Source organism: Bubalus bubalis, chromosome X (genome assembly GCF_019923935.1).
Source record: "Bubalus bubalis isolate 160015118507 breed Murrah chromosome X, NDDB_SH_1, whole genome shotgun sequence".
In the NCBI taxonomy this organism is placed as follows: Eukaryota; Metazoa; Chordata; class Mammalia; order Artiodactyla; family Bovidae; genus Bubalus; species Bubalus bubalis.
In genome coordinates, this window is record NC_059181.1 from 71,571,257 (window position 1) to 71,681,004 (window position 109,748).

Genomic DNA, 109,748 nt, shown 5'->3' on the forward strand with positions numbered 1-109,748 from the left:
CTCCAACTTTATATTAAAGAGTTTTTTCCTTGAATATCTTTTGTCAGATATTAATATTGCTATATTCCTTTTAATTTTTAAAATTTTTATTCCATTCTTTGCATTTTCAGAACTTGTTTTTGTATCTGTGCACACAGTGGTCTTGGTCAATGACTCACCCATATTTTCTGCATCTACATGAAGTACTTTTGCTAAAGTTCTTAAAAATGCCTTTGTGGCCCTATGTCACATAGAATGGTGATGATCAGGAAATCCATTCACTCAATTATCATTCTATACAATGCACTCCTTGGTGCAGAAGATGGAGAGAGGAATTTAAAAAAGGGACAGAAGTCTCTCACTTCTTGAACTGGACACAGGAGTTCTCAAATTAAAACCAGAAATCATAAAAAGAGGGAGCAGGTGCTTACTGGCAACATGAATACTAGACACCAGACTGGACAGTGAACTGTATTTCCTTGCAAAGTTTTCAAAACACTCAACCAAGCACTGCCTTAAGTCTAGCAAGTACGATGCTCTGGAAGATTCCACCAAAATGCAGTGGCTGGCATTTATGGATGAGGATGCAGGCTGAGCATTCCTGCCACAAACACCCCAGTCCCCTGATTCTAGCTGAAGATGATGGCCTCCAGCTGCTGCTTGGCCTCTATGGCCATGGCACACTGCATGGCACTGGGGATTACCTTCTTCCACTCATTTGACACATTGTTCTCCTGCTGCTTCAGATCAAACACCTTGGTATAAGCCTTGGTGCAGGAGCCACACATGAAGGGCTTCTTGCCATTGTGCCTTTGCTCATGGTCCTTGAGGTGGGACTTGTTCTTGAAGGCTTTGTTGTATATGTAGCAGAGGAGGCACCTCTCCTTGCTGTGAACCCTCACATACTTCTTTAAGTCTGGAGCATGGATGAACAACTTGCTGCACACCTTGCAGCTGTAGGACTTGTAGCCTGCATGGGTCTTCAGGTTCTTCTTCATGTGTGCCTGGGTGGTGAAGCCTTTGGTGCACATCTTGTAGACAAAGGGCCGGTCGGCCATGTGCAACTTTTTGTGCTTCCTCAGCCAGCCCTCATCTGAAAGCGTCTTCCCACAGGCCTGGCAGGTGATCTGTTCCTGGTGATGGTCATCCAATAGGCACTCAAACTTCATGTTGCTGGCAGCTGTGGTCCAGCCTGGAGTCTGTTCATCCTTCACTTTTCCCATCTCATCGTTAAATGTTAAGGCATTGAGGGGTCTGGGATCCCAGATCCTTGGACTTGGGGGTCTCCATGGATTTGAATTCCTGGTGGTAGCTGTTAACTTGCCCTACTCCTCGCTCCCCAGCTCTTTCAAGATTGTTTCCTGGACTCTGAACATCATCTTGGGTGACTTACTGACCTTCTGACTTGCAGGGGCAGGGGGAGAAATGCCTTCTACTGTGTCATTGGAGGGACTGTTGTCCTGCTTTCTGAGTTCCTCCATGTCTTCATCCTGAGTGTCAGCAGCATCTCCAATGGGGTAATTGATCTTGAGGTAGTACTTGCTTTTGGATTGGTCATTATTTTTGCCTGGACTGGACACATCCAACTTCTGAGAACAGTTTATCAAAAAATCGGATACCAAGAATCTGACCCGATGACATCATTAAGTTAACATTTTTTTTTTTCCCAACAGAAGCCTTTAACCATTTACATATAATTCAAGACCTCTTCAAATATATCAGAATGGAAAAAAATCTGTTCCTATTACTGAAGAGATATCAACCTCCAGCTTATTGAAAAGCTTTCTAAAATAGGTACCACAGGGGGCAATGGTATATCTGTGTGCTCTGAACTTTACATCATCAGCCACAGTTGCAATACTGAAAAATTCTCCTTCCAGGTTTTGCTCATGTAGTGTCTTCAGAGACAGAGTTTTATGATCTTCATCATATTTAATGGGTGGTTTCAAACATACTGATTGAAAATTCCATGAACGCCCAAGACGGTGGAGGAATAGAATGGGGAGACCACTTTCTTCCCCACAAATTCATCAAAAGATAATTTGAATGCTGAGCAACTTTTACAAAACAACTTCTGAATGCTGGCAGAGGACACCAGACACCCAGAAAGGCAGCCTATTCTCTTCAAAATGAGGTAGGACAAAATATAAAACATTAAAAAAAGAGAGACACAAGAATTAGGGATGGAGACCCATCCTGGGGAGGGAGTCATAAAGAAGTTTCCAAACAATAAGAAACCCTCTCACAGGCAGGTCTGGGGGTAGTTTTGGAATCTTAGAGGGCAACCTAACTGGGAGGGAAAAGTGCTACAGAATATGTGACTAACCTCAACTCCCAGAGGAGAAGAAGCCCAGATGCTCGCCTCTGCCACCAGTGAGCGGGGGCTGGACAGGGAGGCACGGACTGCATCATTGGTGCTTAGGGTAAGGACCAGGTCTGAATGCTCTGAAGACAATCTGAGGGAGCTAAAATGAAATAGCAACCCAAACTGTGGCATTGCCAGAGGTGGGGGGTTGGGGGAAAGAGAACTTTCCCTTGAAAGGTGCTAACAAGCAGCCAGGGTGCTCAAAGAAGAAAGGATTGAGTGAATACCAAAGGAGAGCTAGCTGGCTGCTAATAGGGCCCTTTCCCCTGCTGAAGGCAGAGATGCAGGTGTAGGACAGCCAGAGCCAAAAGGCGAGGGGCAATCTCGGCCCCAGAGACCGGCATCCTTCACCACATTCTGAGCAGGCTCCCAGTTGCTAACCACGTCTTCCTGGGATCCTGGACAGTTAGCATCTGCCAGCAGGGTCACAGCCTGAGATCAGCTCCCCGGAGGAGACACACAGCATACCTGAGACAGTGCTCTCATGGCACATGGGGGAAACCTAGAAGCTGGGACAGGGGAGGTGATTAAGATGCATGGCCCACCCGGGACAGTGTGGCCACCAAGCACCTGGCATACTGAGCTGCTTGGACCTGGGAAGGGCACAAAACAAGTGCCCAACTGAGTCTGTACCCTTGTGGAGTACCCAAAAACCTGAACCTGAGCAGCCTAGACCTGGGAAATGCACTAAATGCATTGGACAGTGGCCATGCAGAGTACCCTGGAGCTTGAGCAGTATAGAGCCAGAAAGCACATGCCACGAACTGGGGCAAACCCAGTGTGGTCCATACACTGAGAACACACCCCACACACACCAACAATATTTTTTGAAGTGTCCCTCCCTCCCCACAACACAACTGAACAAGTGAACCTAAATAAGTGATCACCTTTGGCCCCTTGTGTCAGGGAGGAAATTAGACACTGAAGAGACTTGCAAACAGAGGAAGTTAAAATAAACAAAGAAGAGGGAACTGCTCTGGAAGTGACAGGTGCAACAGATTAAAACCCTGTAGTTAACATTGACTAAACATCAGAGGGGGACTATAGACCCCCTCCGAAAACAAGTACAAGCCGGAAAAAGGAACTATCTGAAACTGTACTGAGGCCACACTGCCCAAAACATCTCCAGAGAAATTCCGAGATATATTTTTACTGTAATCACTTTTTAATATTTTTTTTAAAAATTAAGCTCTTTATTAGTCTCTTAATTTTCATTTTTAAACCTACTATAATCTTGCAAAAAGAGACCTTTTTTTACAGTAGACTTCATATATTTTTTTAATAATTTTTGTGATTGATTCTGTTTTCTATTTTTAATATAGTGTCTTTGAGAGTCTACTTCTACTTGAGATTTTTAATCTTTGCTTTTTGGTATTTGCTATCAATTTTTTACCTTTAAGAATCTAATCTTCAGTACCAATTTTCACTTAGGGGTGTGATTAACTGCTTGATTGCTCTCTTCACTTTTGACTCTCCCTTTTCTCCCCCAGGTTACCTCTATCTTCTCCCTCATCCTACTTTCCTCTACTTAACTCTGTGAATCTCTATGGGTGTTCCAGATTGTGGAGAGCACCTAGGGAAATGATTACTGGCTAGATTGGTCTCTCCCCTTTTGACTTCCCCTCTTCTCCTCCTGGTTACCTCTATCTCTCTCTTTCCTATTCTCTTCTCCATGTAACTCTGTGAAACTCTCTGAGTGTCCCTCGCTGTGGAGAATTGTTTCACCATTAACCTAGATGTTTTATCATCTGTGCTGTATGGATGGAGAAGTATTGAGCCTAATGTTAGAATAAAACTGAAAGCCAGAGGAAGGAGGTTTAAATCCAAAACTTGAAAACATCAGAGAACTCCTGACTCCCAAGAACATTAATCAACAACAGCTCATCTAAAAGCCTCCATACCTACACAGAAACCAAGCTCCACCCAAGAGCCAGCAAGTTCTGGAGCAAGAAATACCATGCTAATTCTCCAGCAACACAAAAACAGAGACCTGAGCATTAAAATATAGGCTTACTGAAGTCATACCAAACCCATAGCAAACAAACACTCACTACTGGCCACTACATTGCACTCCTGGGAGAAGAGATCCAGCTTCACCCACCAGAAAACAGATGCAAGCTTCCCTAGCTAGGAAACCTTGACAAGCCACTAGTTCAACCCCACTCACAGGGAGGAACCACCACAATAAAGAGGAAACACAAACTTCCAGCCTACAGAAAGGCCACCCCAAGCACAGCAATCTAAACAAAATGAAAAGTCAGAGAAATATTCAGCAGGCAAAGGGGCATGATAAATGCCCACCAAACCAAACAAAAGAGGAGATAGGGAGTCGACCTGAAAAATAATTCAGAATAATGATAGTAAAAGTGATCAAAAATCTTGAAAACAAAATGGAGTGACAGATAAATAGACTAGAGACAAGGATTGAGAAGATGCAAGAAATGTTTCACAAGGACCTAGAAGAAATAAAAATGTCAATCAATAATGAATAATGGAATAACTGAGATCAAAAGCACTCTGCAGGTAACCAAGAGAAGAATAACTGAGCAGAAGATAGGATATGTGAGGTGGAAGATAGGATGGCAGAAATAAATGAATCAGAGAGAAAAAAAAAATAAAAGAAATTAGGAAAACCTCAGAGACTTCTGGGACAATGTTAAACACACCAATATTTGAATCATAGGAGTCCCAGAAGAAGAAGAAAAAAGAAAGGGCATGGGAAAATACTTGAGGAGATAATAGTTGAAAACCTCACTAAAATGGGGAAGGAAATAGTCACCCAAGTCCAAGAAACCCAGAGAGTCCCAAACAGGATAAACCTAAGCCAAAATACCCCAATACACATATTAATCAAATCCACTAAGATAAAATACAAAGAGCAAATATTAAAAGCAGCAAGGGAAAAGCAACAAATAATACACAAGGGGATTCCCATAAGGATGACAGCTGATCTTTCAATAGAAACTCTTCAGGCCATAAGGGAATGGCAGGCCATACCTAAAGTGATGAAAGAGAAAATACATATTAAAAACGAATATTACTCAGCTGTTAAAAAAGCACATTTGAATCAGTTCTATTGAGGTGGATGAAACTGGAGCCTATTATACAGAGTGAAGTAAGTCAGAAAAAGATACACCAATAGATTATATTAACGCATATACATATCAAATTTAGAAAGATGGTAACAGTGACCCTATATGCAAGACAGCAAAAGAGACACAGATGTAAAGAACAGACTGTTGGACTCTGTGGGAGAAGGCAAGAGTGGAATGCTTTGAAAGAATAGCATTGAAACATGTATATTATCATATGTGAAATAGATTGCCAGTCTAGGTTTGATGCATGAGGCAGGGTGCTCAAGGCTGTTGCACTGGGATGACCCTGAGGGATGGGGTGGGGAGGGAGGTAGGAGAGAAGGTCAGGATAGGGAACACATGTACACCCATGGCTGATTCATGTGAATGTATGGCAAAAACAACCACAATATTGTAAAGTAATTAGCCTCCAATTAAAGTTTAAAAAAAAAAAAAAAAAAAAAACACGACCTACAGCCCAGATTACTATACCCAGGAAGGATCTCATTCCAATATGAAGGATAAATCAAAAGCTTTACAGACAAGCAAAAGCTGAAAGAATTTAGCACCACTGAACAAGCTCTTCAACAAATGCTAAAGGATCTTCTCTAGACAGGAAACAGAGAAGGTTTATAAACTCAAAAGCAAAACAACAAAATAAATGGCAACAGGATCATACTTACTAATAATTACCTTAAATGTAAATGGGTTGAATGCCCCAACCAAAAGACAAAGACTGTCTGAATGAATACAAAAACAAAACTCCTATATATGCTGTCTACAAGATACCCACCTCAAAACAAGGGACACATACAGACTGAAAGTGAAAGGTTGGAAAATGATATTTCATGCAAATGGAGACCAAAAGAAAGCAGGAGTAGCAATACTCATATCAGAGAAAATAGACTTTGAAATAAAGGCCATCAGATCAGATCAGATCAGTCGCTCAGTCGTATCGGATGCGACCCCATGAATCGCAGCACACCAGGCCTCCCTGTCCATCACCAACTCTCAGAGTTCATTCAAACTCACGTCCATCGAGTCAGTGATGCCATCCAGCCATCTCATCCTCTGCCGTCCCCTTCTCCTCTTGCCCTCAATCCCTCCCAACATCAGAGTCTTTTCCAGTGAGTCAACTCTTCGCATGAGGTGGCCAAAGTACTGGAGTTTCAGCTTCAGCATCATTCCTTCCAAAGAAATCCCAGGGCTGATCTACTTCAGAATGGACTGGTTGGATCTCCTTGCAGTCCAAGGGACTATTAAGAGTCCTCTCCAGCACCACAGTTCAAAAGCATCAATTCTTAAGCGCTCAGCCTTCTTCACAGTCCAAATCTCACATCCATACATGACCACAGGAAAAACCATAGCCTTGACTGGATGAAACTTTGTTGGCAAAGTAATGTCTCTGCTTTTGAATATGCTATCTAGGTTGGTCATAACTTTCCTTCCAAGGAGTAAACGTCTTTTAATTTCATGGCTGCAGTCACCATCTGTAGTGATTTTGGAGCCCAGAAAAATAAAGTCTGACATTGTTTCCACTGTTTCCCCATCTATTTCCCATGAAGTGATGGGGCCGGATGCCATGATCTTCGTTTTCTGAATATTGAGCTTTAAGCCAACTTGTTCACTCTCCACTTTCACTTTCATCAAGAGGATTTTGAGTTCCTCTTCACTTTCTGCCATAAGTGTGGTGTCATCTACATATCTGAGGTTATTGATATTTCTCCCTACAATCTTGATTCCAGCTTGTTTTTCTTCCATTCTAGCGTTTCTCATGACATACTCTGCATATAAGTTAAATAGGCAGGGTGACAATATACAGCCTTGACGTACTCCTCTTCCTATTTGGAACCAGTCTGTTGTTCCATGTCCAGTTCTAACTGTTGCTTCCTGACCTGCATATAGGTTTCTGAAGAGGCAGGTCAGGTGGTCTGGTATTCCCATCTCTTTCAGAATTTTCCACAGTTTATTGTGATCCACACAGTCAAAGGCTTTGGCATAGTCAATAAAGCAGAAATAGATGTTTTTCTGGAACTCTTTTGCTTTTTCAAGGATCCAGCAGATGTTGGCAATTTGATCTCTGGTTAATCTGCCTTTTCTAAAACCAGCTTGAACATCAGGAAGTTCACGGTTCACATATTGCTGAAGCCCGGCTTGGAGATTTTTGAGCATTACTTTACTAGTGTGTGAGATGAGTGCAATTGTGCGGTAGTTTGAGCATTCTTTGGCATTGCCTTTCTTTGGGATTGGAATGAAAACTGACGTTTTCCAGTCCTGTGGCCACTGCTGAGTTTTCCAAATTTGCTGGCATATTGAGTGCAGCACTTTCACAGCATCATCTTTCAGAATTTGGAATAGCTCAACTGGAATTCTGTCACTTCCACTAGCTTTGTTCATAGTGATGCTTTGTAAGGCCCACTTGACTTCACATTCCAGGATATCTGGCTCTAGGTCAGTGAACACACCATCCTGATAATCTGGTCATGAAGATCTTTTTTGTACAGTTCTTCTGTGTATTCTTGCCATCTCTTCTTAATATCTTCTGCTTTTGTTAGGTCCATACCATTTCTGTCCTTTATCGAGCAAAAAAGACAAAGAATGCTACATAATGATCAAAGGATCAATCCAAGAAGATATAACAATTATAAATACATATGCACCCAACGTAGAAACACCTCAATACATAAGACAGAGGCAAACAAGTATGAAAAGGGAAATTAACAGTATGATAATAATAGTGGGAGACTTTAATACCCCACTCACACATATGGATAGGTCAACCAAACAGAAAAGTAGCAAGGAAACACATACTTTAAATGATTCAATGGACCAGTTGGCCCTAAATGATATCTATAGGACATTTCACCCCCACATGATGGATTTCACCATTTTCTCAAGTGCACACAGAACATTTTTAAGGATAGATCACATCCTGGGCCATAAATCTACCTTGGTAAATTAAACAAAAAATGAAATTATTTCAAGCATCTTTTCTGATCACAATGTTGTAAGATAAGATGTCAACTACAGGAATAAAGCTATTAAAAATACAAACATATGGAGGCTAAACAACACGCTTCTGAATAACCAGAAAATCATGGAAAAAAATCAAAAAGGAAATAAAAATGTGATATGCATAGAAACAAATGATAATGAAAACACAGCAACCCAAAACCTATGGGATTCAATAAATGCAGTGCTAAGGGGCAGGTTCATAGCCATACAAGCTTATGTCAAGAAACAAGAGGAAAAGCAAATAAATAATCTAACTTTACACCTAAAGCAACTAGCTAAAGAAGAAATGAAGAGCCCCATGGTTAGTAGAAGGAAAGAAATAATAAAAATTATGGCAGAAATAAATGAAAAGGAAACATAGAAGACTACAGCAAAAATCAACAATGCTGAAAGCTGTTTCCTCAAGAAGATAAATAAATTAGACAAACCATTAGCTACACTCATCAAGAACAAAAGGGAGAAGAGTCATATCAACAAAATTAGAAATTAAAATGGGGAAATCACAACAGACAACAAAGAAATACAAAGGATTATAAGAGACTACTATCTGCAAGTATATGTCAATGAAATGGTCAACTTGGAAGAAATGGATGAATTCTTAGAAAAATATAACCTTCCATAACTGAGCCAGGGATAAATAGAAAAACTTAACAGACTCTCACAAGCATGGAAATAGAAACTGTAAACAAAACTCTTCCAACAAACAAAAGCCCAGGACCAGATGTCTTCACAGATGAATTCTACCAAAAATTTAGAGAAGAGTTAACACCTATCCTACTCAAACTCTTCCAGAAAATTACAGAGGAAGGAAGACTGCCAAATCTATTCTATGAGGCCACCATCACCCTAATACAAAAAACGGACAAAGATGCCACAAAGAAAGAAAACCACAGGCCCACATCACTGATGAACATAGATATAAAAATCCTCAACTAATTTCTAACAAACAGAATCCCACAACATATTAAAAAGATCATATATCCTGATCAATGGGCTTTATCCCATGGATGCAAGAATTATTAAGTATTCACAAATCAATGTGATACACCACATTAACAAATTTAAAGATAAAAACCATATGATTATTTCAATAGATGCCGAGAAAGCCTTTGACAAAATTCAACACTAATTTATGACCAAAACTCTCAGGGAAGTAGTCATATAAGGAACATACCTCAACATGATAAAAGCCATATATGACAAACCCACAGCAAACATCATTCTTAATGGTGAAAAATTGAAATCATTTTCCTTAAAGTCAGAAACAAGACAATGGTTCCCACTCTTACCACTATTATTCAAAATAATTTTGAAAGTTTTAGACAAAGCAATCAGAGAAGGAAAAGAAATAAATGTAATCCAGATTGGAAAAGAAGTAAAACTTTCACTATTTACAGATAACATGATCCTCTACATAGAAAATGCTAAAGACACCACCAGAAAATTACTAGAGCTGATCAATGAATATAGTAAAGTTGTAGGATACAAAATTAACACAGAGAAATCCCTTGAATTTCTATACAATAACAATGAGAAAACAGAAAGAGAAATTAAAGAAACAATCCCAATCACCATTGCGATGAATAGAATAAAATACTTAGAAATAAATCCATCTAAAGAAACAAAAGATCTATATATAGAAAACTGTAAAATACTGATGAAATAAATCAAGGTTGACACAAATAGATGGAGAAATATACCACGTTCACGGATCTGAATAATCAATATAGTGAAAATAAGTATACTACCCAAAGCAATCTACAGGTTCAATGCAATCCCTACCAAGCTACTAATGGTATTTTTCACAGAACTACAACAAATAATTTCACAATTTGTATGGAAATACAAAAAAACTCAAATAGCCAAAGCAATCATTAAGAAGAATGAAACTGGAAGAATCCACCTGCCTAACTTCAGAGTATACAACAAAGCTACAGTCATTAAGATAGTATTGTACTTGCACAAAGACAGAAATATAGATCAATGGAACAAAATAGAAATCCCAAAGTTAAATCCACACACCTATGGACACCTTATCTTTGTCAAAAGAGATGAGGATATACAATAGAGAAAAGAAAGTCTCTTTATCAAGTGGTGCTGGGAAAACTGGTCAACCACTTGTAAAAGAATGAAACTAGAACACTTTCTAACACCATACACAAAGATAAACTCAAAATGAATTACAGATCTAAATGTAAGACCAGAAACTATAAAACTCCTAGAGGAAAACATAGGCAAAACATTATCTGCCATAAATCACAGCAAGATCCTCTATGACCCTCCTCCCATAATACTGGAAATAAAAACATAAACAAATGGGACCTAATTAAACTTAAAAGCTTTTGCACAATGAAGGAAGCTACAAGAAAGGTGAAAATACAGCCTTTGGAATGGGAGAAAATAATAGCAAATGAAACAACTAACAAAGAGTTAATCTCAAAAATATACAAGGAGCTTATGTAGCTCAATATGGAAAAAAAAAAAAAAAAAGTAAACGACCCAATCAAAAAATGGGGCAAAGAACTAAGCAGACATTTCTCCAAAGAATATGTACTGTTGGCTAACAAACACATGAAAAGATGCTCAACATCACTCATTATCAGAGAAATGCAAATCAAAATCACAGTGAGGTACCATATCACCCTGGTCAGAGTGGTTGCTATCAAAACATCTACACACACTAGTACAATCACTATGGAGAAGAGTGTCAAGATTCTTTAAAAAACTTGATATAGATGTGCCATATGACCCAGCATTCCTACTGCTGGGTGTTCACACTGAGGAAACCAGAATTGAAAGAGACACGTGTACCCCAATGTTCATTGCAGCACTGTTTACAATAGCTAGGACATGGAAACAACCTATATGTCCATTGGCAGACAGATGGATAAGAAAGCTGTGGTACATATACACAATGGAATATTACTCAGCTGTTAAAAAGAGCACATATGAATCAGTTCTATTGAGGTGGATGAAACTGGAGCCTATTATACAGAATGAAGTAAGTCAGAAAGAGATACACCAATAGAGTATATTAATGCATATATATATATATATATATATATATATATATATATATATATATAAAATTTAGTAAGGTGCTAATGATGACCCTATATGCAAGACAACAAAAGAGACAGTATCGATGGTCTAGTCCAGTACTGATGTTGTTTGTTGTTCTTTATTCTGTTCCACTGACTTCGACTTCAATCTGACACAAACACCTTGTTCTGATGACAGTGACTTTACTCTGGGTACCTCTCCGTGGTCTCTTGCAGGCCCCAAATGCACACTCAGGTATTGTGCAGGAGGAATTTAGCAGCTCAGCCGTAAATAGCTAGTGAGCTGCTGGGGCTCAGTGTTGAGATCAGGCAGCCCCTAGTGAATAACTGAGCTGAGGTGGCAGAAGCACGAGGCCCTGGTAACTTCTACTTAGTGTGGGATGACACCAGTAGTGGAAGTTTTGATCCATCCAGAGCTCTCCACTGAGTTGGGCTGGGACTTTTCACATACACATATCTTTTCATTTTTAAATCTGTTTGCATGTATATTTTTTCTACGTAATTTTTGCAACTTTCATTTGAGTTTTATCTCTTGTTAAAATATAGCTGGATTTAGCAACCCTCATCTGAGAGCATCTGCCATTTAATAATGAATTTACCTCACTGACATTGCCTATTATGATGATTATATTTAGACCTATTTCTGTATCTTATTTGGTGTTTTTCTTTTTGCCAGTTTCTAGAGTTGTTTTTCCCATTTTTTTTTTAATTGTTGTTGACAATCCTTGTTAGATTGACTGAGGTTTCTTTTTTGCTCTATTTTTCTTCTATTGTATGCTCATTATTACTAACAAATAATGAAATCCTAAGCCTAACCCTAACCTGAGCTTTACCTGAGCTCTGTAGAACATTCATATTGTGCTTATGGTTTATATCTTGGGCATATCTCATTGTTTTTCTGGTCACTTTCAGGGATCAACAGTCTAATTTTAAGTATTACAAACAGAAATCTAGTCTATTACTGCATTTTTAATCTCTCAGTCTGCTTATAGTTGGATATGACTCATGGTTGGAAGCCTGCAGTGAGAAGTAATCATAGAGAGGAGGTTATGTGTGGATGGATTCTTTCCTATTTCTTTAATATCCTTTTTATGCCTTTAGTCCCTGTGTTGACTAAAAAAAAGATGTACAACTTGCCCCAAGTTTTATCTGGAGCAAAATGAGGACTGCAGCCCTGGAGGCAGCATCTCAGATAGCTCTGAGACTGCTCCTGTTATAGCCATGCATTCCGGGAAACAAACTCACTCAGAAGGACAATGCAGATAGTGAAGTGCAGTTTATTACTCTGGTGGGCCCAAGGCAGAGTCCCCTCTTAGCTAAAGACCCCGACCAGCATTTGTAAAAATCTTTTATACCCCATGTGTATGTGTCTGAACCCACCACCCCAATTTCCTTGATACTTACATAAAACAAAGGAAGGGTAAATACAATCACAATACCCCCATAATTCATGTGTTAGGTGTTCAATCAAAATAACCCCATTATTCATGTGTTAGGTGTTCAAACAGTTAATAATCTATAAGCCTGTGGTTACATCCCAATAGATACAGAAAGAATTTATGACCTGTCTGGAGGCAGGGGTGATTAGAGTATGTTTTCTCTTAGGCGATGAGTAACCTGGATGTGATCTTCAAGATTCCCCTGTCCAGAGGGGTCTTATCCTTCTATTGTAGTTTCCATAGGCACTAAGTACAGCGTTCAGAGTCCATTGGAGAGGTGGCCGAGCATGATCAGCATGAACTGGCCTAAGATGGAGTCCAGCTCTGTCTGTTTCCTCCTTCATTCCCCCCCTTGATGCTCTTAACTCATATTATGAGCATCATTCATAGGGATATATTGCACCCTGGCTCTCTGACCGCCAATTTGGGAGAATGGCATCAACCTTTGGGTTACAAAGTTCATAACACATTGTAAAATTCAGGGTCCACAAAGCAGAACTATCAAGGCAACTATAACAGTGGTAAATATAGTTTTCCACCAATTGCCCTTCACCCAAGATAGGACTGAGGTCCAGAAAGGAATGTTTTCATTTGACATTGCTTTTACCTGGTTTTTCATGTCATCTAAAGCAGTTGATACATTTCCAGATAAGTCAGGAATGTATACACAACATTCAACCTTAATTATAGCACTGGTCTCCCCTTGAGCAGCTGTGAGTATGTCCAAAGCCATGCTATTATGAATTACCGCTTTTCTCATTTGCATTTGCTCTTCATTTAAGGCTTGGATGGCTTTTGTTCTATCTAGGAGGGCCTGTTTTGTGAAATTAGTTAAGGCCTCTACTTTAATCATGATACCTGTTGTCCCTATAGATGGTACGAATAAGGCAGCAATATACTCATACCATTGTAACACAGATCTTGTCCACCTAGCATGTAAATAAGGTAGATTTACTGGGGCTTGTTGTAGGTTAGGCTTTTGTTACACTGGCATTTATATCAAATATAACCCCATGACTCGAATCTATTGATTGTAGGTCTTACACCAAGAAAGCAAGGAGAGGTTATGATGGACAAGAGAGAGGAAAGTCTCTGTCATCCCAGAAAAGAGCAGAGTGTTTTAAAATCTCCTTGGCAGAGTGGTGACACCCACCAAGAAAGTCCGTCCATCACTGACAGAGGCATAGCCCTACATATCCAGCAGTTGGAAGTGTTGTGGAAGTCTGCGTAGGAATGTGCCCATGAGATGAAAACGTCCTGAGTTGAAAAGGAAGTTAAATTCAAAATCATGTGATGGATTCATGTTGATGTACGGCAAAGCCAATACAATATTGTAAAGTAAAAAATAAATAAATAAATAAAAGAAAAAAAGAAAAAAGAAAATACGTGGGGGGGGGGGGGGGGGGCGGCGGGGAATCACGTTGATGAGGCCAAGCAGCAGGAGTTGATTGTGCGGCTTCATCCTGAAGGGGCTCTTCCAGGATCTTCTTTTCCTTCTTCTTAAAGACGGTCTTAGTCTCTTGAGGATCAGCAGGGTCCCTCTGTGCAGTCCACTCAGCATTTTATGGGTCTGCATGATATGTTCTCTTCACCCTCGTATGATGGATCCAAGGGACAATACCTGCAACTTTAACTGCAGTAGGGGTAGTTAGAATAACATAAGGGCCCTTTCATCAAGGGGCTAGCAAATCATGTTTCCAATCTTTGACCCATACTTGGTCACCAAGAGTAAACTCATGAATCTGTTCCCCAAGGGGGAATGACACCCTTTCTTGTACAAACTTAGTTACCCGATTTATTACCTTACCCAGTTCCATCTGCTGTGAAATCCTATCCCCCCTTACCTGAGGCAAATTTGTTGACACATATTTTATTATGAGAGGGGGCCTCCCATACACATTCATATGGAGAATAGCCTTGGGACTGTGGGGTCATCCTGAGTCTGAGCAGAGCCATCAGAAGCAAGTCCACCCAGGAACAGTCAGTCTCTATGATCCACTTGGAGAGTCTCTTTAATGTCCGGTTGGTTCATTCCACCATCTCAGAACTCTGGGCCTATATGCAGTGAGCAATTTCCATTTGATGTTTAAAGTTTTGCTTACTTGTTGTACTAAATCAGCTACAAAAGCCTGGGCATTGTCTGAACCAATGCTGGTAGGCAGTCCAAATCTGGGAACTATTTCCCTAAGCGGGCACTGGGCTACTTCTGATACTCTTTAAGTCCAGGTAGTAAAAGCTTCTACCCATCCCGAAAATGTACACACCATGACCAGCAGGTAACAGTAGTGTCGGAGAGGTTTCATTTCAGTGAAGTCCACTCCCAGATGTCAAAGGGCAGCATGTCTTTCAGCTAAATACCCAGAGGTTTTTGTCTGAATACCCGAGAGGCAGCATTAACCTGTGAGCAGGCAGCATGGCATAGGTGGGTTACTTGGTGTGTTTGGCTTACCAGATTGTGTGCCAGCTCCTCCAGTACCAATAATTTGCCACTTGGAAATTCCCACCATCCCTTTTCAGTCTTGATGGCCCCTTCCACTTTGGCTAACCTGACAGCCATTGTCCTTGTTTTATAAGGTTAGTGCCATCAGTATATAGGACCCAACTAGGGTCTGGAACCTTGTGTCCTTCTTTAAAACAAACCCCAGATAACTTACCTCCTCCTTGCAGATCTGTGTCTTCTTCTTTGACACCTGGTAACCTGCTTCCATCAGTAGCTGGAGCAGTGCTTTTGTCCCTTTCCAGCATTTTTCCTTGGTCTCGGCAGCCAGCAGCAGGTCATCCTCATATTGTAGGAGCCAACATCCATACTCTTCCAGATAGAATGAGTTCAGGTCAGAAGCCAAGGCTTCCCCAAAGATGGCTGGGGAGTTCTTAAACCCTTGTGGGGGAGTCCAGATGAGCTGTTGTTTGGTGCCCTCGACTAGATCTTCCCATTCAAAGGCAAAGATGGGTTGCGACACTGGGGCGAGCCATATGCAGAAGAAGGCATCCTTGAGGTCTAGGCGAGTATAAACTTTAGTCCTTGGCCGGAGGAGGCTAATTAAGGTATAGGGGTTTGGAAAAGTGGGGTGTAAAGTCAAGTAGCCTGGTTGACTAGCCAGAGATCCTGTACAGGCCTGTAGTCCTGTCCTCCTTCCTTTTTGACTGGCAGGATTGGCGTATTCCAAGCTGACCGTCACTCTACTAGAATGTCCTCTTGTTTCAATCTATTGATGTGGGGCAGTATGCCAGCCCAGGCCTCTATTGGTAGCAGGTACTGGTGCTTTCTAACCGGGATGGTGCCTGGTTTGAGTTCTATTATCACTGGGGCTTGCTGTTTAGCCAGCCTTGGGGGAGCGGATTTGTCTTCCACCCAGACCTCATGGAATAATTGAGTTAGCTCTCTCTCAGGCTCTTTCAGCCCACCCGGTTCTTCCTTCGGAGGCTCATGCAACCTCTACTCATCTTGGGATGGTATTGAGAGAGAGCAAATAAATCATAGTGTCCATCCGGAAAGTGGGCCTCTCCTCAGGGGAGAAAGTCACTTGTACTCCTAGTTTGGAGAGCAAGCCTCTTCTCAACAGGGGTACTGGGCACTCAGGAATGTAAAGAAATTCATGAATCACTTAGTGCACTGCCATCTGGCATTTTCTGCGCTGGCAAAACGATTTAATCATCTCTTCTTCCGATGCCCCAGTTACAGCGGTAGTCTTTTTGGACAGTGGTGCCACAGGTTTTGTTACTACCAACAGTTCTGCTCCTGTATCCACCATGAAGTCAATGTTTTGGTCCCCCACTTTTAAAGTTACCATGGGCTCTCAGGACCTGATATCTCTGAGCCCTGGCAGTGCTATTTAATTTCCAAGTCAGCAAGCCCCACAACTGCGGGAGTTTCCTCCCTTCCATGCCTTAGGGTATTCATTCTTCCAGTGGCCAAAAGGCACCAGGCACACCCGTTTGGCTGTAACGGGGCCCGGGGCCTCTACTGGGACCAGTTGAAGGACTGTTCTGTCCCTGGGGCAGATGAAGTTTTTCGGAGGGCCCAAGATAGACTTTTCCAGAGCAGCAGCTAGCATTGTAAATCTCTTGTCTGTTCTCTTTCATTCCCTCTGGCTCTCTGGCAGAGTGCAGTCTCTGCTTACTTCCAACATCTCCCTCTCCTTCTTGTCAGTACTCACCGGTAGAGGTGGGTATAGCTTGGGCGGTTCGGCTGGAGCTGGATCCTGGAAGTGTTGGCCAGAGGCTTCTGTCATTGGGATCGGAGCCTGCCAAGGTGGTGGCTCTACGACCTCAGGGAGAGCTGGAGGAGGAGCAGCGGCTGCTGCAGGACTTCACCTGGCCCTGGATTGGGTATTAAGGCGGCCTCCAGTCCTGGAGGAGCACTGGGAGGCAGGTGCATCATTATCCAGTATGGGGGAGGGGTCAGGTGGTCTCCGTCCAAATCCTGTAGAACTTCCTTTTTTATCATCAGTCAATTTTTGTGCCATTAATATTTTTCCCTTTCCCTTCTGGATACAGAACCTTGTCCAAGTAGGAGGGTCTTGAGCTAACCCTAGCCATGAGTCAATATATGGATATTGATCCAGGTGTCTTGGCTCTCCTGTGACTACTGAATAGACTGCTTCCACTATTTTTAAGTTCATGGTGTTCTCTGGTGGCCATCCTACTCCCATAAGGGGCCATTCAACCTCACAGAGTATGTGGAGCTGGTTAGGCTTCATCTTCACCCCGTACTCTCCTCCTAATCCCTTCTTAAAAATTTTAATCATGCACTCCAATACAGTTGCCTTAGATTCACTTCCTTCCATTTTGCTTACCTTCTCAGACCTTCTTCTACTTTTCCTTTTTGTTCTGTCTACAAAGTTCTCAGTACCCTATGTACTTCTGATATTTCCACTCAATGACACTTAAATTGCCATTCTGCCTCCTTCCTAATTAGGTTGAGAAGAGCCTTACCTGCCAGATCCCAGAAGGAGAAGGGGGATCGCTGGGCCTTCACCTGCCTGTCAGCACAGCTGAACCAGAACACCAGGTGGTCCAAGACTGTTTGTCCCTTAAAGTCCATTCTGCTTTGGTGGGCTTGATCAGTTGCAGATGAAAACACAGATGGGTTAAATATCTCACGTCCATCTCCAGAAAAGCCAATTCATACTCACTTATGTATCCCCCTCCTTCTAGCCTAACAAAGCCGAGAGGGGCAAGAATTTCACAGCAGATCAGACACCTCCTGGGGGAGGGCAGAATATGAGCATACAAGGACCAGTTTCCTATCCTAAAAATCCCCTGGTGATTGCTGGTAATAATTTTCCCTGAGATGGTGTGGACACACCTCCTAAATGACCTTCACAAATTTCCTTCCTAAACCCTAGCACACTCGTCGACCTGTGTACCAAGCAATCACTGCTGTCTGCCTGTTCCAGGCCCCTGCAGCTCCGTGCCCCTTCTAGTCCCTTCCAGGGGGGTAATCAGGCCCCCTCTTCCACCCTGCCGGGTGGGTTCCTCCTCACCTGAGCGCTCAGTTCCCTTGATGCAGTTCACTACCTGCAAAAGTGAAGAAACCGGGTGTTGAAAGGCTTAATTCTTCCAGTGGGGCGAGGTGCCTTCCCCCTTCTAGGAGATTCAAGCCACAAAGCCTCGGGGTGGCCTCAAATGAAACCTGTCTCCTCAAAGTGAGGAGTTTCCCAGCCCATGCGACAAATGTTATAGCCAAGAGTTCCAAGAAACAAACTCACTCAGAAGGACAATGCAGATAATGGAGTGCAGTTTATTACACCAGCGGGCCCAAGGCAGAGTCTCCTCTTAGCCAAGGACCCCAACCAGCATTTTTGAAAATCTTTTATACCCCATGTGTACATGTCCGAACCCACCACCCCAATTTCCTTGATACTTACATAAAACAAAGGAAGGGTAAATACAATCACAATACCCCCATAATTCATGTGTTAGGTGTTCGAACAGTTAATAATCAATAAGCCTGTGGTTACATCCCAATAGATACAGAAAGAATTTATGACCTGTCTGGAGGCAGGGGTGATTAGAATATGTTTTCTCTTAGGCGATGAGTAACCTGGATGTGATCTTCAAGATTCCCCTGTCCAGAGGGGTCTTATCCTTCTATTGTAGTTTCCATAGGCACTAAGCACAGTGTTCAGAGTCCATTGGAGAGGTGGCCAAGCATGATCAGCATGAACAGGACTAAGATGAAGTCTGGCTCTGTCTATTTCCTCCTTCACTCCAAAGCAGCCTTGGGGGAAAGTCAATATGTAAGGTTTTGGTGAAGGGGAAGTTCAATACTATGAGCACTCATTTTACAAAATGGTTTTTGTTAGTCATGAGGATCTGATGTCACCATAAAGGGATTTATTGCTTCTCTAGATAAAAGGAAATGCAAGGATTGAGATCATAAAATCTGTTCCTAAAAACATCCAACTATCTAAAGACCTGTCCCATCAGATTCCCTGGAGCACAGAGTGCCTCACTCCACCCTGAACTCCCTCAAGGATAGTTGAAAGTCAACAGCTATAGCAGCATGGGGTTCAATCTCCGTAGAGGCAGATGGCAAATTCCTTTGTTGTTCAGTCATTGACAATGCTCTTAAAGTGAAGTCGCTCAGTCATGTCCGACTCTTTTCGACCCCACGGACTGTAGCTTACCAGGCTCCTCCATCCATGGGGTTTTCCAGGCAACAGTACTGGAGTGGGCTGCCATTTCCTTCTCCAGAGTATCTTTCTGACCCAGGGATAGAACCCAGATCTCCCACACTGTAGGCAGATGCTTTACCATCTAAGCCACCAGGGCACTGCTCTTGGTAAGTGCCAATTTGTAGTTGACATCAGCTGGCTTGGCTGCCTCTAGCTCATACAAGATGATTGGTGTTTAAAGGGGAGGAGAGAAGAAGAAAATATATCTTACCAGGCTGATCCATTGTATTAGTAATTGAGCACTGAATGCTCTCATGATGTGTCAAGTGCCCAAATTCACATATACTCTCCATGGTTATTCCTCTTTGTGAATTCTTGAGAAAGCCTATTGCTTTAGGAATATTCCAGTGCCTGTCCATTCCCATGTCTGGGATATGCCCTTATAGCTGACTGCTTATCAATTTCCTCTCCTTTTCTATTTCTGGAAGTAATGAATTGTTCCATCCTATTTTCTTAGGAAAGAGTAATTTATCCATGCAGGACTATCTCTTGGTATAACAAAAGGATTCTGAAAAGTACAGGCAGGGGTTTTCTGATACTGATCACTTTGATAAGATGGATGCTATCAATAAAAAAAAAAGTGTAGTGATTCTGAGTGTGTAGGTGTGTGGATGTGTGTGTGTAAGAACATGTGTCAAAGCTGGGGAACCACTTCAAACTGTTACCGAGTTCAAGCTTGCTCTGCTCATTGCATGACAGGCCAATGAATCTGAGAAATAAGGTGTTGAAGCAAGGAATACTACTTTATTTGGAAAATCAGCTGACCGAGAAGATGGCAGGTTAGTGCCTCAAAATAACCATCTTGTTGGGGTCTGGATGCCATGTTCCTTTGTAGAGTCAGAGTGAAAGAAGCAATGAGGAATTAAAGTCAAAAGGCAGAATAGAGAGGGATAGGCAATGAGGAAGTAAAGAGAAAGTGTCTTCAGTCTTGCAAAACATCTCCAAAGGAATGGCCAGTCTTTCAAATGAGTGTATTAATCTCTTCTTTTCACAGGTGGGTAGCCTCAATTATCTCTCTATGAGCTAAACAAAGGCACTTTAATTCAGTCAGGCAGAGGGGCAGGGTTCTTTTGAAGTACACCGTTATGTATGATTATAATAACAAAAGCAACAGCAACAACAAAAAAAGTCAGAAAAACAGTTTCCAACATGGAGTCAGAATTGGCTTCTTCTCTGCAGCAGGGTCAGAACTGGCTTCTTCCCTGCAACAATTCCTCACTGTCAAAGTCCATTCCACAATCTTGTAGATCAAAGGGTGAAGACAGTTCTGCTTAGTCAGATGGAACTTTCTGGGAGTTTCCACCATCACTGCCAGTTTTTCAAATGTTGAGATTTGTCTTCATTTTGTTCCTCTTTTGGTAAGTGTCTATTTTACACCTGTAGACTTAGAAATATTGAACTTCAAATCCATGAGTCAGTATCTCAAGTTAAGAAATTTAGCACTTTTCTATGTATGGGAAGATGCAAGAGTCAGGGCTCATTAAAATTATGTCCTTGGCATGTACCTCAGCCATCTGAGGCCTGTAATGCTGCATTCTCAGAGTTTCCTCAGGGTGGCTGCAGTCCAATGACTTCCAGGTGGCAGGCATTACCCTTCCTCAGGGTTCACTGGCTCATGTTGAAGGGCTGCAATTGCTGATTCCATTCCTCAGGTCTTCCCCTCTTGGTCATGCATTTGACCAATATTTGGGAGGCATTTCTCAAATATGATCAAGTTTTGTCCCACAGCACTGAGGGGCTCATCCTCATTCAAGCAAACATTCTTAATAGGCCACTCCAGGTGTTAAGGTTTAGACCAGGCCCCATCAATAATTAAAAATTATCTGGACTCTAACTACAATGCAGGAGACATTTTCCCTGTTTCTTTTTCTCATATCTAGAATCACACTACTGCAATTATTTTATGTTACAAATGTGATTTCCTTAAAGTGTTTATCTTAGAAGTTTTGTTGGAGGCCTAATTACACATCAGTTACTTCAAGAGACAACAATCTCATAAATTAAACAGGATATAAGTAATGCAGTTCAGCAAGGGGATACAGAGCACAATTTGAAAACAAAGAACAAATTTAAACAATGACTAGTATAACTAGTTGTAATCCAGTTGCAGTAAATGAATGACCAAAGGAGCCAAAGCTGACTTAATGATCTATCTGCAGTTTCGTTGTACTGCCATGCATACTTATGCATGGCTTAATCTTTGAGAGAAGCATATGTTGCTGGCAGGATTAACCAGGTAGAGAAAAAAAAAAAAAAAAAAATATATATATATATATATATATATATATATATATATAAATGTTCCAAAATGTACAATCTACAAAACCATTGAAAGTCATATTTAATTGAAGGAGAAGGTCTTTCTTACAGCTGGAAAATACAGATTTAAACCAGTATTCCTTTTAGATAGAAACCATAAAATATTTACCAGTTTACTCAGTTCTCTGTAACTAATCCTTTTTGTTAACAGCTTTATGAAGTCATCAGTTTTCTCATTAGGATTCTTCAATTTTTTTCTCAGTTCAATATTATGTTTTAAAAGTCAGAAACTTGTATATATCTGAAAGTACTTTTTATAAATCTTCTTGAAGAGGAGGCATTTGTATTTCCATACAAATTGTGAAATTAATTGTTCAAGTTCTGTGAAAAATATCATTGGTAGCTTGATAGGGATTGCATTGAATCTATAGATTGCTTCAGTAGCATACTCATTTTCACTATATTGATTCTTTCAATCAATAAACATGGTATATTTCTCCATCTATTGTGTCATCTTTGAGTTCTTTCATCAGTGTTTTATAGTTTTATATATATAGGTCTTTTCTTTCTTTAGGTAGATTTGTTCCTAAGTATTTTATTCTTTTCATTGCAATGGCGAATGAAATTGCTCCTTAATTACTCTTTTTTCTCATTATTAGTGTATAGGAATGCAATGGATTTCTGTGTATTAATTTTATAACCTACAACTTTACTATATTCATTAATTAGCTCTAATAATTTTCTGGTGGTGTCTTTAGGGTGTTCTATGTAGAGGATTATGACATCTGTAAACAGTGAGTTTTACTTCTTTTTTCCCATCTGGATTGCTTTCATTTCTTTTTCTTCTCTGATTGCTGTGGCTAAAATTTTCAAAACTATGTTGAATACTAGTGGTGAGAGTGGGCACCTTTTTTTGTTCCTGACTTTAGGGAAAATGCTTTCAATTTTTCACCATTGAAGATAATATTTGCTGTGCATTTATCATGTGTGGCTTTTATTATGTTTAGGTATGTTCCTTCTATGCCTGCTTTCTGGAGGGTTTTTATCATAAATGGGTGTTGAATTTTGTCAAGGCTTTCTCTGCATCTATTGAGATAATCACATGTTTTTTATATTTCAATTTGTTAATGTAGTTTATCATATTGATTGATTTGTGAATACTGAAAAATCCTTGCAACCCTGGGATAAAGCCCACTTGGTCATGATGTATGATCTTTTTAATACGTTTTTGGATTCTGTTTGCTAGAATTTTTTGAGGATTTTTACATTTATGTTCATCAGTGATATGGGCCTGTAGTTTTCTTTTTTTGTGGAATCTTTGGTTTTGGTATTAGGGTGATGGTGGCCTCATAGAATGAGTTTGGCAGTTTACCTTTCACTGAAATTTTCTGAAAGAATTTGGGTATGATAGGTGTTAGCTCTTCTCTGAATTTTTGGTAGAATTCACCTGTGAAGACATCTGGTCCTGGCTTTTGTTTGTTGGATGTTTTTTATTACAGTATATATTTCTGTGGTTGTGATGGGTCTGTTAAACTTTTCTATTTCTTCCTGGTTCAGTCTTGGAAGGTTATACTTTTCTAATAATTCATCCATTTCTTCCCAGTCATCTATTTTATTGTCATATAGTTTCTGATGGTAGTCTGTTATGAACCTTTGTATTTCTGTGTTGTCTGTTGTGATTTCTCCTTTTTCATTTCTAATTGTGTTGATTTGATTCTTCTCCCTTTTGTTCTTCATGAGTCTGGCTAATGTTTGTCTCTTTTATTTATCTTCTCAAAGAATCAGATTTTAGTATCGTTGATTTTTGCTATAGTCTCCTTTGTTTCTTTTTCATTTATTTCTGCTCTAATTTTTATTATTTCTTTCCTTCTACTAATCCTGGGGCTCTTCTTTTCTTCTTTTTCTATTTGCTTTAGGTGTAAAGTTAGGTTATTTATTTAAGTTTTCTCTTGTTTCTAGATGTAAGCTTGTATTGCTATGAACCTTCCCCTTAACACTGCTTTTGCTGAATCACATAGGTTTTGGCTTGTTGTGCTGTCATTTTTATTTGTTTCTATGCATATTTTCATTTCTTTTTTGATTTCTTCCATGATTTGTTGATTATTCAGAAGCATGTTGTTTAGTTTCCATATATTTGTATTTTAATAGTTTTTTTTTTATGTAATTGACATCTAATCTTACCATATTATGATCAGAAAAGATGCTTGAAATTATTTCAATTTTTTTGAATTTACCAACTTTAGATTTATGGCCCAGGATATGATCTATCCTGGAGAATGTTCTCTGTGCACTTTAGGAGAAGATGAAATTCATTGTTTTGGGGTGAAATGTCCTACAGATATCAATTATGTCTGACTGGCCCATTGTATCTCTTAAAGTTCGTGTTTCTTTGCTAATTTTCTGTTTGGTTGACCTATCCATAGGTGTGAGTGGGGCATTAAAGTCTCTCACTATTGTTGTTTTACTGTTAATTTCTCCTTTCATACTTGTTAGCATTTGCCTTACATATTGTGGTGCTCCTATGTTGGGTGCATATATATTTATAATTATTATATATTCTTCTTGGATTTATCCTTTGATCATTATGTAGTGCCCTTCTTTGTCTCTTTTCATGGCCTTTATTTCAAAGTCTATTTTCTCTGATACGAGTATTGCCACTCCTGGTTTCTTTTGGTCTCCTTTTTCATGAAATACCTTTTCCAGCTTTTCACTTTCAGTCTGTATGTGTCCCTTGGTTTGAGGTGGGTATCTTGTAGAGAGCATATATAGAGGTTTTGTTTTTTTATCTATTCAGCCAGGCTTTGTCTTTTGGTTGGGGCATTCAAACAATTTACATTTAAGGTAATTATTGACAAGTATGATCTTCTTGCCATTTACTTTGTTGTTTTGGGTTTGAATTTATAAACCTTTTCCTTAGTTTCCTGTCTAGAGAAGACCCTTTAGCATTTGTTGAAAAGCTGGTTTGAAAAAAAAAAAAAAAAAAAAGCTGGTTTGGTGGTGCTGAATTCTCTCAGCTTTTGCTTGTATGTAAAGGTTTTCATTTCTCTTTCATATTTGAATGAGATCCTTGCTGGGTATAGTAATCTGGGTTGTAGTTTTTTTTTTTTTTTTTTTTTTTAATTTCATCACTTTACATATAGCCTGCCATTCCCTTTTAGCCTGAAGAGCTTCTATTAAAAGATCAGCTGTTATCCTTATTGGAATCCTCTTGTGTGTTATTAGTTGCTTTTCTCTTTCTGCTTTTAATATTTGCTCTTTGTGTTTGATCTTAGTGAATTTGATTATTCTGTGTCTTGGGGTGTTTTGCCTTGGGTTTATCCTGTTTGGGACTCTGCATTTCTTGAACTTGGGTGGGTATTTCCTTGCCCATTTTAGGGAATTTTCCAACTATTATCTCCTCAAGTATTTTCCCATGCCCTTTCTTTTTTCTTCTTCTTCTGGGACTCTCCTATGATTCCAATGTTGGGGTGTTTAACAATGTCCCAGAGGTCTCTGAGGTTGTCCTAATTTATTTTAATTATTTTTCCTTTTTTCCTCTCTGCTTCATTTATTTCCACAATTCATCTTCCTCCTAACGTATCCTATCTTCTGCCTCAGTTATTCTACTCTTGGTTACCTGCAGAATGCTTTTGATCTCAGTTATTACATTATTCATTATTGAATGACTCTTTTTTATTTCTTCTAGGTCCTTGTGAAACATTTCTTGCACCTTCTCAATCCTTTTCTCTAGTCTATCTGTCACTCCATTTTGTTTTCAAGATTTTTGATCATCTTTACTATCATTATTCTGAATTGTTTTCCAGGTAGACTGCGTATCTCCTCTTTGGTTTGGTTTGGAGGGCATTTATCATGTTCCTTTCAGTTCAGTTCAGTTCAGCTGCTCATTTGTGTCCAACTCTTTGACCCCATGCCCCACAGCATGCCAGGCCTTCTTGTCCAACTCCAACTCCTAGAGTTTACCCATTGAGCCAGTGATGCCATCCAACCATTTCATCTGTCATCCCCTTCTCTGTTGCCTTCAATCTTTTCCAGCATCAGGGTCTTTTCAAATGAGTCAACACTTCGCACCAGGTGGCCAAAGTATTGGAGTTTCAGCTTCAACGTCAGTCCTTCCAACGTACACTCAGTACTGATCTCCTTTATGATGGACTGGTTGGATCTCCTTGCAGTCCAGGGGACTCTCATGAGTGTTCTCCAACACCACAGTTCAAAAGCATCAATTCTTTGGCACTCAGCTTTCCTTATAGTCTAACTCACATATCCATACATGACTACTGGAAAAAACATAGCCTTGACTAGACGGACATTTGTTGGCAAAGTAATGTCTCTGCTTTTGAATATGCTATCTAGGTTGGTCATAACTTTCATTTCAAGGGGTAAGTGTCTTTTGATTTCACGACGGCAGTCAGTGTCTGCAGTGATTTTGGAGCCCACCCCTCCCCCCCAACAAGTAAACTCAGCCACTATTTCTGCTGTTTCCCCATCTATTTGCCATGAAGTAATGGGACTGGATGCCATGATCTTAGTTTTCTGAATATTGAATTAAACCAACTTTTTCACTCTCCTCTTTCACTTTCATCAAGAGGCTCTTTAGTTCTTTTTCACTTTCTGCCATAAGGGTGGTGTTATCTGCATATCTGAGATTATTGATATTTCTTCCAGCAATCTTGATTAAAGCTTGTGCTTCATCCAGCCCAGGATTTCTCATGAAATACTCTGCATGTAAGTTAAATAAGCAGGGTGACAAGATACAGCCTTGACATACTCCTTTTCCTATTTGGAACCAGTTTATTGTTCCATTTCCAAGTTCTAACTATTGCTTCCTGATCTGCATACAGATTTCTCAAGAGGCAGGTTAGGTAGTCTGGTATTCCCATCTCTTGAAGAATTTTCCACAGTTTATTGTGATCCACACAGTCAAAGGCTTTGGCATAGTCAATAAAGCAGAAATAGATATTTTTATGGAACTCTCTTGCTTTTTCAATGATTCAGCGGATGTTGGAAATTTGATCTCTGGTTCCTCTGCCTTTTCTAAAACCAGCTTGAACATCTGGAAGTTCATGGTTCATGTATTGCTGAAGCCTGGCTTGGAGAATTTTGAGCATTATTTTATTAGTGTGTGAGATGAGTGCAATTGTGCTGTGGTTTGAGCATTATTTGGCATTGCCTCTCTTTGGGATTGGAATGAAAACTGACGTTTTCCAGTCCTGTGGCCACAGCTGAGTCTTCCAAATTTGCTGGCATATTGAGTGCAGCACTTTCACAGCATCATGTTTCAGGATTTGAAATAGCTCAACTGGAATTCCATCACCTCCACTAGCTTTGTTTGTAGTGATGCTTCCTAAGGCCCACTTGACTTCACATTCCAGGCTGTCTCTCTCTAGGTGAGTGATCTCACTATCATGATAATCTGGGTCGTGAAGATCTTTTTTGTGCAGTTTTTCTGTGTATTCTCACCACGTCTTAATATCTTATGCTTCTGTTAGATCCATACAATTTCTGTCCTTTATTGAGCGCATCTTTGCATGAAATGTTCCCTTGGTATCTCTAATTTTCTTGAAGGGATCTTTAGTCTTTCCCTTTCTATTGTTTTCCTCTATTTCTTTGCACTGATCATTGAGGAAGGCTTTCTTATCTCTCCTTGCTATTCTTCGGAACTCTGCATTCAGATGTTTATATCTTTCCTTTTCTCCTTTGCTTTTCCCTTCTCTTTTTTTCATGTTCCTTTAACCTGCTAACTATTTCTCTGCCTTTTCATTTTGCTTATATTGATGTGTTTGGGGTGGCCTTTCTGTAGGCTGGAAGTTTGTGGTTCCTCTTTATTGTAGAGGTTGCTCCCTGTGGGTGAGGTTGGACTAGTGGCTTTCAAGGTTTCCTGGTTAAGGAAGCTTACGTCTGTGTTGTGGTGTATGAAGCTGGATCTCTTCTCTCTGGATTTCAATGAGGTGTCCAGTGTGAATATTAGTTTTCTATGGCATTGGAGTGACTTTGGGAAGCCTTTATTTTAATCCTCAGGGCTGTGTTCCTGTGTTGTTGGAGAATTAGAGTGGTATGTCTTGCTCTGGAACTTGTTGGTTCTTGGGTGGAGCTTGGTTTCAGTGTTTGCAGGCTTTTGAATGAGCTCTTGTCAGTTAATGTTCTCAGGATTCAGGAGTTTTCTGGTGTTTCTAAGTTTTGGATTAACCCTCCTGTCTCTGGCTTTCAGTCTTATTCTTACATTAGCCTCAAGACTTCTCCATCCATACAGCACAGTTGGTAAAAAATCGAGGTTAATGGTGAAAAGCTTCTCCACAGCGAGGGACACCCAGAGAGGATCACAGATTTCCATGGAGAAGAGAACAGGGGGAAGGGAAATAGAGGTGACCAGGAGGAGAAGAGGGGGATTGAAAAGCCGAGAGAGCAGCGTAGCCAGTAATCAATTCCCTATGTGCTCACCACAGTCTCGAACACACAGTTAGGTTCATGGAGTTACTTAGAGAAGAGCAGAGGGAGGAAGGAAATAGAAGTGGCCAGGAAGAGAAGAGGGGGAGTCAATAGAGGAGAGACAAATCTAGCCAGTAATCAATTCCCTAAGTGTTCTCCAGAGCCTGGAACACAGAGAGAGATTCATAGAGTTAAGTAGAAAAGGGAGGGTAAGGGAAGAGACAGAGGTGACCTGGGAGAGAAAAGGGAGAGTCAAAAGGGGAGAGAGCAATCAAGCCAGAAATCACACCCATAAGTAAAAATGGATACTGAAGATTAGATTCTTAAAGGTACAAAATTGATAACAAATACCAAAAAACAAAGATTTAAAATCTAGAGCTTAAACTCTCAAAAATACAATATTAAAAATACAAACAAAATCAATCACAAAAATATTATATATATATATATATATATATGATATTTGCATTAAAAATAGGGCCTCTTTATTGCAAGGTAATAGTAGGTTATAAAAATGAAAATTAAAGGAGTAATAAATAACTTAAAATTAAAAAGAATAAAAATGATAATAGTGAAAATATATTTAGGTATTTTTCTGGAGCTGTTGTGGGCAGTGTGGGGTCAGTTCAGTTTCAGGAAATTCCTTGTTCCAGCTTATACTTCTTCTCAAGGTCTATAGGTCTCTTCGAATGCTTAGTCAATGTAAACTGTAGGGTTTTAATATGTTGCACCTTTCAATTCCAGAGCGGTTCCTTCTTCTTTGTTTATTTTGGCTTCCTGTGTTTGTGAGTTTCTTCAATGCCTAATTTCCATCCTGACAGAAGGGGACGAAGGTGGTCACTTATTTAGGCTCACTTGTTCAGTTGTGTTGTGGGAAGGGAGGAACACTGTAAACAAATATCACTGGTGAGTGTGGGGAGTGCTCACAGTGTACTGAGCACACTGGGTTTGCCCCAGCTTATGGCAGCATGTGCTTTCCCAGTCTACACTGCTCAGGCTCCAGGTTGCTCAGGAGGGGTACTGTCCAACTGTCCAAAGCACGACCTGCATTTAGTGCACTTCCCAGGTCTAAGCTGCTCCAGTTCCGGTTCTTGGTTATTCCACAAAAGCACAGACTCGGTTGGGCTTGCGTTTTGTGCCCTTCCCAGGTCCAAGCAGCTCAGGCAATTAAGGGCTTGTCGAGTGCACTGTCCCAGGTGTGCTCTGCCTCTTAATTCCCTCCCCAGTCCAGTTGCTCGGTTTCCCAGGTGTACCGTGAGAGCACCATCTCTGGTGTGTCTCCTCTGGGGAGGTGATCTCAGGCTGTGATCCTCCTGGCAGATGTCAACCATCCAGGATCCTAGGAAGACTCGGTTAGCAACCGGGAACTTGCTCACAGTTTGGTGGAAGATGCCCTCTCTGGGGCCGAGATTGCCCTTGCCTTCTGGCTCTGGCTGTTGCACGCATGCCTCTCTCTCTGCCTCTGGCAGGGGCAGTGGCCAGTCAGGAGCCAGCTAGCTCTCTTTTGGTATTCGCTCAACCCTTTGTTCTGTGAGAGGGTCAGGCTGTGCCTTAGGTTAGAGCTTTTTGCGGGAAAGTTCTCTCTCTCTCTCTCTCTCTTTTTTTTTCCTCTGGCTATCCCACAGTTTGGGTTGCTATCTCATGTTAGTTCCCTCAGATTTTCCTCAGGGCATTCGGGTTGGGTCCTTACCCTAAGCATGCAACCTGAACCTCCCTCCCTGTTTGGCCCCCCTCTCTGGCGGTGGCCCCAAGTGTCTGGGCTACTTGTCCACTGGGAGTTGCAGTTAGACATGTATTGTGTGTGTGTGTGTGTGTGTGTGTTTTCCTGGTTGTGTTGCCCTCTGAGATTCTAAAACTTCCCACAGACCTCCCTGGTGAGAGGGTTTCCTGGTGTTTGGAAACTTCTCCTCCTTCATGACTCCCTCCCCAGGATGGGTCTCCATCCCTAATTATTTTGTGTCTCTTTTTGTCTTTTATATTTTGTCCTACCTCCTTTAGAAGAGAATGGGCTGCATTTCTGGGTGCCTGGTGTCCTCCACCAGTGTTCAGAAGTTGTTTTGTGAAAGTTGCTCAGCTTTCAAATGATCTTTTGATGTATTTGTGGGAGATAAATTCATCTCCCCATCCTATTTCTCCACCATCTTAGGACCGCCCCCCTGCTCTTATGATCTAGTATGTGCCCCAAAGTTTTTTCCTCTGGGATAGATGAAATATTTCCCATTACAAGTTTGATAACACCAAAACACAAAAGAAAAGACGTAGTGAAATTCTAACACAGGCAGCACAAATTCCAGCATAAATGGAGAGACAAATCAATTCTCAAATCAGGTAAATAAATTTACCCTACAAAACAAATGAACTAATTCCAACTAGACTATCCACCCCCACAAGAAGTAGCTTCCCAATAAACCAATTCCAACTGAATCAGTTCCCAAATCAGGTAAATGAATTTATCCTACAAATGAGCTAATTCCGACAAAGGTGGGCTTGCCCCACAAGAACTAGTTACCCAATGAACTGGTTCATGGGAGGGTTCAGCAACACTTCCCCTCCTCAACAGGGTACCCTAATCAAATTTCTCTGAAAAGAAAAGCCAAAATTGGGGGTGTGCACAATGGAGTGACTTACCCTCCAAAATTGAACCTGTCAGCTCATAACACCAAATGTCTCATAAAACAAGTGAATAGTCTGGACTGGCTATCGAATCGGGTAGACTTACCTTACAAATGAAATCGAGGCTGTCAACTCATAGAAGTGTGTCAGTTCCTTGTCTCAACTGGTGAGCCCTGGGTCAGCCAGTGCTGCTTCAGTTAATTTTGAAGGAAAGAACCTCAGGACAAATGGTCTTGGCAGCTGCTAGGTTTGTACCCCAGTATTCCTTGATTAGGGCTGGCGAGCCACGAGCAGCAAGGCTCCTGGCTGGCTAAGCCAAACTATTACTGTAACCTCAAAATAACCATTTGTTGGGGTTTGGATGCCACGTTCTTTTGTAGAGTCAGAGTGAAAGAAACAACGAGTGAAAGAAACATTCTGTCAAAAGGCAGAATCGAGAGGGAGAGGCAGTGGGGAAGTAAAGTGAAAGGGTCTTCAGTCTTGCAAAACATCTCCAAAGGAATGACCAGTCTTTGGAATGAGTGTGTTAATCTCTTCTATTCACAGGTGGGTAGGGTCAGATTATCTCTCTATGAGCTGAACAAAGGCAGTTTAGTTTATACTCAGGCAGAGGGGCAGGGTCCTTTGAAGCATGCCGTTTTGAATGATTATAATAACAAAAACAATGAAAAACAAATCAAAGGAACAATTTCCAACAGTCAGTCATAACTGACTTCTTTTCTGTCCAAAACTTCACATAACCTCTGAAATACCTAATTATGTCCATATCCACTCCCTTGTTTGCAAATCACTGCTGTGCCGAGCCACATATTTTGGTGGGATGTGTCATATTCTTAACTAACTGTGTGCAAAAATAAATATTTCAGTCTTTGTGTGGGTACTCAGGCTTCCCAGGTGGTACTAGTAGTAAAGAACCCACCACCCAATGCAGGAGACTTAAAAGACTTGGGTTTGATCCCTGGGTCAGGAAGATCCCCTGGAGGAGGAAATGGAAACCCTCTCCAGTATTCTTGCCTGGAGAATCCCATGGACAGAGGAGCCTGGTTGGTTATGGTCTATAGGGTCGCAAAGAATTGGACACGACTGAAGTGACTTAGCACGTAGGTATACTCAGGCGTCTCCTATTCAAAGAAGTGAAGACATTGAAAGCTTTTACTACTTACTTGTGTGTTCTCTCTTTTTTGGATGTTCTCTTCTTGTTTCTCCTTTTTTTTTTTTCTTTTTTTCTTATGCATCTGGGATAATATTAGTTGATGGTAGTTAGAACTGGTTCCAAATTGGGAAAGGAATATATCAAGGCTGTATATTGTCACTGTGCTTATTTAACTCATATGCAGAGAACATCATGCGAAATGCTGGGCTGGATGAAGCACAAGCTGGAATCAAGATTGCCAGGACAAATATCAATAACTTCAGATATGCAGTTGAAACCACCCTATGGCAAAGTGAAGAGGAAACTCTTGATGAAAGTGAAAGAGGAGAGTGAAAAAGCTGGCTTAAAACTCAACCTCAAAAATTAAGATTATAGCATCCAGTCCCATCACTTCATAACAAATACATGGGGAAACAGTGGAAAGAGTGACTGACTTTATTTTCTTGGGCTCCAAATCACTGCAGATGGTGACTGCAGCCATGAAATTAAAAGACGCTTGTTCCTTGGAAGAAAAGCTATGACCAATCTAGATAGCATATTAAAAAGCAGAGACGTTACTTTGCCAATAAAGGTCCATCTAGTCAAAGCTATGATTTTTCTAGTGGTCTTGTATGGATGTGAGAGTTGGACTATAAAGAAAGCTGAGTGCCAAATAATTGATGCTTTTGAACTTTGGTGTTGGAGACGACTCTTGAGAGTCCATTAGACTGCAAGGAGATCAAACCAGTTGATCATAAAGGAAATCAGTCCTGAAAATTCATTGGAAGGGCTGATGCTGAAGCTGAAACTCCAATACTTTGGCCACTTGATATGATGAACTGGCTCACGGAAAAAGACCCTGATGCTGGGAAATATTGAGGGCAGGAGGAGAAGGGGACGACAGAGGATGAAATGGTTGGATGGCATCACTGACTCGATGGACGTGAGTTTGAGCAAGCTCTGGGTATTGGTGGTAGACAGGGAAGCCTGGCTTGCTGCAGTCCATGGGGCTAGCAAAGAGCAGAACATGACTGAGCAACTGAACTGAGTTAGAACTGTATGTCAGAATTGGACCTGTATTATCTCAGGTTCATTCCTTGACATTGTTTTCAGTGGGAAGACTCCTCTTGTTTGTGTTTCTGAGACTCCTGTGTGTGCAGGCTTCCTGGTGGACTCATATTAATTGTAGGTTCTGATGGGTGTTTGAAGAGAGAGAAAAGAAGGTACAGAGTATTCCTCTCTCTTTATTTTCCTTGGGGAGGTCTCTGATAGCAGTTGTTCATGACTCTAGCTTTTAGTGTGAAGAGGAAAAGTTAAAATTTTACATAACCTCCTGCTCCTTCTGCCTCTGTAAGTTAGCTTGCTCCTTGCAAAGTCTGGATCACATAGGTCACGTAGTTTCGGAAAGTGGGGACTCATAATACTAGGAACTGGAGCTTATCTCACTCACCGTTGTCCTGCTGTTTGCAATCGTCCAGCCCCTGAAAACCTGCTTAATCATGCCTGTCCATATATAAAAACTCTGTAGCCCCTGTATTTGGGGCTCAGAGCTTGGAGTGTTAACTCCTCTGGGCCCCCTGGTGTAAAAAAACCTGAGTTCTCCAACTCTCCGAGTGTGGTGGTTGGTTTCTTGAATACTGGTTTCTGCAACAAGTGAACATGACTGCTAATGTTTTAGCTTCTGTCAGATCATTCTGGCCACAGTGGTAAGTTTCCATCTTCTCTCTTTGTCTCTTCAGCCTAGGGGTAGTAGTAGCTTCTTATTGTTGTTAACCTTTCTAATCTGTCAACTTTATGTTTTCATTGTCATGTCTATTTCAGGTTGTTGCCATTTCTCAATAGGTCTCAATGTCTTTATTTATGTGCTGTGCTAAGTGGCATCAATCATGTCCAACTCTAAGAGAACCTATGGCACATCAGGCTCTTCTGTCCATGGAATTTTCCAGGCAAGAATACTTGAATGGGTTGTCATGCCCTTCTCCAGTCTTTATTCATACTGTCAACCAAAAAATTATAGTCACAACCTGAAAATAGAAAGTTATTTTATTTGATGGCAATATTTAGGACTCTGAGCCTGAAGACAGCATCTCAGTAGCTCTGAGGAAACTGCTCCAAGGAGGCAGGGGGGAAGTCAGACTATATACAAGTTTCCAACAAAAGGAGTAGGTAGTCTGAGCATCAAAGATCAGGTATCAAGGAATTTAGCATGCTATGTATGGGGAAATGTAAGCCTCTGGGCTCATCAAATTCATTCCTTTCCTATGCACTTCAGCTACCTGGGGCCAGTCCTGTTTCCTTGTTCACCTCTTTCATTCACCCAGCTCCTCAGCAATCACTGTCAGGGGGTGGCAGCATCACCTGGATAGCAGTTTGGGGAACCTCATTCACATTTGGAGGCTGGAAATTGCTGATGGCTGTGACATTTCTTATTTATTAATATGGCAGGAGATATTTTCATTCCACAGTACCTCTTATTTAAGATGCATTCACCTTTTTTTTTTTTTTTCTTTCCTGGAATTTGCCATGATATTTCTCTGGTTGCTTATGTCTCTATTTTGCTTTGCCAGTGAATCTTAGGATTTTTTTTTTTTTTTTTTTTTTTTTTTTAGCTATCTCCAACTTTTCCTCCTTTGAGTCTCAGTTAAGATTTTTTCCCCAGGACATTGTCTCAGTATTCTTTCTTCTTTTAGTCTGGATTAAGAACCTTGATTCTGTGCTCTCATGTGTTTTGTACTCCCCCAGTATCTAATTGTATTGCATTAGGATTGCATTTTTAATTTGTATCTCTCATTAGTCTGCAGCACAAAGGCCAAACCTATATTGCAAGTATTTAGCATCATATGCCTAGTACCTAGCATCAAACACATAATGGACACTAAATAGACAGCTATTGGTTGTATATGTATTGTTGAATGAACCTCACTTATTTTATTCTAATGAGCTTAGTTGTTTATGTGCTTATTTTCCCCTTTAAATCATAAGTTTCTTGATTGCAAGAAATTAGTGTTATTCCTCATGTCTACAGCATGAAGTTCTATACCCACATAGTATAAAAAGTACATACAAGACACAAATGATTTTGAACACTTAACATTATTTTTGAAAAGGAGTAAATAGAACTTCACAAAGGTTAAGTAAGCTAACTAAGGTCAACTAGGATCTAAAGATGAGACTAGACTCCAGTCTCCTAATTCATAGTTTGTTGATCTTGTATATTTACCAAATCCTCTGAGTTCAATGATTTATCCTATGCCACAAATTTAAGTTAACAATTACCTTCTTTATAGATTTATACTATATAAGTCTTAGTAACAATGGACTACAGAATTAAATATTTGTCTTTTAGTTTTTAAAAGGAAGGGAATATCTATCAAATACATGCATGGACAATTATCCCCCCAAAAATTAAAAACAAAACAAAACAAAACATAAAACCATGCATCAACCAAAACTTGTTCAACAATATTCATAGCAGCCTTTTCCACAATAACCAAAACTAGTAACAACCCAAATGTCCATCAACATAAGAATAGATGAATTGTGATGTATTTTACAGTGAAACATCACTTGGCATTAAAAAGTACTAAACTACTGATGTGTATAACAACATGACTAATTACCATGCTGATTGAAAGAAGCCAGACACAAGACAGTACATACTGTATGATTTAATTCATATACAGTTCAAGAATAGACAAAAAGTAATAAAAACACCTATTTCTGCTTTATTGACTATGCCAAAGCCTTTGACTGTGTGGATCACAATAAACTGTGGAACATTCTGAAAGAGATGGGAATACCAGACCACCTGACCTGCCTCTTGAGAAACCTATAGGCAGGTCAGCAAGCAACAGTTAGAACTGGACATGGAACAACAGACTGGTTCCAAATAGGAAAAGGAGTACGTCAAGGCTGGATATTGTCACCCTGTTTATTTAACTTATATGCAGAGTACATCATGAGAAACGCTGGGCTGCAAGAAACACAAGCTGGAATCAAGATTGCCAGGAGAAATCTCAATAAGCTCAGATATGCAGATGACACCACCCTTATGGCAGAAAGTGAAGAGGAACTAAAAACCTGTTGATGAAAGTGAAAGTGGAGAGTGAAAAAGTTGGCTTAAAGCTCAACATTCAGAAAATGAAGATCATCGCATCTGGTCCCATCACTTCATGGAAAATAGATGGTGAAACAGTGGAAACAGTGTGAGACTTCATTTTTTTGGGCTCCAAAATCGCTGCAGATATTGACCGTAGCCATGAAATTAAAAGACGCTTACTCCTTGGAAGGAAAGTTATGACCAACCTAGATAGCACATTCAAAGGCAGAGACATTACTTTGCCAACAAAGGTTCGTCTAGTCAAGTCTATGGTTTTTCCTGTGGTCATTTATGGATGTGAGAGTTGGACTCTGAAGAAGGCTGAGTGCCAAAGAATTGATGCTTTTGAACTGTGATGTTGGAGAAGACTCTTGAGAGTCCCTTGGACTGCAAGGAGATCCAACCAGTCCATTCTGAAGGAGATCAGCCCTGGGATTTCTTTGGAAGGAATGATGCTAAAGTTCAAGCTCCAGTACTTTGGCCACCTCATGCGAAGAGTTGACTCACTGGAAAAGACTCTGATGCTGAGAGGGATTGGGGGCAGGAGGAGAAGGGGACGACAGAGGATGAGATAGCTGGATGACATCACTGAGTTGATGGACGTGAGTCTGGGTGAACTCTGGTAGTTGTTGATGGACAGGGAGGCCTGGCGTGCTGCGATTCATGGGGTCGCAAAGAGTCGGACACGATTGAGCAACTGAACTGAACTAAATCTATATTGAGAAAAGAATGGTGCTTGTCTGTGTGTTAAGGTGAGGATAAGCTAAGAAGTAGCATGAGACAAAGGTCCAATATCTTCCTTGAGTGGTAGTTATAAAGGTGTATGTAAATTGCCAAAACATGAAGCTGAACATTTAAGAACTATGCATTTTATTAAATATAAATTATACTTCAATAAAAAGAGAAAAGAATGGAGAGGTGCTTTTCTGGGAATAATCTTTCATTGATTCTAAAATCTCATTATGTATCTCTTTTAAAAAAGGCTAGACTTGATAATGAGGGAGAAGGCAATGGCACCCCACTCCAGTACTCTTGCCTGGAAAATCCCATGGACGGAGGAGACTGGTAGGCTGCAGTCCATGGGGTCGCTAAGACTCCGACACGACTGAGCGACTTCACTTTCACTTTTCTCTTTTCATGCACTGGAGAAGGAAATGGCAACCCACTCCAGTATTCTTGCCTGGAGAATCCCAGGGACGACAGAGCCTGGTGGGCTGCCGTCTATGGGGTCGCACAGAGTCGGACATGACTGAAGTGACTTAGCCTAGCATAGCATAGACTTGATAATGAGAAGGCTAGACTTGATAATGAGGGACACCAATATTAAGTTTTTGTTGTTCAGTTGCTCAGTCGTGTCCAACTTTTTACGACCCCATGGACTCCAGCACACCAGGCTTCCCTGTCCTTCACCATCTCCTGGGGCTTGCTCAAACTCATGTCCATAAGATTACTCCAGAACTTGGTCTAGTGGAAACCTGAAAATAATTACTAAGAATAGTGTGTGAGTGTGTGCTCAGTCATATCTGACTCTGTGTGATCTCATGGACTGTATATAGTCTGCCAGACTCCTCTGTCCCTGGAATTCTCCAGGAAAGAATACTGCAGCAGGTAGCAATTTCTTACTCCAGGAGATCTTCCTTACCCAGGGATCAAACCCATGTTTCTGCGTCTCTTGCACTGACAGGTGGATCCTTAACCACTGAGACACCTGTAATGGTTAGTGCAAATTTGCAATCTTTGATCTGAAAATAAAGTAAATAGCTAAATGCTGTGTATAGAATGATGATAAATAAAATTGCAGATGGAAAACTTTACAAGGATATTAAATTTTAAGTTTTCAAGATTTTTAGTTTATGCCCCACTTTAAAAAAAAAAAAAAAAGATTTATTTTTAAGACGACTGCTCATTGACATATTAAAAGCATATATATTGGTGAGACTGTGTCTTCAAAGTATTCCTTTTTTGTTGAAAAATGGGTCACTGATTTATCATTAGTTGTTAGGTTAGATGGTGTTAGGCAACAAAGGAAAAATGGGTCATTGATTTAACTAATACCCTCGGGCTCCCATATTTTAATTACCTGTGTTCTCCGTGAATAGTTAACAATGGTAGCAGTCCCACATCCTGTTTTGTGAAATATTTACTTACTTATCTCAGCCTTCATTTCTTCTTTCTTTTTTCCCTTCCTTGCTTCCTCTTTTTCTATGCATGCATATTTATATGTAGTTTTTGCTTTCTATCAGAAAGGCAAGTGTGACTATTATTAAAACAAGAATTTACTATTAAATCATTTTCCCACTTTTACTATATAATTTTGCTGTATTCTGTGCACACACACACACAAAAAGAAAAACACTTTTATTTGGTATCATAAATATCTATATTTGCCATTATGCTCAAAATGTACATCACTTTAAAATAGACTCATCAACATCCTCCATGAATTTTTTTAATTGCATATCTTTATTCCAGAAAAACACCTATTTCTGCTTTATTGACTATGCCAAAGCCTTTGACTGTGTGGATCACAATAAACTGTGGAACATTCTGAAAGAGATGGGAATACCAGACCACCTGACCTGCCTCTTGAGAAACCTATATGCAGGTCAGGAAGCAACAGTTAGAACTGGACATGGAACAACAGACTGGTTCCAAATAGGAAAAGGAGTACGTCAAGGCTGGATATTGTCACCCTGCTTATTTAACTGATATGCAGGGTACATCATGAGAAACGCTGGGCTGGAAGAAGCACAAGCTGGAATCAAGATTGCCAGGAGAAATCTCAATAACCTCAGATATACAGATGACACCACCCTTATGGCAGAAAGTGAAGAGGAACTAAAAAGCCTCTTGATGAAAGTGAAAGAGGAGAGTGAAAAAGTTGGCTTAAAGCTCAATATTCAGAAAACGAAGATCATGGCCTCTGGTCCCATCACTTCATGGGAAATAGATGGGGAAACAGTGGAAACAGTGTCAGACTGTATTTTTTGGGGCTCCAAAATCAGTGCAGATGGTGATTGCAGCCATTAAATTAAAGGACGCTTACTCCTTGGAAATAAAGTTATGACCAACCTAGATAGCATATTCAAAACAGAGGCATTACTGTGCCAACAAAGGTCCGTCTAGCCAAGGCTATGGTTTTTCCAGTGGTCATTTATGGATGTGAGAGTTGGACTGTGAAGAAAGCTGAGCACCGAAGAACTTGGTGTTGGAGAAGACTCTTGAAAGTCCCTTGGACTGCAAGGACATCCAATCAGTCCATTCTAAAGGAGATCAGTCCTGGGTGTTCTTTGGAAGGACTGATGCTAAAGCTGAAACTCCAGTACTTTGGCCACCTCATGCGAAGAGTTGACTCACTGGAAAAGACTCTGATGCTGAGAGGGATTGGGGGCAGGAGGAGAAGGGGACGACAGAGGATGAGATGGCTGGATGGCATCATCGACTGGATGGACATGAGTTTGGGTAAACTCCGGGAGTTGTTGATGGACAGGGAGGCATGGCGTGCTGAGATTTATGGGGTTGCAAAGAGTCAGACACGACCGAGCAACTGAACTGAACTGAACTATCCTGCTCTTAAATACTAGGTCCCTTATTCACACTAAAGAAAAGGTTTTTCTCCTGGAATTTTTAGGAGTAGATTATTTAATTTTTTCAACCCCTTCACCTCTCTCTGTGGAAACAAGGAGGTCTAATGTTTACCGATTTACCCAAGGGGCAGCTGGAATTTGACATCCTAGTTAGGATTCTCATATATACAGTCCTTGATAGTCTTTGGAGATTTGGAAATTCTTCTTGAATAGTTTTCCATATCCTTTATGAATTGGAGTTATCTTATAGTAAGAAAATAGATTCCTAAGTGGACAGAATACAGTTCCAGCAGTTTTCTTCCCCTGGAATTTAGGACTGGGGGTAAGATCCTTTTCTATGTCAATCAATGAATTTGTTCCTGTTTCCTCCCTTTGCTAGCTCAGGTTCTAATTTCATTCCAGGGCATCACAGCCCAGCATTTCTCTTCTGGGACTCCACGGAGCTGCTGAAATTTTCATTGATCATTAAATACTAGCCAGAAAGACTAAGGGTCAAGGACAGCAAACCGCATTTGTCAGCAGCTGCAGCTGGAAAGGAGATTAAATACTTAAGCAAGCACAGCTGGCAGAGCTGGTGATGGCTCACAGGCTGGGCCTCCTGTTGCCTCTGCTGCTGGGTCAGATCTGCTCCCAGCTTCTGGGAACCTCTGGGAATAGCATGCTGCACTACTGGAACCTGAGGGCAGAAAATGGCAGCTGGGGATCCAAAAGAATTCAGGATAATGTCTCGGTGGCATCTGCTCACACACTCCTCTTCTCCCTGGATTACCAGCATGTGCAGACTCCTTTTGAGATCACACTCTGGATTATGTTAGCCTCTCTGGCAAAGATAGGTAAGTGAGGAATTTCCCGAGGCTTTCCCAGGGAGTTGCCTAATAGGGACAGTGGGGCATGGAGTGGGTGGGGGGATCTCAGGGCTTTTCCAGATGTTAAGAAAGGCACCCTTTTCCTAATAGAACAGAGAAAAGCAAACTGGAATATCTGCCTCCTGTTCTCTGCCAAAATGATCTTTATCTTGATAGCTCAAACCTTCTTGCAGTGATCATGTTCAAATGTTGGTGGTCTCCCAGTGGGAGGAGGCAAGAATAGGCCCAGCAAAGGGATTTAGAGTGCAAAGTATCCCAGTTGTTCAAGGATTGAGCAGACAAGGCATAATTTTAAAAGGGAGAGCAGAGAAATCTAAATAGAATGATTCTAATTGATCTGAGTCTTTAAACAGCATTTTTTCCTCACAGAATGCTTGCTATAGTTGCCAGGTAGTAACAAAGTGGGACAAGTCCATTTTATATTTTTTAAAAGATAAGCCTTTATGCTGTTGCTCAGAATTTGAGAGAAAACACAAACTAAGACCAGATCCAGTAAGAAAAGAACTGTTATATTTTAACTATTTCAACTTTACGAACACCCTGAATTTCTAGCTTTATTATTCTCCTAAGGGGATTTATTCCATTTTTCTTTTTACCTTCTTTAATAATTTATCAGACCTTTGCCTTGATGGAGTTAAAGTATTTATGATAACGTTATCATTTTTCTAGGTTCAGAACAAAAGCAATGTCAGGAAAACTTCAACGTCTATAGAATTTTGTTATTTTAAAATGAATTTCTTCTAAAATAAATCATGTTCAGCATTTCAAAGTTTTATTTAAGTGACTTTATATACTAAAGCTTTACTATTCATGAAATATATTATTTAATGATGATACAAAAAATCCATAGATTCATAGCATGATAGGTTGTCAGAGCTGGAAAAACCCTTAGAAATCATCCTCATCCAACTTTATTTTGTAGATAGGAAATTTGAGGCCCAGGAAGAGAAGATGCTTTGTGAAGTTCAAAAAAATGGAACTAGAATGCTCATTTACATACCTCCTTGATTAGAAGTACATACTGTCTTGGGTGATAATAAAGAACATTTGTGAATTCTTTTAAATTATTAGGGTTAATAATTAAGGTTATTAGGGTGCAGGTTCTTTTAAATTATTTTTGTATTATTAGATATGTTGATTATATTAAATCTTCTAATTAAATTTTAATTTCAGGATGATAGGGCAAAGGGACTTCCCAGTAGTCTTCCATTCCCATTTGTTAAAGTAGGAATTTATTGAACCATCACTGACAGATAATTTTTTTCTGTGACCTTGTAAGAGAATGTAAATTTAAAAAGCTAACCAAATAAATAAATTAATTAATTAAAAAAGCCTTCCTTGTAAGCAATCTTTCAACACATATATTTTTTAACACATTTTATGTGTGAAGAATTATATTGGGGCCAGGGGCTACAGTGATGAATAAGGCCCCATCCTTCCCATGAGAAGTTTTCAAATTATTTCAATGCCTAGAGAAAATAAGTGATTCTGTAGAGGATAAAGAAGGACACATCATGGTTTAGTGGAAAGATAAAATTACTATGAGCTATTTAAAATTTACTCAATTTAGGAGCCAGTGCCTGGCACATAGGCAATCAATAAGTATGTGTTAGATAAGTAAAGTACTTCTTTGTCTCATATTTTTCATTTTTAATATGAGAATAACAGTATTTACATTGTTATGCTGGTATGATGGGCTTCCCTGGTGGCTCAGATGATAAAGGGTCTGCCTGCAATGCAGGAGATCTGGGTTAGATCCCTGGGTCAGGAAGATCCCCTGGAGAAGGGAATGACAATACACTCCAGTATTCTTGCCTGGAGAATTCCATGGACAGAGGAACCTGGTGGGCTACAGACCATGAGGTCTAAAGAGTTGGATACAACTGAGTGACTAACACTTTGCTGTTGGTTTGATGAGAGAATCAAATAGAAGCATATAGGTGAAAGCACTTTTGAAAATATTTCGAAATAAACTCTAGCATAGGAACCAACTGGCTTTCTGTTCTAAAATGTGTTTATTATTTATTTGATAAGTATCTGTTGAGCTATTTCTATGTGCTATCAATGTGCTAGGGATTATTGTAAAAACTATGCTCAATCCTTGAGAAAATTGTAGTCAAATTAACTAACAAATGTATTAGAAAAGGATCTCAGCAGTGTATTGGTGAGGACAGGATTAGACAGGAAGGAATGGATTAGCTCAGATGGTCATTAAGGTCCTTTCTATAATAGAGAAGATTGATGATAATTAGAGTAATTTTCTGTAAGCTTCATTGAAGCTAGAGCATGATGATGTGGAATATAATGTGGGCAGAGGAAAAAGAATACAGGATAAAACAAAGAACTGCTGCCATGTAGGTTGCTAGAGATGACTGTATTTCCCTCATGGGAAGAAAGAGTAATATCATTCTATGAGAAACAAACTTTATAATTGGGATTGCATTTTGATAATTCAGTAGTATGCATTTATGTAAGCCCATATATGTCAATCAGACTAAGTGACAGTTTGGGGTAATTATATGAACATTGAGCTAAAAGTCAAGATACCTGTCTGGGCTGTCATCCCACCTCCCCCACATACTTACTGTTCAGCCATGAAAAGTAGCTTCATTTCTTTGGCCTCAGTTTCCTTATGAATAATTATGATTCCTTATGAATGAAGAATCAGTTATGATTACTAAAGCCCTTTTCAACTCTTATTATTCAAATCAGACATTTGAATTATGGTTATCATTTCTATATTTTTGAGTTTCTGATGTCTTTGACTATGATCATGAGAAAAGCAGAAGAACATTGCAAGCTGATAAGTGTGTTGTTTCTATTTTAAAATACATACTCATATTTGAAAATGATTCAGTGGGCATATGAATAAACTTGCTGTTAATTGTGAATATTTTAATTCTATTAGTAAATATTTTCCATTGTAAAGGAAAGTGTCTTCACTCATGCCTCTGCATCTTTATTAAGTCATTATTAAAATGTAAAATGACTGAGAAGCTATTTTCCTGAAATCATAAGACTTGACAAGAAGGCTGACATATAGAGATGATTGATAATAAAGATGTTTACTAGTCTATCTTTTTTCTCTTTTCTAGGATTTCATCTCTATAATAAGATACCTGCAGTTGTACCTGAAAGCTGCCTTTTGATATTTGTAGGTCTCATCATGGGAGGACTAATTTACAGTTTAAATGACAAATCCCCACCAGTCATGAACAGTGATATATTTTTCTTGTATTTACTTCCACCAATAGTCCTTGATGCAGGATATTTTATGCCCAGTCGGCCATTTTTTGAAAACATAGAAACCATTCTGTTGTATGCTGTAGTTGGAACAATGTGGAATGCATTTGGAATAGGCCTTTCCCTCTATGGCATATGTCAGGTGAAGCTCTTCAACCTTAAAGATGTGTCATTGCTCCATAACCTTTGGTTTGGTAGTTTGATTGCTGCAGTAGATCCTGTGGCTGTACTCTCCGTATTTGAAGAAATTCATGTGAATGAAAAGCTTCACATTTTGGTGTTTGGAGAATCCCTCCTTAATGATGCTGTTACTGTTGTAAGTATCCCAGACACGAGTTCTCATGGTAATTAATTAGGTTCCCTTATGCTCACCCTTGAAATTTAAATAATAATTTAATTCTGGTTTAGACCATGATTCAGCAATTTAGTCCTAGGAATAAGGTTATGAATTTAGATAATATGATTTACTCACCATTAATATGTTTTCAAAAATAAAAATACTTCTTTGATACTATACTAACCTTTATCAGTTTATTAAGAGAAAATTAGGGTATGCCTTCTAGAGGTCACAGTCTTCCTAGTCATGTTACAAGAATATTTTAGCCATGAAGGATATATTCACAGCCCATCAGACAATTTTCAAACAGAATCATGCATAATTTAATACTGATCTGTAGAAATATCTTTTGATATAAGGAAGCTTTCTAGGAACTCATATTGGGAAGGAAATGGGGAGTTGAAGAACTTCAAAGTTGAGAAATTTCAAATTATAAGGGCATAAATTGAGACCTTTCTGATTGGTAAATTCACTCTAATCTTTTTTTTTTTTTTTTTAATACAGGTGCTCTATAAGCTGTTCAAATCTTTCTCTGAAATGCCATCTATCAAATCATTGGACATTTTGGCTGGGATAGGAAAGTTTTTTTTGGTTGGAATAGGAGGCATTTTCATTGGGCTCTTGTTTGGCATGATTGCTGCCTTTACCACACGCTTTACCAAGACCATCCGAGTCATCGAACCTCTCTTTGTCTTCTTATACAGTTATCTCTCCTACCTGACAGCTGAAATGTTCCATCTCTCAGGTATTGTGGCGTAAGTATCTGGACAAGTCTTTGATCTATTGAATTTCTTTTAGGAATTGTTTCTTATTTTCCACTAGAAATCTAGGAAACTGCATTTCCTAAATATGGAAGGTGACTCTCCATTTATGTTCTTCAAGGATTTCCTGTTACCTCTAATAGTCACTTAGTCATAGGACTGCAAGTGTTATTGTTGTCAAGCTCATGGACTCCCTGTAGAGATTAAATGGCTACATCTCAACTACCCTGCCTGTGTTGGGATTGCGGGTCAGTATGACTTTCATTGCATAACAAAAATGCTGAGAATTTGGCGTGAGGCTACCTAGAGCACTCCTCTCTTTGCAGGGGAGAATCATTCGCCTAATGGATTAGTGTATCTAAATCCAGTAACATTCCAGTGGTAAGTACTTAGATAGCACACTATATAAATAAACTTGGCATTAGCTCTTGTATAGACGGATTTTCTGCCATAACAAATAACTTTATGACTTGTTTTGTAAACCATATGGCATATGCTACATTTTTCTCTTCTCTATCACTGGCATTTAACCAATGATGATAGTACCTCATATCTAGCTTATAAGGCTAAATGCCCATATGGTAAGTATTAACACCTAAATGCTTTTGTGTTAGGGTTTAGATAGATCACTCCATTCTGTGTTTTTAAAAGAAATGGAATGCATTATCTTTTTCAAATGACACATGTTTTCTGAAAGCTCAAAGAGAAAAAGAAAAAAGAAAAGATTGATTTTTTTTAATTTTATTTTTTAAACTTTACATAATTGTATTAGTTTTGCCAAATATCAAAATGAATCCGCCACAGGTATACATGTGTTCCCCATCCTGAACCCTCCTCCCTCCTCCCTCCCCATTCCATCCCTCTGGGTCGTCCCAGTGCACCAGCCCCAAGCATCCAGTATCGTGCATCGAACCTGGACAGGCAACTCATTTAATACATGATATTTTATATGTTTCAATGCCATTCTCCCAAATCTTCCCACCCTCTCCCTCTCTCTCAGAGTCCATAAGACTGTTCTATACATCAGTGTCTCCTTTGCTGTCTCGTACACAGGGTTATTGTTACCATCTTTCTAAATTCCATATATATGCGTTAGTATACTGTATTGGTGTTTTTCTTTCTGGCTTACTTCACTCTGTATAATAGGCTCCAGTTTCATCCACCTCATTAGAACTGATTCATATGTATTCTTTTTAATGGCTGAGTAATACTCCATTGTGTATATGTACCACAGCTTTCTTATCCATTCATCTGCCGATGGACATCTAGGTTGCTTCCATGTCCTGGCTATTATAAACAGTGCTGTGATGAACATTGGGGTACACGTGTCTCTTTCCCTTCTGGTTTCCTCAGTGTGTATGCCCAGCAGTGGGATTGCTGGATCATAAGGCAGTTCTATTTCCAGTTTTTTAAGGAATCTCCACACTGTTCTCCATAGTGGCTGTACTAGTTTGCATTCCCACCAACAGTGTAAGAAGGTTCCCTTTCCTCCACACCCTCTCCAGCATTTATTACTTGTAGACTTTTGGATCGCAGCCATTCTGACTGGTGTGAAATGGTACCTCATAGTGGTTTTGATTTGCATTTCTCTGATAATGAGTGATGTTGAGCATCTTTTCATGTGTTTGTTAGCCATCTGTATGTCTTCTTTGGAGAAATGTCTATTTAGTTCTTTGGCCCATTTTTTGATTGGGTCATTTATTTTTCTGGAGTTGAGCTGTAGGAGTTGCTTGTATATTCTTGAGATTAGTTGTTTGTCAGTTAAGAATCAGGAGAGTTTCAGAGGAAACACATAATTCTGACAACATTGTTTTCCTTGTTTCTTTCACGACTCACCACATTGTCAAGTTCTTTAAAAGTGCAGGGTGCTCAAAAGAAGGAAGCCACTTAAATGATACTATATTACAACTTTGGAAAATGTCCTAGATTAAAAGAATTTAAATTGCCCCATCCAATTCCTTTTTTGGATTTTTTCTACATGTCTTTCATTAATAGTAATACAAACAATAAAAATCAAAGACAATTTAAAACACAAACTACATCTCTCAACAAATTAAAATGCAATCACCCAGAGAGATGCTGGATAGAATCCTTGCTTTCAACCTAGAACATTTTATTTAAAACAAACTAACTTCAATCACTATTTTATGACATTTCTCATGTACAGTAAGTCCTTTGAGAACTAAGAGTAACCTCAAGTTAAATGGCATTAGTTCTAAAGAACTTAATTTTGGCAAAAACCATTACAATATTGTAAAGTAATTAGCCTCCAATCAAAAAAATATTTAAAAAGATTGATTTTTTTTAAAAAAATATTTATTTTGATTGGAGGCTAATTACTTTACAATATTGTAATGGTTTTTGCCAAAATTAAGTTCTTTAGAACTAATGCCATTTAACTTGAGGTTACTCTTAGTTCTCAAAGGACTTACTGTACATGAGAAATGTCATAAAATAGTGATTGAAGTTAGTTTGTTTTAAATAAAATGCTCTAGGTTGAAAGCAAGGATTCTATCTAGCATCTGTCTGGGTGATTGCATTTTAATTTGTTGAGAGACGTAGTTTGTGTTTTAAATTGTCTTTGATTTTTATTGTTTGTATTACTATTAATGAAAGACATGTAGAAATAATCCAAAAAAGGAATTGGATGGGGCAATTTAAATTCTTTTAATCTAGGACATTTTCCAAAGTTGTAATATAGTATCATTTAAGTGGCTTCCTTCTTTTGAGCACCCTGCACTTTTAAAGAACTTGACAATGTGGTGAGTCCTGAAAGAAACAAGGAAAACAATGTTGTCAGAATTACTTGTTTCCTCTGAAACTCTCCTGATTCTTAACTTTCTTATAACTCTAATATATTTTATTTTGGATTAGGAATATGAGAATCTTTCAGGGTTATATCTGACAATCTTGTTTCTTTTGAGTGCTAAGGATATTGGAAAAAAGACCTTCCTTTATTTTTATGGAGGTAGTTTAGCAAAATTATTAAATGATTAATTCAGACCATCTTAGGTTAACACTTTATATGCATTTTTGTTATCTTAAAAGGTATTTGAAAACCTAGAGAGGTTGGAGGTGGGAGGCAGATTTAGGAGGGAGGGGACATATGAATGCCTATGGCTGATGCATGTTGATGTGTGGCAGAAACCAACACAACATTGTAAGGCAATTATTCCCCAATTAAAAATAAAGACTTTTTTTAAAAAGAAAAAAAAAGGTATTTGTGTAAATATCCTTTAAATATATATATATCTTTATAAACTTTGTGTTATATGCAAAACTTTGTCTTACTTAAAGTGAAATTGTTTTGAATATAGTTGAAAAAGAAGAGCACAAGTATGATTTAAAGTATTTGGGAAAATCTTTTCCTAAGATATTGTATTAATTGGAAAATTAATTATGCTGAAAACACTGGATTAAGAAATGGAACTCCAAAATTTATGTCACATAAATGACCAAATAAATAAGTATTTAAACTTGTAATAAAATGAGCAGAATGATAATTCAACTAACTGTCAAATCATAGATTTTAAATATTAAATACATTTGAAAAATTAATTTATTTTTTTGTGATGGAAATAGAAAACCTCCTCCAAAACCTTCTGAGTTTCAGTTACTCTATCTGTTAAAAGTAGATGATAATATCTACATTACAGAATGATTGTAATAAATGAAACAGTATATTAACTGAATGACTATTTAAATATATAAACAGCAAATTTTAGACATTATGTAGTTATTTATTGATTGAATCACTGTGTTAAGCATGAAACAAAAGTATAATCATAGTCACAATGTCACTTTTGGAAGATTTTCCCTTCCTTTCAATTTGTTGCACTATCCAATACGAAAATGTAGCACAAAACACTTACACTCAGTCAATTATTAGTCATTTTTTTCATAAATGAGCTATGTATAAATCAAGTTCTGCCTGAAGGATTACTGATTTTTAGAATGTTCAATATCATTGATTTTTCTTGTTGTTGAAATCGAAATGAGGATGCAATTTTACTGTGAGAAAAGTAATTAAAATATATTAGAATTCTATACATCTGTGTACAATATTGTAACGTAATTAGCCTCTAATTAAAATAAATAAATTAAAATATATATATATATATATATATATTAGAATTATGAGGTTTAAGACTATTCTTAGCCTAAAAGCATAAGGCATCAGTCTTAATGATGGGTGCTTTTAACAGGGGTATATTGCATCCATTATAGGACTCATTTTTGTTCCTTTTCAACAATTCATTGTTTCTGAAGTCAATAAGTACACATTTACTGATATCTTAAAATAGGTTTTGTTATATTTTGTTGCCTCCTACTTTAGAAATTTTTTCATAAAATAAAATCTGCTCATCAGAAGTACCAATTGCTATATAAATTTATTTTATAAATTACCAAATTTATTTATTTATTTATAAAAGTTCCAATTTATTTATAAATATTAAATTATTATACCTTTATGTATAAATTTATAGAAAATTAAATATAATTTAATGATTCTTTGAGAAGAATATTCAAGTCTAGATTTCTATTAGACACTTGATAATATGTTTTTTATCACCATTGTATTTTGTTACATTTTTTAACTTTTATTTATTTATTTTTGTTACATTTTTTAAAAACTTAACAAATGTGAGTTTGCTTCTCTGAGCTTCAAATTGTTCTGTATTTCATTCAAAAAATTGTTTGCTATTGTTGCCTATCAGCATAGGTGGAGAACAATGTTTTTATTTTTATTTTTTATTTTATTTTTTAACTTTACAATATTGTACTGGTTTTGCCATATATCAACATGAATCCACCACAGGTATACACGTGTTCCCCATCCTGAACCCTCCTCCCACCTCCCTCCCTGTACCATCCATCTGGGTCATCCCAGTGCACCAGCCCCAAGCATCCAGTATCGTGCATCAAACCTCTACTGGCAACTCGTTTCATATATGATATTATACAGGTTTCAATGCCATTCTCCCAAATCATCCCACCCTCTCCCTCTCCCACAGAGTCCAAAAGACTGTTCTATACATCAGTGTCTCTTTTGCATACAGCAAGAGAACAATGTTTTTAATTAACTTTGGTTGGGTCAGACAGCTATGACTGCCTAATATTGTTTTTGAGAATCTCAGAAAATAGTAGGCATTGTTATTTTTAAATTAATCTCCAAAATATATTGGCATTGTTTTATATGTCAGATTGACATCACTGTTTGGCATAGGAGACAAATAAGTTTTATAAACAATTAACAACCATTTGTTGGCCCTGTAGATAGTATTGCTTTCCTGGTGGTTCAGATGGTAAAGAATCCACCTGCACTGTGGGAGACCTAGGTTCAATCCCTCGGTTAGGAAGATTCCCTGGAGAAGGGAAAGGCTACCCACTCCAGTGCTCTGGCCTGGATAATTCTATGGATTTTATAGTCCATGAGATCACAAATAGTAGATAGTATTATTAACAAGGTTATAGTGTAGAAAATAGCAGACCAATTAATTTCTCATCTTTCACCCTTATATTGTAGAGCTTCCCTGGTGGCCTAGATGATAAAGCATATTTAAATGCAGGATTATGTTCTCTACAGAAAATTATTTGTGCAATTAGCTTGTTTGTGATTTCTATTCAGGAGCTTGTACAAAATTATTTTACATTCTAATAAAAATGAATAATTATAGCTAAAATACTCAAAGGGCATTCTTTTTATATACTGTTTTATTCACCCTGTCATGAAAAAAAAATCCTCTAAATTTTGTAAAAAGAGATACTATAGAACATGAAGATTTAGAAATAAGTTTTCACATAATGACAAATACTATTTTTGTGAGATCAGAAATACATTAAAGTTATTTTCATGCATTTGATGTGAACTACAAAGCTAAGGTGTTAGAATTTAGGAATGTTCTAGCTTAAGGCTCCAATTCTATAATGGGTTTGACCTGTACCAGTTTGTAATTACATAACTTATTTTTTTCACAATATAATAATGCTCTATCAAAGAAAGTGTCAACAATCAGCAAAGAATGCCCTATATAATGAAGTTTATATATTGTATTATAACTTTCCTTCACTTTCAAAACTGTTCAAATCTAATAGAAATTCCTTTTTGTTTGCTCAAATGCTAAAACTCTATGCTGTAAAGCATAGTTCTCTTTCACTTTTGGAAAGAGTTTTTGTTTTTTTTTTTCCTAACCAACTGGCATGCAGATGGATTTCGTTTTCAACTGTGATCTTCATTATCTATAGATTCCAGATAAGTACCTTCTAATTACTTTCTAGCCTAGTTGGACAATTTAAATACTAAACCTAAATTTAAAGTGAAGTCCTAGCTCAAAGTATGTACATAAATAAAATAAAATATTATAGCTACAGCCCATGTTATATTTTTGTGGTTGATACTATTAATCTGAGAATATTCCTTAAAATATCAAATGTTAATAGAATCATAGAGTTTCTTTAAAATGTAAATTTCTTCTATTTCTTTTGAAATGTATCAAGCCTATACACCTTTGTCATTTGGAGTAACAGACAGGATACTTGCACATTTAACCACTGATATTAGAGCAAACAATTGAATTGGGAATCATGAAAATGTTTCTGCTTACCAGTTCCACTGTTTTAATTCAAAATTTCCAAGACTGAAATAGAATAGTTTCTGTTAGCTGTCTTTAGCAAAACTTCTCTGGCCTACCTAGCTTACTCAGTTTTGAAATTTCAATCCCAACAATGTTCTCAGGAAAGAACCAGTGCCTTTGTGCTGAGAATGATATAAGAAGCAAGATCTGTAGAGAGACTTGCACACAGTAGAGACTCAATTGTCTCTTTTCGAATGAATGCACACATGAATGCATAAATGACTAGGGAAATTTTGGATGAGACATCATGAAACCACTTCTGTAAAAGAAAGTACTTGTATTGATCATGTTTTTATGACTCATAAACAACCTGACCTATAGAGAAATGGATCAAGGAAGTGAGAAAATGGCTTTAAGTATCTCATACTTAAGGAGGAAAGTAAAATTAATTCCCTAAAGATCTGTAAAGAGTCGATGACAGACATGACATTTTATTCTAGAATTTACCTACTAAGAAACTCTTTTACTCATAAGGCAATCAATATTCAAACCTTTAAAATTCAGTTTAGTCTTAAAGACTGAGAAATTTTATTGAGTTCATCAACAAGGCTAATTATATTAAGAGAGAAAAGACTTGGAAATTATCTATGATTTTTATTTTTACATCTTATTTATGTGTTAGATTTTTACCCATGCATGACTTCAAGAGTTTATGCATTGCTGTGACTTCTGCACAAAGGGACTAAAATAGCCTAAGAAAATGTGTTGTTTTTGTTTTTTTTTTTAGAAAATGTGTTTTCATGTTGTGAAATACTTCACAGTGATATGAAGTGAAGAGAGTGTTAGTCACCCATTCATGTTTGACTTTTGTGACCACCCATAGACTATAGCCCCATAGGCACTTCTGTCCATGTACTGGAGGAAGTAGCCATTCCTTTCTTCCCTTGAATGGCAGTAGTCATCCGACCCAGGGAGATCTTTGGGGACCTTCCCAAGCCAGGGGTTGAAACTACGTCTCTTATGTCTCCTGCTTTGGTAGGAAGAGTCTTTACCTGCTGAGAAACCAATATAGGCCTAAAATATTCAAAGTGTGGTTCAGGAACTCTTGTGTACTGTGCTGTGCTAAGTTGTTTTAGTTGTTTCTGACTCTTCACGACCCTGGGCTTCCCTGATAGCTCAGTTGGTAAAGAATCCACCTACAATGCAGGAGACCCGGTTCAATTCCTGGGTTGGAAGATGCCCTGGAAAAGTGATAGGCTACCCAGTCCAGTTTTCTTGGACTTCCCTTGTGGCTCAGCTGGTAAAGAACCCGCCTGCAAAGCAGGAGACCTGGCTCGATCCCTGGGTCTGAAAGATCCCCTGATGAAAGGAAAGGCCCCACTCCAGTATTCTGGCCTGGAGAATTTCATAGACTGTATAGTCCATGGCGTCGCAGAGAGTCGGACAGGACTGAGTGACTTTCATTTTCCCTTTTCTTTGTGATCCTATGGACTGTAACCTGCCAGATTCCTCTGTCCATGGGATTCTCCTGACAAAGTCAGCAAGGAACTATATCTCCTCCAGCTGTATCACATTTTCTCTTTAAATCAAACAAATCTAAAGTGAATTGAGAAATGTAAGATGTCAATTAAATGTTTTCCCTTTAATTAAATTTTAATAGTGATTCTTTAACCTTAAAAATTCATGTGATTAGTCTAATAGATTTGCTTTTAAAGAATTATAACCCTGCATAGCAATCCAGAAAGCCAAAGCAATTAAAAAGAATTGCTTTGAAAAATCAAACTTTTTTATTCTCTGTGACATTTAAGCAATAAATCTCTAAAAAACTAAAGGACCAACCACCTAAGTCATGAGAAATGAAAGTTACAAAATTGCAAATTCTTTTTGAGTGACACTTTTTATGGAAAAGATTTTTTCAGAAAATAAGTACTCATAAACTAATGAGTTCTTCTAAAGAAACATAATCAAAAAATGTTTTGTACAATCAAATAAATGTTCCTACTCAATGTATCCCCCTCCGACAAATCTTAAGTTGCTCAAATTATACTAATTCCTTAAAGACCTGAATCACTTCTTCATGAAGACAGTATCACTCATAGAAATTTATTTGTAACTTTGTCTTAACTCTAGTCACATCTGCCTTGTGTCATGGCCACTCATTTAGATGTTTCTCCCCCACAAATATTAGCTAATATTCATTGAGCATTTCCAGTATGTCAGACATTATGCTTATTGCTTTACATACCTTTTCTTGTTTAATTCTCATGGCAATTGCATCAGTTAGGCATTTATTTTGCCCATTTTACAGACCAGAAAACTCAAATTTAGAAGGATTAACTAATTTGCCTAAGGTTATGCCCCCTGGCAACTCTAAGAGCAGGGATTCACTCACACATCTGTCTGACTGCAGACCCCAATGCCTTAAAAAGTGAAAGTGTTTGTTGCTCAGTGGTGTCTGACTCTGTGACCTCATGGACTGTAGCCTCAAAATGGATTAAAGATCTAAATGTAAGACCAGAAACTACAAAACTTCCAGAGGAAAACATAGGCAAAACACTCTCATAACACTGTAACATAAATCACAGCAAGATCCTCTATGACTCACCTCCAAGAATAATGGAAATAAAAGCAAAAATAAAGAAATTGACATAATTAAACTTGAAAGCTTTTACAGAGTGAAGGACACTGTAAAACAAGGTGAAAAGACAGCTTTCAGAATGGGAGAAAATAATAGCAAATGAAGCAGCTGACAAGGAATTAATCTTAAAAATATACAAGCAGCTCATGCAGCTCAATACCAGAAAAATAAACAACCCAATAACAAAATGGGCCAAAGAACTAAACAGACATTTCTCCAAAGAAGACATACAGATGGCTAACAAGCATGAAATGATGCTCAACATCACTCATTATCAGAGAAATGCAAATCAAAACCACAATGAGGTATCATTTCACACCGGTCAGAATGGCTGCTATCCAAAAGTCTACAAACAATAAATACTGGAGAGGGTGTGGAGAAAAGGGAACCTTCTTACACTGTTGGTGGGATTGCAAACTTGTATAGCCACTATGGAGAACAGTGTGGAGATACCTTAAAAAAATTGGAATAGAACTGCCATATGACCCAGCAATCCCACTGCTGGGCATACACACTGAGGAAACCAGAATTGAAAGAGACACATGTATCCCAATATTCATCACAGCACTGTTTACAATAGCTAGGACATGGAAGCTAGGACATGTTCATCAGCAGATAAATGGATAAGAAAGTTGTGACACATATACACAATGGAATATTAACTCAGCTATTAAAAAAAAACACACACACACATTTGAATCAGTTCTAATGAGGTAGATGAAACTGGAGCTTATTATACAGAGTGAAGTAAGTCAGAAAGAGAAACATCAATACAATATATTAATACATATATATGGAATTTAGAAAGATGGTAATGATGATCCTATATGTGAGACAGCAAAAGAGACACATATAAAGAACAGACTTTTTTACTCTGTGGGAGTAGGCAAGAGTGGAATGATTTGAGAGAATAGCATTGAAACGTGTATATTGCCATATGTGAAATAGATGACCAAAGTCCGATGCATGAAACAGGGCACTCAAATCCAGTGCACTGGGACAACCCAGAGGGATGGGATGGGGAGGGAGGTGGGAGGGATTTCAGGATGAGGGACACGTGTACACCCATGGCTGATTCATGTCGATGTATGGCAAAAGCCAGTACATTATTGTAAAATAATTAGCCTCCAATTAAAACAAATAAATCAACAATTAAAAAAAAAAAAAAAAAAAAAAAAAAAAAAACGTTCCATCCAATAAAACCAAAGGAAAAACTTCCACTCCCAGCACTACAGGACCTCCAGCTCACAGGATGTATAAGTCAGTTTGCTACCACTTATTACTAATAGCTATATTCTGGATTAAATAGATTTTGTGTGATGGTCTGTGAATACAACCGTAATTCATAACATTGATGCTTTCAAATTCTAAATATCGACTTTTGAGATGCATTTCATTCATAAATGAATGTTTGTAGATAGTTTGTATCCTGCTCATGTCTAGTCCCTTGAAAACGCAAAGTACACAGAGCATGGTTTTGTGTTACAAATAATCATTATTTACTAGTTGTGTTTCTATTCTTTTAATTTGTGTTGTATTTATTTTTATTTTTTATTATTTTTGAGATCCAGTCCAAGAAACAGCAACTATTATTTGATAGATAAATTCTGGAGATTTTGGAATAAAAGGGTTCCAGAATATATTTCAATAAATGAAATAGTCATTGTAAAACTAACATATTCATGTTTTTGTGTTTGAAAATATAGCTCACTATTCATTATAATTAAATTGTTTTTAGTATGATTTTAGTATGATGAGGGTAATTTGTTTTTTTCAACTGAGGTAAAGATGGAGGACAATAGGTAGCATAGGATAGTGATTAAGACCATAGTGTTTGAAATTAAACAGATTTGGGTGAAGTCTCAGGTCTACTATTAATACTTAATAGCTCTGTGACTGTGTTGTATTAAAAATTAGATGTAAAGGGCTTAACAAAGTACCTGGTCCATGACAAGAGCTCAGTAAATGGTATATTATATTGTTGTATTCTGTTTTCTCTTCATCCTTGAGAATATGTGAGCCTTATACTCTATTAACTGTAATGAGAAGAAATCATACTCATTTCTGCCTACCAGATTTTCTCTTTAGGCCAGACACACATGGAACTGGTAACTTATAGTGTTGCTAGCTGTGTATGAGTTACACTATGTAACTTTGGAAAGTGGTTTCATTTTTTTTTTCTTATAAATTATTCTTATTCATTGCAAAATATTCACAAAATTGACAAAATTAAAAAAAAAATTCTAACCAAATATGCAAAGATAACCATAAGCAACATTCTGGTGGACATTCTTCCAGGTTTTTTTTTTTTTTCCTATGTATTATGGCATTTAAAAAGCATGATAAGAAATCCACTATAAAGAAGGGAAAGGGTTAGTTTTAATGATGGAACAGGCTGGTTCTATTTCTTTCAGGACAATGGGGCCAGGACTGTATTCAGGTTGAGTATAACATAATGGAGGTCTTTCACCAGTATAGACTGGCTTCTCTCTGCAAAGACGTATAAAGGTCATTTCTTTCTAAGCCATGACAGCTTTCTTTTCTCCATACACTGAAAAACACTGGGCTTATTATAACTTGTTATACTAGGCAAATTTTATACTTCACTAGTACATTGTTTTTTTAATTTTACTTAAATTGAATTATTTAAGAATTATCTAAGAATTACAACCCAATGCAACTGCTGACATTTACAGGGGGTACAGTGGAGCAATGGGCTTAAACCTGTTGTTATGATGTTTTTTTATCTTCTCAAGTTAAGATGTAACAGCAACCTGATTAAAATTAGATTTGAATAGGACAAAATAGTATACACTTTACATTGATTGAAAGTCTAAATCCATTCAAATATTAAAACTTCACTCGTATAAAAGCACAAAAATTCTCATTTCCTCACTCTTTTCAAATTAATGAAATGATTTACATGTAAAGCATTAATTGCTACATTTATTGCTTAATGTATCAGTATAGCAACCATACATTCAGAGTTTTATCTGATTTTAGTTATCTACCGATAATAGTCGATGCTTGTTCTGTCCACTTTTCAGAGTGAAATGCACTTCCTATTTATTCTTCTTCAAAATTAAAAAAAAATGTATAAAATGAAAACAAACTTTACAGCTAGAAGGAAACTTAAAGATAATTTAATATAACCCCCTCATTTTTCAGCTGAGGAAATCGATGTCCAGAAAGACCAAGAAATGTGCGTATGATTACATATTTGAATTTTTCACACAAGAGTATAACTAAGTTATCTCAACAAATCAGAGTCTCGTCTACTTTTAAAGAGTTCCTAGATAATTATTGATAAGTATGATCCCATTGCCATTTACTTTATTGTTTTGGGTTCGAGTTTATACACCGTTTTTGTGTCTCCTGTCTAGAGAATATCCTTTAGCATTTGTTAGAGAGCTGGTTTGGTGGTGCTGAATTCTCTCAGCTTTTGCTTGTCTGTAAAGCTTTTGATTTATCCTTCATATTTGAATGAGTTAAAAAAAAAAAAAAGGGTTCCTAGAGAAAATGATTCTACACAAAGTTCAGCCAATTAAAAAAAAAGTTAATTGTGGCAAAAATTACATAATATAATATTTACTATCTTAACTATTTTAAGTGTACAGTTCAGCAATATTAAATATATTCACATTCAGCCAGTTTTTTTTTTTTTTTTTTTTTGCTTCAACCTGTTTTGTAATCACCTTCTTGAGACCAAAAGCCATAATATTCTATTAAAAGGTTCAGTTGTCATTTTTGTGCTCTTGGAGTGACAACTCTAAGATGTGAAACAATAAATAGTGGATGAAGGCTGGTAATTTTGTAACTGTTACCTAAATATCAAACCATATCAAATACAGTATGACATTACAGTTAAAAGGCAAAAGAGAGATTGTTGTAGGAATAATAGCCAGATCATTAAAGATAATTATTTCTTTTGCTTTTTATATACTAGGATGAGACTAAAGAGAATTTTCACAAGCCATTTGAAATATTTTGTTTTGTGATAAAGTACAATTTTTGCATTTCATTCTTTCAAAGATGATTTAATTTCTATATATTTTATAAATTTTAGCATTATTATGAAACCATCAAGAAGATATTTCCCCAACATTTTATTATAGAAGCTTATGGAAACAAAGAATTATTGGTTTTGATTGGTTCTTGATACATAAAGATGCTTTTAGATATAGTTGAATCAATTAGTATATCAAATACTTTTCATAAAGGCATACTATGATTTCACTTAACTTCATTACTGAATACTGCATTGGGACTGAAGTGTAAACAGTCACATCGAGTGAGGGCTCTCTCAGGTTAAAATGAATTCCAGTCAAACTTTTTTCATTGTCCCCGAGACACACTTTAATTAAAAAAAAAAAAAAAAAAAAGCAGACAAGTATTTATGAGCTCCTATATTCTCAGTGCTGGAGGGTAGAAAAGGTAGAAGAGGAGGCTGGCTTCATGACTCTCTCAGCACTGAAGACCTAGAGCCTGTAGCATTCCCTGCCTGCTTCCTTGTTTTGCTTTCCATAATAATTTCTTTTAATCTTTAATGCCACTTGATATTGCAGATTCTTTTTTTAAACTTTGTATTGTGGTATAGCCAATTAACAATGCGATAGTTTTAGGTGAACAGTGAAGGGGCCTAGCCATGCATTCACATGTATGCATTCTCCCCAAAACTCCCCTCCCATCCAAGCTGCCACATAACACTGAGCATAGTTTCGGATTCATATTAACTTCTTAAATAGTGAAGACAATTTTAAACCAGCTACTCATTAAATCTTTTGTTACCAAACTCAGGTTCAGCTGCTTACATCTTGAAAGCCAGTACTGGGGACACAAGTGTTGGTTGGAAAGGAAAGTTCACTCTATTCAGGAGGCTGGCAACCTGGGTAGAAGGCAGACTTGTGTCCCAGAACCCATTCCAAAGATTCTACTCTAGTCATGAACGTTTTTAAAGGGGAAGCTAATCACAGTTAATCATTTCAGGATGGGATCAGAACCTTCATCACCTTTCACTGTGTGCAGACTTGCTGACTCTGTGTGATCTTTCTTTAGATGCTATCTCATTCATACAGTAACTGGGGAAAAAGTCTACTAATCAGTTAATTCTTCATTTTATTTTTCAGTCTAAGAAAAGAATCAACAAATAAGTAAGGCATTATGTGATCAAAAGATTTGGGAGATATGCTTGGGACAGAGATTAATGAAGTAGGGAGGCACCTGGTATAAAAGCTGAGTTAAAATATAGCTACTAAAGTGATGAAACAAAGGAACTCTTGCAAAGAGCTACTCCTTGCAAAAATCTGTTTTTTCTTGTTTTGTTTTGTTTTGTTTTGTTTTGTTTGCAAAGAGCTTCTTACAATTTGACAGTTAAATTAAGCGCCTAGTAACCCAAGTTACAGTGCTGGGTGTTACATACACAATTTGTGTACAAAGATAAAATTCCCTTTTAATTGTTAGAGCTTGCTGATACTTCAATACTGTATATAGTAAGGGTGAAAGCAGATAAGTGATTGAAATTAATAGTGTAATAAGTGATCTAAAAAAAAGAAAACACTGTTCTTTCTTTAAAATCCTTGTCATAGTATTTTTTAAAACTATTGTTAGAACTTTATTACTAAGTTTCTGTACTTCAAAAAATACTATTCCTCTCTCTTTTTAAAATATTTTGCTGAAAGAAAACTTTGGAGTTTTATAGTGAAAATAGAAATAAAGAGTAAAAAGGGGTGACCAAAAGTCTGTTGGGTGACAGCTGATAGTGAAGGGAAAATAAATCAAAGAAATAGGGATAGGAAACTTTATAAAGTAGATGCAAATCATTGCCAAATTAGCTTTTGAGGAGTACCAAACTACAAGAACACAAATGTAGTTTATGTAGGCAGGCTTCATTTGTTTTGCATGGAGAACTACAGGAACCATATCTGATTATTACCGGTAAAGATTTGACAGGGTTCTTTTCTGATACAAGTTTTAGATTTTAAATTCTAGTCCTAGTCATTACATAAAGAGGTAAATAGTTATAACAATTTTATAGCAATTTACTATTGCCCCATATAGAGTTTGTTATGTAAAGGGAAATCATAAGGTATGCAGAGTGTAAGAAATAAAACATACCTGAAATTGTTTGAGTCTAGTGAAGGCATATCTCATTTTATTGTGCTTCACTGTATTGCACTTTGCAGTTATTGCATATTTTACAAATTGAAGGTTTGTGACAATCCTGCACTGGGCAAGTCTATCAGCACCATTGATCTAATAGCATTTGCTCACTTCATGTCTCTGTGTCACATTTTGGTAATTCTTATAATATTTTGAACTCTCCACTAACAGAAATATTACAACTCACTGAAGGCTCAGTTGATGGCTAGCATTTTTAGCAATACCAGCTTTTAAAATTAAGGTATGTACAATTGATTTTCAGAAATAATAGTGTTGCATATGTAATAGGTTGCAGTACAAAGTAAACATAACTTTTTTTGTGCACTGGGAAACTACAGTCTGTGGGATTGCAAAGAGTCGGACATGACTGAGCAACTAACACTTGACTATATGGACGTTTGTAGGCAAAGTAATATCTCTGTTTTTTAATATACTGTCTAGGTGTGCATAGTTTTTTCCAAGTAATAAGTGTCTTTTAATTTCATGGCTTTAATCACTGTCCACAGTGATTTTGGAGCCCAAGAAAATAAAGCCTGCCACTGTTTCCCTTGTTTCCTCGTCTATTTGTTATGAAGTGATGGGACTGGATGCCATGATCTTTATTTTTTTGAATGTTGAATTTTAAGCCAACTTTTTCACTCTTCTCTTTAATATTCTTCAAGAGGCTCTTTAATTCCTCTTCATTTTCTGCCATTAGGATGTTGTCATCTGCATATCTGAGGTTATTGATATTTCTCCTGTAAATCTTGATTCCAACTTGTGCTTCATCCAGCTCGGCATTTCTCATGATGTACTCTGCATGTAAGTTAAACAAGCAGGGTGATAATATACAGCCTTGATGTACTCTTTTTACAATTTGGAACCAGTCTGACATTTGATGTCTGATTCTCACTGTTGCTTCTTGACCTGCATACAGGTTTTGAAGGAGGCAGGTAAGGTGGTCTGGTATTCCCATCTCTTTAAGAATTTCCCACAGTTGTGATCCACACAGTCAAAGGCTTAAGTGTACTCAACGAAGCAGAAGTAGATGGATGTTTTTCTGGAATTCTCTTGCTTTTTCTATGATCCAACGAATGTTGGCAATTTGATCTCTGGTTCCTCTGTCTTTTCTAAATCCGGATTGTATATCTGTAAGTTCTCATTCCACATACTATTGAAGCTTAGCTTGAAGCATTTTGAGCATGGCCTTGCTAGCATGTGAAATGAGAGCAATCGTGTGGTAGTTCGAATATTCTTTGGCATTGGTTTTCTTTGGGATTGGAATTTCAATTGACCATTCCCAGTCCTGTGGCCACTGCTGAGTTTTCCAAATGTTCTGGCATATTCAGTGAAGCACTTTCACAGCATCATCTTTTAGGATTTGAAATAGCCCAGCTTAAATTCCATCATTTTCACTAATTTTGCTCATAGTGATGCTTCCTAAGGCCCACTTGACTTCATACTCCAAGATGTCTGATGCTAGGTGAGTGATCACACCATTGGGTTCTCTGAGTCATTGAGATAATTTTGAAGAATTTTTCTGTGTATTCTTGTCCACTCTTCTTAATATCTTCTGCTTCTGTTATGTCCTTACTGTTTCTGTCCTTTATTGTGCCCACTTTTGCATGAAATGTTCCCTTGGTATCTCCAATTTTCTTGAAGAGATCTCTTGTTTTCCTCTATTTATTTGCATTGTTCACTTAAAAAGGCTTTCTTGTCTCTCTTTGTTATTCTTTGGAAATCTGCATTCATATGGGTTTATCTTTCCTTTTCTCCTTTGCCTTTCACTTCTCTTCTTTACTCAGCTCTTTGTAAGGCCTCCTCAGACAACTATTTTGCCTTTTTGCATTTATTTTTTTGGGGTATGGTCTTGATCACCACATCCTGTACAATGTCACGAACCTCTGTCCATAGTTCTCCAGGCACTCTGTCTATCAGATCTAATCCCTTGAATCTGTTTGTCACTTCCACTGTATAATCAGAAGGAATTTGATTTAGTTCATACCTGAATGGCCTAGTCATTTCCCATACTTTCTTCAATTTAAGTCTGAATTTTGCAATAAGGAGTTCATGATCTGAGCTGTTGTCAGCTCCCTGTCTTGTTTTGGCTGACAGTGTAGAGATTCTCCATTTTCGGCTGCAAATAATATAAATAATCTGATTGTTTTTACTTTCTGCTGATGTCCATATGTAGAGTCTTCTCTTGTGTTGTTGGAAGCGAGTGTTTGCTATGACCAGTTCATTCTCTTGGCAAAACTCTGTTAGCCTTTGCCCTGCTTCATTTCCAAGGACAAACTTGCCTGCTACTCCAGGTACCTCTTGATTTCCTACTGTTACCTTCCAGTCCCATATGAAGAAAAGGACATCTTTTGTTGTTGTTAGTTCTAGAAAGTCTCATAGATTTTCATAAAACCATTCAACTTCAGCTTTTTTGGCATTAGTGGTTGGGGCATAGACTTGGATTGCTGTGATACTGAATGGTTTGCCTTTGAAATGAACAAATATCATTCTGTCATTTTTGAGATTAGACCCAAGTACTGCATTTCAGACTCTTTTGTTGACTATGAGGGCTACTCATTTTTTCTAAGGGATTCCTGCCCACAGTAATAGATATAATGTCATTAGATAAATTCACCCATTCTGGTTCATTTTAATTCACTGAATCCTAAAATGTTGATGTTCACTTTTGCCATCTCCTGTTTGACCACTTCCAATTTACTGTGCTTCATGGACTTAAGATCCCAGGTTCCTACGCAATATTGTTCTTTACAGAATTGGACTTTATTTCTACCACCAGTCACATCCACAACTGGGTGTGGTTTTTGCTTTGCCTCCATCCCTTCATTCTTTCTGGGGTTATTTCTCCACTCTTCTCCAGTAGCATATTGGGCACCAGTAGCATATTGGGCACTTACTGACCTAGGGAGTTCATCTCTCAGTGACATATCTTTTTGCCTTTTCATCCTGTTCATGGGGTCCTCAAGGCAAGAATACTGGAGTGGTTTACCATTCCCTTCTCCAGTGGACCATGTTTTGTCAGAACTCTCCACCATGACCCATCTATCTTAGGGCCCTACATGGCATGGCATAATTTCATTAAATCAGACAAGGCTATAATCAAAGCAATCAGTTTAGTTAGTTTTCTTTAATTGTTGTTTCCATTCTGTCTGTCTTCTGATGGATAAAGATAAGACGCTTGTGGAAGCTTCCTGATGGCAGGGACTGGCTGTGGGTGAATCTGTGTCTGGGTCTGATGGGCATGGCCATGATTAGTAAATCTTTAATCCAATTTTCTGTTGCTGGGTGGGGCTGTGTTCCCTCCCTGTAGTTTTGCCTGAGGCCAAACTATGGTAGGCGCAATGGCAGTAATACCTCCTTCAAGAGGTATTATGCCAGGACTGTTGTATTCAGTGCCCCTGACCCCACGGCAGTCCTCTGTCAACCCATGCCACTGCTGGAGACTCCTGGACACTCATAGGCAAGCCAAGCTCAGTCTCTTGTGGGGTCACTGCTCCTTTCTCCTGGGTCCTGGTGTGCACAATGTTTTGTTTGTGCCCTCTAAGAGTCTGTTTCCCCAGTCCTCTGAACATTCTGTAATCAAATCCCACTGGCCTTCAAAGTCAAATTCCCTGGGGCTTCTCAGTCCCTTTGCCAGATCCCCAGGTTGGGAAATCTATTGTGGGCCCTAGAAATTTCACAACAAAACTTAAGTGATGTAATTGTTCTCCAGTTTGTGGGTTGTCTGCTCAGGGGCTCTATGGTGGGGCTCACACACCATGCCTTCCAGATCTGCTGCAGCCAGTGCCCCTGTCCCTGTGCCAGGCCACTGCTGACCCATGCCTCTGCAAGAGACACTTAAACACTCAAGGGTGAAAGGTTGTTGTTGAATCACGCAGAGACACCAGGATTCTTGGCCCCCAGAGGAGAAGAATTCAATCCAGGGCCAGAGACGAGGCTTGATCACTCAGAGCTTTTGTGGAATAAAGTTTTATTAAAGTATAAAGGAGATAGAGAAAACTTCTGACATAGTCGTCAGAAGGGGGCAGAAAGAGTACCCCCCTGCTAGTCTTCAGGTGGATGTTATATTTTCACTAGCAGTCTGTTAATGAAAGAAAGGAATGTCTTAAAACTCAGAATGGCACCAAGCCCCTCACCCATAAGATGCATTTTGGGATTATCTTGGCACCAAATGGTTCATCTGGGCCAGAAAATGATTAACTTGAATCTTGAAGAAGGGCAGATCACCATACAAATAGTTTAATTTACATAGATTAGGGGAACAATATCTGAATATAACATACTGGTTTGTCAAGTAGGTTCTGAGCCAAGAGGCAGAACCAACTTGAAGACAGAGTTTGGGGTAAATGCATAGTATATTAGCATAGCTTAAGGTAAACATTGCTATAAGAGAAATGCATTGATTATCTCTAGGTTTGAGAATAGTTAACTTCAGGTGAAACCAGGTGTCATTATGGCAACACAGTAAAACCTCTTTTTAAATTTGTATGGAAAAGGAAAAAAATATCACTAGTTTGTTTCCTCCTGCTGCTTAAGAGAGATAAAAATGTGACACTTGCAGGCTATTCCCTCCGTTTGGAGACCCCTGGCCTTCCTGACTGTTACCCTCTCAAGGGCATGTCTGAATGAGTCTCTTGTGGGGTCCTTGCGTCCTGGTGTTCATAAGGTTTTGTTTGAGCCCTCTGAACATCTCTGGTGGATATGGAGTTTGATTCTAAATGCTATGTCACCCCTCCTACCATCTTCTTGGCACTTCTCCTTTGCCCTTGGACATGGGTTATCTTTTTTTTTTGGTGGGACCCAACATTTTGTAAAAGGTTGTTCAGCAGTGAGCTGCAATTTTGGAGTCTTCAATGAAGAAGATTAGCACACATCCTTCTACCCTGCCATCTTGTTTAACACATTAGAAAGCAGAGCCATTACTTTGCTGACAAAGGTCCATATAGTCAAAGCCATGACTTTTACAGTAGTCAAGTATGAATGTGAGAGTTGGACCATAAGGAAGACTGAGCACCAAAGAACTGATGCTTTTGAACTGTGGTGTTGGAGAAGACTCTTGAGAGTCCCTTGGACTGCAAGGGGATCAAACCAATCAATCCTAAAGAAAATAAACCCTTAATATACATTGGAGGTACTGATGCTGAAGCTGAAGCTCCATGACTTTAGCCACCTCATGCATATAACTGACTCATTGGAAAAGACCCTGATGTTGGGAAAGATTAAAGGAAGGAGGAGAGGGGACGACAGAGGTTGAGATGGTTGAATGGCATCACTAACTCAATGGACATGAGTTTGAGCAAGCTCCAGGAGATGATGAAAGACAGGGAAGGTTGTTGTGCTGCAGCCCATGGGGTCACAAAGAGTCAGACATGACTGAGTGACTGAACAATAACATGGTAGAAGACAGACAAGAAAGAAAAATACAATTTATCTTTAAAAATAATTAATTTATATGCAAATTGTATTTCTAACTTAATATATGTACTGTCAGAGTGGCTTTTTTTTTTTTTTCTTAAGATCATAAAGTGATTTAGAGTAGGGACTTGTTTGGGGTGAAAATCACACAATGCACCATACCTCTCAGTAAATATTAAGCAGTTTATTAACTGTGAATTGCTTTAGATGTGGTCATAGTGTGTGTAAGTTGGCAATAATATATTCTGGGTAATATTTTAATTAGTTACCAAGCCTAAGATAATCAAAGATGCAAATGAAGAACTCTCTTGTGCCAAAAGACACCAGACAGCATGTAGTATTTCAGGGATTTCAGCTCATCCTCTATGTAAATCTTACTCTCTGAGATTTTCATTATTCTATTTCTCTCAAAGAATCACAAATTGACCCACAAGAATGGACATTTGTGGCTACTGAGCTGCTTTCTTTTCTTTCTTTCTTTTTTTTTTTTTTTAACAGAATAGGATATGAGAATAAAACCTGCATGTAACAGGTTGGAAAACAAGAAATTTATGATACTTATCAAGTAACCAAATGCTATTTTTAGAAAAAATTATTAAACATAGTGAAAGTATTAAGGGAATACATTCTCTTGAGTTTAATTAGCACTTGACAGTTCACTTAAAGCTTTTGATTCCCAATTATTTTAGATATTTCAAATATTATCCAGGAATTGTTTTAAAATATAAAAAATAAATAAATTTTCAATAGCCAAATAAAACTGGTCATTCATGAGACACCTACACTTATACAGGAACTCAGTTTTTGCCTTCAAAATTTGCCCAAAGAACTATAACTGAAAGGAAAATCCTACAAAAGATTGAGAGCAGATAGTTGTCTATTACATTTTAAAAGGCTGGTAATTTACTAGTTGACCAAGCCTATTTACCTAAAGTAGTTGAGAGTAAAATGAAAATAGAGCAATTAAAAACATTAAAAACTGTTGGCCTAGAACACTGAACTTCATCATGGAACTCTTCCAGTTTCTGGAAAAAAATCCAAAATTATTTAGAGAAGAAGGAAGGAACATTAGATAACAATGGCAGGAAAGACATCTCTTTAGAACTAAATTGACTAGAGAGAAAAATGCAACTTGAAAGAGAAAACCAACATATGTTGGTAACAATACTTGATTTTAAGTATAATAAATACTTTGAAATTATCTCTTCAAAAATTGAAATTATGAACTGAAAATTTTTTTTTATTTTATTTTTTAACTTTACAATATTGTATTGGTTTTTATGTAAGCTGTTGTGAGGAGAAAAGAAATGAAAAGTCAGAGAAGCTTCTTATTCTATTTCTTTCAAAGTGAAACAGTTAATATTGTTTCTTAAAAAAAAAAAAAAAGAGGGGTTTATATTGGGCTGATGCTGAATGTCAGAGTATTTCAATACCCAATTAATGATAGAAAAATAAAAAGCAAGTCAGTAAGAAAGGTAACCAACTTCTAAAACAAATGGAAAAGTAAAACATCATGTTGATTAAATATGTCACACTTAAAAAAACATTGATCATCATTCACACAAATGAAATATATTGTGTATATTTAAAATATATATCAAGGTGGTCAAGGACATGAGCTCTAGAGACTGATTAGATTCAGTCCCAGAGCTGCTACTTTCAAGCCAAGTGATCTTGAGAAAGTTATTTAATTTCTCCTGGCCTCATTCACCTGTGACATAGCAATAGTAACAATGTCTATCATAAATATTGTGAAAATTAACTGAGATAAAATAGATAAAATACCTGTAAGACATAGTTGCCACAAAATAAGCACATACATATATTAGCTACACTTACTGGCATTTTAAATCATTAACTATCTTAAATCAGTGTGCCTCTAACTGAATTCCCTGAGTTTAATCTGGCTGAAGCAATCCAAGAGGGCTTGTGGTAACTATAAGTAGAAATGTCAATCAGTTATTACTGATATTAAGGGAGCTGAAGGTGAATCAGTCTTTTAAACTCTCCTTTGTGAGTGCAGGTTTAACCAAAGCTGAAATGTTTAAAAATATTATTGGAGTATAGTACATTTACAATATTATGTTAGTTTTAAGTGTACCGCAAAGTGATTCAGTTATATATATATATATATATATATATATATATATATATATAATAGAAAAATAATGTATATCTATACATCTAGATCCTTGCTCAACACTGCTTTACCTACTACTTTGTGTTATTTGTATGGTAATCCTTTGACCATTTTCAGTGTAGATTGGTTTAAACTAAGGATTAGCAGCTGATGGTTTTTATACCTTGAGTATCACAAGATTTATTATTGCTTGTGTAGTCTGGACTAGTCCTGAGCAAAAATGTAGATCTACAAAGCTGACCCATATTCTTCTCTGACTGCATCTCAGATTCCCAGTTTGGCATTCTTACCCTTAAGGCTTTTAATGTGAGCCATTTTCTGGGAGTTTTGCATTTTGAAAGGTTGTATTAGAGGTAGTAGAACATGTTTCTTCTCTAAAATTCATGCAGTTGTGTGCATATCTATCACTCCTCCCCACGTCTTCAGCAGAGAGTAATTTAAAAATAATTTATCATGGGGTGGCAATAGGTTATTGCTCATCTCATATACAGTGTTTTTCTCCCTTCCCTGCTCCCCAGTTGTTAAGAAAATATCTAAATATCTGACCCTTAAATGAATAACAGTGGGAAGGCAATAAATCATTTTGGTGGATTGAAAGGTGCAACGAAATACTCTACAGTAAGGCTTGGAAAATATTATTCAACAGGAATATAACAACATAATCTTGAAAGCATAGTGAATCGAATAAAACAGTAAAACACTCCTCCCTGACTATCAAAAATTGCTTTATTTATAACAGTAGTGCTTTAGAGGCTACAAGTATGTGTTATTTCTCATATTAGCCCTTGCCTCTTAGCATATTTGCTGCCAACTAATTATTAGAACCTGTCAGTGCAACCCTATTTAAAGAAGACTGATTAGGCAATGGGCTTCCCTGGTGGCTCAGACTACAAAGAATTTGCCTGCAATGATGGCGACCTGGGTCTGAGCCCTGGGACAGGAAGATCCCCTGCAGAAGGGAGTGGCTACCCACTCCAGTATTCTTGCCTGGAGAATCCCATGGACAGAGGAGCCTAGTAGGCTAGGGTCCATGGCATTGCAAAGAGCCGGACAAAACTGAGTGACTAAACACTGAATGACTGACTTATTAGACAATGTTAAAGATGATAAAGCAGACACATTATTCTCAGCACACAAAAGGACACAGAAGCTGTCATTTATTTTGAAAATTAAGCGTTTGATTGTCTTAGAAATGTTATTGTATAAATTCTGAGGAAATGGCATTTTTTTTTTTTAATGTTCTGGAATGGAGTAAGGCATCTAGAGTAACAGAGATCCTAATTTAGTCCTCAACAACATTTGTGTGATCACTTTCCCTTAAAGTTAAATGCAAATATTTGCTTACACATTTTTTTCCTCTTCTTTAGAATTATTGCCTGTGCTATGAGCATGAAACGCTATGTGGAAGCTAACATTTCTCAGAAATCCCATACCACTATCAAGTACTTCATGAAGATGTGGAGCAGTGTTAGTGACACTCTTATCTTCATCTTCCTTGGTGTTTCTACCATTGGAAATAACCATGAATGGAATTGGCCTTATATTTGTTTCACTGTCATTTTCTGTCTTATTTGGAGAGCATTAGGTATGGTGAACATTGCTTTTTTATGTAAAATGTGTCAGCTTGCTTTGAGATTGCATTAGAAACAAGAAATTTAAAATTCCAATATGCTTTATTTGCTTTACTTCTCATAAGTAGACTGTTTTCTATTCTTCACTTATGCAGGGGCTCCATAATAGCAAGGTTAAGAAACTGGCTCTAAAATCAGACTGAGTTCAAATTCTAGCTTCACTACATAGCCTTTTGACTTTGAAAAAAATCATATAATCATGCTAGCAGTAACAGTCCTTAACTGTAAAATGAGAATCGTTGACACTATAAACTTTTGCCAACTATTGTGAGAATTATATGATATAATGTATTCAAAAAGTTTAGCATACAGCCTGGTACATCATAAATTCTCAGTAAACGTTAGCCTTTAGTACTACTATTATTGGGCTTTCCAGGTGACACCAGTGGTAAAGGATCTGCCTCCAATGCAGGAGATGCAAAAGACCTGAATTTGATCCGTAGATAGGGAAGATCCCTGGAGCAGGAAATGGCAACCCCCTCCAGTGTTCTTGTCTGGAAAATTCCATAGATGGAGGAGCCTGGCTGGCTGGCTGCAGTCCATGGGGTCACAAGGAGTTGGAAATGACTGAGTACCCACGCAGGCATGCAAACCCTCTTCTAACCCAGTGTTTACATTTTAAAAAAATATACTCCACTGGTACTGAAGTGAAATACACATGTAAGCATATTTTCCATCCTGAAAACATCACAGCTTCATTGTTACTTAAACTGAGCTGTCTCTTTAATCTTACACGTTGTAGTGTATATAGGAGTGCAGTTTATGGTTTATCATATTTTTTGACATTTCTATCTCTATTTTCCACATCCTTAACACATGAACAAAATCATTGTAGACCTTTCTTTGGAGACTATGAAAATTACCCTAGCAACACTAAGGGGGACATTAGGGAATTTGCTTGTAATTTTAAGAATGAATAATAAGACTGGCCAGGGTATGCTTTATTGTCTATTGAAATATATTTAGGTTGGCATTAACAGTGAAACTATAAGCTAAATGTTATGCAAGTTCACAGAAGGCAATTTCTAATTTATTCTGAGCCCACTGGAAAATCTCACTAGAATTATAAAATATTAATTTTAATCTAAATGTCTTTTTAAATAAAATTGAACAACAAGTCTACTTTGTGCTCATGTGCTATAAAAAATAGCTGATGGAAACAAAAATGCCAAGAATAACTGAAAATGTTTTCCTATAAAATGTTAAGACCTACAGTCTCCCAAAGCAATAGAAATAAAAGCAGAAATAAATGAATGGGACTGAATCAAATTTAGAAGCTTTTGCACAACAAAAGAAACCATAAGCAAAACAAAAAGACAGTCTATGGAATGGGATAAAATATTTGCAAATGGTGTGACTGACAAGGGATTAATTTCCAAAATATGCAAACAGCTTGTACAACTCAATGACAAAAAACAACTCAATCAAAAAATGGGCAGAAGACATAAACAGACATTTCTCCAAAGAAGACATACAGATGGACAATAGGCACATGAAAAGATGCTCAACATTGCTAATTATTGTTGTTCAGTCGCTGAGTCATGTCCAACTCTTTGCCACCCCATGGACTGTAGCACACCAGGCTCCTCTTTTCTCCACTATCTTCCTGAGTTTGCTCAAATTCATGTCCATTGAGTCAGTGGATGCTAATTATTAGAGAAATACAAATCAAAACTACAATGAGATAGCATTTCACATTGGTGAAAATAACCATCATTAAAAATCTACAGATAACAAATACTGGAGAGGGGATTGAGAAAAGGGAAATCTCATTCACTTTTGGTGGGAATGTAAATTGGTACATCTACTATGGAGAATGATATGGAGTTTCCTCAGAAATCTAAAAACAAAGCTATCATATGATCCAGCAATCCCACTCCTGGGCATATATCTGGAGAAAACCATAATTCAAAAAGGTACATGCACCCCAGTGTTCATTGCAGCACTATTTATAATAGCCAAGACATAGAAGCAACATAAATGTCTATTGACAGATGGATGGATAAAGAAGATTTGGTACATGTATACAATGGAATACTGCTCAGCCATAGAAGAGAATGAATACTATTTGCAGTAACATGGATGGACTTAGAGGTTATCATACCAAGTTTAGTATGTTTATATCATACTAAATTTATATCATATGATATCACTTAAATGTAGAATTTAAAATGTGATACAAATGAACTTATTTATGAAACAGACTCACAGACATAGAAAGAGATCTATAGTTACCAAAGGGGAAAAGGGAGGGAAGAGGAATAAATCATGAGTTTGGGATTAGCAGATACAAACTACTATATATAAAATAAACAACAGTATCCTACTGTATAGTACAGATAATTATATTCAATATCCTATAATAAACCATAATGGAAAAGGACATGAAAAAGAATATATATATGTATAAGTGAACCACTTTGCTGTGCAATAGAAAATAACACAACACTATAAATCAACTATATTTAATTGAAAAAAAAAGAGTAGTAAAATTTTAAGGCCTAGTAAGAGCAAACATTAAAGATGAACACCAGGATTTCTATAGATTTGTAAATGTATCTTTTTTAATTTATTAATTTTTTATTGAAGGATAATTGCTTTACAGAATTTTGCTGTTTTCTGTCAAACCTGAACATGAATCAGCAATAGGTATACATATATCCCCTTCCTTTTGAAACTTTGTGTGAAAATTCATGAGATGAAACAAATCCTCTGTCCAATACCATTTTATTTCTAAATTATAATGTGTAGAAAATTGCGACATCTGGTATGAGAAGAGAAAAAGAAAAGATCTTTATCATAAATCAATGAAGTATCTGTACTTCCTTTAAGCCTTGACATCATGATTTAGGTTAATTTTGTGCCTAAATAGACAGAGGAAAGATGAGCTAAATACAGGCAATAGGAGGCCATATTTTTCCCCCCTTTGGATTTTAGCTATATTAAATGATGTATATTTTTTGTAAGTCTGTTAAATTGGAAGGTTTCAGTGGAATATTTTCATTCCTTTGGTTTGGGAATCCACATAGAATGAATAATAAAATTATAAAGTCAGCATTCTGACAATGTCAATATGACTGAAGCAATTCACCTCAGTTGTCCAAAATGCAATTTGACTCAAAATATGCTGGATGAATTTCTATTTAATCAAAATGATAACTTGGCCTCAAATATAATGTCACTAGTCTTGAATTCTGGTAACTATACAGAATAAGAGTGATTAGAAATTTTATTACATACATTTAGGCATCATTGGAATGTATTAAATGTTCAAGTGTCAATAAAATAGTTATTATTAGAAATAATAATAATATAAACAGTCATGTATGGCTTTGGAAGGTTTTATCCAAAGTGTTAGGAATTATTTTCTCTGGATGGGTGGGAATATAGGTGCTATATGCTGCCTTTGCATATTTGTATTTTTCTCTAAAAGCTACCTTTACTTTTATAGTAATATGAAAGAAAATTAAAAGAGCTAAAGAGACGGTTTTTAAAAGATAATTAAAAGATCTTATACTTTCAGTGGACTTAGTTCTCATTTATTTTAATTATGACTGCTCTAATAATTTGACTATGCTTTCATTTTCTGGCACTGTTTAAAATATATTGATTGAATTAAAATGTTTTTAAAAACAGAAAAATGAACCAAGATTCTTAGTCATATACAGAGGCTGCAAGACTACACCCATGGCTCTCCAAATTGCCGATACCATACTACAATGAAGAGGATATGATATTTTTTCCAAACAAATCAATTTTGGCTAAATTTTCTGCTGGCCAACTTATTTCAGCTCAAATTTTGTGTAAGAATCCCTACTTTCAGCCCACTTGGCAAGGAATTTTGCCTTTTTGGTCTTGAGGTAAATTATCTGCTAAACTCATTCACAATAAGATACTCAAAACATAATCACTAGGAGTAAAATCTGTGGGACAAAAGTTTAACTGGCGCCCTTCAAATAGTACTGGCACATGAGAAAATACTTCTCTTGTGCTTAAGGCTACTTTTTGAGACTACCAACAAATGTGAGAAGTAAAAATCTTTGGCTGAGACTTGAATCTCAGAACTCTAGATTCTGGGTGACAGGGGAAAAAAAAAATCTTGTTTTTGAAGCCTTGAGGAATATGGAATCCTAGCTCATTAAAGATTAAAACCAACACAGGTCACATTACTTAACATTTAGTTCACTAGTTGGGTCTACTCACTAGCATTTATAAGACTGAAGAGAAATGTTATATTCTGTTTGTAGAGACTACATTTGCAGAATGCCCCGGATTAGTCCACATAGGCCTAAAGAAGAGAAATGCACTGCTTTCATTCTAAAAAAATGAAAAGAATCAAAGGAAAAAGCAAAACATAAACAATATAAAATGTAGCTGTTTAAAGAAAGCTCTCTGAGGAAATAAATCTTTTAATAGTTTAGCTCATTTAGACTTTTAAATTATTCATTACAAATCCTTAGAATTTCAATCTAGTTTAACACTATTATATTTGTAGCATTTCCTTCTGTTGATTAATTACTCAAGTATTCTTCTTATTGAAAAATTTAGGAGTTCTTGTGCTGACTTTCTTCGTGAACAAATGTCATGTGAATACAGTCACCAGAAAGGACCAATTTATTATAGCCTATGGAGGTCTGAGGGGAGCAATCTGTTTCTCCCTTGTTTTTCTGCTCCCAGAGTTTTCCAGAAAGAAGCTCTTCATTGCAGCAACCACAGTTGTTATCCTCTTTACTGTTATTGTTCAGGTAAACAAAACAAAATAGTACAATTTGAAATCTTCCACTTACATGGATATGAATAGTCCAACATTCTTTTTCTAGGTCTTGAACTGCATTATATTTAGGAGAGACAATTATAGCATGTGAAATAGGCTTTACCATAACTTAAACAGAACATTTGCCGAAGCTGAGATATTTCTTTTTAAAGCAATAGGGGAATGGATGAAGGTACCATTTATTTAAGTAGCTGACACCAATAGTTTTACAACAAGTAAAACTTGCATTTTAGCTACTTTAAAAGGTAAGGTTGGGGTTGAGTGCAGAGGAGGAAATAAATGAAATGCTTTAAGAATTTAATTCTAAAGAAGCTTTTCTCTTGAATTTTCTCTTTATCCTGTCCATATCATTATTCTCTTTAATCCCCAATTTACTACAGTTTGATTTTATACAGCTGGCCAAAAGAATATTGAAAAAAAAATATCTAAAAACCTATTAAGCAACTTAATGAGATAGTATTTCAAATTTTGGCTAAAATGTTTTAACTAGAATAATGATGGTGGATGTGTGTGTGTGTGTGTGTGTGTGTGTGTGTGTGTAGTGGGAGAAGACAAGTCAGAAGATATGAATTTGGCAGGCTTCCCTTTAAAATTATATCTCTAGAATGGGTGAGATAATTCCGTAGGCTTTGAATGTTTCATTTTGTTTGTAAATGACTAAGATTGAGCATTTATAAATTTCATTTAAAACTTAATGAATTTTATTAAACCTGTCCCAAATCAAATTGTGCTTTTTTCTGATTAACTGATTTTCACTTTAATATGTGTCAGGTAGCACAATGCTACTTCAAAATACAAAGTCATTTTAAAGAATAAACTGACAATTCCTATATGTTTTGGAATTCTTCCTTAATATCTCTGATACTTTATCAATAATCGTCATGAAATGAAATGAAATGTTAGTCACTCTGTCATGTTTGGCTCTTTGCAACCCCATGGCCTGGGGCTAACTGGGCTCTTCTGTCCATGGAATTCTCCAGGCAAGAATATTGGAGTGGGTTGCCATTCCCTTCTCCAGGAGATCTTCCCGACCCAGGATTTGAACCTGGACCTTCTGCATTGTAGGCAGACTCTTTACTGTCTGAGTCACCAGGCAAGCTCTCTAATATTCTCCTTTGATTTTACATTTCCTCCAAGTATTCAAATGCATCTTACTCCTAGAGACTTCATCATTTGACATTTACATTTTCCCATTGATTAGTACTATAATCTATTTAGGACCCTAACTGGGGACTTAAATCCCATGGACGGAGGAGCCTGGTAGTCTGCAGTCCATGGGGTCGCTAAGAGCTGGACACGACTGAGCGACTTCACTTTCACTTTTCACTTTTATGCATTGGAGAAGGAAGTGGCAACCCGCTCCAGTGTTCTTGCCTGGAGAATCACAGGGAAGGTGGAGCCTGATGGGCTGCCGTCTATGGGGTCGCACAGAGTCGGACACGACTGAAGCGATTTAGCAGCAGTAGCAGCAGGTGTTTTGGAGGGATATTGTTGGATGATTGCAGTTGTAGACAAATTGTACAATGGAGAACTTCTCATGTTATTCTAGTACCATCTAGTGGTGAAAATATTTGCAGAAATTTAAATTTTGTTTGAGAATTAAGACCCATTGGGGAGAAAAGAGCAAAAGTACTATATATATATATATATATATATATATATATATATATATATTTCTTAGATACTGATAAAATTGCCATGATATGCTTCAGGTAAATGAGTGCCTGGCCCACTATCAATAGAACATGTCTTTGTAGTTTTTCTTCTGTGATATAATGGAGATATTCTGATTTGGCCAATTTTACCCCATTCTTCTTGAGGGGAAAGGAGTACTAAAATTGAAATCCGAAGACCTGGTTGCTAATCACAACTTCATTCCAGATGAGCTTTCTAATCTCAGACATTTAAATGATTACTCAGTATTCTTTTTTTTTTTTTTTTAGAAAGAGGTTACAGGACTTATCTTTCAGGGCTGTTTTGTTATAAAGATTAAATAATAATATAAATTTAAAAGTCTTCGTATTTATAAGATGATATTGTTATTATCACTATGACTGAGCACACTTAAGTTATCTTCACACATTGTGTCAGTTTATCAGTTCCACTTACCTACAATTTGGATTCTGCCCTCACTGTTCCACCAAAATTATTTTTGCCAAAAGGTCTCTGCTGGCTTCCAAAAGGGCTTCACTGGTAGTTCAGATAGTAAAGAATCTTCCTGCAATGCAGGAGACCATCAAAATCCCAAGTTATCACAAGTCTTTTGTCCTAACATTATAAAACTTGTCAGCAGAGTTTCATACAGTTTAAAACTTCTTTCTTGAAATGCTTTCTTTTTTGCTTTTCTTAACATCATACCCTCCTAGTGTATATGTCTTTCTGGGAATTTGCTGGATGATCCTTTTCTGTTGGGTCTCTAAATAGGAGAGTTCTCCAGTATTAGGTCCTGGACATTCAATTCTCACTATACTTTTTCATTAGATGTTTATATTCATTTTCATGGCTTCAAGTACAATATAAATTCTGACAACTTCTAAATGTTTGTCTCCAGATCAGCTATCTACTCTGAGGTCTAGATATTTGCATTCAACTATTATGTCATACTTCCACTTGGATGTCTCACAAGAACATCACAGCTGTGAACTGTAAAAAAAAAAAAAAAGAAAAAGAAAAAGAAAAGAATAGAAAAGCCTAAAAATTATGAGTTATGTTTTATATAGGGAGCTTACTGAGGACCAAAGCCTGGGAAAAAGCCTCTCAGATACCTCTGAGAAAGTGTTGAAAAGTGGTAAGAGAGGAGCCAGGATATATAGGAGCTTTGGCTGAAAAAAAAAAAAAAAAAAAAAGCATGTTGTCCAATATAAAAACATGACTAATTACAAAAAACAAACATCTCAAGTTAATGATTTCAGTGCTTTTCTATATATGGGAAGATGAAAGAGTCTGAGTGCATTGAAATTATTCCTTAGATATGCATCTTAACTTTCCAGGGGCAGTGTCCTGTTTTTTTTTTTTTGTTTGTTTTGTTTTTTTTTCATTCTGAATTCCCCTAAGGGCATAACTTTGAGGATGGCTGCAATGGCTGATGGCAGGAAACATTCAGTGTTTATGGGAATGGCAGGTAGTATTTATTTTTTATCCACATAGCCAATATGTCTACAAAGGATAAATATGGTCCTTATCTGTTTTTCTTCTATCTTAGTAAATGACACTGACATCTACCCATTTACAAAGACATTCTACAGAAATGTAGACTACATATTTTATAATTTCCTTTTACTTATCCCTCACATCAAGCCCTGTGGTTTTTAATTCCAAAATATATCTTCAATATATGTACTTGATTTTAAAAATATTTCTAGATATGCAAAGTTGTATTAATAATATATTTTGATTCATGACACCAACACCAATTTGAATCATTGACCCAATGAAAGAAAAAGTGTTAGTTGCTCAGTCATACCCGACTCTTTGTGACCCCATGGACTGTAGCCTGCCAGATGCCTATGTCCATGGAATTCTTCAGGCAAGAATACTGGAGTGGGTTGCCATTTCCTTCTCCAGGGGAACTTCCAAACCCAGGGATTGAACCAGGGTCTCCTGCATTACAGGCAGGTTCTTTATGGTCTGAGCCACGTGGGAAGCCTGTTGAAAGAAAGTGAAAGTGTTAGTCACTCAGTTGTGTCCAACTCTTGACATTCATTTATTCATTCATTCACTCGATACTTCTAACAGCTGTGAGCCCAGCACTAAACCTGAGAAAGTTAATAATAATCTATGCAATGCACTATCCTATTTTCTTTCATATCTCTCTCTCTGTCTTTACAGGTGACTGATCCTGAATAAATCATTTATTATTCTCTTGTCTTTTAAAAAATGCTTTTTGAAATCACATATTATACACATAGACACACACATAAATGATATATTGATCAGTTTAAATTATTTTTTAACTTTATAAAAAGTATCTATTGGGGGTGTGTATATGTATGTTTTGCGTGTTCAGTTCAGTTTAGCTCAGTCATGTCCGACTATTTGCAACCCCACGGACTGTGGCATGCCAGGCTTCCCTGTCCATCATCAGCTCCCGTAGCCTACTCAAACTCATATCCATCATGCTGGTGATGCCATCCAACCATCTCATCCTCTCTCCATCTCATCCAACCATGTTTTGCATATAGCCTTCTGGAAATTTTTGGTCTATTAACATTTTGTTACTAATATTTATTTATATAGTTGTGAGTAGCTGTAGCTCATTAATTTTCAGTGGTCTACAATACTACATTTTATGATTATATACCAATTTATTTATTAATTGTCCTTTCAGTTGTAAAGCTTTTCTTTTTTAATTTTAAAAATGGTATTTTCATGAGTATTTTCATATCTGTCTTCTTGTGGAATCTCTGTGCTATTCTCTATTACCATTGCCATCATTTTAGTCCAAGTTGCCATTACGTTTCCTGAACTGCCTTAAAATTTTCCATTTTCCTTTCCTATTTCAATCTATTATTACCACAGAATCAAGAGCAATATTTTTTAAACACAAATTGTATTACATACCTTCCAAAATTATTTTATTGGTTATTTTTTAACTTTTAATAAATTCCAAAACACTTAGCATGACTATGAGCTTTCTATAACAAATATGGCTCATGTCTACCATTGAAACCCCATGTTTTGTGGCCATTCTCCATCTTGTTCACTGTGATTTAAGTCTCTTGAACTGCATCAACCTTGACAAACTTTTTCTTCTTCCAACATGTCATTCACTCTCCCCCAAACACTATCTCCTAAGTTCCTTGCATGTCCATCTTCCTTTTATCCTTTAATCCTCAGCTATGTACAGCCTCCTCACAGAAGAATTCCCAGACCACTCTATGTAAGTATGTTTGTTTTTATTTCTGGGAGAGCAGAAACTGTAATTAAATTAAGCCTTGGTTTGATGGTGTGAGGCTTAGTATAAACATCTCCATTTTGGGCTTATTGTTTTGAACCCTTTCATAGAATGTATCACTATATCTATCATCTATCTGTTGTTTTTCTTTTTTCTTTTTTTTTGGGGGGGGGGCTTGCTAATTTGTGTCCAACTCTTTTGCCATTCCATGGACTGTAGCTTGTCAGGCTCCTCTGTCCATGGGATTTCCCAGGCAAGAATACTGTAGTGGATTGCCATTTCCTTCCCTAAGGGGCTCAGTGGTAAAGAATCCATCTGCCAATGAAAGGGATGTGAGTTTGATTCCTGGGTTGGGAAGATCCTCTGGGGAAGGAAATGGCAACCCATTCAGCATTCTTGCCCGGGAAATCCAATGGGCAGAGTAATTCAGTTGGCTACCGTCTATGAGGTCACAAAAGAGTTGGATACAACTTAGCAACTAAAGCATAGTAACAGTAATCTATCTTTTAGTCATTCTTTTCTCCACTTGGGTGATGTCTGTCTCCTTGCTAAACTGAATTCCATGAATGCAGGAAATATATATAAATTATTCACCACTATATACTCAGTCTATTAGTGTGGCTCCGATGAAATGTGCAATAAATTTCAGAAGCAAGGAAATACATGAATAAATAGTAAATAAAAGTTAATTTGGAGTATGACTATAAATTATGAACATTTGTAATAAAGGTTTTAAATCAAGACTATTTTTTAAACCATGATTTTTATTGATTTACTCAAGCTTCACTTAACCATATATATGATTTACTACAGAGATTCAAACATAAAGAATAAAATTTTGTCTCTCAACTATTCTACATCTTTAAAAGGCCAGAGAATAATAGTACAAAATATATAAAATGGGTTATAAGAGATGTCACTGAGTCAGGTTGGTTTGACACCTTTATTTTAAAGCATTAATTTTGATCTATCCATTGTAGACTGAATAGAATGAATTAAGTTAAATGAAGATGGAGAGTCATGTAAAAGGGTTTAAAAATGCAAACATGAAAAAAAATAAATAAATAAATTGCAAACATGGAGACAGCCTTTCAAAGACAGGTCATTAGACAGATCTGCTCATGGTGGAAAGTTTTTGCCTGTGATAAACACTGTTAAAGGATGCAGTTATATCCCATGAAAGCATTATATGGTGATTTTTTAAATGTCAGAATGAATTTAGTGGAATTGCATAACTGAAACATCACCTAAAAAGCAGGAATTACATATAATTATTTATGAAAACCTTGTGAATAAGATGATCACCTGACTTTGGGCAATTCACATGCATTTACAAAAAATTGCATAGCTCCAAATTGGAAAGGAAGCTTTTGGGGTGGCATGCTTATTTGGTATGTTAAAGCAATCAGGCCCACAGTAAGGCATTTTTGTCATTCAGAAGTGCTGAAGAGTTGATGAAGAACTAGGACACCCTTGAGATTCTTTTAAGTTTCAACCTTAACATTAATGAAAATTATTACCTGCTTCTTTCCACATTTTGAAATAAGATAAAAATAGAACCCTCATGGGAATGCTTTTACAAAATATTTTGAAAGTGACTAAGTAGTGTGGAATTTCATTTGAAAGCAGGAGATTTTGTTGTTTATTTGCAGCCAGGTTTTTCTATATTCCACTTCATATTTCTTACTTTAGTTCATAACTCTTTCTTAAAGTTCTTGTTTCCAAATGTAGATGCCAGGGCAAATCTCATCTTCTTCTCTTGCTTTACATTCAACCATACTTTGGTTTAAAAAGACAAAACAAAACTAAAGAAAGAGAACTCTGCAAAGAGCAACTTGGCTTACAGTAGTCATCCACGGAAGCGCCTTTAACTTCCCAACATAACTGTATCTGTTCCTAACCTCTTCTTTCTTTTTCTTATAACAGAGCTGGGGGTCTCCTATCTCAAGCTATCCTTTGTAATCTATTCCTTTTTTGTCTTGTGTTTTCAATCATTTATGTTCTGTCATGTATATTTACACTCTTCTCAGCTAGATTCTTCCTATCAACTTTAAACAGGCTCAAGCAACTCCTACTTAAAACACACTACAACTACACTAAAGTAATGTTCTCTCTTGACCACATAAAACTTTGTTGCTCCCATCTCTTATTAAGGTTACTAATGGTCATTTGCCATTCTCACTTCACTTGAGCTTTCCCAGGGATTCCACAAGTCAAACTCCCACATTCTTGAAATATTCTTTTTGTATTTTGTGACAACTGACTTTCTGATTTTCCTCTTCTCTGGTTTCTCTTTCTCTGTCTCTTTTATAAGCTTATTATCATTGTGTGTTTATTCACTCAGTTATGTCCGACTCTTTGTGACTCCATGGACTGTAGCCCACCGGGCTCCTTTGTCCATGGAGATTCTTCAGGCAAGAATACTGGAGTGGGTTGCCATTCTTTTATCCAGGGATGATGAATAACAAAGACAAAATTATATACCAGAGGTAATTGAAATGAAAATCTCTTGCAGCATTTTGGCTCTGTGATTTAAGCACTTTCTGATTTTGAAATATAGTGGTAGATTTTTTTCAGGTTTTTTTTTTTTTAATGACCCACATTTTTGTCAACAATATATATCATGATTGATCCTTATAAAGGAAAATCACAGCACTTCCCTCTCGTGTTAGACCAATGATAATTCTGAATTTTAAGAAAATGTTCTAAATTTTTATCATGGCCAGATTAAGACACTTGTGCATATGCACCCATACATAGACACACACAGAGACACACCAGGGAAATATTCAAGCACTAATTTATTTTTTTTAATTTAAATTTATTTATTTTAACTGGAGGCTAATTACTTTACAATATTGTATTGGTTCTGCCATACATCAACATGAATCTGCCATGGGTGTACACGTGTTCCCCATCCTGAACCCCCCTCCCACCTCCCTCCCCGTATCATCCCTCCAGGTCATCCCAGTGCACCAACCCCAAGGATCCTGTATCGGACCTGGGCTGGCGATTCGTTACTTATATGATACTATATATGTTTCCATGCCATTCTCCCAAATCATCCCACCCTCTCCCTCTCCCACAGAGTCCAAAAGACTGCTCTATACATCTGTGTCTCTTTTGCTGTCTCTCATACAGGGTTATCATCACCATCTTTCTAAATTCCATATATATGTGTTAGTATACTGTATTGGTGTTTTTCTTTCTGGCTTCAAGCACTAATTTCATATGAAAGAAATTCAGCTCTTTGTTTTTCATTTTGTAGGGAATGACTATTCGTCCTCTTGTTGACTTATTAGATGTAACGAAAAGAGGAGAGACCTCTCCAACTGTGAGTGAACAAATTCTCATTCGGGTAAGATGCCTATATATCATGTATATCATCTTGTTGACTGGAACTAACCCTTGTATATCAGGTCTTTACATGATAGATCTTTTTATACTTGAATTTCTCTAATAAAAGGAGATGTGATTTTCTGAATAGGTATTTGTTATATTGGGCTTCCTAGGTGTCTCAGTGGGTAAAGAATCTGCCTGCAATGCAGGAGATGCAGAAGATGTGTGTTTAGTCCCTGGGTTGGGAAATTCCCCTGGAGGAGGGCATGACAACCCACTCAAGTATTCTTGCCTGGAGAATTCTATGGACTGAGAAGCTTGGTGGGCTGCAGTTCATAGGGTTAAAAGGAGTCGGACACGACTGAAGTGACTGAGCACACATGCATGCACTCATTTGTTATATTGTAACAACCTGTAATTTGAAAATCAATCAATCAGTTCTTTTGGTAAGTGATAAGAACAATGAAGGTCTAAATGTTAGCATTTGCTCTTGAGAGAGTAACAGGTAGGAAAGCTATAGATCCCCAAGTAGCAGGAGGAAATAAACTGCAAGTGAAAGTGAAAGTCGCTCAGTCATGTCCAACTCTTTGTGACCGCATAGACTATACAGTTCATGGAATTTTCCAGGCCAGAATACTGGAGTGGGTAGCCTATTCCCTTCTTTAGGAGATCTTCCCAACCCAGAGATCGAACCAAGGTCTCCCGCATTGCAGGGAGCCACCAGCTGAGCCACCAAGGAAGCCCAGTGGCAGACATTTCTTCCTTCTCTACACAAAATTAAAAGAGGCTTCTTTTAATTCTGTGTTGAAGACACCTGGTTCTGCCTTTAGCTAACCAAGGTATTTTTCTTATGGAAATGTTTTTCTTATGCTATGTTAATGAAACTATGCATTTGCTTTGGAATCTGCCTTTCTTCAAAATGGTTCTGCTAAGACCTTTCCTTTTCTCAAACCTTAGGCTGATAATGGCTCAACAAACCAGTATTCATGTCAATTGTTTTATGGTCAGGGGATGACATGGTACCTCATATCTCAAAAATGCATATTGTGGGAGAGGGGCCTGGTGAAACTCCCTCAGCCTTGAGGCGTCTCTGCTATCTGATTAATAGCTTTCTATGACCTAAATCAAATCCCTTATGATTATACAGTGGAAGTGAGAAATAGATTTAAGGGACTAGATCTGATAGATAGAGTGCCTATAAACTATGGACAGAGGTTTGTGATATTGTACAGGAGACAGGGATCAAGAACATCCCCATGGAAAAGAAATACAAAAAAGCAAAATGGCTGTCTGTGGAGGCCTTACAAATAGCTGGGAAAAGAAGAGAAGCAAAAAGCAAAGGAGAAAAGGAAAGATATAAGCAACTGAATGCAGAGTTCCAAAGAATACCAAGGAGAGATAAGAAAGCCTTCCTCAGCAATTAATGCAAATAGAGGAAAACAACAGAACAGGAAAGACTAGAGATCTCTTCAAGAAAATTAGAGATACCAAGGAAACATTTCATGCAAAGATAGGATCGATAAAGGACAGAAATGCTATGTACCTAACATTAGGAGAAGATATTAAGAAGAGGTAGCAACAATACAGAGAAGTACTGTACAAAAAAGATCTTCATGACTCAGATAATCATGATGGTGTGATCACTCATACTCACTTAGAGCCACACATCCTGGAAAGTGAAATCAGGTGGGCCTTAGAAAGCATCACTATGAACAAAGCTAGTGGAAGTGATGGTATTCCAGTTGAGGTATTTCAAATCCTGAAAGATGATGCTGTGAAAGTGCTGCACTCAATATGCCAGCAAATTTGGAAAACTCAGCAGTGGCCACAGGACTGGAAAAGGTCAGTTTTCATTCCAATCCCAAAGAAAGGCAATGCCAAAGAATACTCAAACTACCACACAATTGCACTCATCTCACACACTAGTAAAGTAATGCTCAAAATTCTCCAAGCCAGGCTTCAGCAATATGTGAACCCTGAACTTCCAGATGTTCAAGCTGATTTTAGAAAAAGCAGAGGAACCAGAGATCAAATTGCCAACATCTTCTGGATCATTGAAAAAGCAAGAGAGTTCCAGAAAAAAACATCTATTTCTGCTTTATTGACTATGCCAAAGCCTTTGACTGTGTGGATCACAATAAATTGTGGAAAATTCTTCAAGAGATGGGAATACCAGACCACCTGACCTGCCTCTTGAGAAACCTGTATGCAGTTCAGGAAGTAACAGTTAGAACTGGACATGGAACAACTGACTGGTTCCAAATAGGAAAAGGAGTAAGTCAAGGCTGTATATTGTCACCCTGCTTATTTAACTTATATGCAGAGTACATCATGAGAAATGCTGGGCTGGAAGAAGCACAATCTGGAATCAAGATTGCCAGGAGAAATCTCAATAACCTACGATATGCAGATGACACCACCCTTATGGCAGAAAGTGAATAGGAACTAAAAAGCCTCTTGATGAAAGTGAAAGAGGAGCGTGAAAAAGTTGGCTTAAAATTCAACATTCAGAAAACGAAGATCATGGCATCTGGTCCCACAGTTCATGGGAAATAGATGGGGAAACAGTGGAAACAGTGTTTGACTTTATTTTTATGGGCTCCAAAATCACTGCAGATGGTGACTGCAGCCATGAAATTAAAAGACGCTTACTCCTTTGAAGGAAATTTATGACCAACCTAAATAGCTTATTCAAAACAGAGACATTACTTTGTCAACAAAGGTCCATCTAGTCAAGGCTATGGTTTTTCCAGTAGTTATGTATGGATTTGAGAGCTGTACTGTGAAGAAAGTTGAGCACTGAAGAATTGATGCTTTTGAACTGTGGTGTTGGAGAACTCTCTTGAGAGTCCCTTGGACTGCAAGGAGATCCAACCAGCCCATTTTAAAGGATATCAGTCCTGGGTGTTCTTTGGAAGTTTATGCTGAAGCTGAAACTCCAATACTTTGGCCACCTCATGCAAAGTGTTGACTCACTGGAAAAGACTCTGATGCTGGGAGGGATTGGGGGCAGGAGGAGAAGGGGACGACAGAGGATGAGATGGCTGTGGCACCACCGACTCGATAGATATGAGTTTCAGTGAACTCTGGGAGTTGGTGATGGACAGGGAGGCTTGGCATGCTGCAATTCATGGGGTCCCAAAGAGTTGGACATGACTGAGCAACTGAACTGTTCTGTTCCTTTCTGGTCTCTATGTCAGAAGCTTTCCCCATCTTGGTTATGCTTTAATAAAACTTTATTGCACAAATAGCTCCAAGTAGTCAAGCCTCATCTGACCCCTGATAGAAATCCTCTCCTCTGGAGCTCACGAAACCTGATGTAACACAAAGATTGCTGCAGCAACCTTTCACTCTGTTACTGTCCAGCTTCCCACATTATCTTAGGAAAGTATTTTAACATTTTTGTACACTTGGTTTCCTAATCAGTAAATTTGAATGGCTGTTTACATGATCTGTGAAGGCCTATCCAGGTTGAATAACCTATGAATTATGAATATTTTTTTACTGTAAATTATAATTTTAAGTGTTTTGAGTTTGTTTGACATATTAATTCTTAATACTAGACTAAATTATCCAGGAACTGAGTTGATTTTTTTTTTTGATATTATAAAGCAATTGTTTACAAACTGACCTGTGTAATCCTTATGTAGTTGGGAAATTATTCTTGGGGTATTTTAGCCTTTGGTGGAGTTTTTTATATACCACCAAAGATTTAGAAAGTTAAAAATTTCCATATTCAGATTGCAAAATATACTCTTTGACATACAGTTTCAAAATTACCCAGAATTTAGACATAAATGCCTAATTTCTACATTAGAAGTAAGGAGACGATCAGAGAAATTTAAAGATGTGAACTCTATCACTTGGTTTTGTCTTCTTATAGAAATATAATTTGGTTTTTTTTGTTTATCTTTGGTGGGATTTTATAGAATGTAGCAATAGGAATATTGAAATATAAAGAATATTAAGAATGCTATCAAGGTATTCTTATTTTTATTAATATGGGAAAATTTTGGGAACTTTAGTCAAAGGGAAGGGCTAGTTTGTCTACCTTACCTTTAACTTCAGTGTGGCACAGACCATAATTTTCTGGGATACATTTTCTGCACATATAATAACTTTTTATATGTAAAATACTTGTTTTATCAATGATTATGTGCCTAAGAGGACTTCCCAGTGTCCCTAGTGGTAAAGAAACCACCTGCCAATGCAGGAGTCAAAAGAGACATAGGTTCAGTCCCTGGGGTGGGAAGATCCTCTGAAGAAGGGATTGACAGGCCACTACAGTATTCTTGCCTGGAGAATCCAATGGACAGAGGAGCCTGATGAACTATGGTCCATAGTGTTGCAAAGAGTTGGACACGACTGAAGCGACTTAGCATGCATGCATGTGCCTAAGAAAGTGTACAGATAAGCATGAATAGCTCAACTGATTACATTCTTCTTTCAAATTTTAATAGCTCATTGCCCAAGTTGTAAAATAAGCATTTGTTGATAATTTTATTATAATTGAAAGACGCTTTAGGTTATTTTTAGGGAAAATCATAATTTTCCTGTGTTATTCTTACCATATGGATGAGTTTAAATGACTGTGTAATATATGTTATATTGATAAAACATAATATAGCCAATTTATAGGACCAAGTCAAATTTTATTTCCTTTTTCAACTTTTTATTTTAAAGATGTCAAGTGTACAGATTTCAAACACTGTTCAATGAATATGTATTTACCTTTTACCTTGACTCTCTGTTGCATTTGCCACATTTGTTTTACCACTCTCTATTTATATTGATACCTATTATTACTTTCATTTGCTGAATGATTTGAAATTAGGTTGCAGAAGTCATGATTATTCACTTCTTAATGTTTTAGCATGTATTAATATTTTTAAGTAAAAGGACATTCTAGTACAAAATCACAACTATTTATCAAATTCAGAAAGTTTAGCAATAGTGTTACCTAATTTAATTCCATATTCACAATTTTTCCAAATGTCCCAATATTTTATAGTATTTTTCTCCTCATCTAGGATCACACGTTGCATTTAGTTGTCATATCCTTTCAGTTACCTTTAATCTAACACTGTTTTCCAACTTTTTGTTACTTTTCATGACAATGGCATTTTTGAAAAGTTCATGAAGATATTTTGTATCAATAGAATATCACTCAAGTTGGGTTTATTATTTCTTCATAAATATATTCAGTTTATTTTTTGTGATGTTATGTCAAACTAAACTTTTAATCTTAGCACTTAAAGTCCTTTGCTAACTGCTTTCTTTCCCCACCCTTGATCTACATCTATCCAACCTTCTTTTTTCATAAATCTCTTATAAAGTTCCTTATTTTCTCCCATATATGTTACTCATGATATTCCCATTACAAAGAATGATTTACTTTTTCCATATGTAACCCCATTTCTTCTAGGGCAAGCTCACACTGCACATTTTCATATAAGTCTTCTCTAAATTCATCTTTTTCTATTTCTTTCCTAAATATTCTTTTTCTTGCTGCATTTATACATATACACATGCCAAGTTTAAACTGAATTATCATGTATGTGCTTTTATCTTGCCTCTCCAGTTTGGTTCTATATCCTTCAGAAGCAAGAAATATGCCTTTTACATCTTTTATTTCTTTCATTTTACCAGACCTAGACTTTGGTAATTTAATGAATTTATCATATAATACTGATTAATATGTGCATTTTCAATTTTAAATGGAATGTCTCTAATGCTTATGCTAGAATTATTGCAAACATTCTTATTTATAAATATAGATGCTCCTTTTTATGCTTACCCTGAAAAGAGTTTAGGATTAAAAAATCAAGCAACTCAGAAGAAATCAACAATTTTGAAGATGGTTTTGAGAGATCCTTTTATTTAGCATTAGCTAACCAAGTTCCTCATGTATACTATATATTTAGACATATATTTTGTTTTATTTCAGTTCTTTGATCATTTGCTGGCTGGCGTAGAAGATATATCAGGACACTGGGGACAATATTACTGGAAAGACAAGTGAGGATTTGCCAAAAGTATGCTTGTGTACAGGCAAAGAAAAATGGAAATGAACCTGTATATCTTTCTGTATGTTTCTGTTGGGAATAGTTGAGATTTACTCATTCACATGTTTAAAAAATGATGACAGCTAAAGAAACAAAAGGGCTTTCTTTTTCTTATCATGAAGGATATGACCAACCCTAAGTTCAGACCTTAAAACTAAATAGTTTGCCATAAAATTCTTAGACCTTCCTGGGGTGGGGGGTATTATGCACAGTTCCAGAGAGAGTGATTTTACATCAAATCATGTTACTATCCTAAATAAAGTCTCTAATATCTTGTCACTTGAAACTTATCCAAATTTTTTACCTCAGTTTTCAATTATAACTACTGTTAGCTTCCTTTCACATCTCGTTCTATTCTCTCTGCCATATATCATACTGTAGTCATGTCTTTACTAACACAGTAAGTTCAGCATATTGTTACCTTAAAGCCTTTGTGTAATGTTCCTGTTGCCTGAAATTCTCTTCTACTTGATCTTTGCATGCCTAGTAACTTTATGTCATTTAAGCCTTGGCTAAAATTTCATTTCCTCAAAGAGTTATTCCCTTAATATTCATTCTCTATTATATCATAATTATCTGATATTTTAATGTTTTTTCCTTTATTAAATGATATTTTATTTTAATCTTAAAAATATAATTCATATAAAATATATCATTCTTATATGTTTCTCTCAAACTAAAATATAAGTGGCAAAAGGACAGAGACCTTGTTTGCATTGTTAAGTTCTGTAACTGCAGCACTTAGAAAAGTTCCTTCTACATAATAGGTGTGCATGTGTGCATGTTAAGTCGCTTCAGTCCTGTCCAACTCTTTGCGACCCTATGGACTGTAGCCCGCCAGGCTCCTCTGTCCATGGGATTCTTCAGGAAAGAATACTGGAGTGGGCTGCTGTGCCCTCCTCCAGGGTATCTTCCTGACCCATGGGGTCGAACCCATGTCTCTTATGACTCCTGCATTGGCAGGCAGGTTCTTTACTTCTAGTGCCACCTGGGAAACACTACATAATAGGTACCAGATAAATATTTTAAAATAAAGAAGTGAATGACTGAGTGAATTATAAAAGGGATACTTTTAATGCTGATATTAAATCTAGTCTGAGATTTTAAATCCAAATGTTTAAACTATTCTAAATTAAGACCTATTCGTAATACCCTGGTAGCAACACATATTAAAATTTGTTGCTTCAGCTTAGATTCCTTGCAGGAGCTGTGTAAAAAAACGAAATACAGTTTTAGCAGCCAACACTTGGCACAAGCAGTAGGGTCAATACTTTGTCGATATCCTTTTATGCCACATTACAGGAGACATGGTTTCTATAGTGAAGTTAAGATCAGAGAACCAAGAAAAATTTTACTAGTGTTCATCCTCAAAGAAAGTCATTTTAAACTCTGATAAGGAAATACTAATTTACCCTTCTTATAAATGCAACGGATCTAACAAAAATCATTGTTTCCATGTTTGATTTGGATGAATGTTTTTGATCATAGAGAAAGGATGTAAACCATGATAAACCATGATTGGGACTTGTTTGTGTGTGTTAGTCCCTCAGTCGTGTCTGTCTCCTTGCGACCCCATGGACTGTAGCCCACCAGGCTCCTCTGTCCATGGGAATTCTCCAGGCAAGAATACTGAAGTGGATTGCCGTTCCCTTTTCCAGGGGATCTTCCTGACCCAGGGATCAAATCTGGATCTCCCGCACTGGAGGTAGATTCTTTACCATATGAGCCACCAGGGAAGACCCTACACTTACTGTCTTGCCCTTTCTAATAATTCAAACAGCCTAGAACAATTTTTTTTTTTTTACAATAAACAGTTTGAGCTAATTATCTGGCTCTCTGTTTAATTATTCCATGTGGTTTTATACAGTGACTTTTGTTGGCAGAAGAGCTACACACACACTTCGAAGACTTTATACTTGGGGTCATCTCCTTTCCTTCTCACTTTGCTTTCACCTGTTGTACATAAATATCCTCCTCCTCTAAAGTAGAATCTCTACCATGCACCATAAATTTCTGGGTCCAATTTTTTCATTGGCAAAAATTGCTATTTAACATTCTAAAGTTTTGTTTTTCTGATATTGCCATCTACTGTCTTCCTGAGCAAATTTCGTGTTGACGGCTTGAGCCTAGAGTCAAGGTGGCTTTAAACTCCTGGAGCATCAGAAAGTGACTTTAAAGTATGTAAACATTTAAAAAAGAAGTAGAAAAAAACAATAATAATCAAAAATAAAAAATAGAATTAAAAAAAAAGAAGTAGACCTCAGAAAAGTATTCAAGATTGCAGTGAATTTTTTTTTTTTAATATGAACTTATTGCCTATAAATCTATATTTAGCTGGTATTTTCACTCAGGTGTTGTGAAACTGTAGTTTAACATGGTTTATTTTTCATTTTGTGAGTTTAAATTCAGGTTCCTTAAGCAAATATTTAACTCTGGTGTTCAATTCCTTTTCCCATTCATTGAAACACACTGTATTTCAGCCGCCTTCTCTGAAATATAGACCCTATGTTGCCAATACTTCTGTCTTTGGTGTAAATATTTTTTCTTCATAAGTCTATATTTCCCTTGGCTTGATTGATGTTAGTGGGATAAATCTAAAGCTGCAATTTACTAATAAAGACATTTGAAATTAGAATTTCTTATGTTTTTTTTTTTTTTTTTCTTCTTCTCTTTACATCATAGAATGGTTTTTCCATTTAAACAAGTTACATATGAAATAGGCAGGGGGTGAACCAGTTCTGGGACCTTCTAACTATAGGATAAAAATTCCTGAAAAAAAAAGGCACTAATTTCCTGGAATTTTTATTTTATTTATTTCTTGGACAGATTGGAGTATTTGAACAGCAAGTATCTGCAGAAGATTTTGCTCAGAGAATATGATCAGGCCAGATCAAGCATTGTGCTTCTTTATGAAAAGCTTGAAAGAAAACACGCCATTGAGCTAGCAGAAGCAGGCCAGTTAATACACACACCATCTAGTACATCTTTGCTGTAAGTGTGTTCATGTGTGCAGTACATGCATGTGTTTATGCATGTGTGCAGTGCATGCCTGTATTTATGCATGTGGTGTCTGTGTTTTCGTTGGTTTAGTGAAATATCACACAAAAATTACAGAATTATTTAAAGTTCTATCCATTTAAAGTACAATATTCTTTCCTTGCATCACTTCCTGGGAAATATGAAGAACTTAGATAAAACTAGGATGTTTGAGTAGCACAGGCTGCATTGTTTAGCAAACAGTGGTGAATAAAGCTTAATGGAATAAATTGTCTATGAAACTTCAGCTTCTAAGAGTTTAGAAATGTTGTCTATCTTTAAGAAATACATGTTTGCATTTTTATTTCATTTAAAGACTCATGTTGTGTAAAATAATTTACCATTAGCTTTTGTTGATTAAGGACTGAACTGAGTGTTAAAAGGTATTTAATTTTTCTTTTTTTATTTTGCTGAAGAGAATAAATACAGAAAAATATAATTTGGAGAATTCTTTGCTGTAGGTCTTTAGGCAATTGTTAGGAGAGAATAGATAGATCTTGAAAAGGGAAAATAAAACATAGGGAAAGAAATAAGGAAAGAAAACTATGTTACTATGAATAATTATTAACTGTATTTGGTGTTTGAATAGGAATTGATGTTTTCCTGCATCATGAAATTTTGAGGATGAAGGAGGTTCTTTTATTAATTTTTTATAGATCTTTAAGATCCTTCAAGAATAATTTGTTTTAACAGGTATGAGGCAACTGTAGTTGCATATTTAGTCTAGGACAAAAGGATTAACTACCTTACCCTAAGGCCCATTATTCATAATCAGCAAGTGCAGATTTGACAGGAATGTATTTCATCAGTGGATAGCTCACTTCTCTATTTTACATTCAGAAGTTGAGACCTTAATATTTAGCCATTGTTTAATAGTAATTGGCTAGAACACTATTATAGCCCTTAGATATACATGGTATGTACTGACATGGAACTATATGCAAAACATAATATTGATTAGAATTAGAATACTGAGAAATAAAAGTGTAGCATGATTACTTTTATAGAAAATATAATTTATATACCTGTATCTGTATGTGTGCATAAATAGTCTAAAAATGTGTACACCAAGAGTTAATTGTAGTTTTCCCTAAGTAATGAAATTGTTTAATTTTGTGTTATTCTTTATATTGTTGTATATTTTTGGTTATGCATACATTAATTTTAGAAAAAAAAAAACCCTTAAATCCATTGAGGAAAGGAAATAGACAAAATCAAAAGCAAAAGAGAACTTAAGGAAAAAAAAAAAGATCCCAAACTCCACAGTGTAAGAATGGGAGTCCTCTTCGTTCCAAGCAGTTGACCAAAGTTAAGCAATGTTTTTCTCAACAATAAGTTAGCAAATAAACACTGGAATAGGATATCAAAATATAGTACAAAATAATTTTTGTTTTCAGAGATTATTAATTAGAATATAACAATTTTTTTTATTGTTGAGTTTATGACTTGACTTTTTGAAGTGAACAGCACCAGATGACCTACTGAAGTATTTTCTGCTATAAAGTATTACTGATATTGTCTCAGCTGAATCTTCTATATTAAGTAGAGGTGGCTGGCTACGGGGAGGGAAAGGTAGATGGATAGTAATTTTTATGCCATAAACTCTTGAATAGATCAAGCTTTGGACGTATTTAGGAATATTAACATTTTTCTTTTAAGCCAGGTACAAATAACCAAAATACAATTAAGAGCTAAACATAAATTTGATGTATTTGAATAGTATACATAGCAATTCTGATTAATTCAGGACTCTAAGTGTGAATTCTATTTTATGTAAATCTCACAAATAGACTCACATCATTGTCTGAAATGACCTCAGAAATACTGACATTTACCTTTGAAATTGATATATAAATCTGGCATTAATATTAGGATAAGAAGTATGCAAACTAGTAATTTATAAGTCTTTAATAAATATAATATATTTCAGAATTTGAATGGAGACTAAAGCTTCAATTGCATAATTGTTATAAAAATATTGTAAGTTTGTTTATATAGGAGAATTCAACTCAATTACTGTTAGATGGTAGCATACTTTAAAATTTCAAGCCACTTCATACCCATTAGAATGGCTGTAAAACAAACAAACAAACAAACAGAAAATATCAAGTATTGGACAGAAAACAACATGTGTTGGCCAGATTGTGCTGGGATTGGCACCCTGTTGGGGATATAAATGGGTGCAGCCTCTGTGGAAGATGATACAGTGATTCTTTCAAGAAATTTAAACATAGAATTACCATATGATCTAGCAATTCCACTTCTGGGTATTTACCCAAAAGAAGTGAAAGCAGAGACTTGAACAGATATTTGTACACCTTTGTTCGTAACAGCATTACTTACAATAGGCAGAATGTGGAAGTGACCTAAGTGGCCGTTGATGAATGAATACACAAATTGTGGCAAATATATTATACACACACACACACACACACACACACACACACATACACATCTTTTAGTATTTGAACTAGCTCAACTATAATTCCATCACCTTCACTAGCTTTGTTCATAGTAATGCATCCTAAGGGCCATTTGACTTTGCACTCCAGGATGTCCGACTCTAGGTGAGTGATCACACCATCATGGTTATCTGTGTCATTCAGATCTTTTTTGTATAGTTCTTCTGTGTATTCTCGCCATCTCTTCTTAATATCTTCTGCTTTTGTTAGGTCCATACCATTTCTGTCCTTTATCGAGCCCATCTTTGCATGAAATATTCCCTTGGTATCTCTAATTTTCTTAAGAAGAACTCTGTTTTACCCATTCTATTGTTTTCCTCTATTGCTTTGCATTGATCACTTAAGGAAGGCTTTCTTATCTCTCCTTGCTATTCTTTGGAACTCTGCATTCAGATGGGTATATATTTCCTTTTCTCCTTTGCCTTTAGCTTCTCTTCTTTTCTCAGCTATTTGTAGGGCCTGCCTCCTCAGACTCCCATTTTGTTTTTTTTGCATTTCTTTGTCTTGGGGAAGGTTTTGATCACTGCCTCCTGTACAATGTCATTAACCTCTGTCCATAATTCTTCAGGTACTCTGTCTATCAGATCTAATCTCTTGAATCTATTTGTCACTTCCACTGTATAACCATAAGGGATTTGATTTAGGTCCTACCTGAATGATCTAGTGGTTTTCCTTACTTCCTACAATTTCAGTCTGAATTTGGCAATAGTTAATGATCTGAGCCACAGTCAGCTCCCAGTCTTGGTTTGCTGACATGAAGAGCTTCTCCATTTTCAGCTCAGTTCAGTTGAATTCAGTCACTCAGTCATGTCTGACACTGTGACCTCATGGACTGCAGCACGCCAGGCTTCCCTGTCCATCACCAATTCCCAAAGCTTACTCAAACTCATATGCATCGAGTCAGTGATGCCATCCAACCATCTCATCCTCTGTCCATCACTTTCCCTTCTGCCTTCAGTCTTTCCCAGCACCAGAGTCTTTTCCAATAAGTCAGTTCTTCCCATCAGGTGGCCAAAGTATTGGAGCTTTAGCTTTAGCATCAGTCCTTCCAATGAATATTCAGGACTGATTTCCTTTAGGATTTTCTGGTTGGATCTCCTTGCAGTCCAAGGGACTCTCAAGAGTCTTTAACACCACAGTTCAAAAGCATCAATTCTTCAGTGCTCAGCTCTCTATATGGTCCAACTCTCACATCCATACATGACTACTGGAAAAACAACAGCTTTGACTAGACAAACCTTTGTCAGCAAGGTAACATCTCTGCTTTTTAATACTCTAAGTTTGTCATAGATTTTCTTCCAAGCAGCAATCTTTTTTTAGTTTCATGACTGCAGTCACAATCTGCAGTAATTATGGGGCCCAAGAAAATAAAGTCTGTCACTGTTTCCATTGTTTCCCCATCTATTTGTGAGGAAGTGATGGGACTGGATGCCATAAGTTTAGTTTTTTGAATGTTGAGTTTTATGCCAGCATTTTCACTCTCATCTTTCACCTTCATCAAGAGTCTCTTAAGTTCCTCTTCACTTTCTGGCTTAAGAATGGTGTCATCTGTATATCTGAGGCTATTTATATTCCTCCCAGTGATCTTGATTCCAGCTTGTGCTTCATCCAAGCCTGGCATTTCACATGATATATTCTTTGTGTAAATTAAATAAGCAAGGTGACAATAGAGAGCCTTGATGTACTCCTTTCCCAATTTGGAACCAGTCTGTTGTCCCATGTCTGGTTCTAAAAGTTGATCCTTGACCTCCATATAGATTTATCATGAGGCAGGTAAGGTGGTCTGCTATTCCCATCTATTTAAGAATTTTCCACAGTTTGTTTTTATCAGTACAATGAAAGGATTTGGCATAGTCAATAAAGCAGAAATAGATGTTTTTATGGAATTATCTTGCTTTTTCTATGATCCATTGGATGTTGACAACTTGATCTCTGGTTCCTCTGCCTTTCTTAAATCCAGCTTGAACATCTGGAAGTTTTTGGTTCATGTACTGTTGAAGACTAGCTTGGAGAATTTTGAGTATTATTTTGCTAGCCTGTGAGATGAGCACAATTGTGTGGTAGCTTGAACAAACTTTGACATTGCCTTTCATTGGGATTGAAATGAAAACTGACCTTTTCCAGTCCTATGGCCATTGCTGAGTTTTCCAAATGTGCTGGCATATTGAGTGCAGCAGTTTAAAAGCATCATCTTTTAGGATTTGAAATAGCTCAACTGGAATTCCATCACCTCCACTAGCTTTGTTTGTAGTGATGCTTCCTGAGGCCCACTTGACTTTGCGCTCCAGGATGTCTGGCTCTAGGTGAGTGATTTCACCATCGTGGTTATCTGTGTCATTAAGAACTTTTTTGTGTAGTTCTTCTGTGTATTCTTGCCATCTGTTCTTAATATTTCTTCATTTCTGCTATAAGGTTGGTGTCATCTGCATATCTGAGGTTAGAATATAATCAGTAAGATTTCAGTATTAACCATCTGGTGATGTCCAAGTCTTCTCTTGTGTTGTTGGAAGAGAGTATTTTCTATGACCAGTGTGTTCTCTTGGCAAAATCCTGTTAGTCTTTGACCTGTTTCATTTTGTATTCCAGGCCAAACTTTCCTGTTACTCCAGGTATCTCTTGATGTCCTACTTTTGCATTCCAGTCCACTATGATGAAAAGGACACCTTTTTTGGTGTTGGTTCTAGGTCTTGTAGGTCATCATAGGGCTGCTAAGCTTTTTTGACATTAGTGTTTGGGGCATAGTCTTGGATTATGGTGATATTGAATGGTTTGCCTGGAAATGAACAGGGATCATTCTGTCATTCTTGAGATTGCAACCAAGTACTGCATCTCAGAATCTTTTGTTGACTATGAAGGCTACTCCATTTCCTCTAAGGGATTCTTGCCCACAGTAGTAGATATAATGGTCATCTGAATTAAATTTGCCCATTCTGGTCCATTGTAATTCACTGATTCCTAAAATATCAGTGTTCAGTCTTGCCATCTCCTGTTTGACCACTTCCAATTTATCTTTATTCATGACCTAACATTCCAGGTTCCTATGCGATATTGTTATTTACATCATAGAACTTTACTTCCATCACCAGTCACCTTCACAACTGGGATGGTTTTTGCTTTGGTCCCATCTTTTCATTCTTCCTGAAGTTATTTCTCCACTCTTCAGTTCAGTTCATTCACTCAGTCGTGTCTCACTCTTTGCAACCCCATGGACTGAAGCATGTCAGGCTTCCTTGTCCATTACCAACTCCCAGAGCTTGCTCAAAATCATGTCCATCGAGTCAGTCATACCATCCACCCATTTCATCCTCTGTTGTCCCCTTCACCCCGGCTTCAACCTTTCCCAGTATCAAGATCTTTTCCAATGAGTCAGTTCTTCACATCAGATAGCCAAAGTATTGAAGTTTCAGCCTCAGCATCAGTCCTTCCAATGAATATTCAGGATTGATTTCCTTTAGGATTGACTGGTTTGATCTCCTTGTAGTCCAAGGGACTCTCAAGAGTCTTCTCCAACACCACAGTTCAAAAGCATCAATTTTTCAGTACTCAGCTTTTTTTATAGTCCAGCTGTAACATCCATACATGACTACTTGACAAACCATAGCTTTCCAGTAGTAAATTGGCCACCTACCCACTTGGGGAGTTCATCTTTTACTGTCATATATTTTTGGCTTTTCATACTGTTCATGGGGTTCCCAAGGTAAGAATATCGAAGTGCTTTGCCATTCCCTTCTCCAGTCGACCACATTTTGTAAGAATTCTCCACCATGACCTGTCTGTCTTGGGTGGCTCTACACGATATGGCTCATATTTCATTGAGTTAGACAAGGCTGTGATCCATGTGATCAGTTTGGTTATTTTTTTGTGATTGTGATTTTCATTCTATCTGCCCTCTGAATGGATAAGGATAAGAGGCTTGTAGAAGCTTCCAGTTGGGATGTACTGATGTGGGGAAATCTGGGTCTTGTTCTGATGGGCGAGACCATGCTCAGTAAATCTTTAATTCAATTTTCTGTTGATGGACAGGGCTGTGTTCCCTCCTATTGTTTGGCCTGAGGCAAAACTATGGTAGGGATAATAGCGACATCCTTCAAAGAACTTATGCCAGCATTGTTATATTCAGTGCCCCTGACCCCATGGCAGGCCTCTGTTGACCCATGCCACCACTGGAGACTCCTGCACACTCATAGGCAAGCCACACTCAGTCTCTGAGGTCACTGCTCCTTTCTCCTGGGCCCTGGTGTGAACAAGGTTTTGTTTGTGTCCTCCAAGAGTCTGTTTCTCCAGTGCTGTAGAAGTTCTGTATCAAATCCCACTGGCCTTCAAAGACAAATTCCCTGTGGCTTCTCATCCCTTTGTCAGATCCCCAGGCTGGGAAATCTGTTGTGTGTCCTAGTACTTTTATAGCAGTGAGAGAGCTTCTTTGATATAATTGTTTTCCAGTTTGTGGGCCATCTGCTCAATGGCTCTATGGTGAGGCTAATGGCGACCTTCTCCAGAGGACTTATTCCATATGCTATGCCTCCCAGGCCTGCTGCAGCCAGAGATTCCACCCTTGTGACAGGCCACTGCTGATCCGTGCCCCTGCAGGAGACACTAACACACTCAAAGGCAGGTCTGGCTCAGTCTCTATGGGGTCTACAGTTTCTGATGTGCACAAGGTTTTGTTTGTACCCTCCAAGTGCTTCTGGCAAATATGGGGTTCTAGTCTAAATGCAATTTTGTCCCTTCTACAGTCTTGTTGGGGCTTGTCCTTTGCTCTTGGACATGGGGTATCTTTTTTAGGTGTGGTCCAACAATCTCCTGTCCATAATTATTCAGCAGTGATTCTGGAGTTCTCACAGAAGATGAGCGCACGTCCCTCTACACCATCATGGGTACCTAAAATAGGCAAATTCATAGACAGAAAGTAGAATGGTGGTTCCAAGAGCTAGAGAAAGGTGGGAATCAGGAGTTATTGTTTAATGGGTACAGACTGTCAGCTGGGAAAGATGAAAAAATTCAAATGATAAATGGTGGTGATTGTTGTAAGAGCTGTGAATATATTTAATGCTACTGAACTACTTAAAATGGAAATAAAATAAAAGCCTCAAAGCCATTTGAAATGCTACTATGAAACAGCATAATTCTAATGGCTAGCCTCAGTTATCATAATTAAGTTGATCTGCAGTTTTCTTTGAATAATGAGTGAAAAAGCACTTTAACTTAAATTTCAGCATATATTCAATTTATATCTTTATTAAAGTCATTTTGAAGAATCACTGTCAGCAATTTTATACATACTTGTTTGGTTGTGTATAGAGTGAACATGGGTATGGATTATAATAAAATTTAGTACTCACAAACAGAACTATCCTTTGAAATATTTTTAGCCTGATATTGAGATAAACTGACTTATAAGTAGAAAGTCCCTGAATGTCTGAATTTGCTACCCTTAAAGTTCAGATTTCTTCTTTTCAGTGAGTCTCCCTCTCCATCCTAGCCTCAATTAGTCTTTCAGACCATCTTTGTAATGCATGTGTTGATATTTTAGCTTTTATGAATGCATTTATGAAAATATATTTATATGGTGATTGCCTATAATGAATCCAGGTATTTTTTTTTTTTTTTTCAGCTGCCGTCATGGAACAGCCAAGTCAGTCCCATCCCCAGCACCTCAGGATCAAGACATTATGGACAATATTCAAGATCTACTGGCTACAAACCTTTATAGGATCAGGAGAATGGTAAGATTGTTATTCGGTATATACTACTTTATTCATCACAGAAATGGAATAAATTTATATACACTTCGTTTTATAATTTCAAATGAACTTTCCCCCCATATATGTCACAGAAATGTTAGCAGGGTAAATGAAATGACAAATCAGTGTTTCAGTCACTCAAACATGTTACTCAAAGGAAAGTCCTATAACATTTTCTATTTAATTGCCTGGTTTTTTAAGGAAACTCCATACTTCTTCCATAGTGGCTGTATCAACTTACAGTCCCATCAGCAGTGCAAGAAGGTTCCCTTTTCTCCACACTGACTCCAGCACTTGTTGTTTGTGGATTTTTTTGAAGATGGCCATTCAGACCAGTGTGAAGTGATACCTCATTGTAATTTTGATTTGCATTTCTCTAATAATGAGTGATATTGAGCATCTCTTCATGTGTTTATTAGCCATCTGTGTGTCTTTTTTGGAGAAATCTGTTTAGGTCTTTTGCCCAGTTCTTGATTGGATTGTTTGTTTTTCTCATATTCAGTTGTATGAGCTGTGTGTGTATTTTGTAAATTAATCTTTCATCAGTTGTTTCATTTGCTATTATTTTCCCCCATTCTGAGGGTTGTCATTTCACCTTGTTTTTAGTTTCCTTTGCTGTGCAAAAGTTTTTAAATTTAATTAGGTCCCACTGGTTTATTTTTGTTTTTATTTCCATTTCTCTAGGAGGTGGGTCATAAAAGATCTTGCTATGCTTTATGTCATACAGTGTTCTGCCTATATTTTCTTCTAAGGGTTTTATAGTTTCTGGTCTTACATTTAGTTATTTTATCCATTTTGAGTTTATCCGTGTGTATGGTGTAAGAAAGTGTTCTAATTTCAGTCGTTTACACATAGTTATCTGGTTCTCCCAGCACCACTTATTGAAAGTAAAGAAGTGTTAGTTGATCGTTTGCATCTGACTCTTTGCGATCACACAAACTGTAGTCCACCAGGCTCCTCTATCCATGGAATTCTCCAGGAAAGAATACTGGAGTGGTTTTCCATAACTTACCTGATTTCAGACAACACTACAGTGCTACAGTCATCAAGACACTGGCACAAAAACAGAATTATAGACCAATGGAACAAGATGGAAAACCCAGAGACAAACCCACACACCTATGGGCACATTATCTTTGTATATTATTGCCTCCTTTGTCAAAGATAAAGTTCCCATAGGTGTGTGGATTTATCTCTGGGTTTTCTATCTTGTTCCATTGGTCTATACTTATGCTTTTGTGCCAGTACCATACTGTCTTGATGACTGTTTCTTTGTAGTATAGTCTGAAATCAACTAAGTTGATTCCTCCAGCTCCATTCCTCTTTCTCAAGATATTTGGGGTCTTTTGTGTTTCCATTCAAATTGTGAAATTGTTTTGTTCTAGTTCTGTGAAAAATGCCATTGGTAATTTGATAGGGATTGCATTGAATCTGTAGATTTTATTTGGTAGTATAGTCATTTTCACAGTATGGATCCTTCCAACCCAGGACCATGGAATATCCCTCCATCTGTTTTGTTGTCTTTGATTAATATCTTATAGTTTTCTATATGCAACACTTTTGTCTCCTTAGATAGGTTTATTCTTAGGTATTATATTATTTTTGTTGCAATGGTATATTTATACCTTTATATCCTTTCATTTTGCTGAAATATGAAAATTTCTTCCAGTGCCCACATCTGATCAGGCAACTCATCGAGCTAACTCACTCAATGCTGAAGTCCTACCTTCACTCCCTGACTGACAGCAGAATCCTGTCGTCAAATCTGACATACCGTGGAGCACTACTAGGAGTCAATATTTGACTACAGATGTTCATTTCATTTTGAAGTACTCATTTCAGTTTGAAGAACCATTCATTTCCATTTGAAGGACTCACGTTAGCACTTCTTATAGACCAGGTCTGATGGTGACAAACTCCAATTTTTATTTTAGAAAGATATTTATCTCTCCTCTTTTTGAAGAACAGTTTTGTCATTTACAGTATATGTATTTTGTGGTTATTTTCCTTTCAATACTTTGATTGATTATTCCACTTTCTCCTGGCCTGCAAGATTTTTGCAGAGAAAAATGTATATATACTATTAGTGGCGTTCCTAAATTTGTGATGAGTCATTTTTCTCATGTTATTTTAAAAATTCTCTCTTTGTCTTTGACTTTTGACAATTTAATAATAATGTTTCTTATATAGACCTCTTCAGGTTTAACATATTTGGGGGTTCATCTGAATATGAATGTCCATTATCTCTCAATATTTATATATTTCAGCCATTATTTTATCTTACAATAGCTTATTTTATTAAGCTTTTATCCCTTTTCTTATTTACTTCTGGTACTCCTATTGTGCATATATTGATTTACTTGATGGTTTCTGAAAGTCTCATAGGCTTTCTTCATTATTTTTCCTCTTGTTCCTCTGATTATGTAATTTGAAATGAATTGGCTTCAAGTTCACGATTTTTTTTTTTTTTTTGATTGAATGAAATTGATATATGAAGCTTGGTATTGAAATTTTCTCTTCAGTAATTATTCAGCTCTTGGATTTCTGTATCCACCTCCCCCCTTGGAAGGCTGTTATTGAACCATGCAGAGATGCTGGTATTCTTGGCTTCCGGAGGAGAGGAATTCAATCCGGGGCCAGAAACGAGGCTTGATTGCTCAGAGCTTTTGTGGAAGAAAGTTTTATTAATGTATAAATGAGATAGAGAAAGCTTCTGACATAGGCATCAGAAGGGGGCAGAAAGAGTACCCCTGGCTAGTGTTAGCAATGGAATTATATACTCTCTACTCCCATAATTTACATTTTAAGATAACAGGATTAGCCAGAAGGTTTTTTTCCAAAGACTGTCCTCAAGCAGGATACATTATTGTTATACAGTCCTAAGGAATGTAGAGGGGAAAAAAAAAAAAAAAAAGTTTGTCCTTTCTTCCTCATTGAGAAGTCCAGACCCCTCTCTCCTTGGGGACCCCTAGACTTCTTATTAACCTGCCTAGGAAATAACTCTCTCATACTCCCATCTCTTTGAGGAGAATTATGTTGTCAAGGGAAAGGGGGGTCATTTTCATTCCATAACTGCTTCTGAGCTGATAAGGGGCATTGTCCCTAAATTGGTGAGGCAACATATTCTCCTAATCCTCATATTGACGGTCTCTGATCCAAGGGCCCCAAGTAATAGTTGGAGGAGGGTGTGGCACTCATAGGAGCTTGGACAACCATTTGTAACTTAAAAGTTTTTAGACGGTTAGAAAACTCCATTATACAGTTACAGATGTAAGGCAAAATAGTCATTAAACCAAGCTAAAATCAAAATGAAAAGTCACATTATGTCCATAGTTACATCAGTCCATCTTAAGGTTGTTAGATGTCATCAGTTTAAGAAAAGGCATCACATGCGATTGTTGTCGAAGATATTTGCAGACTTGGAGAAAGTCTTTTCCTTGAAGTGGAGATGTCCACCACGGGAAGCCTTCCACTGATGAAGAGGGGAGTGCTCCACAGACCCAGCAGTTAGACCGATTGTGGAATGCAGTGTAGGAGTGAGCCCAGGACAGGAAGGCATTGTCTTGAGGATCAAATGGCAGACTCAGGATTTTTGGAGTCAGCAGAAGTAGGCTCAAGTAGATTATCAGGCCTATCTGAAAAGTACAAAGTCAGAGCACAGAAAGTAAAGACATAAAATGAAGTTACTTAGTTCTGGTCAGGGTGCCACCTTTTAACTCGTGTGATGTACCCAAGAATCAATTCCTGGCACTTTGACAGCTGTGGGAGAAGAAAGAATAACCTGGTAAGGGCCTTCCCAGAGGGGCTCAAGCGATAGGCCCCCAGACCCCAATGATTTTATGAGGAACTCTGTTCCTTGCTCAAAGAGAGGCTTGCTTGACTCAGAGGCTGGGTCAGGAGTCATCTCCCAGAGTTCTGTTAATGCCTGCTATAAAGCTGAGAGCTGAGTTACATAACTAGTTAATTCCAAGGCTTCAGGGTCTATAACCATGTCTGTGCATAAGAATGGTCTTCCATAAATACAGTCAAAGGGGGACAGTTTGAGCCCTCATTAAAGCTATGGGTAGGACTTTAATCCAAATGTCTTGCGTCTCTTGAATTAATTTGTGCAGATGTCTTTTGATAATGTCATTAGCTTTTTCAATCTTTTTTGAGGATTGGGGTCTCCAGGAACAGTGTAAGTGATATTTTATTCCTAGAGCTTTAGACACCCCCTGAGTTACAGCAGCTTTAAAGGCAGAGCTTTTGTCATTCTGAAGGCTCCGTGGCAGTTCAAACCTGCGGATAATTTCATGGATTAAAATCTTTATAACCTCCTTAGCCTGTTCACTACTACAGGGAAAAAGCCTCAATCCATCCAGTAAAAGTATCCACCCAAACTTGTAAGCAAGAATATCCATTAGGTTTTGGCATATGAATAAAATCAATTTCACAGTCCTCTTCAGGATATTTTCCACTTTGTTGTAATCCAGATTTTGCTAGCTTTTCAGTCTTTGGGTTATTTTTCTGACAAACCTCACACATTTTGATAATGTTCTTTAAAGTATTATTATATTTTTACCTTCAAACAAATGAGAAGCCATCTGGTAAGTACTCACTGCACCCAAATGAAAATTCTGGTGTAAACCCTTAAGAATTTTCCATTGAGCATTTTCAGGAATTACTAATCATCCATCCTTGGACTGTAACCATCCTTTATCAGTCATCGTTGCTCCTCTTTTCTCATATCTTTCTAATTCTCCCTCAGTATATTGTGGTTTTTCCTGTTCCACAGGACCTGTCCAGATCAAAGTTGTCTGTAGTGAAGGGGTTTCGAAAAGTGCTGCTTTTCTGGCTTGACAGTCAACCAGCTGATTACCTTTGGCTACTTTACTCCCATCTCTGTTGTGTCCTTTGCAATGCATAACAGCTATTTCTTTAGGACAATATATAGCAGTTAAAAGTCTCTCGATCTCTCTGAAATGCTTAATAGGTTCTCCTGTTGTTGTTTTAAACTGTCTTTCTTTCCATATTGCAACATGAACATGTAAAGTCAAATAAGCATACTTAGAATCAGTGTAGATATTTGCCCGCTGCCCTTTGCTTAACTCTAGAGCTCGGGTCAGAGACACAAGCTCTGCTAACTGAGCACTGGTTCCCTGGGGAGAGATTTTGCTTGTAAAACCTGTTCAGCAGTCACCACGACGTAACCTGCTTTATGCTTTCCATCCCAAACAAAAGAACTGTCATCTGTAAATATTTTCATGTCAGGATTGTCTAATGGGGTATCCATTAGATCTTCCCGAGCTGCATAGTTTAAAGTTAGGAATTGGGAACAATCATGATCAGGTGTTTCATTTTCCTTCTCAGAAAGGAAAGTGGCAGGATTTAAATTCCTACAAAGTTTAAGCTTAGTTACTCGTCCTTCTAACAACGACTGATATTTAAGAAGCCTAATGTCTGTCATCCAAATATTAACCTTAGAATTTAAGATTCCACTCACATCATGAGAAGTCAGTACAGTAAGGTTTCATCCATTAATTATTTTTAAAGCTTCAGGTGCTAATAAAACTGCTTCCCCAATTACTCTTAGACAATGGGGCCACCCAAGTGAAATTGCATCCAATTCTCTGCTTAGGTAAGCAATAGGTTGCTGGTGAGGCTCTCGGGGCTGTGTCAAAACTCCCAAGGCCACACCTTTTTTTTCAGTGACAAATTAAAATCTGACCCTGTGGACAGCTCAGAGCGGGAGCTTGCAACGGAGCAGTCTGAAGAACCTTAAAAGCCTTTTGAGTATCTGGAGACCAAACCAGTTTGTCAGTTTGGGCCTGCTAAGTTTCAACTATAAGTTTATATAAAGGCCAGGCAAGTTCCCCATAACCCGGAATCCAAATGCAACAGTAACCTGTGATTCCCCCAAAATCCTCTCAATTGTCTTAAAGTCATAGGTAGGGGATGATTTAGTATAGGTTTAACTCTCTGGGGCCTGTGGCCCTACTCCCTTCTGATATGATTAGGCCCAGATATCTAACAGATTGTTGACAAAGCTGAGCCTTTTCTCTTGATGCCTTGTAACTGCAGCCTGCCAGAGAGTTTAAGAAGTCTTCTGAGGCTCGTGAACAAGCTTCCTCTGTCTCAGCACAGAGCAAAATATAATCTACATATTGTAACACCACTGCTTTGGAGCTATAAAAGTTTTGTAGATCCCATGACAAACTTTATCCAAATAAGTGAGGACTGTCACGAAATCCCTGGGGCAAAACTGTCCAGGTTTACTGAGAAGCTGGCTGTGTAGGGTCCTCAAAGGCAAATAGAAACTGACTTTCATCCACCAAAGGCACTGAATAGAAGGCATCTTTTAAATCAATTATTGAGAATATTTGGCTCATTCAGGAATTTCAAACAATAGAGTGTAAGGATTAGGCACCACAGGGTGTAAAGGAGCAACAGCCTCATTTATTATTTGTAAATCTTGGACCAGTCTCCATTTACCATTTGATTATTTTTTATATCCAAAATAGGAGTGTTATATGGACTGTTATAGGGAATTAATAGTCCCTGCTCTTTTAAATTTTCCATGTTGAGTTTTAACCCTTCCTTAACCTCAAGTTTCAGTGGATACTGCTTCTTATGTGGAAATAAGCGTGTGTCTTTGAGCGTGACAACTACAGGAATAGCATTTTGTGCTCGACCCACAGTTTTTCTATCAGCTCACACTCTAGGATTTACATTTTGTTCAATTAAAGAGAGAGAAAGGGAAGGCTCCATATTCATGAAAACAGAGGCATGGACCTTGCTCGGTATATCTCTCCCCAAAAGGGGTGACAAGACTCTGACACGATCAAACACTCGTGTTAAAATAGCACAGAGTAAGTCACAACTTACAGAAGAACGGAAATAATAACTCTTGGCTCATCCAGACAGTCCCATTACAGAAGCAGATCCTAAAGAAAGTGGGCCAGGGGCTTCAGTAAGGATGGAGTAAGCTGCCCCAGTGTCTAAAAGGAAATCGATGGATTGGCCCCCTACAGTTATTAATATGCGGGGTTCCTCATGTGTAATTGGGGTGGGAGCTTGTGTTAGGACACCCAGGCACCTTCAGTCCTGATTGTCTTGAGAGTCCGACCCCTGAAACCTATGCCTCTGGGGTCAGTCTCTTCCAGTGTGGTCCCTTGGAGACCGGACATGGAGCCGGGGCAGCTTGGATGCCTGAGGGCAATCTCACTTGAGGCGACCCTCCTTTCCACAGTAATAGCAAGCCCATCCCTTTTCACCTGAGTCCCTCTGGGCATTTTTCTCAGGCTGTTTAAGAATGGTTTTCATAGCCTTTGCGAGGGCTTCCGCCTGTTCCTTTGACTTTTTCTGCCTTTCTTTCTTTTCCTCATATTCCCTACCATAATAGACTGTCTGAGCCAGTTGTAACAGATTATCTAAAGACTGATTTGGTCCACACACCCATTTTAATAGCTTATGGCGGATATCTGGAGCCAACTGAGTGAGAAATCTAACCTTTAAGATCACTTTTCCCCCTTCACTTTCAGGATCAAACTCAGTGAATCAGCGAAGGGCTTCTCTCAGTCTATCTAGGAATTTACCAGGAACTTCCTTCTCCTCCTGTTCTATGTCTGCCAATTTGCCATAGTTTAAAGACTTAGCACACACTTGCCTGAGTCCTTCAAGAATACATCTGCACAATGACTCTGATCCCATCTTCCTTTAGCTGTGTTGTAGTCACAGTCTGGTTCTGTAGTTGGGACTGCCTGATTCCCTGTGGGGAGGGTGGCTGTCTTATCCTCCCTCTTCCCTACTGATTCATTACTAAGCCATTTGTCTCCATAAACAACCGCTTTTCCCAAAACTTGAGTCTTTGAATTGGGAGTCACTGTTTGTCCCAAGATATACATGCTATCTCATCCTCCCTCTTCCCTACTGATTCATTACCAAGCCATTTATCTCCATAAGCAACTGCTTTTCCCAAAACTTGAGTCTTTGAGTTGGGAGTCAGTGTTTGTCCCAAGATATAGATCACATCTTTCCAAGTAAGGTCATAAAGCAAAGTAACACCTTTAGAGGTGAGGAGCCAGCTCTAATATTTAGAGCTCTAAATATAAGCTCTAATATATTTTTCTTGGTCCTCTAAATAGTCTCTCAGATCCTCCTTGATTCTTTGTATTTCTTGATAAGAAAAAGGTTTATTAATTCTCATAGACTGATTATTTCTCCTTGTGGGTGCTTCATGAAGAGGCAACAGCTTGTGTGGCTGTTCCTCAGTCTCTCTGGCTGCTCTGTGCATATGACCCCAGGGATAGATTGGAGAAACCTGCTTTTCTTTATCTGTCTCCTGTCCTTCATCTCATCTAGCAAAGTAGGAGGACAGGAGGGAGCTGAAGGAGTCACACCCAAATTTATATCCTTAGGACATAAGTCTGGCACACTTTGCAGAGAGAAAAAAGGCAACACATATGCTACTTCTACCCATTTCCCTTGTTTTCTACAGAACCAGTCTAATTGTAAAACAGTATTATACTTAAGAGACCCACCAACCGGCCACCGGCGGCCATGTAGTATCACATAGGAAGACCAAGCGTGTCTTCTTTAAGCTCTGGAGATCAAATCTATCCCAGTTTTTCAGGATACAGTTCAAAGGAGTGAGGCTGGAGTTGTTAGCTCCCATCTGTAAGAGAGAAAAAAAGTGACCAGTGCCCTCTTTCTACTGGAGGTGTCACTCCCTGCTCTAGATGGGGGTGTAGACAGACTTTACACCAAAGCTTTTCTTTCTTGGTCGGACTTAGTCTGTCCCTTACCAATGCAGGCAACATACATGTCCCTCCTGGTACTACCACTGAGAGGGGGGTGGGGATGCACCAGGGGTAGACCTGATGGCATCCGTGACTGATGTCCAGCTCCTCACCATTAAAACCTTGCTTGCCTCTGATGCCACCCTGGGTGTAGTAACTTTCCAGAATGCCTCCCAAGACAAGACTGCTGGGGGAAACATTTTCATCACCTGAGTGCACAACCCTGAGTATATACCTGACCACAATAAGACCAATATGAACATAAAACTGAGACATTCCCTCCAAGCATCACCACACCAGTATAAGAGTCTCCTCTGGTCCACTAAGAGCCAGTGTTACCAAAGGCGGGGGGTGGGGGGGAGGATCATTGTAGTTCCAATCTGAGTAACCTTTAACCTCAGAGATGCTCTTGGAGCTAGAGCTCAATCTGTCTTCCAAACTTTCTATGCCTAGTGAGGCTAAGCGCTTCCTGATTACCAATCCAAATTTGGGACCTAAGTCATAGTACACAGTAACAGCATAAATCACAAGTCCCTTGCAAGTCTACTAATCTGACAGATAAGGTTAGTACTTCTATTTCCCAAGGAGTTATAAAATGGTCAAAGAGACCGAAAAGTTTGACTGAGAAAGGAAAGTTTGGTCCACATGCTTTGCCCATTTCTGGTCGGTCCCAAAGGAGGCTTAGTGTGTCCCTTGACATTGACAGGTCGGTATAAACCCCCGACAGGTTTCTTCCATAAGCTGTATGAGGTCACCACGGAACTGCAGAGCAGGGTTCCTCACTTGCTTCATGCAGGGCATTTCATTCATTCATGCAAGCACACCACAGAGTTATTAAAGTACAGCAGAAAACGTGTTCGCTAGAAGAACAAAGAATTAGAGTTCCAAGCATCCTTACCTTGTCCTGAAGAATCCCGGATGAGCCCACAAGATGAAAGGTTGTTGTTGAACCATGCAAAGACGCTGGGATTCCTGGCCCCCGGAGGAGAGGAATTCAATCTGGGGCCAGAGATGAGGCTTGATCGCTCAGAGCTTTTGTGGAATAAAGTTTTATTAAAGTATAAAGAAGATAGAGAAAGCTTCTTACATAGGCATCAGAAGGGGGCAGAAAGAGTACCCCCTTGCTAGTGTTAGCAATGGAATTATATACTCTCTAATTAGTTATTACAGT

The 109,748-nt window shown here is 37.7% G+C and overlaps 2 protein-coding genes and 1 pseudogene across 2 annotated transcripts; 1 reads left to right on the top strand and 2 right to left on the bottom strand.

The window, feature by feature from the left end:
- Nucleotides 1-608: 608 nt before the first annotated feature.
- Nucleotides 609-1,950, bottom strand: LOC102405596 (annotated as a pseudogene).
- A 38,428-nt stretch (nt 1,951-40,378) lies between these two features.
- LOC102404920 (sodium/hydrogen exchanger 2-like) lies at nt 40,379-101,604 on the top strand. The gene is made up of 10 exons (XM_044936482.2): nt 40,379-40,560; nt 43,689-44,152; nt 44,678-44,928; nt 69,226-69,443; nt 74,038-74,234; nt 82,426-82,515; nt 88,444-88,514; nt 91,388-91,552; nt 99,671-99,782; nt 101,470-101,604. Exons 1-10 carry the CDS (start codon nt 40,386-40,388, stop codon nt 101,602-101,604), a joined length of 1,878 nt encoding a protein of 625 aa, XP_044792417.2. The 5' UTR covers nt 40,379-40,385.
- A 1,509-nt stretch (nt 101,605-103,113) lies between these two features.
- Nucleotides 103,114-108,455, bottom strand: LOC123331879 (endogenous retrovirus group PABLB member 1 Env polyprotein-like). The gene is made up of 2 exons (XM_044937014.1): nt 108,320-108,455; nt 103,114-103,435 (listed from the first exon to the last, which is right to left on the bottom strand). The coding sequence occupies exons 1-2, from the start codon at nt 108,338-108,340 to the stop codon at nt 103,139-103,141; spliced, it is 318 nt and encodes a 105-aa protein (XP_044792949.1). The 5' UTR covers nt 108,341-108,455; the 3' UTR covers nt 103,114-103,138.
- Between the last annotated feature and the right edge of the window lie 1,293 nt (nt 108,456-109,748).

Bases quoted from the DNA above. Each gene is read 5' to 3' on its own strand.
- LOC123331879 (XM_044937014.1), bottom strand. From the start codon at position 108,340: ATGGCCGCCGGTGGCCGGTTG. The intron at 103,436-108,319 runs GTGGGTCTCTTA...TGTACTTTTCAG, and splicing joins TGGCCGCCGGTGGCCGGTTG to ATAGGCCTGATAATCTACTT.
- LOC102404920 (XM_044936482.2), top strand. From the start codon at position 40,386: ATGCTGCACTACTGGAACCTGAGGGCAGAAAATGGCAGCTGGGGATCC. The intron at 44,153-44,677 runs GTAAGTATCCCA...TTTTTAATACAG, and splicing joins TTAATGATGCTGTTACTGTT to GTGCTCTATAAGCTGTTCAA. The intron at 69,444-74,037 runs GTATGGTGAACA...TGAAAAATTTAG, and splicing joins TCTTATTTGGAGAGCATTAG to GAGTTCTTGTGCTGACTTTC.